The 144,179-nt window shown below is 47.8% G+C and overlaps 1 long non-coding RNA gene across 1 annotated transcript; it reads left to right on the forward strand.

The window, feature by feature from the left end:
* Positions 1-13,264: 13,264 nt before the first annotated feature.
* On the forward strand, positions 13,265-73,079 carry LOC147115325 (uncharacterized). Its single transcript, XR_015078938.1, has 4 exons — positions 13,265-13,338; positions 25,058-25,121; positions 69,455-69,502; positions 71,475-73,079. It is a non-coding gene; the product is annotated as an uncharacterized LOC147115325 (long non-coding RNA).
* The last annotated feature ends 71,100 nt before the right edge of the window (positions 73,080-144,179 follow it).

Consider the following 144,179-nt stretch of genomic DNA (forward strand, 5'->3'; position numbering starts at 1 on the left):
GCATTTTAGAGGGAGCCTGTTGAGTATATAAAAGATTAAAACTGAATTCAAAGTATTTAGACCAGTTTAGTCAATGCAAATGAATTAGAAGCCATTCAATAAGTAACAATATAGAACTAATACTTGCCTGTTTTCCCTAATACAAAGATGAAGAACCTTAAAATGAATATGTCTGAATCGTCTGAATTTGCATTAAGTTAGCTGTTTACCTCATGAGTGTGGTGGTAATCATTTCAATGTCTGTAAAGTGTGAAGTATTGCCACTCACTTTTATTTCCCTATATTACCCAAGCATTACAGGAGCTTTTTCAAGCATGGGGTATTAGTTACTTCAATGAAGAGACGCTGATTTCTTTGGCTGAAAAAGTACAATTGTAAGCATTGGTTAGAAAAAATATTTTGTTTTGCCACCATTTTACACACTATTTTGCAGTTCAGTGGCATTCCACCCACAAATTCCACTGAACTGCAAAATAGTGTGTAAAATGGTGGCAAAACAAAATATTAAGTAGGGCTACTTAAGAACACAAGAACAAGTCACAGATTAGAAAAGGTTGTTAGGTCCATAAAGATCATAAAGGCTTGAGTAGTCCAACTCATCCAGGCAAGCATTCAGTTATATTTTGAACTTCCCTAATGCATTTAATTCCACTACTATAAAAAAAAACTTGCTTGTCCCTTGACTCCACCTCCTTTTGGCCAATAACCAAAAATGCTTGCAACAATAGAGAAGTCTGTAGGATCTGTTCCTGCCCTACTCTCCTAGCTGAAGGAACACATGGAGGCAACAAGTGGAGCTTTGACTGGAAGGAATATAAAGTAAATAACATTTCTATTCGTACTGGCTAAAGTGTTTTAGCCAGAAAGAGTGCGTCATATCCGGTGGGCTTTAGAGGATCATTAATTGTATGAATTGCGGTGGAAAATAATGAGTTATTTGGAATTCACTGATGGTAAGAAATGATGTTGGGAGACTGAATGCCGCAGTGGTTGGAGTACTTGCTTGGGACCTGAACTTGAATTCAACCCATGCTTAAAGATTAAATTCTCCTCCCTGACTGCAAGAGCAGAATATAAAATTAGCTGGGCAGTTTCAATGTAGCTTCATCTGTGCAGGACATAAGAAAACAAAACTGTTATAGGTAGGTGTGGTAGGTTTCATTCCCACAAATGCATTAGTGAGCCAGCTGGGTTGTAACAACAATCCAGCAGCTTTCATGGTAATTTTTTTGGAGCCACTAATTCCCAGGTTTTAATTAAGTTTCACAGCATGATGTGAGATTACAACCTGTGATCTCTGGGTTGCCAGTCTAGTACAGTATCCACTAGGCTACTGTAGGCTCCAGAAAGAGGTGGGGGGGAATTTCCGGGGAGCAGTGGGTGGGATCGGTGGCGGGTTGTGTGGGAAAGTGTTTTTTTTGACAGCGGGTCGGGACCCCACTGTCAACCCACCACCACGCCCCTTTCCCAATGTCGGGTCTGTCAGCGCTGATCAGACCCGACAGGCAGCGACGGGGGACCCAATTAATCTCATTATTGCCTTGTTGACAGATCATTAACAGGCTTTTTTTAACTTACCTTTTCACTTTAACTTCATGGCCATAGGAACCACGCTGCTCCAGGACCATGGCTATCTACCTGAGGTGGGAGTTCAGTGGCCATTGCTTCAGCTGATTACTTGACAGCTTCAAATGTACAGTAACAGCTCCCACCTGACATCTTCACTTTCCTCAGCCACAAGCTGTTTGTCAGTCCATTTGCAGCACAGATTCTGCAGGCTTTCCACTCTCACCTCATTGGAAGAACTCTCTCACCAGTGACAGAATGCTTCTGTCATCTGTACTTCACCTGCCATCTATTCCATCAACATGGGTGCCCTTTATACCATCTCACCTTGGTCCTCAGAATCTGACCATGATCAGCCCCAACACCACCAGCACCAGGCACACCAGCAGCACCAACAACAACACCAACCTTCTCCACACTCACCTGATGCTGCACAGGACAGAGGGCATTAGCACCTGACCACATTGCTGCCCGGGAGGCCAGGGATGGCCTCACCATGGCCAGATTTACTTCACTTGATGGTGTACATCCTGGCTGCCACTTGATGCGCCAGGTTGGCACTACCCCACACCAACAGCATAAAGCATCCCTACAATGTCCAAGCCATTCCTTTCACACTCACCACCATTGCAGGGGGTACCGTTATGTCTCACCATTCACTGCAACTCACTAAGCCACTTCCAAAGATGCACGCAAATCCGTCCAAGAACGCAAAGTGTTGAAAATAAAGGTTTCACTGTTTGAAAGCACATTAACAGAAACTTTACATGAACATGGGATAAAACACCCAAGTGGCTACCCTTGTGTGTTGTTAGTTGGTATGATTGCACTAGGATGAGGGTGAGTGTGGAGGGTGGCTAGTGAGATGGGGATATGATAATGTTCTTCTCTTCTTAGGCAGTCCCTCGGAACCAAGGATGACTTGCTTCTACACTAAAAATGAGTTCTCAGGTGACTGATGAGTCCCATGCGGGACCTACAGTCTCTGTCACAGGTGGGGCAGACGGTGGTTGAAGGGGCGGGTGGGTGGGGTGCTTAGGTTGATGTGCACTCCTTCTGCTGTTTGCGCTTGGCTTCCGCTTGCTCCCGGCGAAGAGACTCGAGGTGTTCGGCACCTTCCCAGATGCTTCTCCTCCACTTTGTGCGGTCTTGGGCCAGGGATTCCCAGGTGTCGGTGGGGATGTTGCACTTTTTCAAGGAGGCTTTGAGGGTGTCCTTGAAGCGTTTGCCCACCTGGGGCTCTCTTGCTGTGTCGGAGCTCTGAGTAGAGTGCTTGTTTTGGGAGTCTCGTATCGGGCATGCAGACGATGTGGCCCATCCATCGGAGCTGATCGAGTGTGGTCAAAGCTTCGATGCTGGGGATGTTGGCTTGAGCAAGAACACTGACGTTGGTGTGCCTATCTTGCCAATGGATTTGCAGGATCTTGCAGAGGCAGTATTGGTGGTACCTCTCCAGTGCTTTGAGGTGCCTGCTGTACATGGTCCATGTCTCTGAAGCATACAGGAGGGCGGGTATCACTACTGCTCTGTAGACCATGAGCTTGGTGCTGGGTTTGAGGTCCTGGTCTTCAAACACACTCTTCTTCAGGCGACCGAAGGCTGCACTGGCACACTGAAGGCGGTGTTGGACTTCGTCATCGACGTCTGCCCTTGTTGACAGTAGGCTCCCGAGGTATGGAAAGTGGTTCACGTTGTCCAAGGCCTCGTCATGGATTTTGATAATCAGGGAGCAGTACTGTGTGGCGGGGCAGGTTGGTAGAGGACCTTTGTCTTACGGATGTTTAGTGTAAGGCCCGTGCTCTTGTACGCTTCGGTGAAGGTGTTGATGATGGTTTGGAGTTCGACGTCAGAGTGTGCGCAGACGCAAGCGTCGTCTGCATACTGTAATTCGATGACAGAGGATGGGACGACCTTGGATCTGGACTGGAGGCGACGGAGGTTGAACAGTTTCCCGTTTGTTCTGTAGATTAGCTCCACTCCAGCGGGGAGCTTACTGAGGGTGAGATGGAACATTGCAGCAAGGAAGATTGAGAAGAGCGTTGGTGCGATGACACAGCCTTGCTTGACCCCGGTCCGTACGTGAATTGGGTCTGTGGTGAATCCGTTGGTCAGGATCACAGCTTGCATGTCGTCGTGAAGCAGGCGGAGGATGGTGACAAACTTTTGAGGGCAGCCGAATTTGAGGAGGACACTCCATAATCCCTCACGGTTGACAGTGTCGAAGGCCTTTGTGAGGACAAAGAAGGCCATGTACAGTGGTTGGCGCTGTTCCCTGCATTTCTCTTGTAGTTGACGCACGGTGAAGATCATGTCCATTGTGCCCCTTAGTGGGTGGAATCCGCATTGCGACTCTGGGAGGAGCTCTTCAGCCACTGGGAGAAGGCGATTTAGGAGGATTCTTGCGATGACTTTCCCTTTGGCAGACAGCAGGGAGACTCTTCTGTAATTACTGCAATTGGACTTGTCATCTTTCTTGAAGATGGTACAATTACGGCGTCTCTGAGATCCCCTGGCATGCTCACCTCCTTCCAAATAAGAGAAATGATTTAATGTATTCGCACCAATAGTGCTTCTCTGCCATGTTTTAGTGCCTTGGCGGGGGTTCCATCGGCTCCTGAGACCTTGTTGTTCTTCAGTTGTCGGATGGCCTTTTCAATCTCATGCCGGGCTGGGGTTGTGCTGAGGTGGTGGCGGGTAGCCTGCTGCGGGATGGAGTTGAGGACACTCACGTCGAAGACAGAGTCTCAGTTAAGGAGATCTTCGAAGTGCTCCTTCCAGCGGGCACTGACAGCCTCTCCGTCCTTGATGAGTACCTCTCCGTTCTTGGCCTACAGTAGGGTAGGACCTTGGGTGCTTGGGCAATAGGTGGTCTTGACTGCGCTAAAGAATCCACGCACGTCGTGGTTGTTGGCTAGCTGCTGGATCTCCTGCGCTTTCTCCACCCACCATCTGTTCTTTAGGTCGCGAGTTTTTTGTTGGACCTCGGCCTTCAGGTGTCTGTGGAGCTGCTTTCTTGCTCTCGAGTTCTGTTGCTGTTTCCAGATCAGGAATGCCTTGCGGTTGTGGCTTATTAGCTCCTGGATCTCCTCGTCGTTCTCGTCGAACCAGTCTTGGTGTTTCCTGGTCGAGTGACCAAGCGTCTCTTCACAGATGCTGATTATGGAGGCCTTGAGTGCAGACCAGGCGCAGTGGATATTCTGGGGTCGATTTTCATTAAGCTGTCGGGGAGGAGGCGAGACTACAACTTTCGGGTTTTAGTCCCGCCTACATCGACGTCCGGCCAATCCACGCGATTTTCCCTTGATTGACCTTGTTGAGCCCGCCCAGTGGGCTCAGCAGGCCAATTAAGGGCCACCTGGCAACAGGTGACGTCACAGACTGAAATTTCTTCCATCAAGAGGTCTGGACAGATGAAATATCAGTGTTTCACAGCTGTTTGAAGCTGTCAAACACTGACAGTCTGACTTCTAACCTGAGTCCTTCTACACAGACTCAGTTAGAACTCTCACCGGCACTAAAAGTTGAAGGCTGTCACTTTTGACAGATCGCAGCCATTCAGCTTTCAGTGCCGTCTGAGTGATAGACTCCCGACGCCTACAGGAAGAAAGGCTGTTAAGGTAAGTACAGGTAATTTAAACTTCTTTACACACTTTAGACACACCAAACACACTTACCTTTGCACTCATGCACCCATCACTCACCTGAACACCGACATCACGACCCCTCCAAGTCCTTCAACCCGACGGCCCGCCTGCTCTAACCTGGCGTGGTTTGGAGCTGTCGGGAATCCCACACGACACCCCTCAAAATAAGGATTAGGCTAAAAACTGCCTGTTTAACTACCTGTTAACAGGCAGTTAATTGGCACTAATCCCTTCCCGCCTCGGGTCGGCGGGTCCCAGTGCGGGGCGGGTACCCGCCTCCTCTGAAACTTACGTGGAGGCGGGTTTTGGGCGGGATGGTGTCGGGACCCCCGAATTCGGGATTTTTGCCCCCCGCCCGCCTAAAAGCCCGCCTCACGGCACACTGAACATCTAGGCCTCTGTGTCTCTGAATCACTGGGAGTCGTCAGGTTGGTTGTGAGGTGCAGGCTGAATAGGGCTTTCTTAGCAGGGTCTTTAAGTGCTTCAGCGTTGATTTTCCTGTGGCATTGCTTCTGTTGCCGCCGCTGTTTTGGGGCTACATTGATGGAGATGACAGAGCAGTGGTCTCTCCAGCAGTCGTCAGCTCCTGTCATGGCGCGGGTGATGCGGATTTCCTTGCGGTCCCTCGCTCAGACGATGACGTAGTCCAGCTGATGTCAGTGCTTGGAGCGAGGGTGTTGCCATGAAGCTTTGTACTTGTCTCTCTGATGGAACAAGGTGTTGGTTATGACAAGGCCATGTTCTAAGCATTTCGTCAGGAGGAGGGAACCATTGGAGTTGGCTTTCCCTACCCCCTCTCTGCCGATCACACCTCCCCAGTGGTCTGTGTCCTTTCCAACTCTGGCGTTCAAGTCGCCAAGCAGGATCAGCTTGTCGCCCGTTGGGACTCAGGACAGGGATTGCTCGAGGCTGGAGTAGAATTCCTCTTTGGTCTCGTCTGTGGCTTCCAGTGTTGGGGCATACGCACTGATGACCGTAGCGCACTGGTTCCGGGCTAGTGTGAGCCGTAGAGTCATGAGGCATTCGTTTATTCCGCAAGAGGAGTCTCTGAGACATTCAACTAGCTCATTTTTTATGGCAAAGCCTACCCCATGGAGGTGGCGTTCTTCTTCAGGTTTGCCTTTCCAGAAGAAGGTGTAACCACCACCTTGCTCCTTGAGCTGGCCTTCCCCTGCCCGCCAGGTCTCACTTAGGGCGGTGATGTCTATGTCGAAACGTCTGAGCTCCCGGGCAACAATAGCAGTACAGCGTTCCGGTCTGTTGCTGTTGGAGTTGTCCATGAGGGTCCTGACATTCCAGGTCCCGAACTTCATTTTAAAGGGTGGAAGATGCCTGTACTTGAATTCTTTTAACATGGGGTGGCCGTTGCACACCAGCTACCACACGGGCTTGACAGAGCAAGGTCCTGGTCCAATGGCAAGGGGATCCAAGACGATTGGAGACCAGGCTCTGCTACATCGGCCTAGCACACACACACAAACATACTCCTACTGTCCCCCTTCCTGCAGGTCCTCTCTGCCTGGGTTTCATGGGCTGCAGTGTGGTCCTCCCGACCTCGCTGCTAGTCCATGCTGTGCCACTCCTGGGCCTCGACCTCGCTGCTGGGCTCATCCTCGCTCCTCGGCCTCATCCTCGCCCCTTGGGCCTTATCCCGCGGTGTCTCCTTCCAGTGAGTGTCTCCCGCGGTGTGTCTCCTTCCAGTGAGTGTGTCCTGCGGTGTCTCCTTCCAGTGAGTGTGTCCCGTAGTGTCTTCTTCCAGTGAGTGTGTCCCGCGGTGTGTCTCCCTCCACTGAGTGGGTCCCGCGGTGTCTCCTTCCAGTGAGTGTGTCCCGCGGTGTGTCTCCCTCCACTGAGTGTGTCCCATGGTGTCTCCTTCCAGTGAGTGTGTCCCGTGGTGTCTTCTTCCAGTGAGTGTGTCCCGTGGTGTCTTCTTCCAGTGAGTGTGTCCCGCGGTGTGTCTCCCTCCACTGAGTGTGTCCCGCGGTGTCTCCTTCCAGTGAGTGTGTCCCGTGGTGTCTTCTTCCAGTGAGTGTGTCCCATGGTGTCTGTTATAAATCTCATCATCAAGAAACTACTTATGAAATAATGCTGGACGGCCAGCTGGTGGCGCCGTCCAAGGTGTATAAATACTCGGGCGTTGGCCCCAGCTTGCCAGGGACATTTTGTAAGACAAGGAGCTAGTGGAATACAACTAGACTTCCATGTTCTGAAACAAGTTGATTAAAGCCTTGCTTTATGCTCAAACCAAGTGCGTAGTGAGTTTTATTACGTCAATTTAATCAACTTGATATCGACTCCATGCTTTGGGTGATTTCGGGAACAGCCAGCTACGACTCGAACTGTAGAAGGGAACTCAGACAAGTAATCGATCCATCATGGAGAAACTACTCAGCCCCGCCCATCTCGACCTGGACCCGAATTCACTTACAGCTGCTAAGGTATGGAAACACTGGTATCGTACTTTCAGCAACTTCCTCAGGGTGTGTGGTGAAAATGTTCCTGATAAATTAGAGATACTTGCTAATTATGTATCCCCTCATGTGTTTGACTATGACGCCGCTATCCAAATACTACAGCAGCTATATGTCAAGTCACCAAATGAAATTTTTTCTTGGCATCTACTGGCCACAACTCGACAACAATCCGGGGAATCACTTGACGAATTCCTGCAGAAACTTCGCAGGCTCAGCAAGGATTGTAGTCTTAAAGCTGTTACAGCTGAGCAGTACCAGGAGGAGTTAATTTGTGATTCCTTTATTAATGGGATTGCGTCTCCCTTCATATGTCAGCGTCTGTTGGAGAATAAAACCCTCAAGTTACAGGCTGCCTATGACCAGGCATGTTCTCTGGACTTAGCAAAGAGGAATGCAGACACCTATCTTTCACCACGTGCATGGGCTGCTGCTATCTCTTTTAGTGACTCTTTCAATAGGCCTCAGGTGGAAGCCCTCACGGATGACGACTCCAACCCAGCTAATGACAACCCTACCCTAGAAACCTACACTGATGATGACCCCGCCCTAGCAGCATCTTGGCAATCTGGAAGGAAGTGTTTCTTCTGTGGAGGAGCGTTCCATTATAGGAAATGTTATCCTGCTCGTAACGCGACCTGCAATCATTGCAGCAAGAAAGGTCACTTTTCTAAGGTATGCCAGTCAAGAGCCGCTGTTAGTAGGAAAGGCCACTTTTCTAAGGTATACCGGTCGAGAGCTCCTGTTAGTTTTGCAGCTACTATCTATAAAACTGCTCCTCCCCCAAGAGCCACTACTAAGGTTACAGCTGCAATCTATAAAACTGCTCCTCCCCCAAGAACCACTACTAAGGTTACAGCTGTCAAGGGTAAAACTGCCCCTCCTCCCATCACAGCTGTTTTTCCCCAAAGTTTGTCCCATGCAGCCACGAAGGTTTTGGTAAATGGACACATTTTGAGTGCACTAATCGACTCATGCAGCTCTGACAGCTTCATTAGTGAGTGGGCTGTCAGTAAGTTAAAACTGCGTATTTACCCCTCAGACAGGGAAATTGCAATGGCTCTGACGACACTGACCACCAATTCTTCCGGCTTTTGTCTTGTTGAACTTATTCTCAATGGCCGCACTTATTTCTCCACCCGGTTCAGGGTGCTCAAGAACCTATGCAGTGATGTGCTCCTGGGACAGGATTTCCAGAAACAACACACAAGTTTCACTTTCGAGTTTGGAGGGTCAAAGCCGGAGCTTACTATTTCCAAAGTACCGTTTTGTGCGCTTTTGGTGGCTTCGCTCGACGAGCCCTCCTTGTTTGCCAATCTTTCCCCCCGGTGTAAGCCCATAGTCACTAAATCACGACGTTTCAGCCGAGATGATCGAGCCTTTATCGAGGCAGAAATCTCTCGCCTTCTAGCTGACAGTATCATTGAGCCATGTTCATCTTCCTGGCGGGCTCAAGTCATCATTGTTAAAAATCCTCTGAAGCAACACAAGAAACATCTTTGCATCGAATACTCGCAAACTATTAACCAGTATACCGACCTGGATGCCTACCCACTACCACGCATCGATGACATGGTCAATAACCTTGCCAACTACAAGGTATTTTCAACTTTTGATTTAAAGAACGCATATCATCAAGTACCGTTAAAGGACTCTGACAAAAAGTATACCGTCTTTGAGGCCAATGGTCGGCTTTACCAGTTTTGTTGCCTTCCATTTGGGGTCACCAATGGGGTGGCCGTCTTTTAACGGGCAATGGATAGCCTAGTCAAACAGGAGAACTTAACAGACACTTTTCCATATCTGGATAATATCACCATTGCTGGTCATGACCAGAAGGAGCATGATGCCAACCTCCAGAAATGTTTTGACGTTCTCCGTCGTCGCAACTTAACCTTAAATGAGTCCAAATCTGTGAAATCAGTACCATCAGTCAACATCCTTGGCTACTCGGTGGGCAACGGTGTCATCAAACCGGATCCGGAGCGACTTCGTCCGCTTCAGGAGCTCCCTCCCCCTATGAATCTCGGTACTCTTCGTCGGGCACTCAGCATGTTCGCCTATTATGCGAAATGGATACCCCACTTCTCCAACAAGATCCAGCCCCTGCTTCACGCAAAGTCATTTCCATTGGAGGCAATGGCTATTTCAGCTTTCAACCTCCTCAAGCGACAACTGGAAAAAGCCACGCTTCGTTCCATTGATGAAAATCTTCCTTTCGTGGTTGAGTGCGATGCATCGGACGTGGCGATCTCTGCTACCTTGAATCAAGGTGGTCGACCTGTGGCATTTCTGTCCAGAACTTTGCAGGGTAGCAAGCTCCATTATCCTGTCAAGAAGGAGGCTACGGCCATCATCGAAGCGGTAAGTAAATGGAGTTATTTTCTCGCTCGTCGCCATTTCATAGAAGATAGGAGCATGAGTAGGCCATTCGGCCCTTCGAGCCTGCTCCGCCATTCAATGAGATCATGGCTGATCATCCAAATTCAGTACCCTGTCCCTGCCTTTTCCCCATATCCCTTGATCCCTTTAGCCTCAAGAAATATATCCAACTCTTTCTTGAACATATTTAATGAACTGGCCTCCACCGCCCTCTGGCAGAGAATTCAACAGGTTCACCACTCTCTGGGTGAAGAAATTCCTCCTCATTTCAGTCCTAAATGGCTTACCCCTTATCCTTAGACTATGTCCCCTGGTTCTGGACTCCCCGGCCATCAGAAACATCCTTCCTGCATCTAGTCTGTCCAGACCTTATAGAATTTCACACTTATAACCGATCAGCGCTCCGTGGCCTTTATGCTGGATAACCAGAAACGCACTAGGATCAAGAATAACAAAATACAACTCTGGAGGATGGAATTGGCTGCCTTTGGATACACCATACATTATCGATGCGGCAAAGAGAATGTGGCCCCGGATACCCTCACGCGGGCATTCTGCACTTCTATGTCAACTTTGACTCTGGCGGATCTTCATACTGACTTATGCCATCCTGGCGTTACCCGTATGTTGCACTTTGTGCGATCTAAAAATCTCCCATTTTCTACGGAAGATGTGAAAAGAACGTGCTCCTCCTGTAAAATTTGTGCGGAGTTAAAACCGCAATTCTTCCATCATCGGATGGCTCGCTCATACACGCTATGCAGCCTATGCAGCGACTCAGCATTGACTTTAAAGGGCCATTGCCTTCCTCAACGCGAAACACCTACTTACTGACTATGATGGATGAATATTCACGCTTTCCCTTTGCTTTCCCCTGTCCCAATATGCTTACTTCCACAGTGATCAAATGCCTTGATCAAGTCTTTTCCCTTTGCGGTATGGCCAATTTCAGCCACTCTGATCGGGGTCCCTCCTTCATGTCAAGCGAACTCAAAAGTTATCTCTCCCAACGGGGAATCGCCACAAGTAAAACGACACCATATCATCCCATTGGTAATGGAGAGGTTGAGAGATACAACGCTATCATTTGGAACGCTGTTCGTCTTGTGCTGAGGTCATGCAATCTACCAGACCAGCAGTGGGAAATTATGCTCCCTGACACGTTGCATTCCATCTGGTCTCTCCTTTCTACTTCTACCAATGTCACACCTCACGAGCGATTCTTCAGCTCCCAGCGTCGTTCCACCCATGGGACGTCTCTACCGTCATGGTTGGCAGCTCCTGGCTCCATGCTGCTCCGAAGATTCGTCTGATCGTCGAAAACCGATCCTCTAGTCGACGAGGTAGAACTTACGGACGTTAACCCCACGTGCGGTACCCGGATGGCCGGGAGTCCACCGTTTCGCTCCGGGAACTGGCTCCCTGTCCGGCCGGTTCCGCGGACCCGACTGATGGAGGGACCCGTGGGGATGAGGCCGACACTCTGCGCTCCCCCGAGGATGACGCCCTACCTGGGACATCGAGGGATCTGCTGGCTGCCCCACCGGATCCGCTCGGGAAGCCGAGCGCTCCCTGTGGGATGGCCACCCCAGGCCAGGACGCCAGTCAATCTCTGGCTAACCAACAGGACGAAGCCAGTTCTGCGCCTGTGGGGACCCGCACCCGGAGTCACGATTTCCCCAGCCTCCCTCGGGTCGATCAGAGCAACACGGCCCCTGTCGATCCACCGGCACAGATCAAGCGGCCCAGGGACCAAGACACGGTCCGGGGAGACGTGCCTTCTGGCCATAAACAAAAATCTAAAAGACTGCGGCTATTCGTGGTCCGCCTAATTCGTTAAGAAGAAGTCGTTGGACTTCCAAATCTTTTAGGCAGGAAGAATGTTATAAATCTGATCATCAAGAAACTACTTATGAAATAATGCTGGACGGCCAGCTGGTGGTGCCGTCCAAGGTGTATAAATACTCAGGCGTTGGCCCCAGCTTTCCAGGGACATTTTGTAAGACAAGGAGCTAGTGAAATACAACTCGACCTCCATGTTCTGAAACAAGTTGATTAAAGCCTTGCTTTATGCTCAAACCAAGTGCGTAGTGAGTTTTATTACATCAGTGTCGTCTTCCAGTGAGTGTTTCCCACGGTGTTTCCTTCCAGTGAGTGTATCCCGCGGTGTTTCCTTCCAGTGAGTGTATCCCTCGGTGTCTTCTTCCAGTGAGTGTGTCCCAAGGTGTCTCCTTCTAGTGAGTGTGTCCCACGGTGTCTCCTTCCAGTGAGTGATATGATAATGTAGATAGAGAGAGGGATGGGTGGAGGTGCAAGGTAAGTTGGTGTGAGTAAGGATGTACAGGGGTAGGGTAGGGAAGGCAGAGTGATGGGGATGTAATGAGAGGCACAGCAGGATGAAGGTGAGTGTGGCTTTGCACTAACGTTTCGTGATCTAATGAGATAATTGAAAGGTTTGCACCACTGCAACTAGGTCCTTCCCACGACATCCCTGCTTGTGCCCTTCTGTGCAATGTGCAACCAGGCTGCATTGGTCTCCTGGGAAGGTCTCTTCCGCCCATTGACACTGTACATCCTGGCTGCCACAAGATGTGCCAGGTTGGCACTACCCCACACCAACACCATAAAGCATCCCTACCATGTCCAAGCCATCCCATTGCGGGGGGTATCGTTATGTTGCACCATTCACTGCAACTCACTAAGCCACTTCCAAAGGTGCACACAAATTTCTCCAAGAATGCAAAGTGTTGAAAATAAAGGTATAAGCATATGGAGGGAGTAATGGGACAACCTGGTTGCAGCCCTACACCTATGTGCAGTGATTGTCAGTGTTTGCAGCACTTCAATGCTGTAGAACACTGACAGCACAAATGTCAAAATAAAGTTGGCCACAGTCTCTTTAAGGAAACCAGCTGATGACGCGTTATGAAATTATGTCACCAGACCCGCTTCTTCTAATTGGCCCGGAAAATGCGCTGGGTGGGCTTAACAAGCCCTATCAACGGAAAGTTATTTCATAGAGCGGGATGGAGCCAGCAGCAGGGTCGGGACCCACCACGGACCTGCTGAGGTAAGTAATATCACGGCCGTGGTGTCTGTGTATGATGTGTGAGCAAGGGAGCTTTGGGCACATTGGATGCTTACAGTAATTGTTGGATTTTTGGTAGTGCGATGTACTAATGGTTCTATATCTAATTCTGTAGGAGTTGCTAACTGCAGAACTGATATTAAGAGAATTTTCAAGCAGTATCATGATTATTCTGGAGACATTTCAGGTGAGTTTTGTTTTTTACAGATCTACAGTTTAGTATGCCTTGGAAAGAAAGAACTATTACAACATTACGTCAACGCTTGTCTATGTGCAGTCTATTCTTTGCAATTAACATTTGTGATTAACATAAAACTCAATGAATCATAGAATGATGCAGCACAAAAGGAGGCCATTCTGCCTGTGCTGCCACTCTGAAAGAGCTACCCAATTAGTCCCAGTCCCCTGCTCTTTCCCCATAGCCCTGCAAATTTTTCCCCTTCAAGTACTTATCCAAATTCCCTTTTGAAAGTTACTATTGAATCTGCTTCAACATCCCTTTCAGGCAGTACATTCTAGATTATCATAACTCTCTGCATAATGTTTTTTTTCTTTGTGTTGCCTCTGGTTCTTTTGCCAATTACCCTAAATCTGAGTCCTCTGGTTACCAACACTTCTTTCACTGGAAACAATTTCTCCTTATTTACTCTATTAAAACACTTTATGATTTTTAACACCGCTATCAAATCTCCCCTTAACCTTCTCTCTTCTAAGGAGAACAACCTCAGCTTCTCTAGTACGATAGCAAAATACTGCGGATGTTGGAAATCCGAAATAACAACAGAAAATGCTGGAAAAACTCAGCAGGTCAGGCAACATCTGTGGACAGAAATTTGAGTTGACGTTTCGGGTTGAACCCTTCTTCAAAACTGGAAAGAAAAGATAGATCGGAGGCAGGGCTGCGATCGGACAAAAGAATAAAAGAAACAAAAGAAGTAAAAAAGAGACAATAAAAGGTATTAGAAGCTAGACGAGATGGTAATAGGCTGAGATGAGGTGTAAAGTGTACTGGCAGGGCAAGAGATAGCTGCCAGGTGTGAGAGAGAAACAAAAGGAAAGTGGGGGGGGGGGAAAGGAGTGGAAAAATTACAAGAAAAAATGAAATAGGGGCCGAGGTTATGATCTGAAATTGTTGAACTCGATATTGAGTCCGGAAGGCTGCAGAGTGCCTAATCGGAAGATGAGGTGCTGTTCCTCGAGTTTACGTCGAGCTTCCGTGGAACAATACAAGAGGCCAAGGACGGTGAGGTCCGAGTGGGAATGGAGTGGTGAATTAAAATGACAGGCGACCGGAAGCTCGGGGTCACCCTTACGGACTAAATGGAGGTGTTCCGCAAAGCGGTCACCCAATCTGCGTTTGGTCTCCCCAATGTAGAGGAGACCGCATCGTGAGCAGCGAATACAGTATACTAGATTGCGAGAAGTACAAGTAAATCGCTGTTTCACCTGGAAGGGGTGTTTGGGGCCCTGGACAGTGGGAAGGGGGGAGGTATAGGGGCAGGTGTTACATCTCCTCCGCTTGCATGGGAAGGTGCCAGGCGAAGGGGAAGGGCTGTTTGGGGTGATAGAGGAGTGGACTAGGATGTCTCGGAGGGAGCGGTCCCTGCGGAATGCTGAAAGGGGAGGGGAGGGGAAGATACGTTTGGTGGTGGGATCACTTTGGAGGTAGCGGAAATGCCGGAGGATGATCCATTGAATGTGGAGGCTGGTGGGGTGAAAGGTGAGGACAAGGGGAACCCTATCGTGGTTCCGGGAGGGAGGGGCAGGGGTGAGGGCAGAAGTGCGGGAGATAGAACTGACACGGTCGAGGGCAGTGTCAATCACGGTAGAGGGGAATCCTCGGTTGCGGAAAAAGGAAGACATGTCTGAAGCACTGGTCACAGTACTCCAGCTGGGGCTTAACGAGTGTTTTATAAAGGGTTAGCATAAATTCCTTGCTTTTGTACTCCCTGCCTCTATTTATAAAGCTGAGGATCCCATATGCCTTTTTAACAGCCTTCTCAACTGGTTCTGCCACCTTCAAAGATTTGCGTACATACACCCGCAGGTCTCCCTGTTCCTGCACCCCTCTAAAATTGTACCATTTAGTTTATATTGCCTGTCCTCATTATTCCTACCAAAATTAATCACTTCACACTTCTCTGTGTTAAATTTCATCTGCCATGTGTCTGCTCATTTCATCAGTCTATGTCCTCCGGAAGTCTGTTACTAACTTCCTCATTGTTTACTACATTTACGAGGTGCGTGTTTACTATATTTACGAGTTGCGTGTCATCTGCAAACTTTGAAATTATGCCCTGTGTACCCTGTGTCATTAATATATATCAAAAAGAGCAGTGGTCCTAATACTGACCACTGGGGGACACCACTGCACACTTCCCTCCATTCTGTAAAACAACCATTCACCATTACTCTCTGCTTTCTGTCCCTTAGTCAATCTTGTATCCTCCAGCCACTGCTACTTTAATCCAATGGGCTTCAATTTTGCTAACAAGTTTAAATGGTTCCTACACTGAGATGTACTATGTACTGAATCTAAATTTTTTACAGAAATTTATGTTTGGCTTAGTAGTATAGCCAAATATTTAATGCTGTATCCCCAACTGTTACATGTCCATAAGCAAATAATTGTACTTTAGAACTTAGTAATTATGACAACAGAAATTTTGTTCAGCTAGTTATCCAAAAGTAACTGACATAATAGCAAATTAGTATGGGCTCGTATTTGTTTTGTAAACCACATTTTTGGGGGGATAGGGTTTAGTCCGCATGATATTTCTTTCTATAGTTGCATTTTTAAAGACACATGTTTGTGACAGTGAGCTACTGGGGAGGCTGATGGAGTCAGAGCCAAGTAGATGCCTGTGAGAGGCAAACAAGGTGGTTGCTGTTTTGCTACATTGAGCTATAGGAAGTTCCAGTTCATCCAGGACTTGATGTCTGATGCGGAGTCGAATAATATAGCAGCTATCCTGAAGTTAGTGGATCTACTTGGCTCTGCGCATCAGGCTCCCCAGCAGCTCACTGACACTGTACCCAATGGTGCACATAGAAACATAGAAGATAGGAGCAGGAGTAGGCCATTCGGCCCTTCGAGCCTGCTCCACCATTCAATGAGATCATGGCTGATCATCCAAATTCAGTACCCTGTCCCTGCCTTCTCCCCATATCCCTTGATCCCTTTAGCCTCAAGAAATATATCCAACTCTTTCTTGAATATATTTAATGAACTGGCCTCCACCACCCTCTGTGGCAGAGAATTCCACAGGTTCACCACTCTCTGGGTGAAGAAATTCCTCCTCATTTCAGTCCTAAATGGCTTACCCCTTATCCTTAGACTATGTCCCCTGGTTCTGGACTCCCCGGCCATCAGAAACATCCTTTCTGCATCTAGTCTGTCCAGTCCTGTCAGAATGTTATAAGTTTCAATGAGATCCCCTCTCAATCTTCTAAACTCCAGCGAGTACAAGCCCAATTGACCCAATCTCTCCTCGTACGTCATTCCTGCCATCCCAGGTATCAGTCTGGTTAATCTTCGCTGCACTCCCTCCATGGCAAGAACGTCCTTCCTCAGGTAAGGCGACCAAAACTGCACACAATACTCAAGATGTGGTCTCACCAAGGCCCTGTACAACTGCAGCAAGACATCCTTGTTCTTGTACTCGAACCCTCTTGCTACGAAGGCCAACATACCTTAACAACGTCAATGTTCTGCTCAACTCAGTTTAGATTCTGTCCTATCTGGTCCATTATCAAGACCACCATCAGCAAGATCCCCATTATTGCTTAAACCTCCGTCCATGTTTTCAACTAAAGAATCAAGTTTTTTCATAATATTGCTAGCTTCCCTACCTTTACAATTCAGAACTCCTTGGCCAGACAAATGCAACAGCCAATTTGCACACAACAAGGTCCCAGCAAATGAGGTAAATGACAAGTTGATCTGTTTTGTTGCTGTTGGTTAAGGAATGAGCATTGGCCAAGGCACATGGACTGCTCCTTCAAACAGTGCCATGGGATTTTTTTTAATGTCCTTCTGAACAGCCAGGCAGAGGCTGCGATTCTGCCGGCGCTCAGAGGGCGGGTTTGGAGGCGGGCCGGGTTAAATCCAAAATGATTGATGGCGGGTTCCAAACTCGCCTCCACGTCACTTTCCCAAGTGTCGGGTCTGCGATTTAAAAACAGACCCGACACCAAGCAGTGGGTAAGGGATTAAAGGCACACAACTGCTTGATAAGTGCTTGTTTAGAGCTATTTTGACCACATTTTTCAATTTTCCTACTTTTGGGTCGGGTTTCACGACGTTTGGAGAACACACCAGGTAAGTGTGTCGGGAACACCAACAAGCTGGAAACTTCACAGCTACAACTGCAGACTAAAAGCTGCACTCTCAAATCTGGTCACTTTCAAATGTCAGAGGTTGATGATTGAACAATTTGGGAGACACATTCTGTGTTTAGGTTGCAAGTATGTGGTGTTGACTCTAGATCCACTGTCACCTGATTGCTGGATTTTAAAGGCACATTTACCCTTCACTGTGCCACCTCAAGTTGTCAGCACACATATGGCAACGATGTCAAACCTTCATTCAACATAAATTTATTCCAACATAAGAAAAGAACAGAAACTTCACATTTAAATCTGTCAGAACACTCAAGTGAGAACCCTTGGGCTTAGTAACGTATCATCTTTCTCTTACGTGTGCTTCTACGTTGTGCTCTCCCTGTGGCTTCAGCAGATGTAGAGACAACCTGCTGACCTCCCTGCTGTGCCTGCTTAGAAGCCTTTGGCGGTCGTCCTCTGAGTTTTGGAGCCTGTGAAGGCCCCGCCAAAGTCTGCTCCTCCTGCAGCTGCACAGAGGCAGACTTGGCCATCACTGCTTGGGTGTTCATCTGGGGCTCTGACTGAGGGGTTGGCAAGAGGATGGAAGTTTGAGCGCTTGAAGAGGAGCCCTCACTTGCATGTCCCCTCCCACCATCATCCCTCTCATGGGCCACCCGCACTTCTCCGCTAGCAAGTAGCTGGATAGCACCTTGCTGCACATCAGTGGGGCCATGTGGACCCATCTCTGTACTGACAGTCCTCATAACGGGGACGTCCATGTACCTCTGGTTCCTCTCCTCGATAGATGCCCTTCTATCCTCCGTAGCTGACCATCTACCTAGAAGAATCACCATGTTGTTTTGATTCTGGCGAATGATGTCCTCCATGGAGGTTGCCATCCTTTCCATTGCGGAACCCACATTCGCTATTGCGTGCGCCATGGCATTGCTCATGTTTGAGATGGACTCCTCCATCCTCTGCACACTTACAGTCACCGTGCTTGTAAAGCCAGTCGGAGCCTCCTGCACTTGTTCCTGAAGCTCCAGCACCATTCTCTTTCTGGATGACCCCAGAGGCTCAGCATCTACATGCAGCTGAGCAGAGCTAGGAGCGCCCTGCGGCCTCCAACGAGGACTCTCCATTGCTGTCCCTGTCTCCACCATCTGCTCTTGCTCACTTGTGAGTTGTGAAATGCCAGGTGACAATACTACTCTTATGTTGCAAACTACCCACCGAAGTGTGCATCTCTGCGCTGGTGCTCGGTGCACTCATTTCTGCTGAAGCTGAGGATGGACGTTCCTCTGAGGAGTCCTCCTGCTCTTCTTCCTGGACAGTAGGGAGGGGGACTCTTGATGGTCCTGTGGGAGAGTAAAGACATGAGTTACACATGTGATATGTAGATTGCAGACACATACCATTGTGCACATGATCATGATTACATTTATATGAACATCAGATCCCATATTCGCCACTCATGAATGTCAAATCAGATGTCTGGAAAAGAATTCTGTCACCAGGTTACTCTACTAAGCCCGTCTCTCCGTTTCCCACTTCAAGCTTCTCAGGACCTCCAGCAAAGTCTAGAGCTGCCTCCTCAGCGTTGGTCAGCTGCGCCACAGATGGTGGTCCTCCTCCTGTCTCCCCCTCTCACTCTTATTGTGGGATCTCTTTTCCTGCAATGAGGGAAAGAATTGGATTTTCAGTGAGAGTGATGGAATGAGTCTATAGAATGGATAGGATAGATGTTTGGAGGGAGTCTACAATGGAGTGGGTTCCCATTACCAAGTTCCCTCCTTTTGAGTTGCTAGTTGTTGTCATTGCATATCATGAGGGTGGGTGTGAGGGGTGCATAGCTAGATGGGGTAGTGATTCTGTACATAGGGAGACAGGGAAGGTTGATGGTAAAAGTGATGCTGGGTTGAGTGAGGATGTGCAGGGGTAGGGTTGACAATGCAAAATGATGGGGATGTGATGACAGGCGCAGCAGAATTAAGGGAATTGTGCTTTTATACTCACTTTTCCTGTGCGCAGGAGATCATTGAACCTCTTCCTGCATTGAATCCAGGTGCGTCTTGCCATTGACCTGGCATTGACCTCCCCAGCTATTCGCAGCCAGGCTGCCTGCGTCAGCTGAGGAGGTATCCTTCTTCCATCTCCCGGATACAGGACCTCACGACGAGCTCTGACTCCCTCCAAAAGAACATGCAGGGATCCCTCATTTAACCAGGGAGCTGCCTTCTGTCTCTCTGCAGACATATTGAGCGCCAGCAGCAGTCATGAGCAGCATAAAAGACTTCAGATGTAACTGTGGAATGTAACCCTTAAGTACTCCGGCTGCACACGTGTCAGCAGAGCAGCTGAACAGATCCGCACCTTGTGATGAGGACGGGTAACCCACACGGCGGGCTCAATTAGCGCAATTAAACCAAAATTGTGTCGGAAGGCTGGCTGGAGCCGGCAGCGGGTCCAGAACCCGCCGAGCTCCGTTCCCGATGCCAACCTGCCTCCACGAACAGAATCGCGGCCAGAGTCTCCATTTCACACCTTGTAGCTCTGTCTCCGTACTACACTGATTATGTGTTGAAGTCCTGGAGTGGGGTTTGAACCCACAATCTCTTGACTCTGAAGACAATGTGCTATCACTGAGCCAAACTGGCAAGTATTGGGTCTCTGGCTAGTAGTCACTTTTGATTTACACTGCGGCGGACACTCAAGAAGCTCGACACCATCCAGGACAAACCAGCCCGCTTGATTGGCACCCCATCCACCACCTTAAACATTCACTTCCTCCACCACCGGCGCACTGTGGCTACAGTGTGTACCATCTACAAGATGCACTGCAGCAACTCGCCAAGGCTTCTTCAACAGCACCTCCCAAACCTGTAACCTCTACTGCCTAGAAGGACAAGGGCAGCAGGCACATGGGAACACCATCACACACAAAATTCCACGATCTTTTGCACTGGTTTGGCCGATTTCGGGTGAATTGCCCTAAGAAACCAGCGCAACAGAACGGAAACACCAGTATGCATATAACTTTTAAAACTTTTATTATAAAGAATGTAAATAATAACCTTGATGTGGGGACATTGTACCACCTCAAAGATGCAGACTTGAAACCAAGATTATCTTGGGTCTCTCTCTCTCGTTCTCTCACGCTCTCTCTCGCGTTCATTCTCTTGCATGCTCTCGCGTTCTCTCTCTCTTTCCCGTGTTCTCTCTCGTGTTCTCTCTCACATTCTCTCTCGCATTTTCTCTCTCTCTCTCCCTCTCTCTCTCTCGCATTCTCTCTCTCTCCCTCTGTCCCTCCCACCCCATGCGGTAGAGCTCTATCGTGGCAAGTAGAATGCGATCACAGCATGACTCTGGCCTTGCAGTTACTGGTTCTGGAGTTCTGTTGCAATATAATTGCAGGCTTATTCACATCCGCTAGCCTTTTTTGATATTTGTTTTCAGCTCTTTTTCACCTCCCCACTACACTTTCCATATTCCTTCTGATTTTATTTAGTATTACATACATAAAATTATATAGAAATTGAAACAGTCTGTTTGGCTCAACCTATCTGCATTAGAGGTATTGTTCGCTCTAATTTTATCACCTGCCTCCCTTTAAATCTCTCTTTATCTACAGAACTTATTCTTTTGATGCACTTACTTTCTTTGCCTTGTTGGAATACTACAACAACTTGCATTTATATAATACTTTTAATGTAGAAAAACATACCAAGGCACTTCATGGAAGAAAAAGCAGATAAGAATCAATGCCGAGCCAAAGAAGGAGGTACTAGGAGGGGTGACTAAAAGCTTGGATAAAGATTTGGGTTTTAAGTACAGTCTCAAAGGAGGAGAGAGGGAATTACAGGGCATAGGGCTTAGACTGCTAAAGACATGACTGCCATAAGTGGGAGTAGGGGGTGGTTGAAGGGACTGGGAGATGCACAAGAAGCCAGAGTTGGAGGAAAGCAGAGTTATTGGAGGGTTATAGGCCTGGAAAAGGGAACAGAGATAAAGAGAAACAAGGCCATGAATGGATTTAAACACAAGGATGAAAATTTTAAACTTCAGACTTTGGGTGCTTGGAAACCGATGTAGGCCAGCAAGCACAGTGATGATGGGTGAGCAGGTCTTGGGTAGAATAGGATATGGGCAGCAGAGTTTTAGATGAGCTGGTTTATGGAGGGTGATGGATGAGAGGCTGGCGAGGAGAACATTGAAATAGTTGAGTACGGAGGTGACAACAGCATGTTTGAGGATTTCAGCAACAGATGGGCTGAGCCGGAGGTGGTTGATTTACGGATGTGGATGTAATTTATCTTTGGAGAGAATAAGCGGTCAGAAATTCAGCTCGGAGTTCAGCTTTGGATGCCCTTCCTTTCCCCCTCGTGGGAATGTGTCTACTCCATACATGAACCATCTCCTCTTTGAAGGGCTGCTATTGTTCATTACCAATTTTTGATTACAATCCAACTGGGCCAGAATCCTTTTCAACTAACTAAAATTAGCCCTCCTGCAATTAAGTATTCTTAAGCTTGATTATACCTTGTCCTTTTCCATAACTATTTGAAACTTGACAATATCATCACTGTTCCTCAAATGCTCTCCCACTGAAACATGCTCCATTTGCCCCACTTAATTCCCTAGAACTAGATACAGCAATGCTTCCTTCCACTTTGGGCTGAAAATACACTGATCAAGAAAATTTGCTTGTACATATTTCAGGAATTTGTCCTTAACATTGTTACTGTAGCCTACACCCAGTAGCTTAATATCTCCTCTATTGTTCCTTAATTCAAACCAAATATATTCTGTCTTTGACCCTCAATTACATCATCCCTTTCCAGTGCTATAATAGTTTCTTTGATCAATATTGCCACCCCTTCCTTTTTTACCTTCCTATCTTTCCTGAATACTGTACCTTGTAGCCAGGAATATTAAATTCCCAATCCTCTCTTTCTTTGAGCCAGGTCTCTTGTATTGCCACTATATCATAGGCCCATGTGACGACTTGTGTCTGTAGCTCACCAACCTTATTTACCACGCTATGTGCATTTACGCACATGCCCAAACCCATCTTGCACTGCCTCGCATTTGCCCCCTGTCTGACCCCTCCTATTTCTGAACTATTCTTTACTCTAATGCTATTTGTCTCTCCCAATTCTCTGTGCACCTTGTTTCTCCTCTCTAACGTTTCACCTGGTGCCTATTCCCCAGCCAAATTAGTTTAAACCCTCCCCTACAGCACTAGTTAACCTCCCCGCTAGGACATTGGTCCCAGCTCTGTTGAGGTGCCACCTGTCCATCTTGAACAGGTCCCTCCTTCCCCAGAACTGATCCCAATGCCCTAGGAATCTGAAGCCCTCCCTCCTGCACCATTTCTCCAGCCATGCGCTAATCTGCCTTATCCCACAATTCTTATACTCACTAGCATAAGAACATAACATAAGAAATAGGAGCAGGAGTCGGCCATTTGGCCCCTCGAGCCTGCTCTGCCATTCAATAAGATCATGGCTGATCTGATCTTGGCCTCAACTCCACTTTCCTGCCCGCTCCCCATAACCCTTGACTCCCCTATAGTTCAAAAATCTATCTATCTCCACCTTAAATATATTCAATGACCCAGCCTCTACAGCTCTCTGGGGTAGAGAATTCTAAAGATTCACGACCCTCTGAGAGAAGAAATTCCTCCTCATCTCTGTTTTAAATGGGTGACCCCTTATGCTGAAACTATGCCCCCTAGTTTTAGATTCCCCCACGAGGGGAAACATCCTCTCTGCATCTACCCTGTCAAGCCCCCTCAGAATCTTATATGTTTCAATAAGATCACCTCTCATTCTTCTAAATTCCAATGAGTATAGGCCCAACCTGCTCAACCTTTCTTCATAAGACAACCCCCTCATCTCAGGAATCAATGTAGGGAACCTTCTCTGAACTGCCTCCAATGCAAGTATATCCCTCCTTAAATAAGGGGGGCGATTTTGCCAATGGGGACGTGATGGAGGCGGGACTGCTGCTTGTCGGGTTTTAGTCCCGCCTCCATCGACGTCCAGCCAACCCACGCTATTTTCCCTTGATTGACCTTGTTAAGCCCGCCCAGCGGACTTAGCAGGCCAATTAAGGGAAAGCCGGTTACTGGTGACGTCAGCGAGTGACGTTTCATCTGTCAAGAGCTTTTGACAGATGAATTGTCATCGTTTGAGAGCACTGTGAAGCTGTCAAACACTGACAGTCTGTCTTCTAAGTTGAGACCTGGGACACAGGTTTACATAGAGATCTCTCCTGAGCAGAAAGCAGAAGGCTGATGCATTTGAGAATGTAGCGGCCATTCTGCTCTCTCTGCCGGTGAGATGAGAGACTCCCGAGACTTGAAGGGTTGAAGCCTGGAGGGAGAAGCAAAGGTAAGTAAAGCTTTTAAAACACTTAAGACTCACCTGACACACTTACCTCTGCACACATGCACCCATCACTCACCTGCACGCTGGACATCTCGGCCCCTCCGATCCCCGCAGACCCACGGCTCGCCTCGCTGTCCCTGGCGAGGTTTGGAGCCGTTGCGAAGCCCACACTTTAGGGCTCAAAATAGGGATTATCCAAAAAACTGCCTGTTAACTGCCTGTTAACTACCTGTTAACAAGCAGTTAATTGGCACTAATCCCCTTCCCGTCTCGAGGAGGCGGCTCCCAGCGCGGGTCGGGTACCCACCTCCTGGGAAGATGGTATGGAGGCGGGTTGGGGGGCGCGATGGGTACCCGCCCCCAGATTCTGCCATTTTCCCGGCAGACCCGCCTCCCCAGAGCTGGCAAAATCGCCCCCTTGGAGACCAAAACTGTACACAGTACTCCAGGTGTGATCTCACCCACGCCCTGTACAGTTGTAGCAACACTTCCCTACTTTTATACTCCATCCCCCTTGCATTGAAGGCCAACATTCCATTTGCCTTCCTAATTACTTGCTGTACCTGCATGCTAACTTTCTGTGTTTCGTGTATGAGGACATCCAAATCCCACTGAACACCAACATTTTATAGTTTCTCACCATTTAAAAATGGACCCCCAGATCCCTCTGTATTGCAGCATTTTGTAGTCTCTCTCCATTTAAATAATAATTTGCTTTTTCATTCTTCCTACTAAAGTGGATAACCTCACATTTTCCCACATTGTACTCCATCTGCCAAATTTTTGCCCACTCACTTAACCTAGCCATATCTCTGCAGATTCTTTGTGTCCTCCTCACAACTTGTTTTCCCACCTATCTTTGTATCATCAGCAAATTTGGCTACATTACACTCGGTCCCTTCATCCAAGTCATTAATATAACATGTGGCACTGGGAGTAATTCAGAGATTGCAACCTTTTGAGGTTCTGCTTTTGAACTTCCTCCATAGCTCCTGAAACTCTGCCTGCGTGACCTCAATCCTTTTCCTTCCTTTGTCATTTGTTCCTACGAGGACCATGACTTCTGGCTGTTCCCCTCCCCCCCCAAATGTTCTACACCCTCTCAGTGATGTCCTTCACCCTGGCATATCAGCCTTTAGTGCCGCTGTTATGTGCACACTGAAACATCTTGTTTTTCATATTTTCTTTTAGACTTTGAACCATGCACTAGCCTATCTCCTGGAGAGTACAAGCAGCATTTTGTTTCCTACTGGAGGTGAGCATACAATTTTACGTGGTCAAAGGTAACTCCATGTGTTCCTACTGTTTAGGAAATCACCCAGTGTCTACTTGGGATCCTTGAAGTGTCCAGGTCTGCTATTATATCGTGCCAGTGATGCACCATCTGCAAGGTGGCCTTGGTCTGATGATACTGTAACAAATATCTGAAGTGCCTAAATGTCAAAGGTGATGTTTAAATGCTCATACAAGCCCACGTATCAGAGTACTACTGTCAAGAATGTATACTTCTCTTGGTGGCTAATATTTTGCAAATTACTAAATTATTTTAACGGTTCGCTAATGATGTACTTAAGCCACGTCGGCAAGTACAGTTTCTTTTGGAGCAAACTAGGGTTTAACCATCCTAACCAGGAGAAGAGAAAGAGACCTTCTAATTTTCCTCTTTCTTGCTTCCATGCCTCAGCTACAGTGACATCAAGCCACTGCCTCTTAAACTCTCTGAACTTGCAATGGAGGAAAGCTCTGATGTTAAGGTAGGGGCCTCCTTTTATAGGGCAATTAATACAAACAGGCAACCCCATGTAAATATGTTTTTACATGAACTTGCATTCCTATCATGTGCATTACTGTACAGGCCAACCTGCAGTTTAGAAAATGATTTTGTTACTGGCTCATGTGCTTGTGAGCTGGGTTATTTTTTTTCCAGGCCCTTGTGGTATGTCATGGTGATAAACATCTGCTCAAATTCAAATTCCCCTCTTTTCCCCTCCCCCCTCAACGAAAAACACGTCCAGAGCTTCATTTATTTTAAAGTTGTTTCCCCTCCACCTCCTGTTTCTATTTTATCAGTACTGCACAGCTTCCTGTGGTCAGGATATTGCAGACATCTGCAAATGCTGATAATTCTTCTAGAACTCTGGTACAAGGCTCCCATGTCCTCCTGTAATAATAAGTCTCCATTAAAGAAGATGGCACATATAATTCAAATGATGTTTAGATCTATTGATGCTGACAGTATATGTTTAGTAATACTGAATACCCTACAGCCAATTGTTTTTGGTGCTGTTTGGTTCCAGTAAAAGGAGTGTGTGTAGTATATGTCAATTATATTGAATCTTTCAGAATTTAAAAAAACAAACTGAATATGCTAACGGAATCATTGCCATCTGAGGAGGATAATACAGGTTCGTTGAAAGATTCTTCCTAATTTTCTCACATTTATGTGGAGAATGAACACTTGCCATCAAATGTGGGAGGGTGAACCATTTGGACCATTGTCTTTTTTAAGAGTTTGGCACAATATAGGAACTGTCTTGAAATGACTTTTCCCTGCCCAAGGTACAAAAGAGCTTCATATTCCTTATCACTTGATGGGGTGAACTGAAGAAAACTCATCTAGGATGCTGATGATTTAATTAGCATTTGAAAATACCATTTCTCCTTCAAAGGTGACCTTTTTAACTTGACATTCCCATGGTTATCGGTGGCATGGTGCAGGTAGAGCTATGTATGAAGAGCTACCATTAAATCATAGAATCATAGAAATTTACAGTACAGAAGGAGGCCATTCAATCCATCGTGTCTGTGCCGGCCGAAAAAGAGCTATCCAGCCTAATCCCACTTTCCAGCTCTTGGTCCATAGCCTTGCAGGTTATGACACTTCAAGTGCATATCTAAGTAATTTTTAAATGCAATGAGGATTTCTGCCTCTACCACTCTTTCAGGCAGTGAGTTCCAGACCCCCACCACCCTCTGGGTGAAAAAAGTTTGCCTCAACTCCCCTCTCACCCTTCTACCAATTACTTTAAATCTATGCCCCCTGGTTATTGACCTCTCTGCTAGGGAAAATAGGTCCTTCCTATCCAGTCTATCTAGGCCCCTCATAATTTTATACACCTCAATCAAATCTCCCCTCAGCCTCTTCTGTTCCAAAGAAAACAACCCCAGCCTATCCAATCTTTCCTCATAGCTAAAATTCGCCAGCCTTGGCAACATCCTCGTAAATCTCCTCTGTACCCTCTCGAGTCAATCACTGCTTTCCTGTAATTTGGTGACCAGAACTGGATACAGTACTCGAGCAGTGGCCTAACTAGTGTTTTATACAGTTCAGGTATAACCTCCCTGCTCTTGTATTCTATGCCTCGGCTAATAAAGGAAAGTATCCCGTATGCCTTCTTAACCACCTTATCTACCTGTCCTGCTACCTTCAGAGATCTGTGAACATGCACGCCAAGGTCCCTCTGTTCCTCTACACTTCTCAGTATCCTACCATTTATTGTGTATTCCCTTGCCTTGTTAGTCCTCCCCAAATGCATTACCTCGCACTTCTCCAGATTGAAATCCATTTGCCATTTTTATGCCCACCTTACCAGTCCATTGATTTCTTCCTGCAGTCTACAGCTACCTTCCTCACTATCAACCACACGGCCAATTTTTGTATCATCTGCAAACTTCTTATTCATGCCCCCTACATTGAAGTGTAAATCATTGATGTATACCACAAAAAGCAACGGACCCAGTACTGAACCCTGCAGAACCCCACTGGAAACAGCTTTCCAGTCACAAAAACATCCGTCGATCATTACCCTTTGCTTCCTGCCACTGAGCCAATTTTGGATCCAACTTGCCACTTTCCCTTGGATCCCATGGGCTTTTACTTTCCTGACCAGTCTGTCATGTGGGACCTTGTCAAAAGCCTTGCTAAAATCGATGTAGACTACATCAAACACACTACCCTCATCAGCCCTCCTTGTTACCTCCTCAAAAAATTCAATTAAGTTAGTCAGACACGACCTTCCCTTAACAGATCTATGATGACTGACCTTGATTAATCTGTGCCTTTCTAAATGATGCTGTTTACTGTCCCTCAGAATTTTTTCCAACAATTTGCCCACCACCGAGGTTAGGCTGACTGGCCTGTAATTACTCGATCTATCCCTTTCTCCCTTTTTAAACAACAGTACAATGTTAGTAGTCCTCCAGTCCTCTGGCACCACACCTGTAGCCAGAGAGGATTGAAAAATGATAGTCAGAGCCTCCACTATTTCCTCCCTTGCTTCTCTTAACAGCCTGGGATCCCTTTCATCTGGGCCTGGCGATTTATCTACTTTCAAAGATTCTAAACCCCTTAATACTTCCTCTCTCCATGTGGTTTGAAGATGGTATCTGCCTACATTAAGCAACAAGGCAGCAATGATGTCTTGCTCCATGACAGCTATGCCAATTCTAAACTACAATTTGCATTTCCTTATCTATTAGAAAGAAAAAACTGCATGCATCCTACAGGTAATTCAAAGATGCTGGGACACCCTCCCTCGCTGCAATTGTTGGCACACCACTGTTAATACACAACTTTGGTTAGTCCACGGTTGGAGCTATGTGCAGTTTTGGGGGCCCCGTTATAGAAAAGGATGTTGAAGCTGCAGAGATCATACAGTGATGTCATGATGTCGTGGATGGGATATGACTGAGGATAGACTTGAGATTTCAGGACTATTTCCACTGGAGCAGAGAAAAACATTTAATAGGAGTTTTTTAAATTGTGAAGGGTTCTGATAGAATGAAAGGGAAAGACTGGGAAGTCAGTGATGAGGGTCATCAATTTAAAGTTGTTATCGGGTGTGAGGAGAGGTTTGGAGGGTTGTTTGGATATGGAATACATTACCTGAGGGAGTGGTTGACGCAGAGACCATTGCATCTTTAAAAGAAAATTTGGATAAATAATTGAAGCAGAAGATGACGCATGGCTTTGGTAAGAGCCAGCACAGAAATGATAGGCCAAGCGACCCCCTGTGCTGTAAATATCTACAGTTCACATGTTGCAAACAACTCATCTGGAACTCTAATCATGAAATTAGATTTTAAAATGCCCCTTTTTCTTCAAAGATTATCTTTTAATGTAACTAATTCTCGACCAATATTTCTGGGGCTCATTTGCAAACAATCCATTTTAGCAGCCATTACAGTTTTTTAAAAAACTTTTAAAGTGATACATATACAATTTTCACGGGATTTAATTCTATTTTTCAATGTGAGATAAAAACACTGAAGACTGAAGTCTATGCTCCCATCTCTCTCTTTGATTACTAACTTCTTTCTCATAGGTTACATACATTTCTCAAGGTGGTGCACCCAACCACAATACTTCCTGTCCAGAGATGAGCTCAAACTGCAGACAGTTTGTTTAGCTCTGAAACTTAAATGGACATAAAACTGAAAATATTTGATAGTGTGCTCAGAAAAATACAATCATTATATATGGAGCTTAAACCTAAAGTAGTCTGAATAAAATCATAAACTAAGGCTTCTTGCAAAATTGTCTTTGTTACTTATGATCGTAACTTAATTTCAAGAAAAAAAGACTTGCGCCTTGGATGTCCCAAAGCACTTTACAGCCAATAAAGTACTTTTGAAGGGTAGTCACTGTTGCAATGTGGAAAACGTGGCTGCCAATTTGCGCACAGCAAGGTCCCACAAACAGCAATGTGATAATGACCAGATAATCTGTTTAGTGATGTTGGATGAGGGATAAATTTTGGCCAGGTTTCCAGGGAGAACTCCCTGGCTCTTTTTCGAATAGTGCCGTGTGATCTTTTACATCCACCTGAGAGGGCAGCTGGGGCCTTAGTTTAGCGTCTCATCCGAAAGATGGCACCTCCTGCAGCATTCCCTCAGTACTGCACTGGAGTGTTAGTCTAGATTTTGTGCTCATGTCTCACCTTCTAACTTTGAGGCAAGAGTGCCATTACTAAGCCATGGCTAACGCTATGAGATCAAATAGAAAGTAACCAATTTAGATCGCGAGATAATTACAAATGGGCACGCTATTCTGCCCATCTTAATTCATCCATCCAGTGAGATCCTAACGTTCCCCCTATTGTAGTATCCAATTGTTTCTCATATTTCCAGGGTTTTTGCCTCCACTAGTTACCGTATTCTACCTGGAAGTTTTTTTCCCCCACACGATCACACTGTGTGAAGAAGGATTTCTTGACGTCAGTCCTAAAATTACCTTTTACTAGTTTGAACCCATGTGTCCTGGTTCTTTTATGCAGTCCAATTTAAAGTAATATTCAGAGTTAACTTTTTCTAAACTCTTGACAGTATTGTATACCTCTCCCTACTCCTGGTACTTCTGCTCCGTGAACCTCACCTTGTTGCATCCCCTCGCCTCTGGTTCAAAATTCTCATTGTCTGCTGCCCTCAGCCTGAGTTTCTCCCTGAGCTATCATCCCTCAGTCTCCACACTGAGTGATTGCTCATCCTTGGTGATTTCAAATCCCATCTCAGATCCCCTTGCCCTCTCTCCTCTGATTTCACAGCCCTCCTGTCCACTCTAAACCTCGCCCTCAATATAAACTCTCCTACCCATATTAACAACTATCCCCTCAACCTTCTTGTCGCTCGTGGTCTCTACTCCCATGGTCTTGATCACTGACAAGACCATCTCTGTCCACTACCTCTACATCTGCCCCAGGAAACGCCACCCCCCCGCCCCCAAGCCACTTACAACTACTTCAAACTGACAACTGCCTAGCCTTTGCCCCTCCATTCACTGCAATACTTCTTTAACCATCGATTTGCTCAACAACTCACCTCTACCTTTGATGTCCTTGTACGCAGTAAAACCCTTTCTATCCCAGTCATTCCCTTTTGTATGGTTCCGATCTCTGCTCCCTTAAGTCCAAGGGGTGCAGACTTGAGCATATTTGACGCACAATTGGTTTAGCCATCCAGCCATTTCTGCACTACCAACCATCTCCCACTCCCTTCCACCGTCATCAAGTGCAAGGAGCTCTGACTTCTTGGTCACTAAGATTGCAACCATCAGATCTGTTTCCCCACCCTTTTGCTTTCTCACTAAGCCAAACCTGCACCCCTGTTCCCCAATGCTCTGGCCCTGAACCTTCATCCTTCCCTAGTTTCTTTTGCATCTTTACACTTTTCACCTCTTTGCCCTATTTTTATGTGGTACTGAAATTTTTTACTATTCTGCTTGGCCTCAGCTGCTATGTCTTTTCCAGTTGTTCTTCTGATCACCCTTTTAATGTGTTTCTGCATTTTTTTTGTATTCATCCCTGTGAGCCCCTTTGCTTTTCTCCCTACAAGATATGTGAAGGCCATTCTCAAAGAGTCATAGGCCTAGAAATTCAGTATAGCCACTTTTGGGGCGGTAAAGTCGGGCGGCCGCTAAAGTTTGCGCCCGGCGCAAAGTCGCGCCCCCTTCGCCGATATTCAGTCGCATCGCCCCAAGAGGTTGCTGCTGCGCTAAAACAGGCGATGCACGACTATCTTTAGGCGCTAAGCCGGCGGTGCTGAGCGATACCCCCGAGGCCGGGCGCAGCGCCGGTGCGGCGAGTTGTTGATTGACGGCAGACACTCTGGCGCCGGTCAGCTCTTAAAGGGGGAGGGTGGATTTGTTTGCCTGCCACGCCCTGCACACTGCAGCCCTCAACCTAGGCCTGACCACTTCAGCTTCACCTGCACAACGCCCAGGGCTATGGAGAAGGCCAGGGAGAGAGCGCAGCGCTTCAGCGACGGTGACCTGAGGCTGCTGGTTGGCGGAGTGGAGCGCAGGCGCCATGTTCTGTTCCCAGAAGGTGGCAAGAGGCCGCTGCCCAGCGCCTACCGGAAAGCCTGGAGGGAGGTCTCAAACAGGGTGTCTTCCAACAGCGTGGTTGCCAGGACTCCTGTGCAATGCCGGAAGAAGTTCAACGACCTCACTCGGGTTGTCAGGGTGAGTACCCTTTCCAGTGTCCTCCTCATCCCTGCATGTGCACCTCACTTTATGGGCAAAGGGACCTGAAAGCCCTAATGGCCAGCCCTCATCCAGCAGCTATGGGACTGTCATGAAAATCACTTGCACATTCAGCACTTTACACACTGTACAAGCTATTCGACCATGGGAGGCATTGCAGACAAGATCAGGGCTTCACACTGTACAAGCTATTTGACCATGGGAGGCATTGCAGACAGGATCAGGGCTTCACACTGTACTTAGAGGCCGTCCTTTCTCTTGCAGGCCAAGGTGGCGCACAACCGGCGGAAACGAACTGAGACCGGGGGAGGCCGTCCTGACGTCAAAGAGCTCTCCGACCTCGACCAGCATGTGGAGCGCATTATGGCAGGCCGGCTGATTGGCCCCGTCGCCAGTGGAGATGCCGACCCTGTTCTGGGCACCAATGGTAAGGGCATCACCTTTTTGACCTCTCTCATTACACTTGCGCCTCAGATCAGCATCCTTTGCCACTGTCCGACCAATGCAGTGAATGGCACCACTCATGCCTCCCTCGCTGCCGCCCTGTCCTCACTCTAAAGCTACTCTTGTGCCTTCCTGCTTTCAGATGGTGAATCGCCAGGTGAGGAGGCGGGCCCTCAAGCTGCCACTGTCAGCGCTTCGGAATACGAGGAGGAGGAAGAGGAAGCTGGCCCAGCAGTGCCACCCTCAGCCGCGCCAGCCCATGGCGATGTAGGGGACACGTCTTCCCTGGAGGGGAGCCGGGGGGAAGGGTCGGAGGAGAGTGAAGCTCCGGGGCCCAGCGGCCTGCAGCAACGCGGGAGGGGTGGGGAAGCTCGGTGGACTTCTCCCCAGAGGGTGAGTGCGGCCTCCAGTCCTGCGACAGTCAGCGCAGAGGAGGTGCGGCTCCTGGAGGAAATGGCCGTCCAGGCTGAGCGCAGGCACAATGAGCTCATGGCTGCAGTGGCAAGGATGCTGCCGCCCAGCCAGAGTTGGAGCAGTCAGCAGCCGGCCACTCCAAGGCCAGAGCTGGTGCAGGCCGACCCCCAAGGGCATCTGCCGTCTCGCCATCTGCCCCTCAGCAGCCTTCCCCCAGCCTTGCTGCAGCCACTGGGCTCCCATTGAGGAGGAGCTGCAGGGCGGGCAGGGGCCAGGCAAGGATGCGAAAGGCATCGCCCTCGCAGGGCAAAAAAGTAGAAGGTATGCACAAATGCCTGGTGCTTTTTGTAAGGCCGAGATTGGTGCAGTTGTGTTTTTGTAAGGCCGAGACTGGTGTCTTTCTTTTTGTAAGGCCGAGATTGGTGCAGTTGTGTTTTTGTAAGGCCGAGACTGGTGTAGTTGTGTTTTTGTAAGGCCGAGACTGGTGTCTTTCTTTCTTTTTGTAAGGCCGAGATTGGTGCAGTTGTGTTTTTGTAAGGCTGAGACTGGTGTAGTTGTGTTTTTGTAAGGCCGAGACTGGTGTCTTTCTTTTTGTAAGGCCGAGACTGGTAGTTTTGTGTTTTTGGAGGGGGCTTCTCCACATGAGGATGTAATGTGGGAAGGGCAGAGGTTTGCAATAAATTATTGTTGTTAAATTGCTCTGTGCATGGTTTTTTGGTTAAGTCCTGGTTGCCCTGCTCGGCTGAGGGCTTGTGGAGCGGCTACATTCATCTGCTGACATTGGCACAAGCCATTCCCTGAGAGGGGGCCTAGAACCGACGTTCAATAAGCCGGCGACGGGCGGCCCTTGCACTTTCTGCCTCCCTCCTGTGCTGGTCCTCCTCCTCCTCCTCCTCAGGTGGTCCTCCAATCTCTGGTGGCAGTGGCTGAGTCCTGCGGATAGCCAGGTTGTGCAGCATGCAGCAAACGACCACGAAATGGGAGACTCGCTCCGGCGAATATTGTAGGGCTCCACCGGAACGATCCAGACAACGGAACCGTTGCTTCAGGATGCCGATTGTTTGTTCGATGATGTTCCTGGTCGCTTGATGGCTATCGTTGTATCCCTCTTCAGCAGGGGTGCTGGGCGCATGGAGCGGGGTCATCAGCCAGGTACACAAAGGATAGCCTTTGTCCCCGATAAGCCATCCTCGTGGGTGAAGCTGGGCCTGGAACATGTCTGCCACAGAAGTCTGGCGCAGGATGAAGGCATCGTGGCTGCTGCCTGGAAAGCGGGCATTGACAGCTAGGATGAGCTGCCTGTGGTCACACACCAGCTGGACGTTCAGCGAATGGTAGCCCTTCCGGTTGCGGTAATCCTCGGCATTCTCCAGAGGTGCCCGCAAAGCCACATGCGTGCAGTCAATGGCGCCCTGCACCATGGGGAAGCCCGCGAATGCTGCAAAGCCCATTGCACGCTGTTGCTGCTTGGCAAGGGCCATGGAGAAGGAGATGAACTGACGTCTCCTTGTGAAAAGGGCATTGGTCACCTGGCGGATGCAGCAATGCACGGCGAACTGGGAGATGTTGGCAATGTCCCCAGCAGCGGATTGGAAGGAGCCGGTGGCATAGAAGTTGAGAGCCACCGTCACCTTCACTGCCACCGACAGAGACGTCCTGCTCCTCAGCTGTGGCTGCAGATCACCGCCAAGCAGGTGGCAGATCTCTGTGACCACCTCCCTTCTGAATCGCAGCCTCCGAACACACTGCTCCTCAGACATGTTGAGATAGGAGAACTGCTGGCGGTATACCCTGGGTGGGTAAGGCCTCCTTTCCCGACGCCTGTTGCCCCCTCTCCGTCTAGCCAGGGCTGCCACTCTCTCACGGCGTCTGTGAGCCCTTTGGATGTAATTGAGAAAGCCAGCGTTTACACCCATTGCAGCCCCCATAATATGCTGGCAAACAATGATATGTCAATGAAGGCAAAGACAAGTGGAAAGCTGTGGCCTGAAGCCACAAGTACCTGTCCGAGTGTTGGGCCAAAGCAGAAAGCTCTCTACCTTGGTCTCTCTGCAAAGATCCGTCTCTCAAGAAGGAGTGCTGCGAAATGGCAGCCTTTTATAGTGCAGGAGGAGTGCCCTTTAATTTGCGCCCCCCGCGCCCCGCATCGACTGAGCACCGTTCCACTCTAACAGTCGCTAGGGGCGCCAGGCGCACAATGGGGCGTCGCGACTGAATTTCCGGTTGGGGGCGCACAAAGGGCGTTGCATGAGGAAATTACGTCATGATCTGCGCGCGCAGCTGAGCACGCGCAAAGACTTTGCGCCGCCGCTAAATCTTGAGTGAAGTTGGGGCGAGGCGCAGATCGCGCTGCGCCCGGCCGCTAGCCGCCTAGCGCCCGACATCTACTCCTCCTAAGGCGCTACCGGCTGGCGCAACCAACTGAATTTCTAGGCCATAGAGTTATACAGCACAGAAAGAGGCCCTTCGGCCCATCGCGTCTGCGCCGGCCATCAGGCCCTGTCTAATCTAATCCCATTTTCCAGCATTTGGTCCGTAGCCTTGTATGCTATGGCATTTCAAGTGCTCATCCAAATGCTTCTTGAATGTTGTGAGGGTTCCTGCCTCTACCACCCTTTCAGGCAGTGAGTTCCAGATTCCAACCACCCTCTGGGTGAAAAAGTTCTTCCTCAAATCCCCTCTAAACCTCCTGCTCCTTACCTTGAATCTATGCCCCCTTGTTATTGACCCCTCTACTAAGGGAAAAAGTTCCTTTCTATCTACCCTATCTATGCCCCTCATAATTTTGTACACCTCAATCAGGTCCCCCCTCAGCCTTCTCTGCTCCAAGGAAAACAACCCCAGCCTGTCCAGTCTTTCTTCATAGCTGAAGCGCTCCAGCCCAGGTAACATCCTGGTGAATCTCCGCTGCACCCTCTCCAAAGCAATCACATCCTTCCTATAGTGTGGCGACCAAAACTGCACACAGTATTCCAGCTGTGGCCTAACCAGCGTTTTGTACAGCTCCATCATAACCTCCCTGCTCTTATATTCTATGCCTCGGCTAATGAAGGCAAGTATCCCATATGCCTTTTTAACCACCTTATCCACCTGTTCTGCTGCCTTCAGGGATCTATGTACATGCACACCAAGGTCCCTCTGATCCTCTTTCTTTCCTAGGGTCTTGTTGTGTATGTACCTTTAAGAGAGAACTGTTTTACAGCTCCTGTATACTGTAGTACCAGCAGTGACCACACCTGTATATAAAGCCGGAGCAGGCTTCTGTACTTCAGTCTTGAGACTACTCTACTCCAGTAAATACCTGTTGATTGTTAAGTTACAGCATCCGTGTAGTTCTTGGGGAAACATCCTATTTAAAGAATCACGGATCTAACAGTGGCGACGAGTGTCGATTCGAATCTACCTGCAACTCTGCATTTCCCTTCAAGGATTCACTCCGGGAGGGCGGTGCAAGAAAGTCGAGGCCAGAAACACGGGCGTCGACCACGAGCAACCGCCCAGTCTTCCGGCAGAGAGTGAACATCGCAGGGGAGGCTGTGGAGAGCCGGGCTTGGTTCCCCAGCCACGACGATCAGCAACAGACTGACGACAGGAACAGCGCAGACCCTTCCCGGACAGCGGCGACTGGAGCCGACCGACGGCAGAGAAAAAGCCGAGCAGCGTCGACGGGGTAAGATAGAGGGTGAAGCGCACAGGGCGCAGCCGGGGGTTGAAAACCGAGCGGCGTCGAGGAAAAACAAAGCCGAAAGCAATGCTGAGTACTTAACGGAACTGCGCAAGCTATCGAAACACTGCCAGTTTGGAGTGGGACTAGCAGATATGTTGAGGGACAAGTTTGTGTGTGGGCTTCAAAGTGAAGGAACCCAGAAACGGCTTCTATCAGAAAAGGATCTTATGCTGGACAAGGCTTTCAGTATGGCAGTATCAGATGAAGCAGCCGCAAGGGGCGCTGCAGAGATACAACGGAGACTGCAAGAATATGGCACCAATGAAATGTCCTATGGAACAGGGAAGTGTTATCGCTGCGGCAGAACAACACACGACCAGAAGGATTGTTGGTTCAAGGACCAAGTGTGCAGACAGTGTGGAAAAACAGGACACATAGCAAGAGTCTGCAGGTCTGGGAAGAAAACCAACAGCAAGAAATCTCCACAGGAGAACTACAAAAAGGTACACAAGGTGATGGACAGTAGTTCAGACGAACAGAAAAGTGACACAGACTCCGGAAGCAAGGAGCTAGGTTGTCTGAAACTACATAAGGTAACCAAAATGGAGGATCACCAGACTATCTGGGTTACACTCAAGATAGACGGAGTCCAAGTGAAAATGGAATTGGACACAGGATCAACCCTAACAGTCATAAACCAAAGGGACTACAAGCGGCTATTTTCACATATACCCTTGAAAGCTACAGAGATTGTCTTGAAGACGTACACGGGGCAAAAAGTCTAGCCCAAAGGAAAAATAAGGGTGAAAGTGATATACAAAGGCCAGGAAATACCTAAAATGGACTTATATGTATTGCCAGATGGAGGACCACCACTGCTAGGACGTGAATGGATCCGGAAGATACAATTAGATTGGCATTCCATACAGGCACTGAAGGTTGAGGCCAAAAAGGATGACGACGTCACACCTGGACGACTGTCACAAATGCTAACTGACGCAAAAGAAGTGTTCCAGGAGGGACTCGGAACACTAAAAGGCATAACAGCAACGATTAAAATAGAGGAAAATGCAAGCCCAAAGTTTCTTAAGGCCAGACCAGTGCCTTATGCGATCAGACCAGCCGTCGAAGCAGAGCTGGAAGGGTTGGAACGTACAGGAGTACTGTCCTAAGTAGACTGGAGCGAGTGGGCTACACCCATCGTTCCTGTAATGAAGAGGTCGTTGAGTAATACGCCTGGGGAACCAAAGAAGATCCGCATCTGTGGGGATTTTAAGGTGACAGTGAACCCAGTCCTTCACACGGTACAATATCCGCTTCACCAAAATTGATCTAGCCCAGGCGTACTTGCAAATGGAGGTAGAAGAAGCCTCGAAACAATACCTCACGATCAACACTCATAAAGGTCTCTATCAATACAACCGGCTGGTGTTCAGGGTAGCATCGGCTCCGGCTATTTGGCAAAGGGCGATGGATCAAGTCCTGCAAGGGATTCCAGGGACCCAGTGTTATTTGGATGACATCCTGGTCACGGGCGAAAATGACAGTGATCACCTCGCCAACTTGGAGAAGGTGCTCACCAGATTAAAGGAATATGGGCTACGAGCTAATCGCCACAAGTGCGAGTTTTTCCAGAAGCAGATCTCGTATTGTGGCCACGTCATCGATGAAGAGGGGTTACATAAGTCCCCTGAAAAGATTGAGGCAGTAGTCAAGGCTCCAGCACCGGAACATGTGTCACAACTGAGGTCGTTCCTCAGGCTGGTAAACTACTACCATAAGTTCTTACCAAATTTGTCCACGGTATTACACCCACTGAACACCCTACTGCAAACAGGGGTGCCATGGAAGTGGAATGACGAACGTAGACGAGCTTTCCAGAAGTGTAAAGAATTGATCACATCAAAAGAGGTGTTGGCCCATTTCAACCCAGCGCTACCAATTCGTTTGGCATGTGATGCACCACCCTATGGTATTGGAGCGGTGCTGTCGCACAAATTCCCAGACGGGTTGGAGAGGCCAGTAGCCTTTATGTCTCGGTCACTAACCTCAGCCGAGTGCAACTACGCCCAGATTGACAGGGAGGCCCTCAGCCTAGTATGGGGAGTAAAAAAATTCAACCACTATCTGCATGGGCAGAAGTTCACCTTGCTGACTGACCACCAACCACTTGTCTCCATCTTTAATCCTAAGAAGGGCGTTCCAGTGATGACTGCACAATGGTTACAAAGATGGTCCCTGTTTCTAGGGGCGAATCAATATGAAATAGAATATAAAGGCAGGAAACAGCATGGAAACGCTGATGGGCTATCGCGCCTGCCACTGCCTACTGTGGAGGAAGCACCAGCAGTGGACCCTATCGAGATACTTTATTCGTCAATAATTGAACGATTGCCAGTAACGAACGCGGATATAGAGAAGGAGACCCGCAATGATCCGACACTGTCTCGGGTATATGATTTGACGGTGAGGGGATGGCCAACACATGGCGACTCACTGTTGCCAGCATTCTCATCCAGAAGAGAACAGCTGTCAGTATGCCAGGGGACAGTGATGTGTGGATCCCGAGTGGTGATTCCACCCAAGTTAAGGGAGAGAGTGCTAAATGAGCTTCATGAAGGTCATCTGGGAGGGGTGAAAATGAAAAGCCTTGCTTATGTGTGGTGGCCGGGGATCGATCAACAAATCGAGGACCTAAGCAAGAGCTGCTCAGGATGCCAGAAGGCCCAAAATGCACCACCACATGCCGCTCTACACCCATGGGAGTGGCCCTCCTCTCCATGGCAACGGGTGCATATTGATTTTGCTGGTCCATTCATGGACTCAATGCTCTTAATAGCAGTGGATGTTCACTCGAAATGGCCTGAGGTGATAAAAATGTCCTCAACCACTACAGAGAAAACGATTGCAGTCCTACGGACCATATTTGCCAGGAACGGCTTGCCAGAGCAGATTTGCTCTGATAATGGACCACAGTTTGTGTCCGAAGAGTTTCGAAAATTTATGAGAAGGAATGGGGTAAGGCATTACACATCCGCCCCGTATCATCCAGCCACAAATGGATTGGCTGAAAGGTTCATACAAACCTTTAAAAAGGCGATAAAGGCCATGTGCGACGATGAAATTCCACTATAGCATAAGGTGGACAATTTCCTGTTAGCCTACAGAAATGCGACACATGCAGTTACCAACCAGACCCCGGCCATGATGTTCTTTAACCGAAGGTTGAGATCTCGTCTGGATTTGCTCAGACCCAATGTGTGAAGAAATGTTGAGGATAAACAATTCCAGCACATCAATGAGAAGCCGACAAGGAGCTTCAATGTAGGGCAACCAGTCTTGGCCCGTGACTACCGAACAGAGAAATGGCAACCCAGAACGATATGCACAAGGCAGGGGCCATTAATGTACACAGTGGATGTCGGGGAGAACATTGTGAGACGCCACGTCGATCAGATCTTAGCGTCACAGGAATGAGTCAACCCCATGTCTCGAGTACCTGGGGATGAACCCGACATACCGGTAGCATCTACCTCTGAACCAGTAGCAGTGGAAACCGATGAACTAACCCACGAAAAGGGGCCAGAATCGCCTCCGCACCAAGAACAAGAACCTCAGGAAAGGCGCTATCCCGAAAGGATCAGGAAGCCGCCCCAAAGACTGAATCTATAAATGGACTATTTTCGGTTAATGTTGCATGCTAAAAATGTTAATTGTTAAATGAATGTTATGGTACTGTTAATCTAAAAGGGGAGGAATTGTTGTGTATGTACCTTTAAGAGAGAACTGTTTTACAGCTCCTGTATACTGTAGTACCGGCAGTGACCACACCTGTATATAAAGCCGGAGCAGGCTTCTGTACTTCAGTCTTGAGACTACTCTACTCCAGTAAATACTTGTTGATTGTTAAGTTACAGCATCCGTGTAGTTCTTGGGGAAACATCCTATTTAAAGAATCACGGATCTAACAGGTCTTACCATTCATTGTGTATTCCCTTGCCTTGTTAGTCCCTCCAAAATGCATCACCTCACACTTTTCAGGGTTAAATTCCATTTACCACTGTTCCGCCCATCTGACCAACCCATCTATATTGTCCTGCAGACTGAGGCTACCCTCCTCGCTATTTACCACCCCACCAATTTTCATGTCATCTGCGAACTTACTGATCATACCTTTTACATTCACATCCAAATCATTAATGTAGACCACAAACAGCAAGGGACCCAGCACCGATCCTTCAATCTCACTTTTAATTTTTTTGTTAATCCACTTAGGTAATGTTTGCTTAGTCCGAGGAACATTGGAATTGCTAGACGGAAAAAAAACATGCTCCATCTAGTCGCATGATACAACAATAATGCAGTTGTTGACTAATCATGGCAATCAATCTCTTACTGATCCATTTTCTTTCCTGCTCCCTTGCTATTTTACCTGACTACTGAAACTTTGATTGAGAAGCTTTTTAGAATGGATCTATTTGAACTTTCTTAGGCAATCCCTTGGAACCGAGAATGACTTGCTTCCACATTAAAAATGAATTCGCAGGTGACTGATGAGTCCAATGCGGGACCTACAGTCTCTGTCACAGGTGGGGCAGATGGTGGTTGAAGGGGCGGGTGGGTGAACATTACCTAGTTGTGCTGCGCTCTTGTTTTAGTCTTAGGGTTGCAGTTGTAGGATCCGTTCCTCCGCCCCCCCCGCTGTAAAATTTATGGAATATAAAAACACACAAAACACACGGACATTGAACTGTGAAATATAAAAGCCATACCTCAGCATACAGACGTGGGCTATGCAGTAAGGGGTTAATTCAAACATTGCAACGAAACTATGGCTCGTTAAAAGAGACTGGAAAAGACATTATCATAGTCAATGATACAGGACAACTGCCATCGATTCAATACGCCTGTTTCCCGACGCCTGTTACCCCCTCTCCGTCTAGCCAGGGCTGCCACTCTCTCACGGCGTCTGTGAGCCCTTTGGATGTAATTGAGAAAGCCAGCGTTTACACCCATTGCAGCCCCCATAATATGCTGGCAAACAATGATATGTCAATGAAGGCAAAGACAAGTGGAAAGCTGTGGCCTGAAGCCACAAGTACCTGTCCGAGTGTTGGGCCAAAGCAGAAAGCTCTCTACCTTGGTCTCTCTGCAAAGATCCGTCTCTCAAGAAGGAGTGCTGCGAAATGGCAGCCTTTTATAGTGCAGGAGGAGTGCCCTTTAATTTGCGCCCCCCGCGCCCCGCATCGACTGAGCACCGTTCCACTCTAACAGTCGCTAGGGGCGCCAGGCGCACAATGGGGCGTCGCGACTGAATTTCCGGTTGGGGGCGCACAAAGGGCGTTGCATGAGGAAATGACGTCATGATCTGCGCGCGCAGCTGAGCACGCGCAAAGACTTTGCGCCGCCGCTAAATCTTGAGTGAAGTTGGGGCGAGGCGCAGATCGCGCTGCGCCCGGCCGCTAGCCGCCTAGCGCCCGACATCTACTCCTCCTAAGGCGCTACCGGCTGGCGCAACCAACTGAATTTCTAGGCCATAGAGTTATACAGCACAGAAAGAGGCCCTTCGGCCCATCGCGTCTGCGCCGGCCATCAGGCCCTGTCTAATCTAATCCCATTTTCCAGCATTTGGTCCGTAGCCTTGTATGCTATGGCATTTCAAGTGCTCATCCAAATGCTTCTTGAATGTTGTGAGGGTTCCTGCCTCTACCACCCTTTCAGGCAGTGAGTTCCAGATTCCAACCACCCTCTGGGTGAAAAAGTTCTTCCTCAAATCCCCTCTAAACCTCCTGCTCCTTACCTTGAATCTATGCCCCCTTGTTATTGACCCCTCTACTAAGGGAAAAAGTTCCTTTCTATCTACCCTATCTATGCCCCTCATAATTTTGTACACCTCAATCAGGTCCCCCCTCAGCCTTCTCTGCTCCAAGGAAAACAACCCCAGCCTGTCCAGTCTTTCTTCATAGCTGAAGCGCTCCAGCCCAGGTAACATCCTGGTGAATCTCCGCTGCACCCTCTCCAAAGCAATCACATCCTTCCTATAGTGTGGCGACCAAAACTGCACACAGTATTCCAGCTGTGGCCTAACCAGCGTTTTGTACAGCTCCATCATAACCTCCCTGCTCTTATATTCTATGCCTCGGCTAATGAAGGCAAGTATCCCATATGCCTTTTTAACCACCTTATCCACCTGTTCTGCTGCCTTCAGGGATCTATGTACATGCACACCAAGGTCCCTCTGATCCTCTTTCTTTCCTAGGGTCTTGTTGTGTATGTACCTTTAAGAGAGAACTGTTTTACAGCTCCTGTATACTGTAGTACCGGCAGTGACCACCTGTATATAAAGCCGGAGCAGGCTTCTGTACTTCAGTCTTGAGACTACTCTACTCCAGTAAATACCTGTTGATTGTTAAGTTACAGCAATCCGTGTAGTTCTTGGGGAAACATCCTATTTAAAGAATCACGGATCTAACAGTGGCGACGAGTGTCGATTCGAATCTACCTGCAACTCTGCATTTCCCTTCAAGGATTCACTCCGGGAGGGGCGGTGCAAGAAAGTCGAGGCCAGAAACACGGGCGTCGACCACGAGCAACCGCCCAGTCTTCCGGCAGAGAGTGAACATCGCAGGGGAGGCTGTGGAGAGCCGGGCTTGGTTCCCCAGCCACGACGATCAGCAACAGACTGACGACAGGAACAGCGCAGACCCTTCCCGGACAGCGGCGACTGGAGCCGACCGACGGCAGAGAAAAAGCCGAGCAGCGTCGACGGGGTAAGATAGAGGGTGAAGCGCACAGGGCGCAGCCGGGGGTGAAAACCGAGCGGCGTCGAGGAAAAACAAAGCCGAAAGCAATGCTGAGTACTTAACGGAACTGCGCAAGCTATCGAAACACTGCCAGTTTGGAGTGGGACTAGCAGATATGTGAGGGACAAGTTTGTGTGTGGGCTTCAAAGTGAAGGAACCCAGAAACGGCTTCTATCAGAAAAGGATCTTATGCTGGACAAGGCTTTCAGTATGGCAGTATCAGATGAAGCAGCCGCAAGGGGCGCTGCAGAGATACAACGGAGACTGCAAGAATATGGCACCAATGAAATGTCCTATGGAACAGGGAAGTGTTATCGCTGCGGCAGAACAACACACGACCAGAAGGATTGTTGGTTCAAGGACCAAGTGTGCAGACAGTGTGGAAAAACAGGACACATAGCAAGAGTCTGCAGGTCTGGGAAGAAAACCAACAGCAAGAAATCTCCACAGGAGAACTACAAAAAGGTACACAAGGTGATGGACAGTAGTTCAGACGAACAGAAAAGTGACACAGACTCCGGAAGCAAGGAGCTAGGTTGTCTGAAACTACATAAGGTAACCAAAATGGAGGATCACCAGACTATCTGGGTTACACTCAAGATAGACGGAGTCCAAGTGAAAATGGAATTGGACACAGGATCAACCCTAACAGTCATTAAACCAAAGGGACTACAAGCGGCTATTTTCACATATACCCTTGAAAGCTACAGAGATTGTCTTGAAGACGTACACGGGGCAAAAAAGTCTAGCCCAAAGGAAAAATAAGGGTGAAAGTGATATACAAAGGCCAGGAAATACCTAAAATGGACTTATATGTATTGCCAGATGGAGGACCACCACTGCTAGGACGTGAATGGATCCGGAAGATACAATTAGATTGGCATTCCATACAGGCACTGAAGGTTGAGGCCAAAAAGGATGACGACGTCACACCTGGACGACTGTCACAAATGCTAACTGACGCAAAAGAAGTGTTCCAGGAGGGACTCGGAACACTAAAAGGCATAACAGCAACGATTAAAATAGAGGAAAATGCAAGCCCAAAGTTTCTTAAGGCCAGACCAGTGCCTTATGCGATCAGGCCAGCCGTCGAAGCAGAGCTGGAAGGGTTGGAACGTACAGGAGTACTGTCCTAAGTAGACTGGAGCGAGTGGGCTACACCCATCGTTCCTGTAATGAAGAGGTCGTTGAGTAATACGCCTGGGGAACCAAAGAAGATCCGCATCTGTGGGGATTTTAAGGTGACAGTGAACCCAGTCCTTCACACGGTACAATATCCGCTTCACCAAAATTGATCTAGCCCAGGCGTACTTGCAAATGGAGGTAGAAGAAGCCTCGAAACAATACCTCACGATCAACACTCATAAAGGTCTCTATCAATACAACCGGCTGGTGTTCAGGGTAGCATCGGCTCCGGCTATTTGGCAAAGGGCGATGGATCAAGTCCTGCAAGGGATTCCAGGGACCCAGTGTTATTTGGATGACATCCTGGTCACGGGCGAAAATGACAGTGATCACCTCGCCAACTTGGAGAAGGTGCTCACCAGATTAAAGGAATATGGGCTACGAGCTAATCGCCACAAGTGCGAGTTTTTCCAGAAGCAGATCTCGTATTGTGGCCACGTCATCGATGAAGAGGGGTTACATAAGTCCCCTGAAAAGATTGAGGCAGTAGTCAAGGCTCCAGCACCGGAACATGTGTCACAACTGAGGTCGTTCCTCAGGCTGGTAAACTACTACCATAAGTTCTTACCAAATTTGTCCACGGTATTACACCCACTGAACACCCTACTGCAAACAGGGGTGCCATGGAAGTGGAATGACGAACGTAGACGAGCTTTCCAGAAGTGTAAAGAATTGATCACATCAAAAGAGGTGTTGGCCCATTTCAACCCAGCGCTACCAATTCGTTTGGCATGTGATGCACCACCCTATGGTATTGGAGCGGTGCTGTCGCACAAATTCCCAGACGGGTTGGAGAGGCCAGTAGCCTTTATGTCTCGGTCACTAACCTCAGCCGAGTGCAACTACGCCCAGATTGACAGGGAGGCCCTCAGCCTAGTATGGGGAGTAAAAAAATTCAACCACTATCTGCATGGGCAGAAGTTCACCTTGCTGACTGACCACCAACCACTTGTCTCCATCTTTAATCCTAAGAAGGGCGTTCCAGTGATGACTGCACAATGGTTACAAAGATGGTCCCTGTTTCTAGGGGCGAATCAATATGAAATAGAATATAAAGGCAGGAAACAGCATGGAAACGCTGATGGGCTATCGCGCCTGCCACTGCCTACTGTGGAGGAAGCACCAGCAGTGGACCCTATCGAGATACTTTATTCGTCAATAATTGAACGATTGCCAGTAACGAACGCGGATATAGAGAAGGAGACCCGCAATGATCCGACACTGTCTCGGGTATATGATTTGACGGTGAGGGGATGGCCAACACATGGCGACTCACTGTTGCCAGCATTCTCATCCAGAAGAGAACAGCTGTCAGTATGCCAGGGGACAGTGATGTGTGGATCCCGAGTGGTGATTCCACCCAAGTTAAGGGAGAGAGTGCTAAATGAGCTTCATGAAGGTCATCTGGGAGGGGTGAAAATGAAAAGCCTTGCTTATGTGTGGTGGCCGGGGATCGATCAACAAATCGAGGACCTAAGCAAGAGCTGCTCAGGATGCCAGAAGGCCCAAAATGCACCACCACATGCCGCTCTACACCCATGGGAGTGGCCCTCCTCTCCATGGCAACGGGTGCATATTGATTTTGCTGGTCCATTCATGGACTCAATGCTCTTAATAGCAGTGGATGTTCACTCGAAATGGCCTGAGGTGATAAAAATGTCCTCAACCACTACAGAGAAAACGATTGCAGTCCTACGGACCATATTTGCCAGGAACGGCTTGCCAGAGCAGATTTGCTCTGATAATGGACCACAGTTTGTGTCCGAAGAGTTTCGAAAATTTATGAGAAGGAATGGGGTAAGGCATTACACATCCGCCCCGTATCATCCAGCCACAAATGGATTGGCTGAAAGGTTCATACAAACCTTTAAAAAGGCGATAAAGGCCATGTGCGACGATGAAATTCCACTATAGCATAAGGTGGACAATTTCCTGTTAGCCTACAGAAATGCGACACATGCAGTTACCAACCAGACCCCGGCCATGATGTTCTTTAACCGAAGGTTGAGATCTCGTCTGGATTTGCTCAGACCCAATGTGTGAAGAAATGTTGAAGATAAACAATTCCAGCACATCAATGAGAAGCCGACAAGGAGCTTCAATGTAGGGCAACCAGTCTTGGCCCGTGACTACCGAACAGAGAAATGGCAACCCAGAACGATATGCACAAGGCAGGGGCCATTAATGTACACAGTGGATGTCGGGGAGAACATTGTGAGACGCCACGTCGATCAGATCTTAGCGTCACAGGAATGAGTCAACCCCATGTCTCGAGTACCTGGGGATGAACCCGACATACCGGTAGCATCTACCTCCGAACCAGTAGCAGTGGAAACCGATGAACTAACCCACGAAAAGGGGCCAGAATCGCCTCCGCACCAAGAACAAGAACCTCAGGAAAGGCGCTATCCCGAAAGGATCAGGAAGCCGCCCCAAAGACTGAATCTATAAATGGACTATTTTCGGTTAATGTTGCATGCTAAAAATGTTAATTGTTAAATGAATGTTATGGTACTGTTAATCTAAAAGGGGAGGAATTGTTGTGTATGTACCTTTAAGAGAGAACTGTTTTACAGCTCCTGTATACTGTAGTACCGGCAGTGACCACACCTGTATATAAAGCCGGAGCAGGCTTCTGTACTTCAGTCTTGAGACTACTCTACTCCAGTAAATACTTGTTGATTGTTAAGTTACAGCATCCGTGTAGTTCTTGGGGAAACATCCTATTTAAAGAATCACGGATCTAACAGGTCTTACCATTCATTGTGTATTCCCTTGCCTTGTTAGTCCCTCCAAAATGCATCACCTCACACTTTTCAGGGTTAAATTCCATTTACCACTGTTCCGCCCATCTGACCAACCCATCTATATTGTCCTGCAGACTGAGGCTACCCTCCTCGCTATTTACCACCCCACCAATTTTCATGTCATCTGCGAACTTACTGATCATACCTTTTACATTCACATCCAAATCATTAATGTAGACCACAAACAGCAAGGGACCCAGCACCGATCCTTCAATCTCACTTTTAATTTTTTTGTTAATCCACTTAGGTAATGTTTGCTTAGTCCGAGGAACATTGGAATTGCTAGACGGAAAAAAAACATGCTCCATCTAGTCGCATGATACAACAATAATGCAGTTGTTGACTAATCATGGCAATCAATCTCTTACTGATCCATTTTCTTTCCTGCTCCCTTGCTATTTTACCTGACTACTGAAACTTTGATTGAGAAGCTTTTTAGAATGGATCTATTTGAACTTTCTTAGGCAATCCCTTGGAACCGAGAATGACTTGCTTCCACATTAAAAATGAATTCGCAGGTGACTGATGAGTCCAATGCGGGACCTACAGTCTCTGTCACAGGTGGGGCAGATGGTGGTTGAAGGGGCGGGTGGGTGAACATTACCTAGTTGTGCTGCGCTCTTGTTTTAGTCTTAGGGTTGCAGTTGTAGGATCCGTTCCTCCGCCCCCCCCGCTGTAAAATTTATGGAATATAAAAACACACAAAACACACGGACATTGAACTGTGAAATATAAAAGCCATACCTCAGCATACAGACGTGGGCTATGCAGTAAGGGGTTAATTCAAACATTGCAACGAAACTATGGCTCGTTAAAAGAGACTGGAAAAGACATTATCATAGTCAATGATACAGGACAACTGCCATCGATTCAATACGCCTGTTTCCCGACGCCTGTTGCCCCCTCTCCGTCTAGCCAGGGCTGCCACTCTCTCACGGCGTCTGTGAGCCCTTTGGATGTAATTGAGAAAGCCAGCGTTTACACCCATTGCAGCCCCCATAATATGCTGGCAAACAATGATATGTCAATGAAGGCAAAGACAAGTGGAAAGCTGTGGCCTGAAGCCACAAGTACCTGTCCGAGTGTTGGGCCAAAGCAGAAAGCTCTCTACCTTGGTCTCTCTGCAAAGATCCGTCTCTCAAGAAGGAGTGCTGCGAAATGGCAGCCTTTTATAGTGCAGGAGGAGTGCCCTTTAATTTGCGCCCCCCGCGCCCCGCATCGACTGAGCACCGTTCCACTCTAACAGTCGCTAGGGGCGCCAGGCGCACAATGGGGCGTCGCGACTGAATTTCCGGTTGGGGGCGCACAAAGGGCGTTGCATGAGGAAATTACGTCATGATCTGCGCGCGCAGCTGAGCACGCGCAAAGACTTTGCGCCGCCGCTAAATCTTGAGTGAAGTTGGGGCGAGGCGCAGATCGCGCTGCGCCCGGCCGCTAGCCGCCTAGCGCCCGACATCTACTCCTCCTAAGGCGCTACCGGCTGGCGCAACCAACTGAATTTCTAGGCCATAGAGTTATACAGCACAGAAAGAGGCCCTTCGGCCCATCGCGTCTGCGCCGGCCATCAGGCCCTGTCTAATCTAATCCCATTTTCCAGCATTTGGTCCGTAGCCTTGTATGCTATGGCATTTCAAGTGCTCATCCAAATGCTTCTTGAATGTTGTGAGGGTTCCTGCCTCTACCACCCTTTCAGGCAGTGAGTTCCAGATTCCAACCACCCTCTGGGTGAAAAAGTTCTTCCTCAAATCCCCTCTAAACCTCCTGCTCCTTACCTTGAATCTATGCCCCCTTGTTATTGACCCCTCTACTAAGGGAAAAAGTTCCTTTCTATCTACCCTATCTATGCCCCTCATAATTTTGTACACCTCAATCAGGTCCCCCCTCAGCCTTCTCTGCTCCAAGGAAAACAACCCCAGCCTGTCCAGTCTTTCTTCATAGCTGAAGCGCTCCAGCCCAGGTAACATCCTGGTGAATCTCCGCTGCACCCTCTCCAAAGCAATCACATCCTTCCTATAGTGTGGCGACCAAAACTGCACACAGTATTCCAGCTGTGGCCTAACCAGCGTTTTGTACAGCTCCATCATAACCTCCCTGCTCTTATATTCTATGCCTCGGCTAATGAAGGCAAGTATCCCATATGCCTTTTTAACCACCTTATCCACCTGTTCTGCTGCCTTCAGGGATCTATGTACATGCACACCAAGGTCCCTCTGATCCTCTTTCTTTCCTAGGGTCTTGTTGTGTATGTACCTTTAAGAGAGAACTGTTTTACAGCTCCTGTATACTGTAGTACCGGCAGTGACCACACCTGTATATAAAGCCGGAGCAGGCTTCTGTACTTCAGTCTTGAGACTACTCTACTCCAGTAAATACCTGTTGATTGTTAAGTTACAGCATCCGTGTAGTTCTTGGGGAAACATCCTATTTAAAGAATCACGGATCTAACAGTGGCGACGAGTGTCGATTCGAATCTACCTGCAACTCTGCATTTCCCTTCAAGGATTCACTCCGGGAGGGCGGTGCAAGAAAGTCGAGGCCAGAAACACGGGCGTCGACCACGAGCAACCGCCCAGTCTTCCGGCAGAGAGTGAACATCGCAGGGGAGGCTGTGGAGAGCCGGGCTTGGTTCCCCAGCCACGACGATCAGCAACAGACTGACGACAGGAACAGCGCAGACCCTTCCCGGACAGCGGCGACTGGAGCCGACCGACGGCAGAGAAAAAGCCGAGCAGCGTCGACGGGGTAAGATAGAGGGTGAAGCGCACAGGGCGCAGCCGGGGGTTGAAAACCGAGCGGCGTCGAGGAAAAACAAAGCCGAAAGCAATGCTGAGTACTTAACGGAACTGCGCAAGCTATCGAAACACTGCCAGTTTGGAGTGGGACTAGCAGATATGTTGAGGGACAAGTTTGTGTGTGGGCTTCAAAGTGAAGGAACCCAGAAACGGCTTCTATCAGAAAAGGATCTTATGCTGGACAAGGCTTTCAGTATGGCAGTATCAGATGAAGCAGCCGCAAGGGGCGCTGCAGAGATACAACGGAGACTGCAAGAATATGGCACCAATGAAATGTCCTATGGAACAGGGAAGTGTTATCGCTGCGGCAGAACAACACACGACCAGAAGGATTGTTGGTTCAAGGACCAAGTGTGCAGACAGTGTGGAAAAACAGGACACATAGCAAGAGTCTGCAGGTCTGGGAAGAAAACCAACAGCAAGAAATCTCCACAGGAGAACTACAAAAAGGTACACAAGGTGATGGACAGTAGTTCAGACGAACAGAAAAGTGACACAGACTCCGGAAGCAAGGAGCTAGGTTGTCTGAAACTACATAAGGTAACCAAAATGGAGGATCACCAGACTATCTGGGTTACACTCAAGATAGACGGAGTCCAAGTGAAAATGGAATTGGACACAGGATCAACCCTAACAGTCATAAACCAAAGGGACTACAAGCGGCTATTTTCACATATACCCTTGAAAGCTACAGAGATTGTCTTGAAGACGTACACGGGGCAAAAAGTCTAGCCCAAAGGAAAAATAAGGGTGAAAGTGATATACAAAGGCCAGGAAATACCTAAAATGGACTTATATGTATTGCCAGATGGAGGACCACCACTGCTAGGACGTGAATGGATCCGGAAGATACAATTAGATTGGCATTCCATACAGGCACTGAAGGTTGAGGCCAAAAAGGATGACGACGTCACACCTGGACGACTGTCACAAATGCTAACTGACGCAAAAGAAGTGTTCCAGGAGGGACTCGGAACACTAAAAGGCATAACAGCAACGATTAAAATAGAGGAAAATGCAAGCCCAAAGTTTCTTAAGGCCAGACCAGTGCCTTATGCGATCAGACCAGCCGTCGAAGCAGAGCTGGAAGGGTTGGAACGTACAGGAGTACTGTCCTAAGTAGACTGGAGCGAGTGGGCTACACCCATCGTTCCTGTAATGAAGAGGTCGTTGAGTAATACGCCTGGGGAACCAAAGAAGATCCGCATCTGTGGGGATTTTAAGGTGACAGTGAACCCAGTCCTTCACACGGTACAATATCCGCTTCACCAAAATTGATCTAGCCCAGGCGTACTTGCAAATGGAGGTAGAAGAAGCCTCGAAACAATACCTCACGATCAACACTCATAAAGGTCTCTATCAATACAACCGGCTGGTGTTCAGGGTAGCATCGGCTCCGGCTATTTGGCAAAGGGCGATGGATCAAGTCCTGCAAGGGATTCCAGGGACCCAGTGTTATTTGGATGACATCCTGGTCACGGGCGAAAATGACAGTGATCACCTCGCCAACTTGGAGAAGGTGCTCACCAGATTAAAGGAATATGGGCTACGAGCTAATCGCCACAAGTGCGAGTTTTTCCAGAAGCAGATCTCGTATTGTGGCCACGTCATCGATGAAGAGGGGTTACATAAGTCCCCTGAAAAGATTGAGGCAGTAGTCAAGGCTCCAGCACCGGAACATGTGTCACAACTGAGGTCGTTCCTCAGGCTGGTAAACTACTACCATAAGTTCTTACCAAATTTGTCCACGGTATTACACCCACTGAACACCCTACTGCAAACAGGGGTGCCATGGAAGTGGAATGACGAACGTAGACGAGCTTTCCAGAAGTGTAAAGAATTGATCACATCAAAAGAGGTGTTGGCCCATTTCAACCCAGCGCTACCAATTCGTTTGGCATGTGATGCACCACCCTATGGTATTGGAGCGGTGCTGTCGCACAAATTCCCAGACGGGTTGGAGAGGCCAGTAGCCTTTATGTCTCGGTCACTAACCTCAGCCGAGTGCAACTACGCCCAGATTGACAGGGAGGCCCTCAGCCTAGTATGGGGAGTAAAAAAATTCAACCACTATCTGCATGGGCAGAAGTTCACCTTGCTGACTGACCACCAACCACTTGTCTCCATCTTTAATCCTAAGAAGGGCGTTCCAGTGATGACTGCACAATGGTTACAAAGATGGTCCCTGTTTCTAGGGGCGAATCAATATGAAATAGAATATAAAGGCAGGAAACAGCATGGAAACGCTGATGGGCTATCGCGCCTGCCACTGCCTACTGTGGAGGAAGCACCAGCAGTGGACCCTATCGAGATACTTTATTCGTCAATAATTGAACGATTGCCAGTAACGAACGCGGATATAGAGAAGGAGACCCGCAATGATCCGACACTGTCTCGGGTATATGATTTGACGGTGAGGGGATGGCCAACACATGGCGACTCACTGTTGCCAGCATTCTCATCCAGAAGAGAACAGCTGTCAGTATGCCAGGGGACAGTGATGTGTGGATCCCGAGTGGTGATTCCACCCAAGTTAAGGGAGAGAGTGCTAAATGAGCTTCATGAAGGTCATCTGGGAGGGGTGAAAATGAAAAGCCTTGCTTATGTGTGGTGGCCGGGGATCGATCAACAAATCGAGGACCTAAGCAAGAGCTGCTCAGGATGCCAGAAGGCCCAAAATGCACCACCACATGCCGCTCTACACCCATGGGAGTGGCCCTCCTCTCCATGGCAACGGGTGCATATTGATTTTGCTGGTCCATTCATGGACTCAATGCTCTTAATAGCAGTGGATGTTCACTCGAAATGGCCTGAGGTGATAAAAATGTCCTCAACCACTACAGAGAAAACGATTGCAGTCCTACGGACCATATTTGCCAGGAACGGCTTGCCAGAGCAGATTTGCTCTGATAATGGACCACAGTTTGTGTCCGAAGAGTTTCGAAAATTTATGAGAAGGAATGGGGTAAGGCATTACACATCCGCCCCGTATCATCCAGCCACAAATGGATTGGCTGAAAGGTTCATACAAACCTTTAAAAAGGCGATAAAGGCCATGTGCGACGATGAAATTCCACTATAGCATAAGGTGGACAATTTCCTGTTAGCCTACAGAAATGCGACACATGCAGTTACCAACCAGACCCCGGCCATGATGTTCTTTAACCGAAGGTTGAGATCTCGTCTGGATTTGCTCAGACCCAATGTGTGAAGAAATGTTGAGGATAAACAATTCCAGCACATCAATGAGAAGCCGACAAGGAGCTTCAATGTAGGGCAACCAGTCTTGGCCCGTGACTACCGAACAGAGAAATGGCAACCCAGAACGATATGCACAAGGCAGGGGCCATTAATGTACACAGTGGATGTCGGGGAGAACATTGTGAGACGCCACGTCGATCAGATCTTAGCGTCACAGGAATGAGTCAACCCCATGTCTCGAGTACCTGGGGATGAACCCGACATACCGGTAGCATCTACCTCCGAACCAGTAGCAGTGGAAACCGATGAACTAACCCACGAAAAGGGGCCAGAATCGCCTCCGCACCAAGAACAAGAACCTCAGGAAAGGCGCTATCCCGAAAGGATCAGGAAGCCGCCCCAAAGACTGAATCTATAAATGGACTATTTTCGGTTAATGTTGCATGCTAAAAATGTTAATTGTTAAATGAATGTTATGGTACTGTTAATCTAAAAGGGGAGGAATTGTTGTGTATGTACCTTTAAGAGAGAACTGTTTTACAGCTCCTGTATACTGTAGTACCGGCAGTGACCACACCTGTATATAAAGCCGGAGCAGGCTTCTGTACTTCAGTCTTGAGACTACTCTACTCCAGTAAATACTTGTTGATTGTTAAGTTACAGCATCCGTGTAGTTCTTGGGGAAACATCCTATTTAAAGAATCACGGATCTAACAGGTCTTACCATTCATTGTGTATTCCCTTGCCTTGTTAGTCCCTCCAAAATGCATCACCTCACACTTTTCAGGGTTAAATTCCATTTACCACTGTTCCGCCCATCTGACCAACCCATCTATATTGTCCTGCAGACTGAGGCTACCCTCCTCGCTATTTACCACCCCACCAATTTTCATGTCATCTGCGAACTTACTGATCATACCTTTTACATTCACATCCAAATCATTAATGTAGACCACAAACAGCAAGGGACCCAGCACCGATCCTTCAATCTCACTTTTAATTTTTTTGTTAATCCACTTAGGTAATGTTTGCTTAGTCCGAGGAACATTGGAATTGCTAGACGGAAAAAAAACATGCTCCATCTAGTCGCATGATACAACAATAATGCAGTTGTTGACTAATCATGGCAATCAATCTCTTACTGATCCATTTTCTTTCCTGCTCCCTTGCTATTTTACCTGACTACTGAAACTTTGATTGAGAAGCTTTTTAGAATGGATCTATTTGAACTTTCTTAGGCAATCCCTTGGAACCGAGAATGACTTGCTTCCACATTAAAAATGAATTCGCAGGTGACTGATGAGTCCAATGCGGGACCTACAGTCTCTGTCACAGGTGGGGCAGATGGTGGTTGAAGGGGCGGGTGGGTGAACATTACCTAGTTGTGCTGCGCTCTTGTTTTAGTCTTAGGGTTGCAGTTGTAGGATCCGTTCCTCCGCCCCCCCCGCTGTAAAATTTATGGAATATAAAAACACACAAAACACACGGACATTGAACTGTGAAATATAAAAGCCATACCTCAGCATACAGACGTGGGCTATGCAGTAAGGGGTTAATTCAAACATTGCAACGAAACTATGGCTCGTTAAAAGAGACTGGAAAAGACATTATCATAGTCAATGATACAGGACAACTGCCATCGATTCAATACGCCTGTTTCCCGACGCCTGTTGCCCCCTCTCCGTCTAGCCAGGGCTGCCACTCTCTCACGGCGTCTGTGAGCCCTTTGGATGTAATTGAGAAAGCCAGCGTTTACACCCATTGCAGCCCCCATAATATGCTGGCAAACAATGATATGTCAATGAAGGCAAAGACAAGTGGAAAGCTGTGGCCTGAAGCCACAAGTACCTGTCCGAGTGTTGGGCCAAAGCAGAAAGCTCTCTACCTTGGTCTCTCTGCAAAGATCCGTCTCTCAAGAAGGAGTGCTGCGAAATGGCAGCCTTTTATAGTGCAGGAGGAGTGCCCTTTAATTTGCGCCCCCCGCGCCCCGCATCGACTGAGCACCGTTCCACTCTAACAGTCGCTAGGGGCGCCAGGCGCACAATGGGGCGTCGCGACTGAATTTCCGGTTGGGGGCGCACAAAGGGCGTTGCATGAGGAAATGACGTCATGATCTGCGCGCGCAGCTGAGCACGCGCAAAGACTTTGCGCCGCCGCTAAATCTTGAGTGAAGTTGGGGCGAGGCGCAGATCGCGCTGCGCCCGGCCGCTAGCCGCCTAGCGCCCGACATCTACTCCTCCTAAGGCGCTACCGGCTGGCGCAACCAACTGAATTTCTAGGCCATAGAGTTATACAGCACAGAAAGAGGCCCTTCGGCCCATCGCGTCTGCGCCGGCCATCAGGCCCTGTCTAATCTAATCCCATTTTCCAGCATTTGGTCCGTAGCCTTGTATGCTATGGCATTTCAAGTGCTCATCCAAATGCTTCTTGAATGTTGTGAGGGTTCCTGCCTCTACCACCCTTTCAGGCAGTGAGTTCCAGATTCCAACCACCCTCTGGGTGAAAAAGTTCTTCCTCAAATCCCCTCTAAACCTCCTGCTCCTTACCTTGAATCTATGCCCCCTTGTTATTGACCCCTCTACTAAGGGAAAAAGTTCCTTTCTATCTACCCTATCTATGCCCCTCATAATTTTGTACACCTCAATCAGGTCCCCCCTCAGCCTTCTCTGCTCCAAGGAAAACAACCCCAGCCTGTCCAGTCTTTCTTCATAGCTGAAGCGCTCCAGCCCAGGTAACATCCTGGTGAATCTCCGCTGCACCCTCTCCAAAGCAATCACATCCTTCCTATAGTGTGGCGACCAAAACTGCACACAGTATTCCAGCTGTGGCCTAACCAGCGTTTTGTACAGCTCCATCATAACCTCCCTGCTCTTATATTCTATGCCTCGGCTAATGAAGGCAAGTATCCCATATGCCTTTTTAACCACCTTATCCACCTGTTCTGCTGCCTTCAGGGATCTATGTACATGCACACCAAGGTCCCTCTGATCCTCTTTCTTTCCTAGGGTCTTGTTGTGTATGTACCTTTAAGAGAGAACTGTTTTACAGCTCCTGTATACTGTAGTACCGGCAGTGACCACACCTGTATATAAAGCCGGAGCAGGCTTCTGTACTTCAGTCTTGAGACTACTCTACTCCAGTAAATACCTGTTGATTGTTAAGTTACAGCATCCGTGTAGTTCTTGGGGAAACATCCTATTTAAAGAATCACGGATCTAACAGTGGCGACGAGTGTCGATTCGAATCTACCTGCAACTCTGCATTTCCCTTCAAGGATTCACTCCGGGAGGGCGGTGCAAGAAAGTCGAGGCCAGAAACACGGGCGTCGACCACGAGCAACCGCCCAGTCTTCCGGCAGAGAGTGAACATCGCAGGGGAGGCTGTGGAGAGCCGGGCTTGGTTCCCCAGCCACGACGATCAGCAACAGACTGACGACAGGAACAGCGCAGACCCTTCCCGGACAGCGGCGACTGGAGCCGACCGACGGCAGAGAAAAAGCCGAGCAGCGTCGACGGGGTAAGATAGAGGGTGAAGCGCACAGGGCGCAGCCGGGGGTTGAAAACCGAGCGGCGTCGAGGAAAAACAAAGCCGAAAGCAATGCTGAGTACTTAACGGAACTGCGCAAGCTATCGAAACACTGCCAGTTTGGAGTGGGACTAGCAGATATGTTGAGGGACAAGTTTGTGTGTGGGCTTCAAAGTGAAGGAACCCAGAAACGGCTTCTATCAGAAAAGGATCTTATGCTGGACAAGGCTTTCAGTATGGCAGTATCAGATGAAGCAGCCGCAAGGGGCGCTGCAGAGATACAACGGAGACTGCAAGAATATGGCACCAATGAAATGTCCTATGGAACAGGGAAGTGTTATCGCTGCGGCAGAACAACACACGACCAGAAGGATTGTTGGTTCAAGGACCAAGTGTGCAGACAGTGTGGAAAAACAGGACACATAGCAAGAGTCTGCAGGTCTGGGAAGAAAACCAACAGCAAGAAATCTCCACAGGAGAACTACAAAAAGGTACACAAGGTGATGGACAGTAGTTCAGACGAACAGAAAAGTGACACAGACTCCGGAAGCAAGGAGCTAGGTTGTCTGAAACTACATAAGGTAACCAAAATGGAGGATCACCAGACTATCTGGGTTACACTCAAGATAGACGGAGTCCAAGTGAAAATGGAATTGGACACAGGATCAACCCTAACAGTCATAAACCAAAGGGACTACAAGCGGCTATTTTCACATATACCCTTGAAAGCTACAGAGATTGTCTTGAAGACGTACACGGGGCAAAAAGTCTAGCCCAAAGGAAAAATAAGGGTGAAAGTGATATACAAAGGCCAGGAAATACCTAAAATGGACTTATATGTATTGCCAGATGGAGGACCACCACTGCTAGGACGTGAATGGATCCGGAAGATACAATTAGATTGGCATTCCATACAGGCACTGAAGGTTGAGGCCAAAAAGGATGACGACGTCACACCTGGACGACTGTCACAAATGCTAACTGACGCAAAAGAAGTGTTCCAGGAGGGACTCGGAACACTAAAAGGCATAACAGCAACGATTAAAATAGAGGAAAATGCAAGCCCAAAGTTTCTTAAGGCCAGACCAGTGCCTTATGCGATCAGGCCAGCCGTCGAAGCAGAGCTGGAAGGGTTGGAACGTACAGGAGTACTGTCCTAAGTAGACTGGAGCGAGTGGGCTACACCCATCGTTCCTGTAATGAAGAGGTCGTTGAGTAATACGCCTGGGGAACCAAAGAAGATCCGCATCTGTGGGGATTTTAAGGTGACAGTGAACCCAGTCCTTCACACGGTACAATATCCGCTTCACCAAAATTGATCTAGCCCAGGCGTACTTGCAAATGGAGGTAGAAGAAGCCTCGAAACAATACCTCACGATCAACACTCATAAAGGTCTCTATCAATACAACCGGCTGGTGTTCAGGGTAGCATCGGCTCCGGCTATTTGGCAAAGGGCGATGGATCAAGTCCTGCAAGGGATTCCAGGGACCCAGTGTTATTTGGATGACATCCTGGTCACGGGCGAAAATGACAGTGATCACCTCGCCAACTTGGAGAAGGTGCTCACCAGATTAAAGGAATATGGGCTACGAGCTAATCGCCACAAGTGCGAGTTTTTCCAGAAGCAGATCTCGTATTGTGGCCACGTCATCGATGAAGAGGGGTTACATAAGTCCCCTGAAAAGATTGAGGCAGTAGTCAAGGCTCCAGCACCGGAACATGTGTCACAACTGAGGTCGTTCCTCAGGCTGGTAAACTACTACCATAAGTTCTTACCAAATTTGTCCACGGTATTACACCCACTGAACACCCTACTGCAAACAGGGGTGCCATGGAAGTGGAATGACGAACGTAGACGAGCTTTCCAGAAGTGTAAAGAATTGATCACATCAAAAGAGGTGTTGGCCCATTTCAACCCAGCGCTACCAATTCGTTTGGCATGTGATGCACCACCCTATGGTATTGGAGCGGTGCTGTCGCACAAATTCCCAGACGGGTTGGAGAGGCCAGTAGCCTTTATGTCTCGGTCACTAACCTCAGCCGAGTGCAACTACGCCCAGATTGACAGGGAGGCCCTCAGCCTAGTATGGGGAGTAAAAAAATTCAACCACTATCTGCATGGGCAGAAGTTCACCTTGCTGACTGACCACCAACCACTTGTCTCCATCTTTAATCCTAAGAAGGGCGTTCCAGTGATGACTGCACAATGGTTACAAAGATGGTCCCTGTTTCTAGGGGCGAATCAATATGAAATAGAATATAAAGGCAGGAAACAGCATGGAAACGCTGATGGGCTATCGCGCCTGCCACTGCCTACTGTGGAGGAAGCACCAGCAGTGGACCCTATCGAGATACTTTATTCGTCAATAATTGAACGATTGCCAGTAACGAACGCGGATATAGAGAAGGAGACCCGCAATGATCCGACACTGTCTCGGGTATATGATTTGACGGTGAGGGGATGGCCAACACATGGCGACTCACTGTTGCCAGCATTCTCATCCAGAAGAGAACAGCTGTCAGTATGCCAGGGGACAGTGATGTGTGGATCCCGAGTGGTGATTCCACCCAAGTTAAGGGAGAGAGTGCTAAATGAGCTTCATGAAGGTCATCTGGGAGGGGTGAAAATGAAAAGCCTTGCTTATGTGTGGTGGCCGGGGATCGATCAACAAATCGAGGACCTAAGCAAGAGCTGCTCAGGATGCCAGAAGGCCCAAAATGCACCACCACATGCCGCTCTACACCCATGGGAGTGGCCCTCCTCTCCATGGCAACGGGTGCATATTGATTTTGCTGGTCCATTCATGGACTCAATGCTCTTAATAGCAGTGGATGTTCACTCGAAATGGCCTGAGGTGATAAAAATGTCCTCAACCACTACAGAGAAAACGATTGCAGTCCTACGGACCATATTTGCCAGGAACGGCTTGCCAGAGCAGATTTGCTCTGATAATGGACCACAGTTTGTGTCCGAAGAGTTTCGAAAATTTATGAGAAGGAATGGGGTAAGGCATTACACATCCGCCCCGTATCATCCAGCCACAAATGGATTGGCTGAAAGGTTCATACAAACCTTTAAAAAGGCGATAAAGGCCATGTGCGACGATGAAATTCCACTATAGCATAAGGTGGACAATTTCCTGTTAGCCTACAGAAATGCGACACATGCAGTTACCAACCAGACCCCGGCCATGATGTTCTTTAACCGAAGGTTGAGATCTCGTCTGGATTTGCTCAGACCCAATGTGTGAAGAAATGTTGAGGATAAACAATTCCAGCACATCAATGAGAAGCCGACAAGGAGCTTCAATGTAGGGCAACCAGTCTTGGCCCGTGACTACCGAACAGAGAAATGGCAACCCAGAACGATATGCACAAGGCAGGGGCCATTAATGTACACAGTGGATGTCGGGGAGAACATTGTGAGACGCCACGTCGATCAGATCTTAGCGTCACAGGAATGAGTCAACCCCATGTCTCGAGTACCTGGGGATGAACCCGACATACCGGTAGCATCTACCTCCGAACCAGTAGCAGTGGAAACCGATGAACTAACCCACGAAAAGGGGCCAGAATCGCCTCCGCACCAAGAACAAGAACCTCAGGAAAGGCGCTATCCCGAAAGGATCAGGAAGCCGCCCCAAAGACTGAATCTATAAATGGACTATTTTCGGTTAATGTTGCATGCTAAAAATGTTAATTGTTAAATGAATGTTATGGTACTGTTAATCTAAAAGGGGAGGAATTGTTGTGTATGTACCTTTAAGAGAGAACTGTTTTACAGCTCCTGTATACTGTAGTACCGGCAGTGACCACACCTGTATATAAAGCCGGAGCAGGCTTCTGTACTTCAGTCTTGAGACTACTCTACTCCAGTAAATACTTGTTGACTGTTAAGTTACAGCATCCGTGTAGTTCTTGGGGAAACATCCTATTTAAAGAATCACGGATCTAACAGGTCTTACCATTCATTGTGTATTCCCTTGCCTTGTTAGTCCCTCCAAAATGCATCACCTCACACTTTTCAGGGTTAAATTCCATTTACCACTGTTCCGCCCATCTGACCAACCCATCTATATTGTCCTGCAGACTGAGGCTACCCTCCTCGCTATTTACCACCCCACCAATTTTCATGTCATCTGCGAACTTACTGATCATACCTTTTACATTCACATCCAAATCATTAATGTAGACCACAAACAGCAAGGGACCCAGCACCGATCCTTCAATCTCACTTTTAATTTTTTTGTTAATCCACTTAGGTAATGTTTGCTTAGTCCGAGGAACATTGGAATTGCTAGACGGAAAAAAAACATGCTCCATCTAGTCGCATGATACAACAATAATGCAGTTGTTGACTAATCATGGCAATCAATCTCTTACTGATCCATTTTCTTTCCTGCTCCCTTGCTATTTTACCTGACTACTGAAACTTTGATTGAGAAGCTTTTTAGAATGGATCTATTTGAACTTTCTTAGGCAATCCCTTGGAACCGAGAATGACTTGCTTCCACATTAAAAATGAATTCGCAGGTGACTGATGAGTCCAATGCGGGACCTACAGTCTCTGTCACAGGTGGGGCAGATGGTGGTTGAAGGGGCGGGTGGGTGAACATTACCTAGTTGTGCTGCGCTCTTGTTTTAGTCTTAGGGTTGCAGTTGTAGGATCCGTTCCTCCGCCCCCCCCGCTGTAAAATTTATGGAATATAAAAACACACAAAACACACGGACATTGAACTGTGAAATATAAAAGCCATACCTCAGCATACAGACGTGGGCTATGCAGTAAGGGGTTAATTCAAACATTGCAACAAAACTATGGCTCGTTAAAAGAGACTGGAAAAGACATTATCATAGTCAATGATACAGGACAACTGCCATCGATTCAATACAAGTAAGGTATTGAGAATTCCATCAGCATAGACAATTGTAAGAAGTCACAACACCAGGTTATAGTCCAACAGCTTTATTTGAAATCACAAGCTTTCGGAGCGCTGCTCCTTCGTCAGGTGAAGTGGAGAAATGCATAAAGACACAGCTTATATAGTCAGAGAATAATGTCAGATGTTTACAGGTAATCTTGCCAACTGCCATTTATCACACCTCGGCAGAGAGATAATCACAGCAATCAAAGGTGTGAATCGTGTCCAAACAGGTCAGTCAGGGAAACATTACATCAAAGAACAATGAGGTGGGATCACAAGGGGTCAAATATTGCAGATGCTGGGGTCTGTATGAAAAACAACAAAACAGACAAAAAACATTTTTTTTTTTTTTTTTTGGCTGGAAATCACAGCAGGTCTGGCCGCATCTGTGTAGAGAGAACAAGCCAATGTCGACTTGAGTCTGGATGACCCTGCGTCAGGTGGGGTTACATGTAGCGTGACATGAACCCAAGATCTCGGTTGAGGCCGTCCTCATGGGTGCGGAACTTGGTTATCAGTTTCTGCTCGACAATTTTGCGTTGTCGTGTGTCTCAAAGGCCGCCTTGGAGAATGCTTACCCGAAGATCGGAGGCTGAATGTCCTTGACTGCTGGAGTGTTCCCCGACTGGGAGGGAACACTCCTGCCTGGTGATTGTTGCGCGGTGTCCGTTCATCCGTTGTCGCAGTGTCTGCATGGTCTCGCCGATGTACCATGCTCCGGGGCATCCTTTCCTGCAATGCACCCTTTCCTCCGAGGTGTGATAAATGGCAGTTGGCAAGATTACCTGTAAACATCTGACATTATTCTCTGACTATATAAGCTGTGTCTTTATGCATTTCTCTACTTCACCTGACAAAGGAGCAGCGCTCCGAAAGCTTGTGATTTCAAATAAAGCTGTTGGACTATAACCTGGTGTTGTGTGGCTTCTTACATTTGTCCACCCCAGTCCAACTCCAGCATCTCCACACCATAGCATAGACAATAGAACCGGACGACGGCCATTACCATCTGAATGGTTCCTGCCAAGAAGAAAAAGGGACATTCACACATTCGTTAACTTTGGAGCCCGGAATTTTGTACCATAGAAAGGTTGCATTGTTTAAACAGCATGAGAACTGATCAGACCCGCCCGGTCCTGTGTAGACCAGGGCGTGGAATAATCTCATAATTAAAAGGTGTTAACCATCGGACGTTACAGCAGGAAATATGTTCGAGATATTGTGATAGGTATCTTCATAAAAGAGGACAACTTCACAGAGGGGGTACGGCAGTCGGAAGGAGGACAGCAGATTTAGTCACCTAGTCCGGGCCTACAATCAACACCAGAACGACTAGCTGTGTGAGTGATTGTAAGGGCTGGATTTTGTCAATGGGGAGCTTTTGGAGGTGGGACTCCCACTTGTTGGGTTTTAGTCCCGTCTCCATCGACTTGTGGCCAACCCACACTATTTTCCCTTGATTGACCTTGTTAAGCCCGCCCAGCGGGTCTAGCAGGCCAATTAAGGGAACGACAGTTACAGGTGACGTCAGCGAGTGCCGTTTCATCTCTCAAGAGCTTTTGACAGATGAAATGTCATCGTTTGACAGCTCTGTGAAGCTGTCAATCACTGACAATCTGTCTTCCACGTTGTGTCTTTACTCAAGACTCAATTAGAAAGCCTTCCTGACCAGAAAGCAGAAGGCTGCAGCTTTTGACAGTTCAGCGGCCATTCTACTTTCTGTGCAGGACTCCCGAGACCTGAAGGGAGGAAGCCTGCAGGAAGAAGTACAGGTAAGTAAAACTTATTAAAACACTTTACACACACCTCACACACTTACCTCTGCACACATGCACCCATTACTCACCTGCACACCGGACATCTCGGCCTCTCCGACCCCCGTAGACCGACGGCCCACCTCGCTGACCCTGGCGAGGTTCGGAGCCGTCGGGAAGCCCACACTTCAGGGCTCAAAATAGGGATTAGCCAAAAAATTGCCTGTTAACTACCTGTTAACAGGCAGTTAATTGGCATTAATCCCCTTCCTGCCTCGAGGAGGCGGGACCCGGCGTGGGTCGGCTACCCGCCTCCTGGCAAGATGGCACGGAAGCAGGTTGGGGGCGGGTTGGGCACCCGCCCCCAAATTCTGCCAGTTTCCCGGCAGTCCCGCCTCCAAACCCGCCTCCCCAGGGCTGGCAAAATCCAGCCCTAAGTTTCACTCTAATCGTAGAGGGATTTGTCTGGGTAATTTTGTAAGTAGCAGTCGAATCGCGGGAGGGTTTGTGCTGTGGGATTTCGTGTTAGTTTCAGTAAACTGCGGAAGGGTTTTACCTGATATTTCATGTCAGTTTCAGGTAACCTTGTGTAAGGGTTTTGTATTGTGGGGTTTGTGTTATCTCGGTCAAATCACAGAGGGGTTTGTACTGGGGGGAGTTTTGTGAGTTCAATAAACGAACAAATCGAAGGTTGAGCCAAACCCTGTGTTGTGCGTATTTTGTTCTTATAAATCCCGAAGTCCAAGAACTGTCTATAAGGGGCGGATGGGAACGGAACATCCTACAAGCAGTCCTCCTGAAATAGAGCTTTTTCTACTATAGGCTACTTCATTTTATAACAACAAAATTCACAATTCCCAATGCAGGTTCTCTTGTTGTATTTCTGCCATTATTCGTTCTTTGGCATCTGCACCCTGAAGTTTATTGATGTCCTTAAAAGATTTTTAAAGTTCACAGGAGCTCTCTGACGTGCCTTGGACTGCACGTCCTTCAGATGATCTCAAAACACGGGCAGAATCCAGCTGTAGTTCCTGGCCCCATCTTTCACCTTGGTGAATAATAACATTGTGCTTGGGTCCTTGTCCTTGTCCTTGTAGATATTGGCCCAAAAATTGCGATTGGCGGTGTAGCCAAAGAGAATGCTGCCAACCTCCGAAAAGAATATGGACTTGCCTTGTGCGAGGCCCCACATGTAGACTTGCTGTTCGGCACTGCAGAGTTGTGCGCAGCACATTACATCACGAAGGCCAGGAGTGCACCATACTACCTATGCGTAAGGGAAGACACGTCCACAAAATCTGTCAAAACTGAGCCATGCCCACCGAAACTTCTTTCAGTCTCTTCCATTGAAATTACATTTTAAAAACTTTTAATTAAACTGGTACTTGGACTTATTTCATATATCAGCATTTTGTTAAAATTATGTAACAAAATACCAACATAAATTTGGCATCAGTTTTCCACTTGAAGGTTAAAAGTGATAATTTGAGGTCAATGGAAAGATTCTCATCCTTTGACCGTTTACTAAAGTGAAATAAATCATTTAGCTGTTCAACCTTCTATTGAGATTAAAACAGTTTCTATCACTTGGGAATCAGGTAATTTAAAAAAAATTCTTTTAAGGCTGGCATTTAGTATCCTGTCAAAGGTCCATTAGTGAGAAAAGATATTAAAATGTAGCAATAACTTTATGACGGATTGCGATTCAACAGCGCTGAAAGGCGTTGGCAATGATCTTTTTGATTTACTATACACCATGCATGTAGCACACCAGCTGTGGGGCAGCTTTAAATGTATTAATAAAATAATTAAATAGCAAAATGGTTTTATTTCATACATTTGGAGGAAGTATAAATGATTTGTGCCAGTTTTTGATCATACAATTGGAGTGCAGAAAATATTGATAATTTTAAATATTAATTGTCATATTTTATATTTTTAATGTTTCTAAATGTTGCCACTAGGTACGGATTTTGCACATTTTAGGGTAAAAGTTGCATTACTCTCAATGTTCAATACAAATGGGTTCCTTTCACAGTGAAACAGGCTCCTGCGCCTACTTTCACTAACTGTAACATTTTCAGACTGAATTGCTGGGCAGTTGATGGGCAATTAGCCCAGCTCTGTGCCAGCAATGAGTATTTCCCCATCGGTGCGGCTCATTTGTCATGGCGTACCTTGATAGATCGCAAGTTTGGGTTTTAGTGCAAGCGGATGCAGAAATCCCGAACGTGCTGCCAAATTCAAAGTCGATATGATGGCATACTCTGTGAGTACGCTGTCCTACCCACCGCAAAATCTACCCCAATATATCCTTTCTCACGGGATGGGTATGTAACTGTGAAGACTGGGCACATAAACCAGCTCGCACTGTAAACTGTTTAGCTCTGCAATTAAGAATGACTATCAAACCCAAAATGCTGATTTGTACCCTTTAAATTTCTGATGAAGAATTCTTTGTAGCTGTGGCCTAAAGTAAAGGCTTAATAATAGCTGCAGCTTTTATACAGTAAAGTTTATTTTTTAATTGTGACTCATATAAAGGCCGCGGTTTCACCGACTGAAGAAGGTCCGGGGCAGCCAGGGTCGGTGTCACGGTCCCAGCCCACTGTCTACTGCAGCCTGCACTCTCCAAGTGATTTTATGTTGATTGGGCTTGTTAAGCCCGCCCTGTGAGGTTCCTGGAGAATTAAAAGGAAGCGGGTCTGATGACATCATATGGTGTTGGTATGGGGTGGAGCCAACCTGGCGCATCATTTGGCATCCAGGGTGTACAGCATCAAGTGAAGTAAATCTGGCCATGGTGAGGCCATGCCTGGCGTCCTGGGCAGCAATGTGGTCGGGTGCTGATGCCCTCAGTCCTGTGCAGCATCAGTTGATTGCGGAGAAGGCTGGTGTGCCCGGTGATGCTGGTGTTGGGGCTGACCTTGGTGTGATTCTGAGGACCAAGTTGAAATATTTCAAGGGCACTGATGCTGATGGAATAGATGGCAGGTGAGGTTGAGATGACAGAAGCGATCTGTCAATGGTGAGAGAGGTTGTTCCAATGAGGTGGCACTGGATAGAGAGTTGGCTCCACACACTTGCAAGCTGCAGAAAGCTCAATATGTCTTCCAAATGCAGTAAACAACAGTTTCTGAGCTTTGAAAGTGAACAGCTGTAACATGGGATCTTTCATACAACTTTGGCAGCTGTCAGGTCATGAGATAATTCAATGCTGAATCCACTCACGACATGCTGAGCTGACGTGTTCCCCAAGAAGCGGGTAACCTGTGGGGGAGCACGTAACATTGAAATGTAGGCTTAAAATAACAGTTAATTGGATGTTAACAACCCATTTAATGATGTGAATTGCCTCCCCCGCCGCTTGGTGTCGGGCCTGTTCAGTGTCGACAGACCCGACACCTCGGAGACTCGCGTGGAGGCAGTTAACAACGGGTTCCCTACCCGCTGTCAATCTTGCACTGTTCCAATGAAGCTCAACGTAAGCTCAAGGAACAGCACCTCATCTTTCGATTAGGCACTTTACAGCCTTCTGGACTCAACATAGAGTTCAACAATTTCAGGCCATAACCTCTGCCCCATCCCTTTTTTTTCCCCGTTTATTTTATTTATTTATTTTTTATCTCTCCCACATGGCAGCTGTCTTCCATTCCGCCAGTGCCATTTACACTTCATCTAGAGCCATCTTTTGTTTCTTAACTTGTCCCATTACCATTTCCTTTTGTCTTGCACCATCTCTTAATGTCTCTTAATTTCTCCTGCCTTCCATCTAGAGCCATCTTTTGTTTCTTAACTTGTCCCATTACCATCTCCTTTTGTCTTGCACCATCTCTTAATCTCTCCTGCTTTCCATCCTATCACAGACCTTCCCTTTTGTTCTTTCCTCCCCTCCTCTCTTTCCCTGCCCCTGCCCTTGCTTAAAAACCTGTTCGATATTGAGCTTTTTCCAGTTCTGACGAAGGGTCATTGACCTGAAACATTAACTCTGTTTCTCTCTCCACAGATGCTGCCTGACCTGCTGAGTATTTCCAGCATTTTCTGTTTTTATTTCAGATTTCCAGTATCCGCAGTAGTTTGCTTTTGTATCGCTGTCAATCTTTGCTATTTTGACAGCGGACATGCCTCCAAACCCGCCCTCTGAGGGCCGGTAAAATTCAGCTAAACTATTTCTCTCTCACTCTCGCATGCTCCGTGGAATTGGAAATGCCAGTAATCTACACAATGTCCTTTTAGCTTCTGCCTTTCAGTCTTGTGATACCCAAATGCAATCCAGTACTCCATTTGCCTTATTGACGAGTGCTTCACTTTGTCTAGATATTTATTAGGGTATGCTCAATGACCATGTTTATTTCCTTATCCACCCCTGCTAATGGTCAGTGAAAATGGGACCCATTTGTGTTTGTGCTTGGAATGAGATATTAAACTGAAACCTTGTCTGTTGGGTTAATGTTAAAGATTTCATAGAACTATTTGAAGAGAAGTGAGTTCTGGTAGCCTGGCCAACATTCCTCTCTCAACCAACTCCAAACCAAAAATAATTTAACTAGTTATTAATTTCATTGCAGTTTGTAGGATCATGGTGTGTGCAAAATGGCTGTTGCATTTGCCTACATAATATGACTGCACTCCAAAAGTAATTCATTGACTGTGAAATGTTTTGGACATCCTTGGAGACATAAGGCACTATATAAATGCAAATTCTTTGTATTTATTTTTCAAAAAGCTAAACCACAATGCTGGCTCAGGATTTCCTGCCAAAAATCTGTCAGTAAACACTGATGTAGAAAAATGATTTCTTTGAAGAGCAGGGAGTTCTTCTAATGGCCCTCTGTTGTCAACCACCACCAAAAAAATAAGGCTCGTCTCATTTCTCACAGGAAGATCCACAAGCAAAGTGCAACTGCATTTGCCCACATAATTGTGTATTGCAAATTAATTTAGTATCTTGTGTCATCTCTGAGCAGAACAGTACACTACGGTCATGGTACACTTACCCTTTCTCCCCTCCTAGACCCAACTGACCCATATATCCTCTTGAAGTGTGGCCTCAAAGCTGGGCTGGGAAATTTTAATGTAAGTGCATTAAAATAGCAAATCAGAAGGTGTGGACTTACATGAAAATAATGAGTCAAAGGAACAAAACATGACAGAATATTCAAAAGGTAAAAAAAGACAAGTGAGGGAAAAAAGAAAGTGTGTGTCAGACATACAGACAGGCAGACATAAAGAGAGAGACAGTGCATGATGCTCATACAAGGAGTGGGAGACTTACAAAAAAAGAGAGGAAGCCGAGGGAAGAGCAGACACGCAGAAAGGGAGACTCCGAGAAAGACGGACTCAGAGATGATGAGAGTGCATGAACAAGGGAAATGGTGTAAAAAAAAAAGGACTGAGATAATGAATTAGAGATTGAGAAAGAGACAGACAAATGTGGAGAGAAGTGTGTAGTTTTTCTTTGTCTTTTGAGTAGCACTGAAGGAAGTCTATATACAGTATATATGTGTGTGTGTGTATATATATATATATATATCTATATATATAAAAGGATATGTCGGTCTGTCTGTCTCTCTGTCTGTCTCTCTGACCGGCTATACAATCAAAAGTTATAGAGCGTACCTACACATATGTTATATCAAAAGAAAGCTCATCATTAGGGGACTCTTGTAGGCGTATTTACTTTCTGCTCGGACAAAAATTGTGCCGACGGTCGGACAAATATTGTGCCGACGGTATCCAAAAAAAGTTCAAAATTCCTCTCATTATCCGCTCATTTGCATCGAGTGGGGGTGGGTTCATTGTGTGTGCGGGCGGGCCATCCTACAGTTGAGTGACGTGATGATTGACCAATCCTACAGTTCAGTGACCTGACGGTTGACCAATCGGTGCGTGTGTGGGCGGGCCTTATCATTCTGAACCGAGGTGAGTCGCCGCCATCTTGATTCCAAACTTTTCATTTCTTTTTCCCGCTTTCTGCGTCTTTAAAAAAAAAAGTTGCTTTTAAAACACATATTGTTTTTTAAAAAAGTTAATTACTTTCTAAATCTTTTATCTAATCTCATTACTTTTCCTACCTTTCCCCGTTTTTGCAGGTAGGCCTCGAAGCCTGGGCGTCTGTTGCCAGCCATGCTGGACCCCAGGTAATTGTTTTGTGGCAAGCTCCTCCCACCCATCACCCCCCACCCCCCGCTGGGCCAGATTCCGAACCAGCGGCCAGCCATCTTGGTAAAGGCTGGCTGGGCTCACTGCAAGCTGCTCGCGCTCGCGCTGCACGGCGCACGCGCACCTCCACACAGAGCACGGCCAGAGGGAAGCGAGCAGGTTAGCGGGGGGGGGCGGGGCTCGGGAGGGGAGGGGGAGCGGAGAGGGTTACCCCGGAAACCGGGCTCGCCAGCCGCAATCGGCCGTCTCAAGCCGCTCAGGCCCAGGCCCGGAGATCGGGAGGCGGAGAGGTGAGGAGGGTTACCAAGGCAACCGGGCCCGGCCAGCCGCAATTGGCCGTCTCAAGCCGCCTCAGGCCCGGCCTCGGGAGGGCAGGGCTCAGGCTGACCGTGGTGCTGTGCTCAGCATGTCAGTGCGTGGGGCGACACGGAGCTCAGCGGAGCCATCGCCGGCAGAGGGGAGAGGGTCTGCTGGCTCCCCCCTCCCTTTCTCCCCCCCTCCTTCCCCCAACTCTCCTCTCCCCTCTCCTCCCCCCACCTCTCCTCTCCCCTCTCCTCCCCCCCTCTCCCCCTCTCCCCTCTCCCCCTCCCTCCCCCTCCCCTTCCCCCCTCCTCCCCTCCCCTTTCCCCCCTCCCCTTTCTCCCCTCCCCTCCCCTCTCCCCCCTCCCCTCCCCTTTCCCCCCTCCCCTTTCCCCCCTCCCCTCCCCTTTCCCCCTCCACTTTCCCCCTCCTCCCCTCCCCTTTCTCCCCCTCCCCTTTCCCCCTCCCCTTTCTCCCCCTCCCCTCCCCTTTCGCCCCCCTCCCCCTCACCTTTCCCCCTCCCCTTCCCCCCCTCCCCTCCCCTTTCCCACTCCCCTTTCCCCCCTCCCCCCTCCCCCTCCCCTTCCCCCCTCCCCCCTCTCCCCCTCCCCTTTCCCCTCTCCCCCCTCCCCTTTCCCCCCTCTCCCCCCTCCCCTTTCCCCCCTCCCCCCTCTCCCCCCCCCAGCCGCGCTCTGTCTTCCCCCCAGTCGCTCTCTCTCTTCCAACAACAACATGCCCTCAAAAATCCCTCGGCACCGCCGGGCACTTCAGCTAGTATATATATGTAGTGGGTATATATCTGGTGTATATATGAGAGAGAGAGTGTATGTATATAGATAACACAGATATTAACTCCGAGTGACAGATCTGGGTTCATTTAACAAAAAATGAAAATCAGAGAATAATATTGCTCACCAATGGAAATCCCCTAGTGAGGAGATGGTTAAACAGGCAGTTTGATGGGGCCTCATTCAATCCTGGGTTTCAGAGCATTTTCTCTCCCTTTTTGGTTAAATTCTCCCAGTTATTTACACTTATTTTTTTACCCAGCATTGATGAGCGGGTGTAAAAAAAGAACAAGGGAGGAGTTCCATCGTTCTTTTTCTTTCTTCTTTTCTTTACCTTAATTTCTCTTTTCTCATTCAGAGATGATTCACTAGGTTAATTCCAGAGATGAGGGAGTTGACTTATGAAGAACGGTTGAGCAGGTTGGGCCTACACTCATTGGAATTTAGAAGAATGAGAGGTTATCTTATTGAAACATATAAGATACTGAGGGGGCTTGACAAGGTAGATGCAGAGAGGGTGTTTCCCCTCGTGGGGAAATCTAGAAATCGGGGGCATAGTTTCAGAATAAAGGGTTGCCCTTTTAGAACTGGGATGAGGAGGAATTTCTGCTCTCAGAGGGTCGTAAATCTGTGGAATTCTCTGCCCCAGAGAGCCGTGGAGGCTGGGTCATTAAATACATTTAAGGTGGAGGTAGACAGATTTTTGCAAGATAAGCGAGTGAAGGGTAATGGGGAGCAGGCAGGGAAGTGGCTTTGAGCCCAAGATCAGCCATGATCTTATTGAATGGTGCAGCAGGCTCGAGGGGCCAAGTGGCCTATTCCTGCTCCTATTTCTTATGTTCTTATGTTCTCTCTCTTTCAGATCATTATAGTGATGCGAATCCCAATCCCAGATAGCTGATTCCTCAGCGTTTCATCCAATTCAATCGAAATTCAGCATTCCAATCAAACCTATTTGTTATTCCACAGTGTCACTCGATGTGTTTTATTCCGTTGTATTCTCTCGCGCATAGAAGCCCGCCCCTGCGGGCCTGACGACATTGTGAGCGCTTGTGTGGCCTATTTTGTTTACTGCATAGTACCTCCAAGCTTGCCGCGTACCCATGTAGCTTAGTGGGAACATAGACAATGACCATACAAGGAGTGGGAGATGTTATGATTAACTTTGATGGGTTACCTGACAGAGAAAATTCTAACACGAGACACGTGTAATATAGTTTTTGTAAGAGCTGTGACTTATAGATTAAATAAAGCCACGAATGAGGTTTAGAAACAAACAAAAACAACTGTTTTCATGATTGTTATGAGTTTGTGTGATTGTCTCATGATTTAAGACGGTGGGGTGGCAATATAGCATTGCTGTATAAATGCTTTTAAGTGGTTGCTGTTGCTGTCATTGTTGTTGTAAAATTTGCACACTGACTAAAAGGTCGCGCTCAAAGGAGTTCGTGGCTCGCTCAGTACAAAAAAAATTAGAAGGAACATTGCCCTTGACCCCTCCGTCCTTGCAATCGACTGCCCCATCTCCAACCTCCCTTTCCTCTCTAAAGTCCTTGAACATGTTATCGCCTCCCAACTCCGTGCCCATCTTTCCCGGAACTCTTTGTTTGAATCCCTTCAATCAGGTTTCCACTCCTGCCACAGTACTGAAACGGCTCTTACCAAAGTCACAAATGACATCCTATATGACTGTGACAAAGGTAAACTATCCCTCCTTGTCCTTCTCGACCTGTCTGCAGCCTTTGACATGGTTGACCACACCATCCTCCTCCAACGCTTCTCCAGCATCATCCAGCTGGGTGGGACTGGACTCGTCTGGTTCCATTCTTATCTATCTAATCGTAGTCAGAGAATCACTTGCAGTGGCTTCTCTTCCCGCTCCTGCACCATTACCTCTGGTGTCCCGCAACGATTTATCCTTGGCCTCCTCCTATTTCTAATCTACATGCTGCCCCTTGGTGACATCATCCAAAAACACAGCGTCAGTTTCCACATGTACGCTGATGACACCCAGCTCTATCTCGCCACCACTTCTCTCGACCCCTCGCGGTCTCTAAATTGTCAGACTGCTTGTCCGACATCCAGTACTGGATGAGCAGAAATTTCCCCCAACTAAATATTGGGAAGACCGAAGCCATTGTCTTCGGTCCTCGCTGAACTCCTTTCCCTAGTTACTGACTCCAACCCTCTCTCCGCCAACTGTCTGAGGCTGAACCACACTGTTCGCAACCTGCGTATCATATTTGACCCTGAACTGAGCTTCCGACCACATATCTGTGCCATCACTAAGACCGTCTGTTGTGTATGTAACCTGTTCCACCTTAAGAGAGCTTAAGCCTGTTCCACCTTAAGAGATGTACTACTTTCTCAGGCTGCTGTAGACGTAATACCGGGGGTGAACACACCGGTATATAAGCACTGTGCAGTAATCTTGTATTCAGTATAGTCCCTACCTCCAACCAGTAAAGACCTGTTTTTATTGTTACTCATTAGTCTGTGTTTTAATTAACTAAATAATTCACAGACTTAACACTGGCGACGAGTCAGGTTCTTACCCTGCGGCAGTTATTCCACGGCGGTTGAAGAGAGGTTTCAAACCTCACCACTCACCACCCCACTGGAAGCGACAGGCATTAGGACCCTGAAGCCTCCATCAGCTTGTGAACCGGAGTAGAAGACAGGACTGGGGAAGAGAGAGGTACAGGGCGATAGCGATCGGCAGATAAGGGCCGGGCCGCTTTGAAGTGAGGGGCGCAGCCGGGCCATCGATCGCAAGCACTGATAAGGGCCGGGCCGCTTTCAAGTGCGAGGCGCAGCCGGGCCATCGATCGCATCCGCTGATAAGGGCCGCACTCGGGGGCTGAAGGGAGACGGCGTCGGGGGACGGGTGAAGACCGCCAAGCGCGGGAAAACCGCCATTTTGTGGGCGGAGGACGAGGGCAAGAGCGGGAAGCCGCCATCTTTGATAACAAGTAAAGAAAATAAAATCTGAGAAATTGCAAATCTACAATGCCTAAACACGGGAATATTAGCACCTTTGATAGTGACCTCGAAGATTGGGCCATATATGTTGAAAGAGTAAAAAATTATTGTAAGGCCAATAAAATTCGTGACCAAGATAAAGCTCTAACATTATTAAATTTAATGGGTGCGAAGACATACGGGCAATTGAAACACCTGTTATCACCAGATGAACCGGCGGATAAGATGTTCGATGAGATTGCCACTGTCCTGAAAGATCATCTAAACCCCACGCCGCTGATGCTAGCGGAACGATTTAAATTTTACGACAGAAGGCAGCTACAGCATGAAAGCAATGCTGAATATTTGCTGGAATTGCGTAAATTAGCGAAATATTGCCAGTTTGGAACGGGACTGACAGATGCACTACGAGACAAATTTGTGTGTGGTTTATTTAAACAGGATACACAAAAGCGACTGCTCGAGGAGAATGAGCTGACGCTTGAGAAGGCAGTCACTATGGCAGCAGCACATGAAGCCGCAGCGAGAGGCACGGCAGTAATGCAGCTACGGTCACCGGAGCTCAGTGCACACAAATTGGGTGTGAGTTCTGGCAAATGTTATCGTTGTGGAAAGACAACGCATGATCAGAACCAGTGTTGGTTTAAAAACCAAGAATGCAGAACATGTGGTAAGCTTGGACATATAGCTAGAGTATGCAGGTCAGGGAAGAAGACCAGCAACAAGAAGTCACCGCAAGGAAAATACGCAAAAGTACACAAGGTGGCCGAACAGGAGTCCGATTCAGACACTAGCAGTAATGAACTGGCTGGCTTAAGCAGTATTGAACTGGCTAGCTTAAGGGTACTCAACGTTGGTAAGGGTGCAGACCTCCAGACAATGTGGGTTACTCTTCAGATAGAAGGAGTCCAAGTAAAAATGGAATTGGACACTGGATCGGCATTGTCGGTCATGAATAAGAAAGATTACAGAAGGTTATTCCAACATATTCCCCTACAGGATACGGAGATTATATTGACAACCTACACGGGGCAGAGAGTGTACCCCATCAGGACAATAAAGGTTGCAGTGGCCAACAAGGGCGAAGGAAGTCAAATAATGGACTTATATGTGCTACCGGAGGGAGGTCCACCACTACTAGGCCGGGAGTGGTTTAGAAACATAAATATGGACTGGCATTCGCTAAAAGCCATAAAGAGTGAGAACTCGGTGCAGATAATCAGCCCAGACTCTAGAACTGATGATGGTAAGACCAACCCATGTGCAAAAGACAAAGTTTCAGCACAGAATTCCACTGAGCAACAACAACATAGTTTAACAGAGAATTCTGAGTCTGTCAAGTCTACTGATATGCACATTCTTGAGGGACACTGGGCTCGAACTCAACTCCATTTCAAACTACAACAGCAATTAGAACAAATGATTCGCCGTTTTGAGCAAGAGATGAATGAAATAAAAAAGTTCTTTGTTACAGAGTGGGAGAATCTGGAAAGGCAACAGAAGCAACTGATGGAGAAAATGGAGCAGGAGCACACCAACCATCTGCGCGAGGAGGCCGAACGAATCAAAGCTGATTCAGGTTCTGAAGGTGCGTGCCATAATCTGGTGTCAGAAGAGTTAACGGTCAGCCAACTCCTTCATATGCTGAGGGACAAGACTCTGAAATGGGAAAAACTTGAACACGAGCTGCGATCTTCAAAGGAAAAGGGTTCGGAGCTCTCAAAAGTCATTGAGATGGCTGATGTGACGACACAGACTGAAACAACTGCAACAGAGCAGCCATTGGATGCCAAAAGTACGCTGACTCATGTCAATGTAGAACAACAGACCGCTGAAACAGCTGCTCCGGTAGAGGGATTGCATAGTCCGATCAATCAATCTCCAAAGGAAGTTGAAGTATTAAAATCACAAATGAGGTCGCTAGTAAACGACTTGCTGAAAGCCCAGAAAAAGCTGGATGCAGAGGTACACATGAAGAAGTCTCTTCAGGAAAGATGTCTGGATTTGGAACAAGAGCTGGCTAACGTCCAGCTGGGTACGGAGGAAATAGACGACCCTCTCGCTGACCTGTCGGACGACTCCGAATATTACTATGTCCTGTCCTGCCCAACTTGTAACTTCGACTCCCACCATACAGAAATCATGGAGGAGCACCGAAAGTCTACGGAACATCGGGAGAAGGTGGCTCTACTACGAAAAAAGGAGGAAGAGAAGGAGGAACTGCGCATGCAGCTGGCAGCTGTGGCAGCTGACAATGGAGCCCAGAGAATCTCCAAGAAGCAGAAAAGGAAAAGTAAAAACAGAAAATGACCCATCTGAACCATTATCACCTCTACCAGATCACACACGTGGTCCCTCCGAACGGAGCCAAATCAGTTCGGAAGTTCAAGCTGTTAAATCCATGAAAGGACTATTGAATGAGTAACGTGAACCGACTACACCACAGAGATTGAATCTGTGAACTGTTTTCCGCAGAGACTGAATCTGTGATATGTTACGTTAAACATGAAGTTATATATGTATATATGTTATTACGTTATGTTAAATGGGGGGGGATGACTATAAAGCTAAGAAGGGAGGAGTGTTGTGTATGTAACCTGTTCCACCTTAAGAGAGCTTAAGCCTGTTCCACCTTAAGAGACGTACTACTTTCTCAGGCTGCTGTAGACGTAATACCGGGGGTGAACACACCGGTATATAAGCACTGTGCAGTAATCTTGTATTCAGTATAGTCCCTACCTCCAACCAGTAAAGACCTGTTTTTATTGTTACTCATTAGTCTGTGTTTTAATTAACTAAATAATTCACAGACTTAACACCGTCTATTTCCAAAAGAAAGAAAAAAAGACTTGCATTTATATAGCACCTTTCACGACCACCGGACGTCTCAAAGCGCTTTACAGCTAATGAAGTACTTTTGAAGTGGAGTCACTGTTGTAATGTGGGAAACGCGGCAGCCAATTTGCACACAGCAAGCTCCCACAAACAGCAATGTAATAATGACCAGATAATCTGTTTTTAGTGATGTTGGTTGAGGGATAAGTATTGACCAGGACACCGGGGATAACTTCCCTGCTCTTCTTTGAAATAGTGCCATGGGATCTTTTACGTCCACCTGAGAGAGCAGACGGGGCCTCGGTTTAACGTCTCATCTCAAAAAAAGGCACCTCCGACAGTGCTGCACTCCCTCAGCACTGTACTGGAGTGTCAGCCTAGCTTTATGTGCTCAAGCCCCTGGAGTGGGACTTGAACCCACAACCTTCTGACTCAGAGGCGAGTGTGCTACCCACTGAGCCACAGCTGACACTCCATAACATCACCTGTCTCCACCCCTGCCTTATCTCATCTACTGAAACCCTCATCCCTGCCTTTGTTACCTCTAGAGTTGACTATTCCAATGCACTCCTGGCTGGCCTCCCACGTTCTGTAAACTTGAGGTCATCCAAAACTCTGTTGCCCGTGCCCTAATTCACACCAAGTCCCATTCACCCATCACCCTTGTGCTTGCTGACCTACATTGGCTCCCCGTTAAGCAACGCCTTGATTTTAAAATTCTCATCCTTGTTTTCAAATCCCTCCAAGGCCTTGCCCCTCCCTATCTCATTCTCCAGTCTCATAACCCTCCAAGATATCTGCGCTCCTCTAATTCTGCCCTCTTGAGCATCGCTGATTTCAATCGCTCCACCATTGATGGCTGTGCCTTCAGCTGCCGAGGCCCTAAGCTCTGGAATTCCCTCCCTAAACCTCTCCGCCTCTCTGCCTCTCTTTACTCCTTTAAGATGCTCCTTAAAACCTACTTCTTTGACCAAGTCTACCCTAATTTCTCTTTATGTGGTTCGGTGTCAAACTTTGTTTTATAACACTCCTGTGAAGCGCCTTGGGACGTTTCACTGCGTTAAAAGTGCTACATAAATACAAATTGTTGTCCTTGTTGTTCTTGTCATCATCAAGCTACATATAAACATAGGTTGAAGGGATTTTGATTTGTTTCCAGGACTAGTTGAGTACAATACTGAAGTTCCACGACTGCAAAGCGGGCAGACCGTGCTCCAGGAGATAATTAATCTCTGTCAAAAGATGGACAAGACTCAATCTTTTAACCAGATTTCCTTTTTGGCAAGTTTACGGACACAACTTTGATCAAGACGTCTTGAATGACTGTGTAAGATTTTAATTTTGTGTATGATATACATCCATACGCACATACATTCCTGCACACTTGTATGTTGGAAAGTAGTATATCTTATGTAAGAGCTCATGACGGTTCTCCTTTCCAAATAAGGATAGAGAGCAAAAGAAATTCAGCCAGTGAGGCCTTCCTCCCTTCTCTTAATGGTGACTGTATGATATTTTTTTCTCCTTTATAGTTTATATCTTTCACGGTTTCCTCTTGTACCCAAGATGATTTGAAAGAACCAAGCAGAGGAGACAGTCTTGGCAACCTTGCACTGTCGAAAGAAAACTTAGTCTGTGAAAGGTCATAGCTCACCAAAAGTAAAACAATCTCAGCAGTAAAAAGCAGGTGGTGATTTGAGAATCGGTCTTTTTGAGGTTGTAACTAGCAGGGTAGATAAAGGGGAACCAGTGGATGTAGTACATTCAATAAGGTGTCACACAAAAGGTTGTTATGCAAGATAAGGGCTCATGGTGTTGGGGGATCAAGACATTAGCATGGATAGAGGATTGGTTAATGGACAGAAAACAGAGAGTAGGAATAAACGGGTCATTTTCAGGTTGGCAGGCTGTTACTAGTGCTTGGGCCTCAGCTATTCACAATCTACATCAATGATTTGGATGAGGGAACCAAATGTATTATATCCAAGTTTTCTGATGATACAAAGTTAGATAGGAAAGTAAGCTGTGAGGAGGACACAAAGGGCTGGATTTTGTCATGGGGCGGGCTGGGGTTGTGTCATCCGCTTTTCATGTTATCCACCCGATTCCAAATCGATGTGGGAGATTGATGCGATTTTCACATAATTGGGCAATTGAGTTCCAGCGTGTGGAAAACCATGGCCCAATTAGTTTTTTCAGTCTGAAACTCGCCTCCGATGACGTCGTCATTGCTGCTGCATTTAAGGTCTGCAGACTGCCAACCTTTTGGCTTTTGCAGTGAGAGGGACCTGGAGGCAGAATGAGCAGCGGGAGACCTAAGTCTGCTCCCAGATTAGATGACGTCGCCCTGCAAGCTTTGGTGGAGGGAGCAAGAGCTAGGAAGGAGGTGCTTTTCCCTTCTTCAGGGAGGAAGAAGCCTCCCCAGCAGACCAAGGCTGTGTGGATCCAGATGGCCCAGGAGGTCAACTCGTTGTCGATGATCCACAGAACCTGGCTTCAGTGCAGGAAGAGGTTTCATGACCTTCTGCGCACTGGAAAAGTGAGTATGACTTTGCCATCACCCTCAATCTGATCCCCCTTGCCTCTCCTCACCAGCACTCAGCTTTAGCAGCCTCTTCCTCCACATCCCACTTGACACTGACATCCCTGCACCCTTACCCATTCTCTCTCTCTCTATGGTCACATTCACCTAACTATTCGACTATGCCGCCCTCACACTCCCTATCACTGTGATGCTATGAAAACAACTTACAAAACACAGGGAGGGCCCTTGGTCTTGCCAACTCACTCCATCTTTGTCTCCTTCTAAGCATCTATGCTATAGATTCTCTACACACACTCCTTCTTCTCACTCAAACTCCACTTGTCTCCCTCATTGCAGGAAAAGAGAGCTCACAATAAGAGGGAAGAGTGAGGACAGGAGGAAGGCCACCCTCAGTAGCCCACCTCACCCCTTGGGAGGAGGCGGTCCTGGAGATCGTGGGACTTGAGGAAGATGCGCAAGTGGGGGACGGACAGACAGGTGCATCAGAGAAAGCTGGTGACAGAATAGTTTTTCATCTCTCTCATTGACATTGCATGAGTCACTGATAATGATTCTGAAGCTCTAACAGATGGACTTATGATCATCTGCAACATGCAATGTGCATGTAACCTTGGCCTCACATCTCTGACTCTTTCCTTTACTCCCCACAGGACCTTCGTAAGTACCCATCCCCACTATCCAGGAGGAGCAGCCTGAGCCTCCAGACTCCTCAGAGGAAGCTGCAACCTCTGAGGGCACAGCATCAGCAGAATTCAGCCAACCCAGCACCAGCGCAGACACTCACACCTCGGTGGGACCATCGCGAGATAGAGTAGTGTTGTCACCTGGTGTATCACAGCTCACAAGTGAGCATCAGCAGATTGTGGAGACAGGGACAGCAGTGGAGAGTCCTAGTTGGAGGGCGCAGGACTCTCCCAGCTCGGCTCAGCTGCAAGTCGACCCTCTGCCTCTGGGTCCATCCAAAAGAACAGCGGTGCTGGAACTCCAGGAACAGGTGCAGGGGTCTCTGGCAGGCTTTGTCTCCAGGGTTGCTGCGAGTGTGGAGCGAATGGAGGAGTCCATTGCGAACATGAGCAGAGCCCTTGTGGAGTCATTGGCGCATGAACGCAGCACCTCAGAAAGGATGGCAACCTCCGTGGAAAAGATGGCTACAGTAGATGAGAGGATGGCAACGGCCATGGAGGAGCTAAGTCGCCAGAGTGTAGAAAACATGGTGAATGTTCAGAATAGACTGACATCTCTGGAGGAGCGATGGTCAGCTATTGAACAGAGAAACCAGACCTTCATGGAAGTCCTTCTGAGTAGGACTGCTAGTGCAGATACGCGTCCCCATGGCCCCCCTGATGTGCAGCAAGGTGCTCTCAAGCCACTTGCAAGCGCTGAGGTGGACCTGACCCATGAGAGGGATGTTGGTGGCAGAGAACAAGGAAGTGGGGACTCCTCTCCAAGCGCTCACACTTCCATGTCACTGCCAAGTCCTTGGTCAGAGTCCCCACCCAACTGAGATCGGCATCTCAACCCCTGCACAGCCGCAGGAGCAGCAGACTGTTGCCGAGCCCTCACAGGTTCGCCACCCCAGAGGACGCCCGCCAAAGGTGTTGAGATAGGAGCAGCAAGAAAGTGAGCAAGGGGCCTCCACATCTGCTGAAGCCACAGGGGAAGCACCACGTAGGAGCACGCATAAGAGAAAGATACTGCACAAATAGCCACAAGGGTAGTCACTTGGGTGAAATGTTGTGTTTATTTTTAAAATGCCATCAGTTGGTTATTGTAAATAAAAATTCTGATGGCAACTGTTACAGTTGTGGCGTGTGTCATTTCGCAAATGGGACTTCCACATTGAGGGCTTAGGATTACTTGCAGTTGTCAGTATGGTGGTCAGAGTGCTAGGAATCAGCTGGTTCTTGGCCATTGTCGATGCTCTGGTAAGAAGCTGCGAGGCAAAAGTGCTTGATTGGCTAGGCTAAGCAAATCTGGCCAAGATGAGTGCGTTCCTTGCATCCTGGGCAGCAATGTTCTCGCGTACTGCTGCCGCTGGTTGATGGGCCTCTGCAAGATGTTCATTTTCGCTCTCCTCCTCCTCATCTGAGGAGGATATGTGAGGAGCCACTTGGTCCTCCGGAATCTGCAAGCCACGATGCTGTGCCATGTTGTGAAGTGCACAGCAAACCATGACGATTCTGGAGACCCTGGCTGCTGAGTACTGCAGAGCTCCACCTGATCTATCCAGGCATCTGAAGCACATCTTCAGCATGCCGATGGTTTGCTGGATTATTGATCTGGTGGAAATGTGGCTGTAGTTGTAGCGCCCCTCAGCTTCGTTGGATGGGCTCCTCAATGGCATCATTAGCCACGTCTTCAGGGGATAGCCCTTGTCTCCAAGTAGCCATCCATTAAGTTGGTCTGGCGGACTGAAGAGCGGAGGCACACTGGACTGGCGCAGTATGAAGGAGTCATGGCAACTGCCAGGGTACTTGGCACAAACATGCAAAATTTCCTTCTTGTGGTCACACACCAGCTGCACGTTGAGGGAGTGGAAGCCCTTGCGGTTGACAAAAATACCTGGATTATGATGGGGTGCCTTAAGGGCCACATGTGTGCAGTCAACGATGCCCTGCACCCTTGGAAAGTCTGCCAGATTAGCTAATTCAACCGCACGTGCCGTGACACTTGCTTGATCCTTGGAGAAATGGATGTAATTGTGCACAATGGCAAAGAAGTCATCGGTTACCTGCGTGATGCAAGTGTGTGCGGCCGCCTGGGAGATGCCGCTGATGTCTGCTACTGATCCCTGGAATGAGCCTGAAGCAAAAATGTTGAGTGCGGTGGTGACTTTGATGGCCACTGGTAAGGGGTGTCCACCTGCTCCTCTGGGCTCCAGGTCTTGCTGCACCATTGCGCAGATCTCACCCACTACCTCTCGCGAAAGTCGGAGCCACCTTTGGCACTGCTGCTCACTCCTGTTGAGGTAGCTGATCCTCTGTCTGTAGACCCTGTTTGCGGGGTATCTCCTGGGCTTCCATGAGCTGGCGCCTTCTGGCCTATGCAGCTTCAGGTGGGTGAGCAGCAGGCTGGCGCTCCTGTTGTTGCCGCTGCTGTTGGTGCTGCTGTTGTTCATGGATCTGCTGCTGCCGCGGCTGGTCTTCGTCCGAATCTGATGTCCAGGAGGAAAGGAAATGAATGGTTCCCATGCTTCTGTTAGATGCCTCAGTTGAGAAGCGCTCAGTCAAGGTGGCGAGAAGGGTTTCCCAGGAGGTCACACTGGAGATGGGTGTCAGGCTCCAAACTTCCACAACTATGGTTATGCCTGCTAAAAGTTCCCCCAGACCTGAGACAACAAAGTCCTGCCACCTGCAAATGATGACTGATCAAATCTCCTATTTAATGGTGGAGCTGCAGCTGATAGTCAGCAATCCAATTGTGCTCCCACCAGGTTTCACCGTCGTGTTTCAGAGGAGAGATGAGTCACGTGGGAAACGTGTTAAAATCGGAAAGGCCTCTCAAAATGGGATTATAGAGGAAATTTAGTGGTTGTTAAGGGCCTTAAGGGCCTATCCCGCCTCTTGGAGATGGGATCAGAAGCCACGCATTTGGGAAAATTGCTTGGAGGCGGGGTCAGGCCCACCCGCCACTTTTTGCAATTTTAACACCCCACACGCCTCCATTGCCGCCTCCTCGGGCCTGGCAAAATCCAGCCCAAAGAGTCTGCAAAGGGATATAGACAGGTTAAGTGAGTGGGCAATAAGGTGACAGGTGGAGTATAATGTGGGGAAATGTGAGGTTATTCACTCTGGTAGGGAGAATAGAAAAACAGAATATTATTTAAATGGTGAGAAACTATTAAATGTTGGTGTTCAGAGGGATTTGGATGTCCACATACACAAAACACAAAGTTAGCATGCAGGTACAGCAAACAATTAGGAAGGTAAATGGTATGTTGGCGTTTATTGCAAGGGGGTTGGAATACAAAAATAAGGAAGTCTTGCTGCAATTGTACAGGGCTTTGGTGAGACCACACCTGAAGTTTTATGTACAGTTTTGGTCTCCGTACCTAAGGAAGGACATACTTGCCCTAAAAGGGGTGCAACGAAGGTTCACTAGATTGATTCCTGGGGTGAAAGGGTTGTCCTGAAATGAGGAGGAATTTCTTCACCCAGAGAGTGCTAAACCTGTGGAATTCTCTGCCACAGAGGGCGGTGGAGGCCAGTTCATTAAGTATATTCAAGAAAGAGTTGGATATATTTCTTAAGGCTAAAGGGATCAAGGGATATGGGGAGAAGGCAGGGACAGGGTACTGAATTTGGATGATCAGCCATGATCTCATTGAATGGCGGAGCAGGCTCGAGGGGCCGAATGGCCTACTCCTGCTCCTATCTTCTATGTTTCTATGTTTCTATCTATGAGGAGAGATTGAGTAGAATGGGCCTATACTCTCTGGATTTTAGAAGAATGAGAGATGACCTCATTGAAACATATAAGATTCTGAGATGGCTTGACTGGGTAGATGCTGAGAGACTGTTTCCCCTGGCTGGAGAATCTAGAACTAGGGGACATATAGGGGTCGATTTTCCCGCAGGTGCGGGGAATTGTCGGGTTCCCCGAATGTCGGGGTTCCCACACGAATCTAAATGGGTCTGCCAGCTGGATGCAATTTTCCCTCAATTGGCCAATTCATTTCCAGCGTGTGGGCACCCTTGCTAATTGACTATTTCCAGTCAGAAAGCCCCACAGTATGATGTCATCATTCATGGTGCTTTTAAAGTCTATAGCAAGCATTGCAACCTCTGCAGGCTTCCCAACGAGCCGCTCAGTATGGCAGAGGAGCCTGCAACAGCTGTGGCCAGTGCCAGACCCCGAGCTGCCATCAAATTCGACGAGTCATCACTACAGACATTTATTAGATGGGGTTAGGGCCCACAGGGAGGTCCTCTTCCCTAGGTCAGGGAGGAAGAGGCCTCCCACTGAGACCAAGGCTGCATGGATGCAGGTGTCAGCAGATGTGAACTCTCTGGGAGTCACCAGAAGAACATGGATGTAGTGCAGGAAGCGATTCCATGACCTTCACCGTACAGGAAAAGTAAGTACAGGAAACTTTGGTTTATCTGGAGGTTAACTGTCCGGAGTGCTTGAGCGAGCCACCGGCAAAAATCAGGAGCCATTTCGTTAGGTTTTTTTTCTTTTCGTTGCTTTTTTTTCACCAGTCAGGCTCTGCAAGGTCTCGCTGAAGCTGTTGCTAAGCTACAGAGACGCTTGCAAGGTACGGCCGACTGTTTAGAAGCTGCTGCTAAGCAACAGGGTTTGTTGCCAGATACGGAGCTCAAAATCTCCGTATGTTTCAACATTAGCGCTGGTTTGTCCGGCAGTTTTGATGGGATGGCAACAGCTCGGTCCCGTTGGTGCCGGATAGCACAAAGTTTCCTGTATGAAGTTTCCATCACCCTCAACCTGATCCCCATTGCCTTTCCCCAACAGCACTCAGCTTCAGCACTCTCTTCCTCCGCATCCCACTTCACAGTTACATCCATGCACCCTTACCCATTCCCTCTCTCTCACTATGCTCACATTCACATAACTATTCCACCATGCAGCCCTCACACTGCCTCTCACTCTGATGCTTGGAACACAACTGACAACACACAGGGAGGGCCCTTGGTCTTGCAGCCACACACCATCTTTGTCTCCCTCTAAGTATCTATGCTATAAAATCTCTACACTCACTCCTGCACTCTCATTCAAACTCCACTTGTCTCCCTCATTGCAGGAAAAGAGAGCTCACAACAACAGAGAGCGAGCCAGGACTGGAGGAGGACCACCCTCAATAGCCCACCTGACCCCCTGGGAGGAAGGAGTGCTGGAGCTTGTCGGGGCTGATGTGGCTGCGGAAGCTGGGGAAGGAGAGACAGGGGCAGGCCCGCAAGCTGGTGACAGAATAGTTTTCCATCTCTCTCATTGACATAGCATGAGTCGCTGTTATGATTCTGAAGCTACATCATTTGGACTTATGAGCATCTGCAAAATCCAATGTGCATGTAGCCTTGGCATCACATCTCTAACTCTTTCCTTTACTCCCCCACAGGACCATCCAGAGCCCCCGTCCCCACTGTGGAGGAGGAAGAGGCTGTGTATCCAGACTCCTCAGAGGAAGCTCCAACCTCTGAGGGCGCAGCGTCAGCAGAAGTAAGCGCACCCAGCACCAGCGCAGACACTCACACCTCGGGGGGACCTTCGGGACATAGAGTAGTGTTGTCACCTGGTGTTTCACAGCTCACAAGTGAGCATCAGCAGATTGTGGAGACAGGGACAGCAGTGGAGAGTCCTCGTCGGAGGGCGCTGGCCTCTGCCAGCTCAGCTCAGCTGCATGTCGACCTCTGCCTCTGGGTCCATCCGTAAGAGAAGAGGTGATGGATCTCCATGCACAGATGCAGGAGTCTCTGGCAGGTTTTGTCTCCAGGGTCGCTGCGAGTGTGGAGCGAATGGAGGAGTCCATAGCGAACATGAGCAGAGCCTTAGTGGAGTCATTGGCGCATGAACGCATCACCACGGAAAGGATGGCTACCTCCATGGTAAGGCTGGCTGCCGCTGAGGAGAGGAGGGCTACGGCCGAGGAGAGGAGGGCTGCGGCCGAGGAGAGGAGGGCTGCGGCCGAGGAGAGGAGGGCTACGGCCATGGAGGAGCTTAGTCACCAGGGTATGGAAAACATGGTGAGTGCTCAGAATAGAATGACATCTCTTGAGGAGCACAGAAACCAGACCTTCATGGAAGTCCTTCTGAGCAGGACTTCCAGTGCAGATACGGGTCCCCATGATGTGCAGCAAGGTGCTCTCCAGCCACTTGCAGGCACCAAAGGGGACCTGACCCATAAGAGGGAGGTTGTTGGCACACCAAGGAAGTGAGGGCTCCTCTCCACGCGCTCACACTTCCATGTCACTGCAGAGCCCTCGGTCAGAGCCCCGCTGGAGTCCACACCCAAGTGAGATAGGCGTCTCAACCCCTGCACAGCCGCAGGAGCAGCAGACTGCTGGCGAGCCCTAACAGGCTCGCCACCCCAGAGGATGCCTGCCAAAGGTGTCGAGACAGGAGCAGCAGGAAAGTGAGCAAGGGGCCTCCACATCTGCTGAAGCCACAGGGGTACCACTACGTAGGAGCATGCGTAAGAAAAATAAAGCACCACTAATCACAAGGGTAGTCACTTGGGTGAAAAGTTTTGTAAATAGTTTTAATGTCACCAGTATCTTGTGCATTAAAAATCTGAAGGCAACTGCTGCAGTTGTGGCGTTTGTCATTTGGCGAATGGGGATTTCGCATAGAGGCCTTAGGATTACTTGCAGTTGTCAGCAAGCTGGTCAAATAGGTAGAAATGGGCAGGGATTGACCATTGTCTATGCTCAGGTAAGAAGCAGCGAGGCTACAGTGTTTGATGTACCAGGCTAAGCAAATCTGGACAGGATGAGTGCGTTCCTTGCATTCCGGCCAGCAATGTTCTCGCGTAATAGTGTCGCTGCTTGATGGGCCTCTGCAGGATGGTCGTTTTCGGCCTCCTCCTCCTCCTCCTCCTCCTCAGCATCATCCTTATCCGAGGCGGCTCTGTGAGGAGTGTGATGAAATATTCCATTCATCACTCATCAGTATTTCTCTGCCTGTGACTGTGGTTGGTTTCAGTTTCATTTCCATTGTATTGTACTGTGTGTAGGGCTCCGCCCATACCTGGCTCCTATGTAAGCTGGCCCAGCCTGCAGCACATCCAGTATGGCAGACCTCTGGATGGAAGATACATTCTCCTCTGTGTGTTACCTTCTAAGTCAATAAAAGCCTTGTTTTGTTTCGCTAACATCGAGTCTCGGATTTATTGAGGCACATCAATTTTATTGACTTAATTTTCAACACAATGGATCAACTCTTGAAACCCGAACGTTTGGATTTGGACCAGCATGCTTCGGACGCATCGGCACGCTTCGGACACTGGTTTATGTGTATGGAATTCTTCCTGGACAATTCCGCAGCCGTCAAAGACGCTACGGATGCTGCGAGTATGAAACTCGGAATTCTGCGGAATTGGGTAAGCCACCGGGTTTACCCTCTCATCCAAGACGCCGACACGTACCCGGCCGCCTGCGACATCTTAAAGGTGCATTACCAGCAGCCTACGAATGAGGTGTATGCTAGGCATCTGCTCGCTACTCGCGCACAGCGACCTGGGGAATCGGTGGAGGAGTTCCTAGGCACCCTGAAAACGCTTGGCAAAGACTGCAAGTGCCAAGATGTAAAAGCCGCAGTGTACACTGACGAGCTTGTTCGCGATGCCTTTATCACAGGCCTCAGCTCCACTTACATCCGGCAGAGACTGCTGGAAAAAACGGGATTGGACCTGAAACAGGCTGCGGACACAGCACGATCCCTGGATGTGGCCCAGAGAAACTCGGACGCCTACTCTTCAGCCCGCGCCGTCCACGCCGCCACGTGTGCACCAAGGGCGCCGCCATCTTGGAAGGCATCTTCCCCGCCCGGCAGCCCGACACCGTCGGGGCCCCGCTATCCCCCCAGAAGCCCTACAACAGCCGCGACGCGTCGGGGACCCAACTGCTACTTCTGCGGGCAGCCGAAGCACACCAGAAACCTGTGCCCGGCGAAAGGCACCACCTGCTTTAAGTGCGGTAAGAAGGGGCACTTCGGGAAGATGTGCAGAGGGTACCCCGCCGGAAAACCCGCCACCGCCGCGTGTGCGCCGTGGGAGCGGCCATCTTGGACGCCATCTTGCCCGACCTCGTGGGGTCCGCCATCTTGTGAGCAGACAGCGTGGACGCCATCTTGTCTCGATCAGGGCCCTACAGTGGCATCGGTCACAGTGGACCAGACCAGGCCGCACCCGCTATCCAAATCAATGGTGGACATCGAGGTAAACGGGTGCAGGGTTAAATGTTTAATTGACAGTGGAAGCACGGAGAGTTTTATCCACCCTGAACTGGTACAACAACTCTCCCTAAAGGTGGTCCCTACTCGGGGTACCATCTCTATGGCTGATAAAACCCAGACACCGACCATTATGGGTTACTGCACGGTACAATTGTCCGTTAACGGAACTGTATACGATAATTTTAAAGTATTAATCATGAAGAATCTATGTGCGAGCGTGATCTTGGGCCTGGATTTCCAGTGCTACCACCAAAGCATCACGCTCAATTACGGTGGGTCCCAGCCGCCCCTCACAGTGTGCGGTCTGGCTACCCTGAAGGTAAAGCCGCCTTCGCTATTCGCGAACCTTACCCCTAACTGCCGGCCAATAGCGACCAAAAGCAGGAGGTACAGCTGGGAGGACAGGCGGTTTATCGCAACCGAGGTAGACAGGCTCCTGAAAGAGCGCATTATTGAACGCAGCAATAGCCCGTGGCGCGCCCAAGTGGTGGTGGTAAGGGGTAGCGAGAAGAAACGGATGGTGATCGACTATAGCCAAACGATCAACAGGTACACCCAACTAGACGCCTACCCGCTACCCCGCATATCAGAAATGGTGAACTAAATCGCCCAATACCGGGTGTTCTCCACCATCGACCTCAAGTCAGCGTACCACCAGCTCCCTATCAGACCAGAGGACCGCCCGTACACCGCCTTCGAGGCGAACGGACGCCTCTACCAATTCCTCAGAGTCCCCTTTGGGGTGACGAATGGGGTCTCGGTCTTCCAGAGGGAGATGGACCGCATGGTCGATGACCACCACTTGCAGGCAACCTTCCCCTACCTCGACAACGTCACCATCTGCGGTCACAACCAGCAGGATCACGACTCGAACCTCGAGAGGTTCCTGAAAACCGCACAAAAACTCAACCTCACCTACAACGAGGACAAGTGCGTTTACAACAGCACGCGCCTCTGCATGCTAGGCAGCGTGGTGGAGAATGGGGAAATCGGACCAGACCCCGACCGATTGCGCCCCCTACGGGAGCTGCCCCTGCCCAACACTCCCAAAGCCCTGAAAAGGTGCCTGGGGTTATCTTATTATTATTCCCAATGGGTCCCCAACTACTCCGACAAAGCCCACCCCCTCTTGAAAGCATCCTCTTTTCCGCTCTCTGCTGAGGCCCATGCCGCCTTCAAAAGCATTAAGCAGGATATTGAGCGGGCCACGCTACAGGCAGTGGACGAGAACACTCCCTTTCAAGTGGAAAGTGATGCGTCTGACTTTGCCTTGGCGGCCACCCTCAACCAGGCGGGGCGGCCTGTAGCTTTCTTCTCGAGGACCCTCCAAGGGCCCGAAATCAGACACTCCTCCGTAGAAAAGGAGGCCCAAGTCATCGTGGAGGCAGTGCACCACTGGCGCCACTACCTAGCCGGCAAACGCTTCACCCTACTTACCGACCAGCGGTCGGTAGCGTTTATGTTCAATAATAAACAGAGGGGGAAGATTAAAAATGATAAGATTCTTAGGTGGCGGATCGAGCTCTCCACCTTCGATTATGACATCATTTACCGGCCAGGGGCCCTTAACGAATCCCCCGACGCCCTCTCACGAGGGATGTGTGCCAGCGCCACCGGGGATCGGCTACAGACCCTCCACAATGACCTGCCACCCAGGGGTCACGCGGCTGTTCCACTTCATAAAGTCCCGCAACTTACCCTACTCGATTGAGGAAGTTCGGTCCCTGACCAGGAACTGTCGCACTTGCGCTGAGTGCAAGCCTCGGTTCTACCGCCCAGATAGAGCCCACTTAATCAAAGCTACACGGCCCTTTGAGCGGCTCAGCTTAGATTTCAAGGGCCCCCTCCCGTCCGTCAACCGCAATGTTTACTTCCTGAACATTGTGGACGAATACTCTCATTTCCCATTCGCCTTCACCTGCCCAGACATGACCAGCGCCACGGTCATTAAATGCCTCAACAGCCTGTTCTGCCTGTTCGGTATGCCGAGCTACATCCATACGGATAGGGGGGCATCCTTCATGAGTGAAGAGCTATGCCAGTACATGCTGTCCAGGGGGATCGCCACGAGCCGTACCACCAGCTACAACCCCCGGGGTAACGGTCAAGTGGAGCGAGAGAACGGGACAGTATGGAAAGCAGTCACTCTAGCTCTAAGGACCAAAGGCCTCCCTATCTCCTGCTGGCAGGAAGTCCTCCCAGATGTGCTCCATTCGATACGGTCGCTATTGTGTACTGCCACTAATGCCATGCCTCACGAGCGAATGTTTGTCTTTCCCCGGAAATCCACCTGAGGCACATCCATGCCGTCATGGCTCTCCACCCCAGGTCCGGTGTTCGTGCGAAGGCATGTGAGGGGCCACAAGACGGACCCTCTCGTGGAGTCAGTGCACCTACTCCACGCCAACCCCCAATACGCATATGTCCGGCACGCCGACGGAAGGGAGGACACCGTGTCCATAAAAGACGTCGCCCCAGCCGGTAACGACAACAACCACGACAACAGCAGCAACAACGACTACAGCAACTCTTACCCACCCACTACTCTTTCATCACCCCCGGAAGAACATCGACCAACGGTACCCCCACCAACTACCCCTTCAACAACCCTGGCGGCACCCCCGGCAGAGACCCAGGAGGCCACCGGGGACACCCAGCCGACACCCGCGGCACCACAACAGCCACGTCGGTCGCAGAGGACTATCAAACCCCCGAACAGACTAAATTTATAGAAGGGGTGAATGTGATGAAATACTCCATTCATCACTCATCAGTATTTCTCTGCCTGTGACTGTGGTTGGTTTCAGTTTCATTTCCATTGTATTGTACTGTGTGTAGAGCTCCGCCCATACCTGGCTCCTATGTAAGCTGGCCCAGCCTGCAGCACATCCAGTACGGCAGACCTCTGGATGGAAGATACATTCTCCTCTGTGTGTTACCTTCTAAGTCAATAAAAGCCTTGTTTTGTTTCGCTAACATCGAGTCTCGGATTTATTGAGGCACATCAAGGAGCCTCTTGGTCCTGCGGAATCTGCAAGCCACGACGCTGTGCCATGTTGTGAAGTACACAGCAAACCACGACGATTTTGGAGACCCTGGCTGCGGAGTACTGTAGGGCTTCACCTGATCTATCCAGGCATCTGAAGCGCATCTTCAGCAATCCGATGGTTTGCTCGATAATGCATCTGGTGGAAATGTGGCTGGAGTTGTAGCGCTTCTCAGCTTCATTGGCTGGTCTCCTCAACGGCGTCATTAGTCAAGTCCGCAGGGGATATCCCTTGTCTCCAAGTAGCCATCCCTGAAGTTCGTCTGGCGGACTGAATAGCAGAGGCACAGTAGACTGGCGCAGTATGAGGGAGTCATGGCAGCTGCCAGGGTACTTGGCACAAACATGCAAAATCTCCTTCTTGTGGTCATACACCAGCTGAACGTTAAGGGAGTGGAAGCCTTTGCGGTTGACAAAAACTCCTGGATTGCGATGGGGTGCCCTAAGGGCCACATGTGTGCAGTCAATGACGCCCTGCACCCTTGGAAAGTCTGCCAGCTGAGCTAACCCAAGCGTTCGCCCCCCACACTTGCGCGATCCCTGGTGAAATGGATGTGATTGTGCGCGAGGGCAAAGAGGGCATCGCTTACCTGCGTGATGCAAGTGTGTGCGGCTGCCTGGGAGATGCCGCTGATGTCTGCTGCTGATCCCTGGAAGGAGCCTGAGGCAAAAAAGTTGAGTGAGGTGGTGACTTTGATGGCCACTGGTAAGGAGTGTCGACCTGGTGCTCTGGGCTCCAGGTCTTGCTGCAGCGTTGCGCAGATGTCAGTCACTACCTCTCGCGAAAGTCGGAGCAGCCTTTGGCACTGCTGCTCAGTCATGTTGAGGTAGCTCACCCTGTGTCTGTAGACCCTGTTTGGGGGGTATCTCCTGCGCCGACAGCCTTCCATGCGCTGGCCCCTTCTGGCCTGTGCTGCCTCAGGTGGGTGAGCCGCAGCCTGTCGCTCCTGCTGCTGCTGCTGTTGCTGCTGCTGCTGTTGCTGCTGGATCTGCTGCTGCTGCCTCTGCTGCTGGAGGTCCTCTAATGCCAAGAAGGGAAGGAAAAAAAGGCCTCCCATGCTTCTGGTAGATGCCTCCGTTGAGGAAGCGCTGAGTGAGGTTGGTGAGGAGGGACTTCCCAGGAGCTCACACTGGAGAAGTGTGTGAGGCTCCAACCTTCCACAGCTGTTCCTAAGCCTTGAACAAGTTGCCCCAAGCCTGAAACAACAAGATCCTGCAGCCTACAAATGCTGTCTAATTAAATCTCTTCTTTCCTGATTGATCTGCAGCTGAAAGTAAGCAAGCCGACATTGTTCATGCCAGGTTTCATCAGTGGGGTTCCCACCAGGCGTGTTTAACGTGGGGAAAGGCTGAAAATAGCAAGGGAACCTTAAAATGGCATTATAGATGCCAATTATTGGTGATTAGGCTCCTGACGACCAGTCCCGCCTGCTGCGGGCGGGACTGATTCGGGTCGGATTGAAACGCCGGGGTGAAATTCGGACGGGGCGGGGAATCAGGCAGGGGGCGGTGGGGGGGGGGGTCGCGACCCCCTATTTTTGCAATTTTTTTCTCCCCCCTCCACACGCCTGAAACCCCGCCTGACGGCTTCAGGAAAATTGACCGCATAGTCTCCAGATAAGGGGTCGGCCATTTAGGACTGAAATGAGAAATTTCTTCACTCAGAGGGTTATGAATCTTTGGAATTCTTTACCCCAGAGGGCTGTGGATGCTCAGTTGTTGGCTATATTCAAGACTGAGATCGATAGATTTTTGGACTCTAAGGGAATCAAAGGATATGGGGATCGGGCAGGAAAGTGGAGATGAGGTCAAAGATCAGCCATCATCTTATTGAATGGCAGAGCAGGCTCGAGGGGCTGTATGGCCTACTCCTGCTCCTGTTCTTGTGTCTTGAGGATAGAAATTTCCTTCAGGAAATTAACTGGATGGGGAGATTCAAAGTTTGAGTATGTTGTATGTAGACTGTTGAAAGAGTTACCCGATGGGGGTTGAATGGCTTTTTATTATGTTTTTTTACTATTTTCTCAGCTAGTCAGTAACCACCAAGAGGAACTAGAGTCCGATATTGGGATTTGCGTTAAAACTCTGCAAGGCAGCTGCATTGAGCTACCTTGATACTGTATATTTTATCAACTTATGGTTTTACCCATTCATCAAATATATAATATTTCAGCTTTTACAGCCAAAGCTTTCTATCTGCCCTTCAGTCCTCTTCTAGGCCTACTACACCTTGAGGCTTCCATTTGTGCATTTTAACTTCCTTATTTCTCAATGCAGTACCATCCCAGCTCAAAGAAAATGAGATAGCTTTTCAGAACAAATGCCTCTGGTTGAGGCGAGGGGAGACCACATGACTGTTGTGGCACCTGACGGGCATCAAATTCTTAGAGGGACACTATCCCCATGTTCTTCCACTCTTTCTCTGCCCCCCTGTAAGAATTTGATCACAGGTCACACACAGATTACCCAGAGGGCCTTAGGACTTGTAAGGCGTTTTATTAAAGAGCTACAGTTTAAGCATAATCAGATACTACATGCAATTGAAATAGATACAGTAGACATGCAACCCGTGACAGATGAGAGTGATCTACAGCCCTGGAACGGAATGAAACGATCGGACGGTGAGGCAGGACGGTGGTCCCGGATTGGGTGGATTCCTGCAGTCTGCGGCAGCGGTCACTTCCGTTGGGTCATCCCTTGAGCTGTTGGAGGTGTTGGGCCGTCAGCCAGCATGCAGCCACCTCGGGGAAGCCTCCGCCCCTAACTGCCTGTTTTCCTCCCTCGGTCGCCCGTTTTTACACCTTGTTTCGATGGATACCGAGTGTCTATCATTTTTACCCATCCCATTGTCCGATTACAAGGGAGAGGGTACCTCTGACAGCACCCCCCCTCCCAGCTTGCTGAGATCAGCTATTTCCCTATCTCTGTTTTCAGTGTCTTGTTGCCCTTTCAAGAGACAGCTTGTTTATCTTTAAGGCTCCTTGCCAAATCCCTTATCAGCATAGCTATGCCTTGAAGGCCTATTTTTGTGTTCAACTTCGTAATTCAGCTCTCTGTACAACTTTTTTTCTGACATGACTGGAATCCTTCTGTGTTATCAACTTAGGCAAACTGCTGATCTAGGGAACCCATAACAGACTATTATTTCTTTCAAGCCACAATTTCTTACGTCTCGCCTCCCCCCACCCCCACCTTGCCTCTCCTCATGATGTCCTTCATAAGAACATAAGAACATAAGAAATAGGAGCAGGAGTAGGCCAATCGGCCCCTCGAGCCTGCTCCGCCATTCAATAAGATCATGGCTGATCTGATCCTAACCGCCAATCTACTATCACAGAACCATCTCCTGAATCTAACAGAATTAGACACACGAAATAGGAGCAGGATCAGGCTACACGGCCCCTGGGCCCGCTCCGCTACCCACAGGGCCATGTCCGATCCGAACCTAGACTCATGCCCAAATTCCTGCCCGCTCCCCGTAACCCTTAATTCCCTTTACTTCTAGGAAACTGTCTATTTCTGTTTTAAATTTATGTAATGATGTAGCTTCTACAGCTTTTTGGGGCAGCATATTCCATGGACCTACCACCCTCTGAGTGAAGTAGTTCCTCCTCATCTCAGTTTTGAAAGAGCAGCCCCTTATTCTAAGACTATGCCCCCTAGTTCTAGTTTCACCCATCATCGGGAACATCCTCCCCGCATCCACCCGATCCAACCCCTTCACAATCTTATATGTTTCAATAAGATCGCCTCTCATTCTTCTGAACTCCAATGAGTAGAGTCCCAATCTACTCAACCTCTCCTCATATGTCCATCCCCTCATCCCCGGGATTAACCGAGTGAACCTTCTTTGTACTGACTCGAGAGCAAGTATGTCTTTTCTTAAGTATGGACACCAAAACTGTATGCAGTATTCCAGGTGCGGTCTCACCAATACCTTGTACAACTGAAGCAATACCTCCCTATTTTTATATTCTATCCCCCTAGCAATGAAAGCCAACATTCCATTGGCCTTCTTAATCACTTGCTGCACCTGCATACTAACCTTTTGAGTTTCGTGCACCAGGACCCCCAGATCCCTTTGTACTTCAGTACTTTCCAGTTTCTTGCCATTAAGATAATAGCTTGCTCTACGATTTTTCCTGCCAAAGTGCATAACCTCACACTTTCCAGTATTGTATTCCATCTGCCAAATCTCTGCCCACTTACTTAGCCTGTCTATGTCCCCTTGCAGGTTTTTTATGTCCTCCTCACTCACTACTTTCCCTCCCATCTTAATATCATCTGCAAACTTTGATATGTTACACTCGGTCCCCTCCTCCAAATCGTTAATATAGATTGTAAAGAGTTGGGGACCCAGCACTGACCCCTGCGGAACACCACTAGTTACTGATTGCCAGTCTGAGAATGAACCATTTATCCCAACTCTCTGCCTTCTGTTAGATAGCCAATCCTCTATCCATGCCAGAATATTACCCCCAATCCCGTGATTTTTTATCTTAAGCAATAATCTTTTGTGTGGCACCTTGTCAAATGCCTTTTGGAAGTCTAAATACACTACGTCCACTGGTTCCCCTTTATCCACCCTATATGTTACTTCCTCAAAGAACTCCAGCAAATTTGTCAAACATGACTTCCCCTTCATAAAACCATGCTGACTTTGTCCTATTAAATTATGATTATCCAAATGTCCTGTTACTGTCTCCTTAATAATGGACTCCAAAATTTTACCTACCACAGATGTTAGGCTAACCGGTCTATAGTTTCCAGCCTTCTGTCTACTGCCCTTTTTAAATAAGGGTGTTACATTAGCAGTTTTCCAGTCTGCCGGGACCTTTGCCGAGTCCAGGGAGTTTTGGAAAATTATTACCAATGCATCCACAATCCCTACCGCCACTTCCCTCAAGACCCTAGGATGTAAGCCATCAGGTCCACGTGATGTATCCGCCTTGAGTCCCATTATTTTACCGAGTACCACTTCCTTAGTGATTTTGATCGTGTTTAGCTCCTCCCCCCCCATAGCCCCCTGTTTGTCCAGTGTTGGGATATTCTTAGTGTCCTCTAATGTAAAGACTGATACAAAATATTCATTCAGTGTTTTTGCCATCTCCATATTTCCCACCATTAATTTCCCAGACTCATCCTCTAAGGGACCAACATTTACTTTAGCCACCCTTTTTCCTTTTATATAACTATAAAAACTCTTACTATCTGTTTTTATATTTTTTGCTAATTTACTTTCATAATCTATCTTCCCTTTCTTAATCAATCTTTTTGTTATTTTTTGCTGTCTTTTAAAGTTTTCCCAATCCTCTATCCTCCCACTAGATTTGGCTACCTTATATGCCCTTGTTTTTAGTCGAATACTATCCTTAATTTCTTTACTTAGCCACGGATGGCTGTCTTTTCTTTTACACCCTTTTCTTCTCGGAATATATATTTTTTGGAAGTTGTAAAATAACTCCTTAAATGTACACCACTGATCATGTATCGTCTTACCCTTTAATCTATTTTCCCAACCCACTCTACTCAATTCCGCTCTCATACCTTCATAGTCTCCTTTATTCAAGCTTAGCACGCTTGTTTGAGATCCAACCTTCTCACCCTCTAATTGAATATGGAACTCAACCATGTTGTGGTCACTCATTCCAAGGGGATCCTTTACTAGGACATTTTTAATTAATCCTGTCTCATTACACAGGACCAGATCTAAGGTTGCTTGCCCCCTGGTCGGTTCAGTTACATACTGCTCAAGAAACCCATCCCTAATACACTCAATGAACTCATCCTCAAGGCAGCCCTGCCCAATTTGATTTGTCCAATTAATATGATAGTTAAAATCCCCCATAACTATAGATGTTCCCTTATTACAAGCCTCAACTATTTCCTGATTGATACTCCGTCCAACAGAGTTGCAACTGTTCGGAGGCCTATAGACTACGCCCACTAGTGTTTTTTTCCCCTTATTATTCCTTACCTCCACCCAAACTGTTTCATTATCCTGATCTTTTGACCCAATATCATTTCTCTGTATTACAGTGATTCCTTCCTTTATTAACATAGCCACCCCACCTCCCCTTCCTTCCTGCCTGTCCTTCCTGATCGTTAAATAACCTGGTATGTTTAATTCCCAGGCATTGTCACCCTGCAGCCATGTTTCTGTAATGGCCACAAGATCATACCCATATGTAGTTATTTGTGCCATTAACTCGTCTATTTTGTTACGAATGCTACGTGCATTCAGATAGAGAACTTTCAAATATGTTTTGTGACACTTAGTTCCTGCTTTTGCCCTTTTTATTACTTTACCTTTTACTCCATACCTTCTGCCCCTTCCTGACACGCTCTGGTTTTTAATTTCCCCACTGCTACCTAAGTCTATGACCGTCTCTGTTGTCATTTTTATTATTTGCTCTCTAGGAACCTCCCCCCCACTAGTTAGTTTAAAGCCCTCTCTACAGCCCTAGTTATATGATCCGCCAGGACTCTAGTCCCAGCACTGGCCAAGTGAAGCCCGTCCCAACGGAACAGCTCCCTCCTGCCCCAGTACTGGTGCCAGTGTCCCAGGAAGCAAAACCCATTTCTCCCACACCAGTCTTTGAGCCACGCATTTAACTCTCTAATTTTATTTGTCCTAGCAAATTCGCTCGTGGCTCAGGTAATAATCCAGAGATTATTACCCTTGAGGTTCTGTTTTTTAATTTGACTCCTAGCTGCTCATACTCCTTTAACAGAACCGGCTTCCTAGTCCTATCTACGTCGTTTGTACCAACATGGACCACGACAACTGGATCCACCCCCTCCCACTGCAAGTTTCTTTCCAGTCCAGAGGAGATGTCCTTAACCCTGTAGAGAATGAACTACCCTGATAGAGGAACATTTTATAACTTGGATATAGTATGACACCTGTCTATCTTACCACTAAACAGATATGTTGAGATAAGTTGCAGTAAAAATAAAATAGGAGCTGTTTGGAATGATAATTATGTTCAGGCTTACTGTGATAAATCCATGTAGTGAGACAAGGACTCAAAGAGGCGATATCGTAGAATTAACACGAGTACTTTATTAACAACTGGGAAACACATACATCAGGCCTGCATCCTGGTATTCCACCTTTGCTGACCTTGACAGGAAGCAAACCTCTGACCTTAACAGGAAGCAAACCTCTGACCTTAGCAGCAGCATTGATTACAGCACCACCTGGTGGATAACCTTAATCATAACATCCCAGATTACTATATCCCTCCCCCCTTAAGATTTCAGTATGAATTTCTTAACAAACAACCATTCCTGAGGGTCACATAAGGAGTCTCCATTCATCATGTTCCATACTTGACGAATCTAACAGTTCAGTATCAATCTCTCTGGTGGCTTGCGAGGCCTTTGTGAACGTCTAACAGTAAAGTCCCTGCTTGTTTGTGGTGAAGCCACCAGCTGCTCCTGAGCAGTGCTCAGGGTATCTGACTCTGCAACGATGGTTTCCTCTTGACGGATAGGTTCCTGTGGAATTATCTCTGTCCCTGGTGGTGGCACCACAGATGCACTTGGATAACTGGGGGCAACCCTGTCCTCAGTCATTGCATCTGGAACCTTCATTTCAATTTCCCCTTGTCTGGGAAGTATCTGATCTACATGTCTGCGTACTACTCTACCATCTCCCAACATGACCTTGTATGATACTGGACCTGTCATTGAGTCTATGAAGCCAGGAATCCACTTTGGTCCACAACTGAAATTCCTGGTAAGGATCGCATCTCCTTCTCCAAAACTTCGGCTTTTTGTTCCTTTGTCATGGTTCTCTTTTTGTTTGTTTTGTCTGTTTTCCATTTCCCTTTTTAGGTCTGGGTGGACAAGGTCAAGAGTGGAGCGTAGTCTACGACCTAATAACATCTCAGCAGGAGAGAGTCCTGTGGTGGATTGAGGTGTTATTCTGTAGCTGAACAGAACCCGTGACACTTTGGCTGCTAAACTCCCTTCTGCACTTTTTTTCATCATCTCCTTAAATGTTTGTATGGCTCTCTCCGCAAGTCCATTCGAGGACGGATGATATGGAGCCGAGGTCACCTGCACTATGCCATTTTTTCTCAAGATCTCTTTTGTCTCTGTACTCACAAAACAAGTGGCATTGTCACGCACCACGATCTCCGGTAGCCCTTGATTACTGAAGCTCCGACGCAGGCAGTCTATAGTAGTAGTGGCGGAAGCAGAATTTACAGGATAAACATCCATCCATTTGGAATGTGCATCAATGATTATCAGGAACATCTTCCCCATGAATGGACCCGCATAATCTAAGTGCAATCTTCTCCATGGTTTATCCGGCCACTCCCAGGGGTGGAGAGGAGCCGCTGCTGGTGCCTTCCGGTGTTCCTGACAACTGCTGCATGTCTTGACTAGATTTTCTATCTCCTCATCTAGTTTTGGCCACCACAAGTAACTCCGAGCCAAGGCTTTCATACGCGAGACCCCAGGATGACACTGATGTAGTTGCTCTAGGATAGACTGTCGTGCTGGCTGTGGAATAATCACTCGTGCTCCCCACAACACGCAACCATCCTGCACACTCAGCTCTGTTTTCCTGACACTGTAGGGTGTGAAGTCAGCCTCTTCCGGATGCTGTGGCCATCCCCTCACCACATATTCTCGAACTCTAGACAGTACTGGATCTTTACCTGTCCATGTTCTTACTTGCTCTGCAGTCACAAGTGCCGTGTCAGTGTCCTCCAACATCAAAACTCTGTCCTCTGGAGCTGCACGGATAGGTGTGCCTGGCAGTGGAAGACGGCTCAAGGCATCTGCGTTCCCATGGTACATGCCCGCCTTGTAGACGATGACATACTCATATGCCCTCAATGTCACTGCCCACCTCTGGATCCGGGGTGACACCATCTGTGGAACTGCTTTCATTTCATTGAAAAGAGAGAGAAGAGGTTTATGATCGGTGCATATGGTGAACTTCCTGCCATATATGTACTTGTGGAACCTCTGGAACCCAAACATTACTGCTAACCCCTCTTTGTCTAACTGGGAATAGTTTTTTTCCACTGGTGCTAGAGTTCGGGACATAAACCCTATTGGTCTTTCAGTTCCATCTTCCATGCAGTGTGAAAGAACTGCCCCCACCCCGTAAGGTGCAGCGTCACAAGAGAGAATGATGTCTTTCTCTGCATTGTAGTGAACCAGCACATCCAACGACAGCATCAGTTTCTTGGACTGTTCAAATGAAACCCCCTGCTCCTCTCCCCACTGCCACTGTCTCCTTGCGCAGTAGTTTGTGAAGAGGTGCTAACACAGTTGACAAGTTTGGTAAAAACCTGTTATTATAGTTCAGCAGTCCCAGGTAAGCTTTTAACTCAGCCACATTTGTAGGAGCAGGGGCGTCCTGCAGTGCTTGTACCTTCTCCTTGAGTGGATGGAGCCCGGTGGCATCCACTCTGTGTCCCAGGAACACTGCCTCATTCCCCAGGAAAGTGTACTTACTCCTCTTGAGCCGGAACCCTGCCCTCTCCAATCTCTGTAGTACCTCTCTCAGAGTGCTCAGATGCTCCAGGTCGGTTCTTCCCGTCACCAGAATGTCATCCAGATAGATGGAAACATGTGGAATCCCTTGCAGTACACCTTCGATTGTCCTCTGGAAGATAGCTGGACTAGATGAGACACCAAACGGTAAGCGGTTATATGTAAACAAGCCCTTGTGTGTATTTATGGTGACATACTTCTTTGATTCATCATCCAGTGTAATCTGCAAGTAGGTATGACTCATATCCAACTTTGTGAATTTCTTTCCTCCAGCCAGGTTTGCAAAGAGATCCTCTGTTTTGGGAATCGGATACTGCTCTAGTTTGGACACCCGATTGACTGTCAATTTATAGTCTCTACAGAGTCTTACCGAATTGTCCGGTTTTAAAACAGGTACTATGGGAGCTGCCCATTCCGAACATTTCACTGGCTCCAGTATGTTCTCTCTCAATAGACGGTCAAGCTCAGCCTCTACCTTTGGCTTCATGGCATAAGGCACAGGTCGTTGTTTAAAAAACCTTGGCGGTGCCTCCTTGTCTACATAAATCTTAGCTGGGGGGCCATTAAATGTGCCAAGTTCTTCCTTGAACACATTCTCATGTTCACTCAACACTTCTTGCAAAGTCAACTGTTTGCCCGTATCTATGTGATGTGCTGCTCCCCAGTCTAATTTAAGTTCTTTTATCCAGCCCCGACCTAACTGGTTTGGTCCAGTACCCGATACTATAACTACAGGTAGCTGTTCCACTGTGTCCCTGTGTTGCACAGTTACATTAGCTGTACCTAATGTCACTACTCGTTCACCTGTATATGTTTTAAGATGCAGGGAGCAAGGCTTTAACTCTGGAACTTTTGCACGGTTCCACAGTTTTGAGTACTCTGCCTTGTTCATTATGGTCATGCCGCACCCTGTATCCACTTCAAAGTTCACCTTAGAGTCATTTACTGTCAGTTGCAATGTGATCGGAGCCACTTTTGGAATGTTCTCTAACATGCTATACATTATGAACACCTATGTCCTCTTCTTCCTCAGCTTCCCCGCTGATGTGGTGTGCTCCATGTTTTTTCACTTCTCTCCCTTGGTTTTGCTGTCCTCCCCCTTTTGGTTTGGATTCCTCCACAGGTGATTGCGCCCTGCAAGCTCATTTTATGTGTCCTCGTTTCCCACACTTGTACCACTTTTCCTCCAGAAACCGGCATTCACTCGCCAGGTGATCGCCCTTGCATCTATAACATGCCTTTACATGCTCACGTTGTGGTTTCTGATGCATGTTCAACTTGTGCACAACAACCTGACCTGCAACCGATGTTGGGTTTGCCAGCGCTGAGCAGACCAGACAGGCAGCAGCGGGGGACTGTGATTAAATAACTCTGTGTTCTGGATTGTCTGTTGTTGTACTTGTTAATGTCTGTAAATGTTTTACAGGTGTAATCACTAATGTTCCTCCCTAGCTCCGCCTTTATGGATCCTCCTGATTGGTGTGAGTCTTATTTATAAGAGCTGGGTTTTACTCATAAGGGCTGGGTTGGTGATGAATGATGGTTGCCCTGTGTTAACTTGATGCCAAGATTCTTACTTAATAAAAGCCTTTAGTTTTAAGTTGTAACCTCATGGATTCAGGCAGTTATTTGGCACATCAGGGACCCAATTCAAATCATTAGTGGCTTGTTTACAGCCACTTAATAGTGCTTTTTTCCCAGCCTTTTAATTTTCACAGGCCTCCCACCGGTTTCCCACTGTGCCTAGACCTCGTCAGTGAAGCTAAGGCGGGAGGTCAGTGGCCATTGAATCAGCTGATGCATTGACAGCTTCTAATGTCAACTCAAAGCGCCCAGCTGATTGAGGCATCTTCCCTTAGCCACTAGCATCTCTAAACTGCATTTCCACTACAGATTCGGGATGCTGCAAATCTTTACACAAGTGTCTGACCACCATTGACATATCGCTTCTGTCATCTCTACTTCACCTGCCATCTATTCCATCAGCATGGGTGCATTTTATACTGTCTCACCTTGGTCCTCAGAATCTGACCACGATCAGCCCCAACACTAGCATCACCATGCACACCGGCAGCACCAACAACAACACCAACCTTCTCCGCAATCACCTGATGCTGCACCGGACAGAGGGCATCAGCACCTGACCGCATTGCTGCCCGGGACTTCAGCGATGGCCTCACCATGGCTACATTTACTTCACTTGATGCTGCACACCCTGGCTGCCAAATGATGTGCCAGGTTGGCGCTACCCCACACCAACATCATAAAACATCCCTACAATGCCCAAGCCATGGGTGACTTTAATCTACAGATAGATTGGGCTAACCAAATTAGTAACAATACTGTGGAGGAGGAATTCCTGGAGTGTTTACGGGATGGTTTCCTGGACCAATATGTCGAGGAACCAACCAGAGATCAGGCCATCTTAGACTGGGTATTATGTAACGAGAAAGGATTAATTAGCAATCTTGTTGTACGAGGCCTCTTGGGTCGGAGCGATCATAATATGATCGACTTCTTCATTAAGATGGAGAATGAAGTAGTTGACTCAGAGACTAGGGTCCTAAATTTAAATAAAGGAAACTACGATGGTCTGAGGCGCGAGTTGGGTAGGATTGATTGGGGAATGTCACTCAAAGGGTTGATGGTGGATAGGCAATGGCAAACATTCAAAGACCGCATGGATGAACTACAGAATTTGTTCATCCCAGTTTGGCATAAAAATAAAACAAAAAAGGTGACTCAACCGTGGCTAACAAGGGAAATTAGGGATAGCATAAGATCCAAGGAGAGGACATATAAATTGGCCAGAAAAAGCAATAATCCTGAGGATTGGGAGCAGTTTATAATTCAACAAAGGAGGACAAAGGGATTAATTAAGAAGGGGAAAATAGAATGTGAGAGTAAGCTTTCAGGGAACATAAAAACTGACTGTAAAAGCTTTTATAGATATGTGAAGACAAAAAAATTGGTGAAGTCAAGCATAGGTCCCTTGCAGCCAGAATCAGGGGAATTTATAATGGGGAACAAAGAAATGGCAGACCAACTAAATACATATTTTGGTTCTGTCTTCTCAAAGGAGGACACAAATAACCTCCCAGAGATGCCGGGGAACATAGGGTCTGATGAAAGGGAGGAACTGAAAGAAATCAGTATTTGTAGGGAAATGGTGTTAGAGAAATTGATGGGATTGAAGGCCTATAAATCCCCAGGGCCTGATAATCTACATCCTAGGGTACTTAAGGAAGTGGCCCTAGAAATAGTATATGCATTGCTGATCATCTTCCAACATTCGATGGAATCTGGAACAGTACCCATGGATTGGAGGGTAGCTAATGTTACCCCACTATTCAAAAAAGGTGGTAGAGAGAAAGCGGGAATTATAGACCAGTAAGCCTGACATCGGTGGTGGGGAAAATGCTAGAGTCCATTATAAAGGATGTAATAGCAGAGCACTTGGAAAACAGTGACAGGATCAGACAAACTCAACATGGATTCACAAAAGGTAAATCATGCTTGACTAATCTACTGGAATTTTTTGAGGATGTAACTGGTAAAATAGATAAGGGAGAACCAGTGGATGTGGTGTATCTGGACTTTCAGAAGGCCTTCGATAAGGTCCCGCATAAGAGATTAGCGTGTAAAGTTAAGGCACATGGGATTGGGGGCAAGGTATTGAGTTGGATAGAGAACTGGTTGGCAGACAGAAAGGAAAGAGTTGGCATAAACGGGTCTTTTTCCGAATGGCAGGCAGTGACTAGTGGGGTACCACAGGGATCGGTCCTTGGACCCCAGCTATTCACAATATATATAAATGATCTGGACAAGGGAACTAGATGTAATATCTCCAAATTTGCAGATGACACAAAGCTGGGTGGGCGTGTGTGCTGTGAGGAGGATGCCGAGAAACTCCAGGATGATTTGGGCATGTTGGGTGATTGGGCAGAAACATGGCAGATGCAATATAACGTGGATAAATGTGAGGTTATCCACTTTGGTGGCAAAAACAGGAAGGCAGATTATTATCTAAATGGCAATAGATTGGGAGAAGGGGAAGTGCAATGAGACCTGAGTGTCCTTGTGCACCAGTCGCTGAAGGTAAGCATGCAGGTGCAGCAGGCGGTTAAGAAGGCAAATGGCATGTTGGCCTTCGTAGCGAGAGGGTTTGAGTACAGGAACAAGGATGTCTTGCTGCAGTTGTACAGGGCCTTGGTGAGACCACATCTTGAGTATTGTGTGCAGTTTTGGTCGCCTTATTTGAGGAAGGATATTCTTGCCATGGAGGGAGTTCAGCGAAGATTCACCAGGCTGATACCTGGGATGGCAGGAATGACGTATGAGGAGAGATTGGGTCGATTGGACTTGTACTCACTGGAGTTTAGAAGAATGAGAGGTGATCTCATTGAAACTTATAAAATTCTGACAGGACTGGACAGACTAGATGCAGGAAGGATGTTCCCGATGGTCGGGGAGTCCAGAACCAGGGGACACAGTCTAAGGATAAATTTAGGACAGAAATGAGGAGGAATTTCTTCACCCAGAGACTGGTGAACCTGTTGAACTCTCTACCACAGAAGGCGGTGGAGGCCAGTTCATTAAATATATTCAAGAAGGAGTTGGATATATTTCTTAAGGCTAAAGGGATCAAGGGGTTTGGGGAGAAAGCAGGGACCGGGTACTGAATTTGGATGATCAGCCATGATCGCATTGAATGGCAGAGCAGGCTCGAGGGGCCGAATGGCCTACTCCTGCTCCTATCTTCTATGTTTCTATGTAAGCCATTCCTTTCACACTCATCAGCATTGCGGGCCGTACCATTATGTCTCACCATTCACTGCAACTCACTAAGCCACTTGCAAAGGTGCACACAAATCTGTCCAAGAAGGCAAAGTGTTGAAAATACAGATTTCAATGTTTGACAGCACATTAACATGAACATTGGCTAAAACACCCAAGTGGCTACCCTTGTGTGTCGTTAGTCGGTATGATTGGACTAGGATGTGAGGGGTGGCTAGTGAGATGGGGAAGTGATAATGTAGTTAGAGAGGGATGGGTGGAGGTGTAAGGTAAGTTGGTGTGAGTAAGGATGTGCAGGGGTAGGATAGGGAAGGCAGAGTGATGGGGATGTGATGAGTGGCACAGCAGGATGAGGTTGAGTGTGGCTTGGCAGTAACATTTCGTGATCTGCTGAGATCATTGATGAAGGTTTGCACCACTGCAGCCTGGTCCTCCTGACAACATCCCTGCTTGTGTCCTCCTGTGCACTGTGCAACCAGGCTGCATTGATCTCCTGGAGAGGTCTCTTCCGCCCATGGGAAGGGAAGAGAACCTCTCTGCGTGCTGTGACTCCCTCTATAAGCATATGGAGGGAGAAATGGGAGAGCCTGGGTGCAGCCCTGCACCTCTCTGCAGTGCTCGTCAGTGTTTGCAGCATCTCAATGCTGTAGAACACTGACAGTATAAATGTCAAAGTAAATTTGCGCATGGTCCCTTTAAGGAAACCGGCTGATGACGTGTCATCACATGACATCATCGGACCTGCTTCCTTCAATTGGCCTGGAAACTTACTGGGCAGGCTTAACAAGCCCAATCAGGGGAAACTCAGGATGGAGACAGCAGCTGGGTCGGGACCCGCCACCGACATCGCCCACCATGGACCTGCCAAGGTAGGGAAAATCGCGGCCGACGCCTCAATTCAACAAGTTGAAATAAATATCCATGTGTTGGTGATTTGAAACTGTCCTAAGCTGTGGAGCTTGGGCGTTACTTAACAGTGCCAGAGTATTAGATTGCTATGAGGGCAGTACCTACCATCCATGGATTTGTTTACTGTTTTCCACTTCACAATTGTGTGTCTTTCTATGGGAAATCTGCCATTTGTCTACTTCATCCCCATGAAAGAAAGTCTCCTGCTCAGGTAAGCCACACTGCTTAGCGGCAGTCAGCAACAGGTTTTTGTATTATATAAATATATAATTGCGCAAGTACGTTCATTGTAAACTTTATTTCATCATGTCAATTATTCAGGTATATAGAGATTTACATTTCAGTCGACAATTATATCTAACGTGGAACCGTATGACGTTGAGTTTCTGGCTGAGAAGTACCGCTGCTGGATTTCCTTATATTTCTCCAAGGTTCATAGGTGTGATTTTATAAAGGACATTTCCAGAGTATGCATGCCAGTGAGCTTTTGACCCAAGAGATGCAGAAAGTTCTACTTTTTTTAGGTCTTGGAGATGATCACTTCACAACACGATAACGAAAGGAATGAAAACAGAAAATGCTGGCAAAACTCAGCAGGTCAGGCAGCATCTGTGGAGAGAGAAACATGGTTAACATTTCAGGTCGATGGCAGCAAGGTTTTGCTCCTACTTTGCTGTTCCCTTTCTGTGTTTCTGCACTGCTTTATCATAATTTGTTCATATGTGAAGATCGTTAACTTGACATCATTTCCGTTTCATTGTATGTGGTGGATGAAATATATTCAGTTTCTTCCAACTTTGCCCTTGATTTGCTGACCTGATATGTTTAGAAGTTCCTCGATGTGTATTTATCTTTTTAGTCTTGCTAATGCTGCTGCCTCATTTTCAAACAAACTGAAATACACGTCCAGAATTATTTACATGCAATTAGTAGCCCACTCTGGAGACTTGAGCAAATAATTTAGGCTGACACTTTGGCCCAGTACTAAAAGAGTGCTGTTTTGTCAGAAGTACTGTCTTTTGGAAAAGACATTAAACCAGGGCTTTGTCTTCTGCTCAGGTGAATGTGAACGATCCCATGGCACAACTCTAAGAAAAGAAATGGAATTCTGATCAACATTATCCCTCAACCAGCACCACTAAAACATGAACTGGTTATTTATCATGTTGCTGTTTGTGGGAACTTGCTGTGCACAAATTGGCTGTTGTGTTTCTACATTACAACAGTAACTATACTTTAAAAGTAATTAATTTGCTGTGAAGCACTTTGGGATGTCCTGCGAATATGATAGGCCCTGTATAAATGCAAGTTAGTTTGTTTGCTGAAGGTAAGCATGCAGGTGCAGCAGGCGGTTAAGAAGGCAAATGGTATGTTGGCCTTCGTAGCGAGAGGGTTTGAGTACAGGAACAAGGATGTCTTGCTGCAGTTGTACAGGGCCTTGGTGAGACCACATCTTGAGTATTGTGTGCAGCTTTGGTCGCCTTATCTGAGGAAGGATGTTCTTGCCATGGAAGGAGTTCAGCGAAGATTCACCAGGCTGATACCTGGGATGGCAGGAATGACGTATGAGGAGAGATTGGGTCGATTGGGCTTATACTCGCTGGAGTTTAGAAGAATGAGAGGGGATCTCATTGAAACTTATAAAATTCTAACAGAACTGGACAGACTAGATGCAGGAAGGATGTTCCCGATGGCGGGGGAGTCCAGAACCAGGGGTCATAGTCTAAGGATAAGGGCTAAGCCATTTAGGACAGAGATGAGGAGGAATATCTTCACCCAGAGAGTGGTGAACCTGTGGAATTCTCTACCACAGAAGGCAGTAGAGGCCAATTCATTAAATATATTCAAGAAGGAGTTGGATATATTTCTTAAGGCTAAAGGGATCAAGGGGTATGGGGAGAAAGCAGGGACCGGGTACTGAATTTGGATGATCAGCCATGATCGCATTGAATGGCGGAGCAGGCTCGAGGGGCTGAATGGCCTACTCCTGCTCCTATCTTCTATGTTTCTATGTTGTTTAGTGTATCTTGTGTGACCTTGCTTGTGAATTGGAGGATATGTTCAATTATCAAGACAGGAATAATATGGTATTTAGAGCACATGATATTGTGTAATATCATGGATTTTGAGTTTAATGTATTGGGTCTTGCTTGTTGCATGCTTGAGGTGGATAGCAGTTGAAAGAGTTAGGGAGGAATGTAAGGAAGTAGCCAAGGAAGGCTGTTAAATAGGGAATAGCTGGTTCTGGTTGGAAATACATGTGGAGGAACACATTCCACTGGGAATAAAGAGAAATAAGGGCTGCATAGAAAAAATAAAAGGAAAGGTACTGGTTGGAAATAAATAAGTGGAGTGCCATCTGAAGTGGGGAGTGGAGGGGGAATAGGCATGGGTTTTTTGAGTTATACTCAACAGCAAAGAATGTGTTTTGGTTCCTGGGCCAATCAATGCTTCAGAAATGTGGTCATAAAACATTTATGTATACTAGTGGAGATGCTCATGATGAGTCAGGTGATGCACTATATTATAATGAGAAATATTACAAAAGCAAAATACTGCAGATGCTGGAAATCTGAAATAAAACAGAAAATGCTGGAGACACTCAGCAGATCAGGCAGCATCTGTGGAAAGAGGAACAGTTAACGTTTCAGGTTGATGGCCTTTCATTAGATCTGGAAAAAGTTAGAGATGTAACAGGGTTTAAGCAAGTACATAGACAGGAAAAGGTGGGAGAGGAGGAAAAATTGGGAGCAGTGGTTATCTGAAATTGTTGAACACAATGTTGAGTCTGGAAGGCTGTAAAGTGCCTAATCGAAAGATGCGGTGCTGTTCCTCAAACTTCCATTCAGCTTCATTAGAACAGTGTAGCAGGACGTGGGCAGAAGTCAGAGAGGGAGTGGGATGGAGAATTAAAATGACAAGCGACCGGAAGCTCAGGGTCACGCTTGCGGACTGAATGGAGGTGTTCCGCAAAGCGATCACCCAATCTGCATTTGATCTCCACAATGTAGAGGAGACTGCATCGTGAGCAGCGAATACAGTATACTAAATTGAAAGAAGTACAAGTAAATCGCTGTTGCACCTGGAATGAGTGTTTGTGGCCCTGGACGGTGGGAAGGGAGGGGTAAAAGGGCAGGTATTGGATCTCCTGCTTTTGCATGGGAAGGTGCCATGGACTGGGGAGGGGATGATTGAAGAGTGGACCAGGGAGGGAACGATCCCTTCAGAATGCTGAAAGGGGAGGGAGAGGAAGATGCGTTTGGTGGTGATATCAAGCTGGAGGTGGCACATAATCCATTAAAATGTGAAGGCTTGTAGCTTGGAAGGGAAGGGAAGGAAAGGGGTGAGAGCAGAAATGCGGGAAATGGAATGGACACGGTCGAGGACCCTATCAACCACAGTGAAGGGGAATCCTGGGTTGAAGAAAAAGGAAGACATCAGAAGCACTGGTGTGAAAGATGGCATTGTTGGAACAGATGCGACGGAGAAACTGGGAGAATAGAATAGAGTCCTTGCAGGATGCAGGGTGGGAGGAAGTGTAATCAAGGTAGCTGTGGGAGTCAGTGGGCTTATAGTAGATATTGGTTAATAGCCTATTACCATGAATGGGGGTAGAGAAGTCGAGGAAGGGGAAGGGAAGATGGACCATGTGAAGGCGAGTGAGAGGTGGAAATTGGAAGGAAAGTTGATGACATTTTCCAGTTCGGGCAAGAGCAGGAAGTGGCACTGATACAATCATCAATATATCGGAAAAAGAGATGAGGGAGAGGACATGAGAAGGACTGGAACAAAGAATGTTCTATGTATTGCACAAAAAGGCAGGCACAGCTAGGACCCATATGGATTCCTATAGCAAGACCTTTTATTTGGAGGAAATGAGTGGAGTCAAAGGAGAAGTTGTTCAGTGTAAGAACAAGTTCAGCCAGGTGGTGGACGGGGACTGGTCAACAACAACAACATGTATTTATATAGCGCCCTTAGCGTAGTAAAACGTCCCAAGGTGCTGCACAGGAGTGTTATATGACAGCTGGTGGGTGGTTGTGGGGCTGGAAGAGATTGCAGAGATAGAGGGGGGCGAGGCCATGGAGGGATTTGAAAACAAGGATGAGAATTTTAAAATCAAAGCGTTGCTTAACAGAGAGCCAATGTAGGTCAGCGAGCACAGGGGTGATGGTTGAATGGGACTTGGTGGGAGTTAGGACATGGGCAGCCGAATTTTGGATGACCTCAACTTTATGTAAGGTAGGACATGGGAGGCCAGCCAGGAGTGCATTGGAATAGTCAAGTCTAGAGGTAACAAAGGTACGGATGAGGGTTTCAGCAACAGATGAGCTGAGGCGGGGCGGAGATGGTGACGTTACGGAGGTGGAAATAGGCAAACTTAGTTATGGCGCGGATATGTGGTCGGAAGCTCATTTCAGGGTCAAATATGACACCAAGGTTGCGAACAGTCTGGTTCAGCCTCAGCCAGATGCTAGGGAGTGGGGTGGAGTCAGTGGCTAGGGAACGGAGTTTGTGGCAGGGACCGAAGACAATTGCTTCGGTCTTCCCAATATTTAATTGGAGAAAATTTCTGCTCATCCAGTACTGGATGTCAGACAAGCAGTCTGACAATTTAGAGACCATGGAAGGGTTGAGAGAAGTGGTGGTGAGGTGGAGCTGGGTGTCGTCAGCATACATGTGGAAACTGATGCTGTGTTTTAGGATGATGTTGCCGAGGGACAGCATGTAGATGAGAAATAGGAGGGGGCCAAGGATAGATCATTGGGGGACACCTGAGGTAACAATGCGGGAGCGGGAAGAGAAGCCATTACAGGTAATTCTCTGGTTGCGAATAGATAGATAAGAATGGAACCAGGCAAGTGCAGTCCCACCCAACTTGGACGACGGTGGAGAGGCTTTGGAGGAGGATGAGGTCGAGAAGGACGAGGAGTGATAGTTTACCTTTGCCACAGTCACAAAGCATGTCATTTGTGACTTTGAGAGCCGTTTCGGTATTGTGGCAGGGGCGGTAACCTGATTGGAGGGATTCAGACATGGAGTTCCAGTAAAGAAAGTTAAGCCTCCGTTCAAGGAAGAAGCAGAGGGCCCTTAGGCTGTCCTGGTGGGGGATGGAGGTATAGAGGGACTGGACGTCCATCAAGAGCAATATTATGTTGTGCAATGCAGAATGTATTATATAATGTAGTGAATTTCTATGTTGGTCGTGGGGTTAGAAATTAATAACTGAGCCAACATGTCTACAGGAACAGCGTAAATAATGGAATGATAGCAGGAGCAGCTCTGCTGGTGGATAAGCAACTGAGCTGGAACAGCTCTGATACAGGGTTAGGTCAGGCAGGGACAAATGTAAATAAATAAATGGGAACAGCTGGGTTGGAAAGGATGAGGGACAGAAGAGAGGAATGGGTAGAGTAAATGGGAAAGCAGAATGGATTTGAATTATTTTTGGATTGGCTCAAATGGATTTGCTCTTTGGTGTTATAAGAATTTCCCACATCCTGCAGCAGACGCACGATCGATAAGTATTTGGTGATCTATGATTACAGACTAGTCAAATCTCACTTAATCTGATTTATTTGGATGCTTACTCTGAAAATTTCACACAGCCCCATGTATCTGAATGAGTTGATCACTTTCTTTAGAAATGTCACTATTTACAATTACACCAAAGTTGGCAACTCAGGAACTTGGCCTTTAAAGGAACAAAATTGAAATGTTAAATTCCATGTGACTAAATCACAAACTTAATGATTTGTTTCTAAATCAACATCTTGAAATACATAGCTGTGATATAAATGTTAAAAAATAATATGCTTCAGCATTTGTTAAAAATGTCACTTTCTGCAGTTGTAATGTTTATAATGATGAATAAGAATTGAGTATCACAAGTAAAAACCTCTGTCTCTAAACCTGACCCACCATGATCGCTGTCACTATCTTACTGCAAACAGTGAATAAGAAACTTTAGAAATAAAATCTGTGACCTCTTTACCCAACCTAGCCATGCTGCCATTGACCTCTTGGTGTCGGCTGACTGCAACTTATTTAAAACATAAACTATGGACAATAAAATAAATTAAGCTACATAAAATGAATATTTTCAGATAAACAAGCTAGAACTCTGAAACTGAAAAGAGGTAGTGAGGTTGTGCTTACAGGAAGGATCAGCCAGATATAGCAACAAAGGACATGATGAGCAAAGCAGGTTTCAGGAAGTGAGCTATCTCAATCTCAACCTGATGAGTGAGGAAGCAAATTGTGTAAGAGATGTGGAAGAAAGAGAAGAAAAATAAATTTATATAGTGCCTTTTATGACCACCGGATGCCCCAAAGAGCTTCACAGCCAATGAAGTACTTTTGAAGTGTAGTCACTGATGCAATGTAAGAACATAAGAATTAGGGGCAGGAATAGGCCATTCGGCCTTTCGAGCCTGCACCGTCGTTCAATAAGGGCCCAGAAATTCGTGTCGGGGGCTTCCCGCGGGTGCAAGCCCCCGACCTACACTTACCTAGCGCGCCGGCAGTTGAAGCCTGGGCCTGCGTGGATTTCCTTTCTGTGGCCCGGTTCAGCTCCCGGCGCACTGTGCTTGCGTGATCCAGCGGCGTACTTAGTGCGATGCGTCGGCTGGGATCACATGAGCACTGGGCAACCAATCGGAGGATGCAAAAGTTCATTCATGAGTTTGACAGTAAGAACTGTCAAACTCATGAAAACTCCGGGCGCCCAAAACAGTACTTAAACTTGAAATAAAATTTTAAAAAACATCACACTATTTAAATGAACTATAAATAACTTTAAATAACTATTTTAAACAATAATTTAAATTTTTGAAAAAATTAATTTTATAAAAAATCGTGGCTAAAAATAATAAACCTGTGGAAAAAAAATTCTAATTTTAATTAATAGACCACTTACCTTTTAAAATTAAGTCCTTACGTCTGCCTTTTTAAAGTGTAAAAAGTGAAGGCCTTCACACACGGGCAAACCTGGAAAAAAAGAAGGAAGTTCAACGCGCACGCGCAGACTCCTGCGCGCACGCGTTCGACCTCTGAACCCCTTGGTTCAGAGGATCGGAAATGCCGGTTTCCCATGCATGCGCTGTGCATGCAGAAAACTGGCAATTCCATCGGTCCCACGCGTGAGTACACGGTGCTTACTCGCGCGCTGGGACACTAATTTCTGGGCCAAGATCATGGCTGATCTACCGCAAATCCAATTCTCTGCCCTACCCACATATCCCTTGATTCCCTTAGTATCCAAAAATCTATCAATCTTTATCTTGAATATACTCAATGACTGAGCATCCACAGCCCTTTGGGGTAAAGAATTCCTAAAATTCACAACCCTCTGAGTAAAGAAATTCTTCCTCATCTCAATGGCCGACCCCTTAAAAGGTATGATGGTAGACAAGCAATGACTAGATTTAAAGAATTAATACATACTTTACAGCAAATATACATTCCTTTAAGGCACAAAAACCCCACAGGAAAAGTGGACTAACCGTGGCTAACAAGAGAAGTTAACGATAGTATTAGATCAAAGGAAGAGGCTTATAATGTTGCCAAAAAGAGTAGTAAGCCTGAGGATTTGGAGGATTTTAGATTTCAGCAAAGGAGGACTAAGAAATTGATAAGGAAAGAGAAAAAAGAATATGAGAGTAAATTAACAAGAGACATAAAAACAGAATGTAAATATTTCTATAGGTATGTAAATAGGAAGACATTAGTGAAAGTAAACGTGGGCCCATTAGAGGCAGAGACAGGAGAAATTATAATGGATAATAAGGAAATGGCAGAGACATTAAACAAATACTTTGGGCAGGATTTTCATTGGGCCGTGGAGGCGGGATTGAAGGCGTGTGGGGGATTAAAATCTCGAAATCAGGGGGGCACGAACCCATCCTGCCCCCAATCCGCCTCCATGCCAGTTTCAAAGGAGGCAGATACCCGACCTGTGCTGGGAGCCGCCTCCCCGAGGCGGGAAGGGGATTAGTGCCAATTAACTGCCTGTTAACAGGTAGATAACAGGCAGTTTTTAGCCTAATCCCTATTTTTATTCCTGAAGTGTGGGATTCCCGATGGCTCCAAACCACGCCAAGTTAGCGAGGCGGACCGTCGGGCTGAAGGGCTTGGAGGGTTCCAGATGTCCGTTCGGGTGAGTGATGGGTGCATGAGTGCAGAGGTAAGTGTGTTTGGTGTGTGTAAAGTGTTTAAAGAAGTTTTACTTACCATTTCTTACCTTTACAGCCGTCCTTCAGGTCTCGGGAGTCCCTCATCTCACCGGCACAGAAAGCAGAATGGCCGCGAGCTGCCAAAAGTTGCAGCATTCAGCTTTCTGTTCTGGAGAGATCGCTAAATCAGCCTGAGAGGAAGGAATTAACTTGGAGTACAGATTGTCAATGTTTGACGGCTTCAAACAGCTGTCAAACGCTGATATTTCATCTGTCAAAAGCCCTTGACAGATGAAATGTCAATCTGTGACGTCACCTGTTGCCAGGTGGCCCTTAATTGGCCTGCTGAGCCCGCTGGGCGGGCTCAACAAGGTCAATCAAGTTAAAATCACGTGGGTTGGCCGCAACTTGATGGAGGCGGGACTACAACCCCGAAATTTGTAGTCCCGCCTCCTACACGCCTTCTCAATGAAAATCCAGCCCTTTGTATCTGTCTTCATGGTAGAAGACACAAAAAATATTCCTGAAATAATGGGGAACCAAGGGTCTAGAGAGAATGAGGAACTTAAACAAAACAGTATAGGTAAAGAAATTAATGGGACTGAAAGCTGACAAATCCCCTGGACCTGATGACCTGCATCTTAGGGTTTTAAAAGAGGTAGCTGCAGAGATAGTGGTTGCACTGGTCTTCCAGAATTCCCTAGATTCTAGAACAATCCCCAAGGATTGGAAGGTAGCAAACATAACCCCACTATTTAAGAAAGGAGGAAGATAAAAAACGAGGAACTATAGACCAGTTAGCTTGACATCAGTAGTAAAATGCTAGAATCTATTATTAGGGATGTGGTAACAGGACACTTAGAAAATCATAATATGATTAGGCAGAGTCAGCATAGTTTTATGAAAGGGAAATCGTGTTTGACAAATCTGTTAGAGTTTTTTGAAGATGTAGCTAGTAGGATGGATAAGGGGGAACCCGTGGATGTAGTGTATTTGGATTTTCAAAAAGCATTCGATAAGGTGCCACACAAGGGGTCATTACACAAAATTAGGACTCATGGTATTGGGTGTGATATATTAGCATGGATTTAGGATTGGTTCATGGACAGAAAACAGATTAGGAATAAACGGGACTTTTTCAGGTTGGCAGGCTGTAACTAGCGGGGTACTGCAAGGATCAATGCTTGGGCCTCAGCTATTTACAATCTATATTAATGACTTAGATGAAGGGACTGAGTGTAACGTATCCAAGTTTGCTGATGATACAAAGTTAAGTGGGAAAGTAAGTTGTGAGGAGGATGCAAAGAGGCTACAGAGAGAAATAGACAGGTTGACTGGGTGGGCAAGAACATGGCAAATAGAATAGAATGTGGTGAAGTGTGAAGTTATCCACTTTGGTAGGAAAAACAAAAACAGCAGAATATTTTTTGAATGGTGAGTGACTGGAAAATGTTTGCACTCGGAGGGACCTGGGTGTCCTTGTACAGTACATGAATCACAGAAAGTTAACATGCAGGTACAGCAAGCAATTAGGAAAGCAAATGGTATGTTAGCTTTTGTTACAAAGGGATTAGAGTATAAGTAAAGAAGTCTTACTACAATTATACAAGGCATTGATGAGGCCACAACTGTGTACAGTTCTGATCTCCTTACCTAAGGAAAGACATACTTGCCTTAGAGGGAGTGCAGCGAAGGTTCACTAGACTGGTTCCTGGGATGAGGGGATTGCCCTATGAGGAGAGATTGAGGAGACTAGGTCTATATTCCTTCGAGTTTAGAAGAATGAAAGGTGATCTAATTGAAACATATAAAATTCTTAAGGGGCTTGACATGGTTAATGCTGGGAAAATGTTTCCCCTGGCTGGGGAATCTAGAACACGGGGTCACAGTCACAGAATAAGGGGTAGGCCATTTAGGACTGAGATGAGGAGAAATTTCTTCACTGAAAGTGTTGTGAATCTGGAATTCTCTACCCCAGAGAGCTATGGATGCTCAGTTGTTGAGTATATTCAAGACAGAGGGCGATAAATTTTTGGGAACAAAGGGTATTAAGGGATATGGGGATAGTGCGGGAAGGTGGAGTTGAGGTAGAAGATCAGCCATGATCTTGTTGAATGACGGAGCAGGCTTGAAGGGCCAAATGGCCTACACCTGCTCCTATTTCTTATGTTCTTAAGTTCTTATTCTGAGACTGTGACCCCAAGTTCTAGACTCCCCAGTCAGGGGAAACATCCTCCCAGCATCTACCCTGTCAAGCCCCTTAAGAATTTTATATGTTTCAATGAGATCACCTCTCATTTTTCTAAAGTCTAAGGAATATAGGCCTATGTAGGAAACAAAGTTTTATAACAATGTTTGGGTGAGTTTCTGCATAACTTCATAACTTCAGTTATATTTCACTAATTTGTTTAGTTGTTCGTTTTATTCCATTATTATTGTGTGCGTCTGTGTGCCATACCCATCCCCACCCCCACCCCCCCACACTGCACGCACGCATCCCCCCTGCACGCATGCACGCACACACCCCCACATCCCATGCACACATGATTTAATAGCTTTTCCTACTGGTCTAGTGAATGGGACTGAGTTTCAGTTTTTACAGATTTAGTTTATTTGAGCCACTCAAGTTTTTCTGCCTGAGGGAAGATTTGATTCTATTGCTATCACTTTTGCATTTCAATACAAAACTAAATGTGCAGGCAGCAGGATTACTGAGAGGTGTAGCCAGTTGTGAGCCAGTGGAAAACATCTGCAATAGTGTGAGGTAATTAGCCTGTGGGATTGGTGGTGATGAGAACAACTGCCTTTAGTGCTCACTTCTAGCTGGAGACTCCTAATTGGCACAGTGTGGGGAATTGCAGGTTAAACATTCCCATGGATTAGCATCAGTAGGCATGAAGACTTCTGTATGATTTATGCCTGCTGACACCTTCAACGAGGATTACAACTGCAACATTAAAATACTGGCATATTCCAGTCCTGTGGAAGATCTTTAACTTGCAGGTTTGTTATTAATGGTTTATGCAGTCTTCAATAAATTAGGAAATCTGTCCTTATTTTAATTTTAATATATTTTTTGCAGCCATTAGGGCCGTAACAAAGGAGCTCTTAAAAAGTATGACAGCCCACATCCCCATAACAGCCGTACTGCAAAAGATTGTGCAGGTAAGTTTTCTTGGGTAACAAAGTTCATTTAGGGTAGAAATTTATGTGGCGGTCTGCTCTTCTTCACCCTCTCCCTAAAGTAAGAACATAACATAAGAAATAGGAGCAGGAGTCGGCCATTTTACCCTTTGAGCCTGCTCCGCCATTCAATAAGATCATGGCTGATCTTCTACCTCATCTCCACTTTCCTGAACTATCCCCATATCCCTTGATTCCCTTATTATTCAAAAATCTATTGATCTCTATCTTGAATATACTCAACGACTGAGCCACCACAGCCCTCTGGGGTAGAGAATTCCAAAGATTCGCCACCCTCTGAATGAAGAAATTTCTCCTCATCTCAGTCCTAAATGGCCGACCCCTTATTTCTGAGACTGTGACCCCTGGTTCTAGACTCCCCAGCCAGGGGAAACATCCTCCCTGCATCTACTCTGTCAAGCCCTGTAAGGATTTTGTATGTTTCAATGAGATCACCTCTCATTCTTCTAAACTCTAAAGAATATAGACCTAGTCTACTCAATCTCTCCTTGTAGGACAATCCCCCCATCCCAGGAATCACTCTGATGAACCTTTGTTGCACGCCCTCTATGGCAAATATATCCTTCCTTAGGTAAGGAGACCAAAACTGTACATAATACTCCAGGTGCGGTCTCACCAGGGCCCTATATAATTGCAGTAAGACGTCTTTACTCTTATACTCAAATCCTTTTGTAATAAAGGTTAACATACCATTTGCTTTCCTAATTGCTTGCTGTACTTGCATGTTAACTTTCAGTGATTCGTGTACAAGGACACCCAGGTTCCTCTGAACACCAACATTTCCCAATCTCTCACCATTTAAAAAAATAATCTGCTTTTCTATTTTTCCTACCAAAGTGGATAACTTCACATTTCTCCACATTATATTCCAATAGCCATGTTCTTGCCCACTCACTTAGCCTGTCTATATCCCCTTGAAGCCTCCTTGCATCCTCCTCACAACTTACATTCCCACTCAGCTTTGTATTATCAGTGAACTTGGATATAATACATTTAGTCCCCTCATTCAAATCATTGATGTAGATTGTGAATAGCTGAGGCCCAAGCACTGATCCTTGCGGTGCCCCACCAGTTACAGCCTGCCAACCCGAAAATGACCCGTTTATTCCTACTCTCTGTTTTCTGTCCATTAACCAATCCTCAAGCCATGCTAGTATAGTACCCCCAATCCCATGAACCCTAATTTTGTTTAATAACCTCTTGTGTGGCACCTTATTGAATGCCTTCTGAAAATCCAAATACACCACATCCACTGGTTCCCCCTTATCTATTCTGCTAGTTACAACCTCAAAAAACTCTAGCAGATTTGTCAAACATGATTTCCCTTTCATAAATCCATGTTGACTCTTCCCAATCCTATTATTATTTTCTAAGTGCACTGTTACCACGTCCTTAATAATAGATTCTAGCATTTTCCTACTACTGATGTCAGGCTAACTGGTCTGTAGTTCCCCGTTTTATCTCTCCCTCCTTTCTTAAATAGTGGGGTTACGTTTGCTACCATCCAATCCACAGGAACTGTTCTAGAATCAATGGAATTTTGGAAAATGACAACCAAATGTAGGGGTTCGCAAAATCCCCTCAGCCCCAGAAGATCAGGAAATATTAATCCACATTGTGGACGAAGACTTTGTGTGATTTAAATTGTCTCTGGGCTGGACAATGTTTTAAAACGTGCCCAGAACCGCAAAAGGCTGCGTTAAGGAGCCCGTGAGCTAAGCAGCACTTGGACACTGGAATCAAAGGACTTTGTAAAAATCACACACTTTAAGATAGTACATTTTATTAAAGAAAAGGATGTACTCTTGAGTTTTGAACCTCATGGAAACAGAATTTTCAGCAGGAAAAGGGACAGACAGGCCATTAACATTTGAATGGAGGCCGAGCTGTCAATCACCCTGTGGAATTGGGCGGGTCAGGTAACCTACAAGCTGTTTGTTTACACTGGGGAGTAGCCCGTTTGAATCTGCCAATCAAAGGCAATTCAGGGAGTTTCCCCGCCCTGCAGCAGATGATCGATTTGTTTACTGAAACTGCTACCTTGTTGACACAAAGGATTAAACCACTTAGGCTGCGGTTTCAGTGACCACAGACAATGGGTTTCTGTTTACACTCCTCCCAGGACATGCTCACGATGCGGTCTCCTCTACATTGGGGAGACCAAATGCAGATTGGGTGACCGCTTTGCGGAACACCTCCGTTCAGTCCATAAGGGTGACCCCGAGCTTCCGGTCGCCTGTCATTTTAATTCACCGCTCCATTCCCACTCGGACCTCACCGTCCTTGGCCTCTTGTATTGTTCCACGGAAGCTCAACGTAAACTCGAGGAACAGTACCTCATCTTCCGATTAGGCACTTTGCAGCCTTCCGGACTCAATATCGAGTTCAACAATTTCAGATCATAACCTCGGCCCCTATTACTTTTTTACTTGTTTCAGGTCTTCATTTCCCCCCCCCCTTTCCTTTTGTTTCTCTCTCCCACCTGGCAGCTGTATCTTACCTGCCAGTACACTTCACACCTAATCTCAGCTGTCTTTTGTCTCCACCGGCCTATTACCTACTCATCTGGTTTCGAATACCTTTTATTGTCTCTTTCACTTCTTTTGTTTGATCGCAGCCCTGCCTTCGATCTATTTTATTTTCTTTCCAGTTTTGAAAAAGGGTTTCGACCCGAAACGTCAACTCAAATTTCTCTCCACGGATGTTGCCTGACCTGCTGAGTTTTTCCAGCATTTTCTGTTGTTATTTTGGATTTCCAGCATCTGCAGTATTTTGCTATCGACATAGTAATACAACTCCATTCAAACCCATCAGGATGAATGAAGACACATTCAAAACTGCAGCTATCACAGAAGAGACATTTGGACTGAGGAAGGGAACAGTTTAAATTTGAATGGGTTTGAATCACCCATTACTGGACAATGGGGACAGTTGGTTCCCTTTTGTTTTAGCCCAGAAACTTCCAGATCTGGGCGGGAACATTTCGGCCCCAAAATTGGGGTATAAGAGATAGCTTCTCAGGGGCATCTCTCTCTCTCTGGCTTGCCTCCGTGTGCCCGCTACAGCGTGGGAGTCTGTCTGAAGAATTAAGAACACCAGCAGTTTACTTTTAAAACACTGGGGTGTTTCTTTACTTCAGGACAGTGAAGATCTCATGGGACACGGAGCTGGCACTATAGTGGTGAGCATATATTTTTCTGGCCTTCCACAAGGCAACTTAGGGTAGACTTAGGGGTGGGGGTAAAGTGGGGATTTCGTTAAGAATTGTTATTTTAGTCAATTTCCCTCATTGTGTCCGTTTTTCCTCCCCTATTTAAGCAATTTTACCGTGATTACTGAGATCGTGTGGTGTAGTTTCTTAGTTTTAATAAAGTTTGACTTTCTTGCATCCAGACCATTTGTCTGTTTTAATATATCATTAATTATAAGTTCCTCCAGTCAGAACTGGAAGGAGGGGTTTAGCGATTCGAAACCACTGATTGGAACTGGTCAAAGGGCAGATGCAAAACGGCTGCCTGACCAGGTAAATTACTGTAAACCAGGTAAAGGAAGGTAAATTACCGTAAACCAGGTAAAAGATGCCCCCCTACAAATTGACGACCGCAGCAGGACTGGAGGCTGTTTTTGATATGATAAGTGGTCTGGATCTGGAGAAAGCATCAGCTCTTGCTTTTCTTGCTTTTAGTCTGTGGGTAGCCCTGCAGAAGTTAGCGGCAGCGTGTAAGCTGACCTATTATGGTATAGGTGGCTGAGTTAAGAAGGGTGAGATGAGGGTGCGGGAGGAGGTTAAAGAGGCCAAGAATCGGGTGTCAGAGTTTGGAAAATGCCAGGCGGAGGTAGAACGCCTCATAAGAGAGGTGAATGAGGCCAGAGATAGTGGGATGAGGGTGTGGGAAGAAAATGCACGCCTCACACTAGAGGTCACGAAATGCCAGGCAGAGATAGAGCACCTTGTGCAGGAAGTCACAGAGGCTAGGGACAGTGAGATGAGGCTACAGGAGGAAAACGCACACCTCACCCAAGAAGCTAGCGAGGGCAAAAGCCATGCGAGGCACAAGATAGAGTTCCTAAAGTGCCAAATTACAGAAGCTAAGAGTAACGAGATGAGACTGCGGGAAGAGAATGCCCGCCTCACCTCAGAAGTAACAGAGCAGGAGGAAATGGTTCGGGAGGTAAAGGCAGCTTATAAGCTGGCCTGCGACCAAAGGTTTAGTGGAGCAGATCATACCCCATGTAACAGAAAGATAGAGAGTTTGGGTATGGAGTTATTAAGGACTAAAGGGATGGTATGTCTCGTAAGTCCGAAGGGAAGTCCGTCGGACAGTACCAGCCGCCCAAATCAAACCGCCCCACAGGCAGCACCCAGAACAGAGCTGGCCAGGGAATTAGAGATCCCAAGACCGCAGCCCACAGCTCTGAGTTTTGAAGAGCCCTGGCAGCAAGAAGGGGTGGACAATGGGGTGGTAGGAGAACGCCAGCAGATCCCGCTAGGCAGGCGGGGACCAGGACCAGTGTACCCCCTCCGACAACAGAGGTACGGTCCGCCTGTGAACGATAATGACCCAGGGGCTGTTCAGCATACCTATCTGGTACCCTATGATACCCAACAGCTCAGAGGCCTGGTGAAACATATTCCCCTGCTCTCAGAAAAGGGAGACCCCTCAGTGCACTTCCATAGAACAGGCAGCCTGTGTTAACGGCTGTGATGATGAGGAGAAAGCCAAAATGTTGCTTTTCTCTGTAGATAGTAAGCTCTATCAGACCCTTTCAGATGAGGTTAAGAGAGGGCAGAAGGGTTTTGAGGACCTAAAGGAGGAAATACTGGAAGCCATGGGTGCGAACGACGGCAGTCCGTTCGATCGCATAGGGAAAACACTGCAGAAGGAAGGGGAGACCCCACAGGCATTTGCAGACAGGCTGTGGCCAGTCTACAACAGCGCGTATACAGGGGGACAAAATAGGGCACACCTGAACCCGCAGCAGCAGACCCAATGGCTTCGTTGCCTGGTGTCCAATTGCCTGCCCCAGATAAAAGCAAAGGCTGATACTTGGTTTGACCACCGAGACCCCCTAGCAACCGAAGAGACTGTAATCCGGCAGCTCACGGTAGCATATAGGAATGGTAGGAATAGTGGGACCCCCCAGCAAAAGGGTAAGGTCCACGAGGTTAAACCTGGGGCTCAATACAAGAAAGAGTGGCGCCAGGAGGGGAGCCGTCCCTCCCAGAACAAGGTCACTTGTTACAGGTGCGGGGAGGAGGGCCACTGGCGCAGGGATTGTAAAAAGCCTGGGAGTGATGATAAAGCCAGGACCCCCACAGCCCCAACTCAGAAGGCAGAGACAGAAACTCCTCCCGATACAGTCGAGTCCGTCATGGAGTCGATAAAATCTTTCCTCAGGGCCAATCAGGGAAAGGTAGCAGCCATCAGTGGTGCTGCAGCCCCCTCGCCCACCTCTGCCTCCCCACAATGACTGGAGCCCACGCAACCTGTCCGTCTGTGTAATCTCCGGTACGATGAATGGAAGAGACCGCTCGTACAGATGGAGGTAGAGAAGGTTACAGGGACTTATCTATTGGATACGGGGGCATCATGCACCGTGATCCATACGGATAATCCCACCACCTCACCTCTGTCTGACGGGGCTCAATACATACTATCGGGATTCACCGGTCAGGAGCAGGCGGGGGTATACTCCAGACCCCTCCCAGTCCGTCTGGGCACGCTCCAAACTAAGTGGACGTGCATCCTGGCAAAGTGGAATAAGGAGGAAGGAAAGGGGATCCTAGGAGCTGACTTCCTGGTGGGCCACGGGATCCTCGTGGATCTCCGCAACCATTGCCTTTTGGGGGTTAGCACAGACAGGGAAGAAGGTGTAGTGGTCATCCCGGCCAAGGAGGGTAAGGGGACCTTGTGTACTGTGAAGCCCAAAGAAGGTTACGACCTCGGGCTCATGGTAAATGGTGTCCCGGAGGCACTGCAGGCAGTCGTGCAGGCAAACCTCACAGCCTTTGCCACCCATAAACACGACTGCGGGAGGATCACAGGGTTTGAGGTTAAAATAGATGGGGACCCCATGGCCCGACCACAGAAGCAGTACAATTTCCCCAAGGAGGCAGAACCCGACATGGAGGCAGCCATCACCTCCTTAGTTAAACAGGGAGTGTTGAGGCCCATAGCCACACATGTTAATTCTCCACTTTGGCCGGTTAGGAAACCGGACAATTCATGGAGAGCCATGGTGGACTATCGGGTGCTTAACAGCAATATCCCCGCGTGTGCCCCCACAGTAGAAGCAGTGGCTAATCTTATTAGCAGTATTCCAGCATCCGCGAACACATTCACGGTGCTGGACATTTCGAATGGGTTCTGGTCCATCCCTTTAAAACAGGAGGACCAATATAAGTTTGCCTTCACCTTAAAGGGACAACAGTATACCTGGACCTGTCTGCCACAGGGTTTCCACAACAGCCCCAGCAACTTCCACCAATGCATGAGGGATAGTTTAAAAGAGTTCAGTCAGCCCACTCAGTTACTGCAGTATGTGGATGACCTGCTCTTATTTACCAACTCGGTCGGGGAGCATGGCCCACTGCTGGCTGAGCTGCTGGAGCTGCTGCAGAGAAAGGGGTTTAAAGTCAACCCCAAGCAAATGAATTTATGGGCAGGCAGCAGACAGCATGAGGAAGCAGCATCGGAATAACCGGCTGCTGCTCGAGCCTAGCAGGAGCCACCAGTGGGAGATAGGAGACCTAGTGATGGTAAGAAACTATGCCCGGGTGGGGAGTTTAGAGCCACGCTACATGGGACCCTATAGTATAGTTGATAGGGCCAGCCCCATGGTCTATGCAGTAATACTACCCCGGTGCACAAAGTGGTTCCACGCCAACCAATGTAAATTGTACAAATCTGACCATACAAGTTCAAGATCACAGGCTGTAAGGACAGGCACTGTGGCTTGTTTCAAGGGAAAAGTTGTCCGGCCCACCAATTGGGACACTTCCCCGCCCCAGTGGGACCTAAGTTTTGGCCAAAGTTTAAATTTGTACCAGTTATCTAGTTCAGAAACAGAGAAACAGCCGCCTGAGAGTAGAAATCTGCAGGCTGCTGCGAGTTCATTCACAGAAGAGACTGCCCGTGCATGTGTAGTCGCTAGTCTGGAGACAGGAATTCACCAGACTTTTGAACAGGAGGTTCACGCAGGCGCAGTCGCGCGCCTCAGGGGAGAGGTTTCCCAACACCAGGTTCATGCAGGCGCAGTCGCGCGCTTGAGGGAAGAGGTTTCCCAACACTGGGGTCGCGCAGGTGCAGTTCCCCAGCCTGTGACCCCAGCGGCTCCTCTTCAGTTTTCCCACGCAGGCGCAGTCGCCTGTTTGAAGACAGAGGTTTCACAGCCTCTGCCGGGGGACTCCGGGGAGGAGGTTTGCGCAGGCGCAGTCGCCTGCTTAAAGGGACAAGCTTCCCAGCCCGCTTCTAGAGTGGTTCCCCCTATGGTGTAGGACTCTGGGGAGGAAGGGATAGCAATTCCTCTTGCAGGGGACAAATGGGAGGAGCTGGTACCAGGTTTTGGACCAGTGGCAAAATGACTGCCTGACCAGGTAAATTACCGTAAACCACGTAAAAGATGCCCCCCCCCCCTACACAATGCATCCACTATCTCTATAGCCACCTCTTTTAAAACCCTAGGATGTAGGCCATCAGGTCCACAGGATTTATCGGCTTTCAGTCCCATTAATTTCTGCAGTACTTTTTTTTTACTAATACTAATTTCTTTCAGTTCCTCATTCTCACTAGAGCCTTGGTTCTCCACTATTTCCGGGAAGTTTTTTGCGTCTTCTTACGTGAAGACAGACACGAAGGCCGCAATTTTGCCACAGGAGGCGGGTTGGCTGGTGAGCGAGTTCTGGTCCCGCTGCTGGTTTCAGCCGCCCCCAAATAACAATTTTGATTTAACTGGGCTCATTAAGCCTGCCGTGTGCGATACCTGGCCCAATCAGTGGGTGCGGGTCTGCTGCTCGCCTCTGCTGACATCATTGACTCAGTTGGTTTTAAGGGTTTCATGAAGCCTTTGCTTTTCATTTTCTGCTCCTGAAAATGGTCGACTGCAACATGACTGCTCCAAGATGTAAGGCTGCTCCTCATTTTGATGATGACTCCCTCCATGCTCTTGTGGAGGGAGTAAGAGGGCGGAGGGAGGTACTGTTCCCTCTCGATGGCTGGAGGAAACCTCAGCAGACAAAGGCACCCTGGCTGCAAATTGCTGAGGAGGTAAGTGCAAGGTCCTTGTGCTCACGCACCTGGGTGCAGTGCCAAAAAAGGTTCAATGATCTGTTACGCTCAGCAAAAGTGAGTATAACATCACACTTACCTTCAATCTGCTTCCCATCTGTTCTCATCACCAGCACTCTGCATTGTCAGCCTACTGCTCAACATCCCACCTTACCCTTACTTCCCTTGCACCCTTCCCTATCCCTCTCTATGTACAGAATAACCTCACCATCCTACTATGCACCCCTCACACTCACTCTGACTGTTATGCAATGACAACATCTAATAACGCACAGGGAGGCACCTTAGTATTGGCACCTCACTCCATCTTTGTCTCCCTCTAAGCTTCTATGTTATGGATTCTTCACACTCCATCAATCTCACTGAAACTCCACTTGTGTCCCTCCTTGCAGGAAAAGAGAGCCCACAATAAGAGGGAGAGAGCATGGACAGGAGGACGCACACCATCCCTGGTCACTTTAATAAACGCTGAGGATGCTGCTGATGACATCGTCAGAGGTGCAGAGGAGCTGGAAGTGGGGGGTGGAGAGACGGGCGCAGTAGAGCAAGTTGGTGACAGAATAGATTTGCAACCCTCTCATTTAGATTTCATGAGTGACTGATATGGCATCTGATGTTCATACAGATTGGGTTTGGATCATCTGCACAATAGGATGTTTCTGGTACCTAACTATCACATGTCTAACTCATACCTTTACTCCCCCACAGGACCATCAAGAGCCCCCCTCCCCACTGTCCAGGAGAAAGAGCCAGACGATTCCTCAGAGGAACCTGGAGCCTCTGAGGGAGCAGCTTCACCAGAAATCAGCGCACCCAGCTCCAGCGCAGAGATGCACACCTCTGTGGGTCCTTCGCGACATAGAGTAGTTTTGTCACCTGGTGTATCAGTACTCACAAGTGAGCATCAGCAGATGGTGGAGACAGCGACAGCAGTTGAGACTCCTCGTCAGAGGTTGCAGGACGCTCCTAGCTCTGCTCAATTGCATGTAGACGCTGTGCCTCTGGGGCCATCCAGAAAGAGAGTGGTGCTGGAACTTCAGGAACAAGTGCAGGAGTCTCTGACTGGGTTTGCATCCACGGTAACTGTGAGTGTGCAGAGAATGGAGGAGTCCATCTCAAACATGAGCACTGCCATGGTGGACGCAATGGCGAATGAATGTGCCGCCATGGGAAGGATGGCAACCTCCATGGAGGACAGAAATCGCCAGACTCAACAGAGCATGGTGACACTTCCAAATAGATGGACTGCTATGGAGGATCGATGAGCATCTATTGAGGAAAGGCACCAGAGGTACATGGACGTCCCCATAATGAGGACTCTCAGTACAGAGACGGGTCCTCATGCCCCCACTGATGTGCAGCAAGGTGCTCTCCAGCCACTTGTTAGCAGTGAAGTGCGGGTGACCCATGAGAGGGATGTTGGTGGTCGACAACAAGGAAGTGTGGGCTCCTCTCCAAGCGCTCACATGACCATGCCACTGCGGAGCCCTCGGTCAGAGCCCCAGATTCTGCACCTAACTGAGATGGCCGTCTCAGCCCCTGCACAGCCGCAGGAAGAGCAGACTGTTGCGGAGCCCTCCCAGGCTCCCAAACCCAGTGGACACCCGCCAAAGGCATCTAAGCAGGCACACCATAGAAGTGAGCAAGGTGCCTCTACATCTGCTGAAGCCACAGGAGAAGCACCACGTAGAAGCACACGTAAGAGAAAGTCAGCACACAAATAGTCACAAGGGTAGTCCCTTGGGTGTTTTCTTATCTTACAAAGTAAAGTTTGTCATCCTGATTGTAACTTTATTAAACAAAAGTGATGGCATAGAATCGAAGATTTGGCCTATGTGTGCTCAGAAATGGAAGTTGCACAGTGAGGGGTCAGTGCGCCTTTCATGTGTAATGATGGTGGTAGGGGTGATAGGAAACCACAGTTTATTGTACAGATGTTGTATGGTGTGTTAAGAAGGTATCCAGACATTCATTTCCATGTGCAGCCACATGTCCAAGTACAGGTTAGATACATTTCAACAAGATGGAAGGGTAAAGGAATGAAAGCAAAGGCTCTTTGGATGACGAGGGAGATAGAGAAGATGATGAAACAAAAAAAGAGGGTTTATGATGCATGTCAGGTGAATTCTTCAAGGGAGAACCAGACCAAATACAATAAGTTGAGAGGGGAAGTGAAGATGAAAATAAGATTAGCAAAAGGAGAATATGAGAGTAGAATGGTGGTTAACATAAAAGGGAATACAAAAATCTTCCACCGGCATGTAAACAGTAAGCGGGTAGTAAGAGGTGGGGCGAGGCCTATTAGAGACAAAGAAGGTGATATATGCTTAGAGGCGCAGGGCAAGGCTAGAATACTCAATGAGTACTTTGTATCGGATGCTGACAAAATATCGGTAGAAGTGGAAAAGTTAGAAGCAATGGAAGGGGTGAAAATTGATAGGCAGGATGTACTAGAAAGGCTAGGTATGCTTAGAGTGGATAAGTCACCTGGTCCAGATGGCTTGCATCCCAGGTTGCTAAGGGAATTGGGGGAGGAGATAGCGGAAGGGCTTGCCATAATTTTCCAATCTTCCCTAGATGTGGGGGAGGTGCCTGAGGATTGGAAAGTGGCAAATGTGACACCATTGTTCAAGAAAGGGTGTAAGGACAATCCTAGTAACTACAGGCCGGCCAGTTTAACATCAGTGGTGGGTAAAGTTTTAGAAACAATAATCAAGGAAAAATTAATGGGCACTTGGAGAGGTTTAAGCTAATTAAGGAGAGCCAACACGTATTTGTAAAAGGCAGATCATGTTTGACTAATCTAATTTAATTTTTTGATGAAGTAACAGGGAGGATTGATGAAGGGAATGCAATGGATGTTGTCTAAATGTTGTCTAATAGGAAGACGTTTGACAAAGTACCACATAGAAAGCTGGTTAACAAAATTGAGACTCATGGGTCAGTGGCAGCTTGGATAAGGAATTGGCTTAAGGACAGAAAACGAGTTGTGATAAATGGCTGTTTTTCAGACTGGAGGATGGTAGGCAGTGGTGTTCCCCAAGGGTCAGTGCTGGGGCATGTAAATGATATATGTAAATGACCTGGAAATTGGAATACATAATAGAATTTCTAAATTTGCCAATGACACCAAACTTGGGGGCGTGGCAAACAGTGAGGATGATACCAATCGACTGCAACAGGACATAGAAAGGCTAGCAGAATGGGCAGACAAGTGGCAGATGGAATTTAATACACAGAAGTGTGAGGTGATGCATTTTGGAAGAGGGAACAGCGAGAGGCAATATACACTTAATGGCATAGTTTTAAAGAGTGTGCAGGGACAGAGGGACCTGGGAGTTAATGCATAGGTCCCTGAAGGTGGCAGGACATATTGAGAGAGTGGTTAGCAAAGCATATGGGATCTTGGGTTTCATAGAGGTATTGAGTACAAAAGTAGAGAAGCTATGCTGAACCTTTATAAAGCGCTGGTAAGGCCACAACTGGAATATTGCGTCCAGTTCTGGTCACCACACTTTAGGAAAAATGTGAAGGCCCTTGAGAGGATGCAGAGGAGATTTACCAGAATGGTTCTGGGGATGGGGGATCTTAGCTACAAGGGCAGGCTGGAGAAGCTGGATTTGTTTTCATTAGAGCAAAGGAGGTTGAGGGGTGATTTGATAGAGGTGTACAAGATTATGACCGCTCCATTCCCACTCGGACCTCACCCTCCTTGGCCTCTTGTATTGTTCCACGGAAGCTCAACGTAAACTCGAGGAACAGCAAATCATCTTCCGATTAGGCACTTTGCAGCCTTCCGGACTCAATATCGAGTTCAATAATTTCAGATCATAACCTCGGCCTCTCCTTTTTCCCTTTAATTTTTTCCACCCCTTTGTTTTGGGTCCTCCTTTCCCCCCCCCACCCCCTCCTTTCCTTTTGTTTCTCTCTCTCACCTGGCAGCTGTCCTTATCCTGCCAGTACACTTCACACCTAATCTCAGCTGCCTTTTGTCTCCATGGGCCCATTACCATCTCATCTGGCTTCTAATACCTTTTATTGTCTCCTTTTCTTCTTTTGTTCGATCGCAGCTTTGCCTTCGATCTTTTTATTTTCTTTCCAGTTTTGAAGAAGGGTTTCAACCCGAAACGTCAACTCAAATTTCTCTCCACGGATGTTGCCTGGCCTGCTGAGTTTTTCCAGCATTCTCTGTTGTTATTTTGGATTTCCAGCTTCTGCAGTATTTTGCTATCGTACTAGTGTTTGGTTCACTGCCACACCTCTTCTAGGAATGCCTACCTTGAAGAAGTTCTGCTCTTCTCTTCGACGGGATCTCCGTTTGGCTCTTCAACCTTGTTCATCTTCATTACTTTCAGTCTCCCTTCTCGTGTTTGATCAGGTATCTGCCAAGACTCGGTTTCACAGCCACATAATTTTCCTCAGCAACTATCTCCGGTTCCGACTTATTCCACGTGGATTCCAACTCAACTTCCACCCTTCGTGTTTCGGATCCACCCAGGATTACAAATATCTCCAAGATATTCATCGTTCCTCGAACTACTGCTCTCGCTGCATCCTGAGATCCACGCTCAACGCCATGCGTCGCCACATGAACACTCTCGACCTCTCTCTGCAGCAACACCAGCGCACTCTATCTCAAAGCTGTCCGGGTCCACAGTTCCAGTTCATCCTTCGACTCATCCGACGCTTCAACAAAAAACTTTTTCTCTTCCTTTCCGATGTCAAGGATCGCAAGCTTCATCAACCCTTGGACACCAACGCCCCTCCGGAACCTTCTTCCCCTTCACTTTCCTCTGACCCCCCTTCTCCCAATCTCACCTCCTGCCGCGTTTTCACCATCCCCTCTGACCTTCCACTCTCTGACCACGAACGATCAGTCCTCAGCAAAGGCCTGAGCTTCATCCCCTTACGCCCCCACCTCAATGAATTTCGAGCTCGGCATGATGCTGAACTCTTTTTCTGCCGCCTTCGGCTCCGTGCCCACTTCTTTGGCCAGGAGTCTTCCCCCCGCACGACTGACCCTTTCTCCCGCTTGCAGAATTCCCGTTCTACCTGGACCCCTCCCCCTGGCCTCTTACCCTCTCTAGATCTTTTCATCGCTAACTGCCGCCGTGACATCGGCCGTCTCCATTTCTCTGCTCCCCTCACTCACTCCAACCTACCTCCCTCTGAACTCGCAGCACTCCATTCTCTTAGATCCAACCCTGACATTGTCATTAAACCCGCTGACAAGGGTGGTGCTGTTGTTGTTTGGCGTACAGACCTCTACCTAGCGGAAGCTGAACGCCAACTCTCCGACACTTCCTCCTACCTCCACCTGGACCATGACCCCACTACCGAACATCAAACCACCATTTCCAAGACTGTCACTGACCTCATCTCTTCTGGAAATCTTCCCCCCGCTGCCACCAACCTCATAGTTCCCCAACCCCGCACAGCCCGCTTCTACCTCCTCCCCAAGATCCACAAACAGGACTGCCCTGGTAGACCCATCATTTCAGCCTGTTCTTGCCCCACGGAACTCATCTCTTCCTATCTCGACTCTATCTTTTCTCCCCTTGTCCAGTCTCTTCCCACCTACATCCGCGACTCTTCAGACGCCCTCCACCACTTTAACAGTTTCCAGTTTCCTGGCCCCAACCGCTTCCTTTTCACCATGGACGTACAATCCCTCTACACCCCCATCCCCCACCAGGATGGCCTGGGGGCGCTCCGCTTCTTCCTTGAACAGAGGCCCGTCCAGTCCCCATCCATCCACCACCACCCTCCTCCGCCTGGCTGAGCTTGTTCTCACATTGAACAACTTCTCCTTTAACTCCGCTCATTTCCTCCAAATTAAAGGTGTTGCTATGGGTACCCGCATGGGTCCTAGCTATGCCTGCCTTTTCGTGGGCTATGTGGAACAATCTTTGTTCCAGTCCTACTCAGGTCCCCTCCCTCACCTCTTTTTCCGATACATTGATGACTGTATCGGTGCCGTTTCCTGCTCTCGCCCCGAACTAGACAATTTCATTCACTTTGCCTCCAATTTCCACCCTTCCCTCACCTTCACATGGTCCATCTCTGACTCCTCCCTTCCCTTCCTCGACTTCTCCGTCTCCATCTCTGGGGATAGGTTATCGACCAATATTCACTACAAGCCCACTGACTCCCACAGCTACCTGGACTACACTTCCTCCCACCCCGCCTCCTGTAAGGACTCTATTCCATTCTCCCAGTTTCTCCGCCTCCACCGTATCTGCTCCGACAATGCCACCTTCCACACCAGTGCTTCCGACATGTCTTCCTTTTTCCGCAACCGAGGATTCCCCTCTACTGTAGTCGACACGGCCCTCGACCGTGTCCGTTCTATCTCACGCACTTCTGCCCTCACCCCTGCCCCTCCCTCCCGGAACCACCATAGGGTTCCCCTTGTCCTCACCTTTCACCCCACCAGCCTCCACATTCAACGGATCATCCTCCGCCATTTCCACTACCTCCAAAGTGATCCCACCACCAAACACATCTTCCCCTCCCCTCCCCTCTCAGCATTCCGTAGGGACCGCTCCCTCCGAGACACCCTAGTCCACTCCTCTATCACCCCCAACAGCCCTTCCCCTTGCACCTTCCCGTGCAAGCGCCTCTTGTATTGTTCCACGGAAGCTCAACGTAAACTCGAGGAACAGCAAATCATCTTCCGATTAGGCACTTTGCAGCCTTCCGGACTCAATATCGAGTTCAATAATTTCAGATCATAACCTCGGCCTCCTTTTTCCCTTTAATTTTTTCCACCCCTTTGTTTTGGGTCCTCCTTTTCCCCCCCGCCCTCCTTTCCTTTTGTTTCTCTCTCTCACCTGGCAGCTGTCCTTATCCTGCCAGTACACTTCACACCTAATCTCAGCTGCCTTTTGTCTCCACGGGCCCATTACCATCTCATCTGGCTTCGCATACCTTTTATTGTCTCCTTTTCTTCTTTTGTTCGATCGCAGCTTTGCCTTCGATCTTTTTATTTTCTTTCCAGTTTTGAAGAAGGGTTTCAACCCGAAACATCAACTCAAATTTCTCTCCACGGATGTTGCCTGACCTGCTGAGTTTTTCCAGCATTCTCTGTTGTTATTTAAGATTATGACGGGTTTGGATAGGCTAGACGGGGAAAAGCTGTTCCCACTAGTTGATGGTTCAAGGACTAGGGGACACAGATTTAAGGTTTAACAGGACTAGGTGTTCTGTAAAATAAATTATGAAATTGTGTTGGGTACGGTAACCATTTTTGTGAGTTTATTTTATGGTTCCAGTTGTGGCCATGTTTACCACTCCTGTCTACAAAGCAAGAATTGTTCCAGGCAGTTTGGAGATCAGCAGGACTGGATATACTTCATGTGTATGACCTCTAACAAAGTAGGGAGAGCAGTTACATCAGTGAGACCTGCATCTGAGAAAACATCTTTGCCAACCAAGGTATTCTGATTTTGCTTAGTTCTTTAGATTTAGGCATCAAAGTATACCAAGAGTGAGGTACCTTTAGATATAGACTGTTTAAAATTGATATCTGTCTTTTACATACAAGCTATATTGAATGAAATTATTTCAGCAATACTGGACAGAATGCCTCATCAATCGCTTCCTGATGCAATTAATGCCTTTCCATACTAGTTCCTATTCCCCACAGTAAATTAACCTACCAGGGCAATATTTAATAACAACAGAAAACGCTGGAAAAACTCAGCAGGCCAGGCAGCATCCGTGGAGAGAGAAACAGAGTTAACGTTTCAGGTCGAAGACCTTTCCTGAGAACTGGACAAAAGCAGGAAATGGAAAGCAAGTTTAGGGGCTGGGAAAAGGGGAGGGGATGAAAGAACAAAAGGGAAGGTCAGTGATAGGAGAGATTAAGAGACATTGAGAGACATTAAGAGATATTCAAGGCAAGAGGAGGTGGTAATGGGGCAGGTTAAGGAATAAAGGATGGCTCTAGCAAAGGCCATTCGCCTGTGGATGATAGGCGGTGGTGCGATGAAGTTTGGTGCCGAGCCCCTGAGCTACAGCGTTCCAGAGCTCTGAGGAAAATTGTGGCCCACGATCTGAAGAGATGTCCGCCAGTACCCCGAAACGAGCAACCCAACAGGAGATGAAAGCTCTAGCGACGTCTGCCGAAGTGGTGGAAACCAAAGGAATTGCCTCTGGCCACCTAGTGGTGCGGTCCACCATGGTGAGGAGATGCGTATAACCGTGAGAAGGCGGAAGTGGCCCCACAAGGTCCACATGCACGTGGTCGAAACGACGCTCCGGAACAGCGAATGTAGCCACTGGAGCTTTTACATGATGCTGGACCTTGGCCTTCTGGCAGACCACGCAGGTTTTGGCCCAGTCACGGACATCGAGGTGCATACCCTTCCAGACGGACTTCGCCGACATTAGCCATTGTGAAGCCTTCATACCAGGGTGTGACAGTCCATGTATGGCGTCAAACACCTTCCGGCACCATGCGACTGGCACGATAGGTCGGGGAACGCCCATGGAGGTGTCGCAAAGGAGCGTGGTGCCTGCGGCCTGGAAACTGACGTCGGTCGCTTGGAAACTAGAGGGGACGGTTCTGTATGATTGGACCTCTGGGTCCGAGGCCTGATCCGCAGCCATGAGGGCGTAGTCAATCCCCAGGTGAACCGCATGGACCGTCACGTGGGAGAGGCAATCCGCCACCAGGTTGTCTTTACCAGACACATGTTGAATGTCCGTGGTAAATTCAGAAATAAACGTCAGGTGACATTGTTGACGAGCGGACCACGGTTCGGCGGTCTTGGCCATGGTGAACGTTAGAGGCTTGTGGTCGACAAAAGCCGTGAAGGGACGTCCTTCTAATAAGAACCGGAAATGGCGAATGGCTAGAAAAAGGGCCAGTAACTCTCGATCGAAGGTGCTGTATTTTCTTTCATTTTTCCATAGTTGACGGCTGAAAAATGCCAGCGGTTGCCACGTGCCATTCACCCACTGCTCCTGCACTGCGCTGATGGCGTAGTCTGACGCGTCTGTGGTAAGGGCGATGGTGGCACCTGGAAGTGGGTGCGCCAGCATGGTTGCATTGGCCAAAGCGCTCTTGGTGTTGATGAACGCCTGGTCCATCTCGGCCGTCCAGCTGATAAGATCCTTACCGGACTTGCCCTTGAGGGCCCCATACAAAGGCTGCATTAGCTGAGCCGCCTTAGGGACGAATCGGTGATAGAAATTGACCATCCCCAGGGACTCTTGCAGGGCCTTGATGGTTGGTGGGCGTGGGAAAGAGGTAACAGCTTCCACCTTCGTCAGTAAGGGGACGGCGCCATCTGATGTTATGCGGTGTCCCAAGAAATCGATCCGCTGCAGGCCGAACTGGCACTTGGCCGGGTAGATGATCAAACCGTGCTGGCTGAGGCATGTAAAGAGGGTACGCAAATGGCAGATGTGCTCTTCCTTGCTAGCACTGGCGATGAGAATGTCGTCAAGGTAGACGAAGATGAAGCTTAGGTCTCAGAGCACGGAGTCCATTAAGCGCTGGAAAGCCTGTGCCACGTTCTTCAAGCCAAACGGCATCCGCAGGAACTCAAAAAGGCCGAAAGGGGTGGTGACTGCGGTTTCCGGGATGTCTTGCGGGTGCACGGGAACCTGTAAAAGCTTTTATAGATATGTGAAGAGAAAAAGATTGGTGAAGTCAAGCGTAGGTCCCTTACAGTTAGAATCAGGGGAATTTATAATGGGAAACAAGGAAATGGCAGACCAACTAAATACATACTTTGGTTCTGTCTTCACAAAGGAGGACACAAATAACCTCCCAGAGATGCCGGGGAACATAGGGTCTGATGAAAGGGTGGAACTGAAAGAAATCAGTATTTGTAGGAAAATGGTGTTAGGAAAATTGATGGGACTGAAGGCCGATAAATCCCCAGGGCCTGATGGTCTACATCCCAGGGTACTTAAGGAAGTGGCCCTAGAGATAGTAGATGCATTACTGGTCATCTTCCAGAACTCGATAGACTCTGGAACGGTACCCATGGATTGGAGGGTAGCTAATGTTACCCCACTATTCAAAAAAGGTGGTAGAGAAAAAGCGGGGAATTATAGACCGGTAAGCCTGACATCAGTAGTGGGGAAAATGCTAGAGTCTATTATAAAAGATGTACTAGCAGAGCACTTGGAAAGCAGTGACAGAATCGGACAAAGTCAACATGGATTTACAAAAGGTAAATCATGCTTGACTAATCTACTGGAATTTTTTGAGGATGTAACTGGTAAAATAGATAAGGGAGAACCAGTGGATGTGGTGTATTTGGACTTTCAGAAGGCTTTCGATAAGGTCCCACATAAGAGATTAGCGTGCAAAATTAAGGCACATGGGATTGGGGGCAAGGTATTGACTTGGATAGAGAACTGGTTGGCGGACAGAAAGCAAAGAGTTGGAATAAATGGGTCGTTTTCCGAGTGGCAGGCAGTGACTAGTGAGGTACCGCAAGGATCGGTCCTAGGACCCCAGCTGTTCACAATATATATTAATGATCTGGACGAGGGAATTGGATGTAATATCTCCAAATTTGCAGACGACACAAAGCTGGGCGGGAGGGTAAGCTGCGAGGAGGATGTCGTGATACTCCAGTACGATTTGGACAGGTTGGGTGATTGGGCAGAAACATGGCAAGTGCACTATAATGTGGATAAATGTGAGGTTATCCACTTTGGTGGCAAAAACAGGAAGGCAGATTATTATTTGAATGGCAATAGATTGGGAGAAGGGGAAGTGCAAAGAGACCTGGGTGTCCTTGTGCACCTGTCGCTGAAGGTAAGCATGCAGGTGCAGCAGGCGGTTAAGAAGGCAAATGGTATGTTGGCCTTCGTAGCAAGAGGGTTCGAGTACAGGAACAAGGATGTCTTGCTACAGTTGTACAGGGCCTTGGTGAGACCGCACCTTGAGTATTGTGTGCAGTTTTGGTCACCTTACCTGAGGAAGGACGTCCTTGCCATGGAGGGAGTGCAGCGAAGATTCACCAGGCTGATACCTGGGATGGCAGGAATGACGTATGAGGAGAGATTGTGTCGATTGGGCTTATACTCACTGGAGTTTAGAAGATTGAGAGGGGATCTCATCGAAACCTATAAAATTCTGTCAGGTCTGGACAGACTAGATGCAGGAAGGATGTTTCTGATGGCCGGGGAGTCCAGAACCAGGGGTCATAGTCTAAGGATAAGGGGTAAGCCATTTAGGACTGAAATGAGGAGGAATTTCTTCACCCAGAGAATGGTGAACCTGTGGAATTCTCTGCCACAGAGGGCGGTGGAGGCTAGTTCATTAAATATATTCAAGAAAGAGTTGGATATATTTCTTGAGGCTAAAGGGATCAAGGGATATGGGGAAAAGGCAGGGACAGGGTACTGAATTTGGATGATCAGCCATGATCACATTGAATGGCGGAGCAGGCTCGAAGGGCCAAATGGCCTACTCCTGCTCCTATCTTCTATGTTTCTATGGTGATACCCCCGGACGAGGTCGACTTTAGAAAAGATAGAATTTCCCACCAAATGGGCCGAGAAATCCTGAATATGCGGGATCGGGTACCGATCAGGAGTAGTGGCGTTGTTCAGGCGTCGGTAGTCGCCGCATGGTTGCCAGCCACCGCCCGGTTTCGGAACAATGTGCAGAAGCGAAGACCAGGGACTATTCGACCGGCGAATAATCCCCAGCCACTCCATCGTGTCGAACTCCGCTTTTGCAGCGCGAGCTTGCCGGGTTCGAGCCTTCTAGCCCGTGCATAAACCGGGGAGCCAGTAGTGGTGATATGATGTTCAGCACCATGCTTCGTGGCCGAGAAGGAGAAAGTGGGCCTTGTCAGCTCCGGGAACTCTCCGAGGAGCCGAGTGAAGTCATCCAGAGAAGGGAACACGCAGGCGATAGAGCGCGCCATGGTGGTACCGTGGTGGCACGGAATCGAGTGGAAGGTGGCCGCGTTGATCAACCGGCGGTGCCGGACATCGACGAGGAGGCCGTTGGCACACAGAAAATCCGCCCCTAGGATGGCCTGCGAGACTGTGGCCGTGACGAATTCCCACTGGAAGTGCTGACCACCGAAACAGACTTGGACCTGCCGCTTTCGGAAAGTTTGAATGGCTGCGCCAATAGCCGCCATGAGGGAAAAGCCGTGGTTCCCAGCTTGCATATCGAGATTCGACGCAGGTAGGATGCTACACTGCGCCCCGGTGTCACAAAGGTAATGTCGACCCGATAGGGAATCGGTGATGTAAAGAAGTTTCCCCGTAGATCCGATGGCCATCGCAGCCGTGGAGCGCCCGTTAGACCTGGTCCTCCTTCGCCAGGAACGTTGCAGGAGCTTTGTTCTTTTTTGGGTGAAAAGCTGCAGGGAGAGCGGCAGCGTCATGCTTTCGCGCCAAAATGGGCGTGGTAGGAGCAGCAGCCCGCTGCAAGAGGAGCTGGAGCCGCGTCTGTGGGGGAGGGGTGCCTCGTGGCCGCGCAGCACTGCTGGGTTACTGTGAAAATCTTATCTGCTTCAGCAGCAAGCTCGGCGCAGTCTGTGATCTCGGATCTGGCTAGGGCAGCCTGCACCTACTCCGGCAGTTGGCAGAGGAATAGCTCCTGGAAGAGGAAGCATTCCGGTTCGGCACCTAAGAGCGTGAGCATTTGGATCATGAGCTCGGACGGTTTGGAGTCCCCGAGGCCGGGCATAGCGAGGAGCCGGCGAGCGTGTTCTGACTTCGAGAGCCCGAAGACCTGTAGCAACCGCGCCTTTAACGTCTCATACTTGCGGTCAGTAGGAGGACTACCGAGGAGGCTGACGATCCGCAAGGCAGTGGCGCTATCGAGGGTGGAGACCACGTAGTAATAACGGGTCTGATCCGCAACGATGTTCCTGATGGCAAACTGGGCTTCAGCCTGGATAAACCACGCGGCTGGTTGTTGCTCCCAGAACTGTGGCAGTTTCAGAGTCACGGCGTTCGTGTCCATGCTGAAGATCTTCCGCGAAAACCGTTCATGAAAGTCAGGGTCACCAATGTAGGAACGTGGGTTCCTAACTAAAAGACTGAGTTCTACTCAGGCCATCAAACAAGATGAACTTTAATGAAACAAACAGGCTTTAACAAGAAACTGCAGGACAACATCGAATGTAGGTCTGCTCTCTCTGGAGGCTCCACGGGGACTGCCCCTGCAGTCCCGTGGCTGACGTCATGACGTCATCACGTTTTCCCGCCAGTGGGGATCACGTGATGAACGGCGTGACGTCATCACGTTTTAACCGCGCTGTTAAAGCAACCACACTCTGTACAGTTAAACAGCATAAATAAAGATACAGGCCTAGAAATTCACTAGCCTTAGCGCCGCTTTTGAGGCGCTAGAGGGACTAGCAGCAGAGTTATGGCCAGTTGAAAAATTCCCTGGGGCCCTAAAGCGGCGTTGCACCTGTAGCGCTGCGCCGGCACCGATGACGTCATCGGTGTGCGCAGCGTCCCGGTTGCCATGCCGACGGGCCCCAGCGCCGAAATTCAGTTGCGGCCGCCTCGCCCGTGGCAGCCGCAACTAAGACTCTGGCAACAGAGTCCAACATGTGTTTGCGCCGGCGCATTAAAGGCCCCACGGCGGCCGGCCGCTTTCCCGCCGGCCGCCTGCCCGCAGCTCCCTCCCCGGACTTCTCCCCCCCGCCCCCCCCCCCCCCCCGGAACAGATGCAAGCCCGGCACTTGTCCGAGGTGCCGGGCTCATTTTTAAACAGATTTGCGCGGGCCGCGGCCGGGTGCAGGCAGCTCCTCCTTAACGGAAGGAGGAGGCCTGCACTTCCCCAGCCTGCCGCACCGCATCGGGTGCCGCAGCGACGGAATTGCGGCGCTAAACGGCAGTTAGCGCCCTTTTCCAGGCGCTAAGACCCTTCAGTAGCGCCGGCAGCCGTTTGGGCGCGGCGCTACTGAATTTTTGGCGCGCGCAGGGGGACTTAGCGCCGGCACTAACTTCCGGCGCTAAAGCCCTGGCTAAGCCAAAACCCAATTTCTAGGCCACAGAATCAGGCTGTAGCTAACATGTTGTTAAAGGAATTATATCCAAACGATCTGAGTCCTTTGGTGGCTCCGGCACAGCATTAATTTTCTTTGTTGGCAATGTGTTCCATATACTGACTAATCTGGGGTAGGGGAAATTTCTTTTCATCACTGATCTCATTTGAGGTTTGTTAATATTGTACTTGTGTCCTTTAGTCCTAAATTCACAGTCCATGTTTTAAATAGCCTGCATACCCATATGTTATCATTGCCATCAGTATTTTAAAGACTCATGTCTTGTCCCCTATCGACATTTTTCAGTGAAAACAATTTTAGCACTTTGACTTTTTGTTCATAACTTAAGTCCTAAGTTCCAGAATCAACCTGTCACTCTTCTCTGGACCTATCCAAAATACTGATACTTTTGTGAAGATAGTGTGCCAAGTTTTGTACATAGTATTCAAAATGTGGCTTCTGCAATTACGGTTAGAATAAATTGTTTCAACTTGCAGTCTGAAGATCTCAAGGTTTATCCCACTGTATGAAGAAGATCTTCACATTGACTGGAAAATCAGTCAGTTCATCGTCAACTTTGATGATACAATTGCTCCGTTTCAATTATCTCTCTGTGCCTTTAAGACATTTGTGGTGGGCTGCCATTTTGGTCAATTTTGTTTATAATTCATTCTGAACTCTACCCTTAATTCTTTCTCAGTAGTCTTGATTCTTATCTAAATGTACAAAAAACGCCTGCTCCAAATTTCACCACTGCCACCACCGTTGCTAGTGAAATATCCCATTAGCAAAGTCTCAGTTCTCATGTTGCAATTACAAAGTGACCTCAAGTTCTAGTTCTTCAAAGAAGTGCACCTTCGTTCCAGATGAGAAATAAAATCACATTTGGGTGGAATGTGCTCTGGGGTATTCCAGGGAAGGTGCGCTATCCCAGCAGTGTTCTTAAATGCAGCAAATAACCCGGGAAGAAGGCATTTGCTTCCTCTGGGACTCACTAGGTTTCCTTCAGCAACAGTCATAAATCTACAGACCTCGGGATTCTACAGTCATTTTGTGCCACCCAACGGCAGAACCCACAGAGCTTTTAAAATGTTTAACTCAAGATGGATTTATGTGTTATCTCTGGTTTTTGTGCAGTGCAATGCCTTTTGTGCAGTGCAATGCCTTCTGCTTGACAACCTTCAAAATTTCTATCAGGATTGACACTGGGAGAAATTGGCATTGGCCAGCAAGCCCTCTCACTGATACAACTCCTGGATTTGCAATGTTAGTCATTTAACTGAGAAGACCCCAACGTCACACATCCCACCCCACCCATACCGAGCTGTTTGCAAAACATAGACTTCATGCACATGGCTGCAAAGCAGCCTCTTCTAGTCTTAAGTGAATCCATAGGATATCAGCACCCAACAAATCACAAGCTGCAGGCATACAAGGATATTGGAGAATTTTGCTCATATTTACAGGATGTATCCCTCCTTTGCAAATGAGAAAACTGAGGCTGGGGTGACTACGCGTTTAAGGAGCATGAGCAAAAAGAGAAAACTGTGTCACAGCATTCGGTCAATCAAAGGTCTTGTCACATCTTTTGATATATATAACTCAGCATATCCTTCAACTCGGCTCGGCCAGGTTGCCATCCGTGGTCAAATAATCTGTTAATGCTCACACATGATTAATGAGCACTTGTGTGAGCTCCTGGAGAGCTGCCAGCATTTCAGAAACTGTAAAGCAAGGTTCAGCTCCTTCATGAGAAAGGAGGGAATTGGAGCAGTTGGAGTGGGGAGGAGAAGAGTGAGAATTGGAGAAGGGGGAGAATTGGAGCAGTTGTAGTGGGGAGGAGAAGAGTGAGAATTGGAGAAGGGGGAGAATTGGAGCAGGGTTGAGGGGGAGAGGATAGGAGAGAATTGGACAGTGGCGGAGGGGGTAGAGTATTGGAACGGGGCTCCAATCTGTGCTCCCATCGAGCACGGCTCTCTAGTGGGAGGGCAAGTGCTTAGAATCGCCCTCCTAAATTTCCCTATCTTCCTCCACCTCTGGGACAGCATTGTTGAAAATTGGCTTTTAGCTGAAAGTTTGCTCCAAAAGGCAAGTTATCATCATTGGGAAGACTGCCAGGTTCATTGCCAGATCAATCATGTAATAGGTCAGTGTGAAGTCATTCACTTTGCCACTTGGGTGTTATGCGAAGCACAATATTTGTGATAATGGAAGGATTCACTAGGCTAAATAAAGCTGTATGTGAAGAGCATACTGAACATTTCATAACCTGGTTAACCAATATAGACAAATACATAATCTTACTTAACAGTTTTCAAGTTTTATACGCACCTTAATCTTTAAATTTATGCTTATTAGCTATATTCAAAGCCCGAGTTATTAATACTGACATCTCTTTAACAGCTACCTCTTCTGAATCTTGCCAGACAGAAGACTACAGTTACGGATGGCACCAACTCCATCACAACAGAACTTCATTATTTGCATCAATCCAATATCGTTCACAGTGAAAACTTCCAGCTGCAACTTGCTGCACCACCATTAGTAGACTAAGCATGCCCTCAAACTCCAAGTATATGCACTGTGCCACAGACCAGGACAGTAATCACAGATTGTATGCAACACAAGTAAACCTATTGACAAGCAGGGAAATTGCATTCTGTGGTGGAGCAGACTTTTCAGTTCAGGTAGAAACACGTTTGTGACCTTATGCCAATGAGGAAGTTAGCTCTTTGTAAATGCAGTAGGTTTGCAGCACTAAAGTTGTTGGAAGAAGACTATAAAATTATTATTGCTCATAATGTGATTTAAAAGTTGTAGTATACATTCATCACTTGATGAGATGTGACTACTTTGGTGCCTTCAAGATTTTGCAGAACAGTGATGTAGCTGTTACATATCATAATAATAATAATAATAATAATAATCAACTTCATTGTCATTGTTAGTGCACAAGTGCAGTACAACGAAATGTTTTGCACATGATCTTTGATAAAGACTAAAAATCTCCACCTTAAAATATGATAATGTCTAATGTGCATGCAGTATTCTTAAGCTAAGTTTAAATTCCGTAAACACTAAAGGAGAATTAGAAAGTTCAAAGACCAATTTACAAATGTTTTATTTTTGCTAAGTCACATTGGCAGGTTTAGTAAAATTTCTGTGACTTTTGTTGCAGCACACACCCAAGTACAATGGAAGATTTCTTGGTTGTTGGGAATCATCGTGTTGCAAAGATAATGTGCCATATTATAAAAGGTATAGTGAAATTTTATACAGTAGTGCTGCAGGCAGAGAGTTTGCTAAAATATACCCAAATGCAGTAAAGCTGACAGAAGCTCAGTTATAAGGAAACTCTCGTTTAACCGGCACCTATCCGGAATTCTCTATTAACTGGCAAAATTCATACTCCGAAAACAACACCTCAATAACCGGAAATGTTGCCAAGTCAGAGTCTGAATCTCCTGCGGTGGCCGAGTTAGTCAGTGGGGGTAGTTCTCCCAACTGCCACTACTCGGCTTCTTGGCGCTGTCGGAAGTCCGAACACCTCAATAACAGGAGTCTGACTCACCCGCGGTGTAGGTGAGTACCCAATTACTGTATACTGCACATTTCATGATTTTTTTATTTTTGTTTGTTAAAAATAGCCTTAGAAACATAGAAACATAGAAGATAGGAGCAGGAGTGGGCCATTCGGCCCTTCGAGCCTGCTCTGCCATTCAATGAGATCATGGCTGATCATCCAAATTCAGTACCCTGTCCCTGCCTTCTCCCCATATCCCTTGATCCCTTTAGCCTCAAGAAATATATCCAACTCTTTCTTGAATATATTTAATGAACTGGCCTCAACCGCCCTCTGTGGTAGAGAATTCCACAGGTTCACCACTCTCTGGGTGAAGAAATTCCTCCTCATTTCAGTCCTAAATGGCTTACCCCTTATCCTTAGACTATGACCCCTGGTTCTGGACTCCCCGGCCATCAGAAACATCCTTCCTGCATCTAGCCTGTCCAGGCCTGACAGAATTTTATATGTTTCGATGAGATCCCCTCTCAATCTTCTAAACTCCAGTGAGTATAAGCCCAATCGACACAATCTCTCCTCGTATGTCATTCCTGCCATCCCAGGCATCAGCCTGGTGAATCTTCGCTGCACTCCCTCCATGGCAAGAACGTCCTTCCTCAGGTAAGGCAACCAAAACTGCACACAATACTCAAGGTGCGGCCTCACCAAGGCCCTGTACAACTGTAGCAAGACATCCTTGTTCCTGTACTCGAACCCTCTTGCTACAAAGGCCAACATACCATTTGCCTTCTTAACCGCCTGCTGCACCTGCATGCTTACCTTCAGCGACTGGTGCACA

This window comes from Somniosus microcephalus, chromosome 7 (assembly GCF_052327205.1).
Source record: "Somniosus microcephalus isolate GS21.2 chromosome 7, FLI_Smic_1.0, whole genome shotgun sequence".
NCBI lineage: Eukaryota > Metazoa > Chordata > Chondrichthyes > Squaliformes > Somniosidae > Somniosus > Somniosus microcephalus.